General features: G+C 42.3%; 2 protein-coding genes across 4 annotated transcripts; both read right to left on the bottom strand.

The window, feature by feature from the left end:
• Positions 1-60128: 60128 nt before the first annotated feature.
• On the bottom strand, positions 60129-91426 carry FEM1C (fem-1 homolog C). Its single transcript, XM_077817337.1, has 3 exons — positions 91314-91426; positions 89800-90516; positions 60129-66334 (listed from the first exon to the last, which is right to left on the bottom strand). Exons 2-3 carry the CDS (start codon positions 90341-90343, stop codon positions 65025-65027), a joined length of 1854 nt encoding a protein of 617 aa, XP_077673463.1. The 5' UTR covers positions 90344-90516; positions 91314-91426; the 3' UTR covers positions 60129-65024.
• An 11054-nt stretch (positions 91427-102480) lies between these two features.
• On the bottom strand, positions 102481-121635 carry TICAM2 (TIR domain containing adaptor molecule 2). 3 transcript variants are annotated; one of them, XR_013346178.1, is made up of 2 exons: positions 121521-121595; positions 102481-102768 (listed from the first exon to the last, which is right to left on the bottom strand). XR_013346178.1 is itself a non-coding variant. In XM_077817339.1 (2 exons), the coding sequence occupies exon 2, from the start codon at positions 112686-112688 to the stop codon at positions 112023-112025; it is 666 nt and encodes a 221-aa protein (XP_077673465.1). In that variant the 5' UTR covers positions 112689-112735; positions 121521-121635; the 3' UTR covers positions 111091-112022. The 3 variants fall into 3 exon arrangements, 2 of the variants coding, with proteins under 2 accessions (XP_077673465.1, XP_077673466.1); XM_077817339.1 differs by lacking the exon at positions 102481-102768 and adding an exon at positions 111091-112735 and having other exon boundaries at positions 121521-121635; XM_077817340.1 differs by lacking the exons at positions 102481-102768; positions 121521-121595 and adding exons at positions 111091-112735; positions 119907-119959.
• Between the last annotated feature and the right edge of the window lie 261 nt (positions 121636-121896).

Raw genomic sequence — 121896 nt, forward strand, 5'->3', positions numbered from 1 at the left:
CAAACTTTCAGGGGCCACTAGCTTCAGTCAAGGATATATTTTAATTGTCTAGAGTTCTTAGTTTTTGCAGCCCTATCCAAAAATCTTCAACCCCTTAAAACTTTGTCCTAGTAAAATACAGCATTCCAAGGCATATTTAGAGTAAGCATAATAAGAATACACATTGGCAAATGGGTAGTATTTTTAATCTATTTTTTTCCTCACGTAATGACACACATCCCTGTTCAATTAGATGAATCATCATCTAGTCCATCAGTAGCATGCACTAAAAACAGGGCAAAATAAATTTGTAACAATTAACTGCTTCTTCAAAAACTTATAGTCAATCAACTGTGATATAATGAAACAAGATTAAATTCCATTTATGTCATTTAAGATGATAGCTTGGCCTATTTCTTTGCATTCTCCTTCTTTTAAAAATGGCAGTACGTTTTGTGATTCATATCCATACCCCCTGTCACATAATCACACGTTTAGTTCTGTTTTACTGCCTACATACGACTTTTTACCTTCATTGTGTTGCTCTTTCATGCTTCGCTTAGGCTCAAGCAGGTTCCAGTGCTCTTTTAAGCAGCAGTAACAAAAACTGCTTTATTTTTAAGGTTCACATACAGAGCTGTACCTATTCTCAAAGCGGAAGTCATAGACATTTAATTGTACATTATTACTTTCCTAAAATGTTGTCAGAAAACGTAGCTGGTGTTAAAAGCACAGCACAACAAATACAATCACAGATTGCCTTGTGCAAAACTGACAGTAAACAGCGTAGAAAGGAACTCTGTGCACACGTTAACTTTTCAGCCTGTCCCCAGTAAGATGGCCTTGCAACAAAACCCCAACTCTGACCCCCGCAGCGTGCCCCATTTGTCAGGGACACAGTTTGGAATCAAAACCAGGATTTGGATCTGAATTTAGTGCCTAGCCCCTACCTCTGTAATGGACCAAACCAAGCCCCCTTCCCCCACTCCAGATCTCAAACTTTGCAGGGAGGGGGTTAAATTTGGATCCACATTTTGCAGCACAGCTCCATCTCAAGTTCTAATAATTTGGATACCAACCCCTCTACATTACAGAGTTCAGGATATGCACACTTTGGGTAATAATATGAAAATGTCACCAATATGCCTCATACATCTCACGTTGTTTTTAAATTCACATAGCCAGTAGCACCTAAAAGCTTGATTGTGCCTTGCAAACATAACCCAGAGTATAGGGTGATACGTGAAGCACACCACCCCTAAAGGAGCACTGGGAGCCATTCGGCCTGAACACATCTGACCTATCCCAGGAATAGACAGGCTCAGCACTCACTGCTGCACCCACTGCCACCCTGCATAAGAGGATGAAGCTTATTTCCTGCCATACTGCCAGCCAGCTCTACTGACTGATGTGTGAAAAGGGTGGAGCCATGGCCTTGCCTCCTTCCACCCCTTGCCACCTTCTTCTGGGTGCTAATCACACAAATGGGGATGAGCACAGTCTTGGCAGTCCCTTTGCACATTTCAGGTGAAGCGCCTTGTGCGGGGCTCGTGTGAAGCCCCTCATGCTGGGGGAGAAGGGGAACTCCTACATGCCAAGTGCTCTAAATATGTACCCTTTAGAACTGGAGCAGAGCTTACTGAAGTCATCAGGTGAACATTTCATCTGGTTAGACACCATTGCAAATCTAAGAGGAAAATTTACCAGCTTAGACACAAAATCTACTCACAAGCCTTACCATGATGATTGCTGATAACGAGAACACCAATACTATTTTAACTGCCCATCAAAAAAAAATTACTTACCCAGCACAAGCAGGATGTTGCAAGACTACTGTTAGGTATCATTAGCATGGTAAAAGATCACAGACAGACATTATTACAAACTGGGTTGCTACCATATGTTTTCAAAAGACCTTGAGGTATTAGAAGTGCTCCCAAAGATGCTGTACTTTTCTGTGCTAGGTAGTTCAGTGGGTAGCAAAGGAAGGTGCACATTTGTTGTCCTTTGGGTAAGACATTAAACAGAGGTAATTTCTGATGCCTGACCAGACAGAAGTTAATGATTCACGGCAAAGTAAAAAGGAAAAGTCAGCTGAACCTACTTTGCTGTGCTTCCTGTTCCTATTAACTAGGCTGCAGAACATATTCAGCGCAGAAATAAGTTTTAAATTAATTCTTTCAATTCTTCCTCCCTTCCCCCCTCTTTTTTATTTTTTAGTACTTTCTAGTTCACTGATAGTATCTTAGAACATGATGTCAAATACCAAGAGTTTCACTATAACCCATGCAGTCCATATTTATGAAGGTACAGGATAATCAGTTCTACAACTTCATCAAACCTAGAAGCTGCATGAGGACTTTGCAGAAGGAAAAAATTGTGAAAAGTTACAAAAGCTTTCCATGTCATAGAGAGTCATAGTCATAGAGTTTAAGGCCAGAAAGGACCACCAGATCACCTAGTCTATCACATATATCACAGGCCATCAACACCCAGCACCACACACTTTGTTTATCGATAGGCAAAGATTGTGTTTATCTACCCGCAAAGCTTTTGTGTACCTGTCACCATGATGTCTAGGCAGGGAGATACTTGGCACAGAGGATATGTCTTTAACTCAATTTAAATTGTTCATTTGCAGTTCTCTTTTCAAAGATTGGTCTATTTAGGCCTTTATGCCATGCCTATGATTATTGTTTGCCCTAGATGATCTAATAATTCCATAAAAAATCTGTAAGTGCTTCATTAATTCTAAACATAGGTTCTCGCCATTATTATTTTTTTTCTTCCACCCAACCTTATACAGGTGGAGTATTTTCAATTTTTTTGTTATTAATATATTTCGGGTTGGAGAGCTATGTCAAAAAGAATGATCTTTGTTATGTCCAGAAGAATTTTGTTTTAGGTCATTCTTAATGTTTTTAAAGGATGGAGGGAATGGAGTTCCAAAATTGCAGGTCAGCTGCTAAGCAGTCAACGTCACTGAAATCCAGTAGTTTCACTATTGTAATTAACAGTTCTGTTGCTCCCAAGGAACAAAATTGCCAGCGTATGTCTTTGTCAGGGAAGAAGTTGCAGTCCCTCAAACAACCAGAGCCAAACCAGGGCTTTGGAAATCTAAATTAGGAACTGCAGCTTAGCTCAGTATTCAATGCTAAGCTAGTGCAGAGACTGGAACAGCAGGGGGGATGTTTCCATTATATCTTGCATAGGTGAACTGGGAGAATGTTGCATGATGCATCAGCCAGTACACGCGGTTTCAATGCAATGCAATTCAGGTGCAATGCATTGCCTTAGTGAAGCCTGGAGACCACAAAAGTATGGTCTAGTCACATGTCTGTCAGGATGGGGAGCAATCTCCTGACCAACCGTACGGTGGAAGGAGACCTTTTTCGCAGCTGTTACTGTTTGTGTATCTGGTATCACTAAGGAATACAGAAGGACATGCTTTGGAGCTTTGCCCAAGTCAGGACTGAGTCAAAGCCAAAGAAGACTTCAGGATTTGACCCAGAGGCAGCAGCTGTATTTTTATTATTAATTATTATTATTATTTTGTATCTCAAGAGCAGCAAGTTTAACAGTCAGTTCCCCCAAATAAATGAAATAGCTCATTCTTACTTATTCCTGAGATACTCAGAATAAACCGAGTAAACTAAAGCAGTTTGCAGAAGGGTCCCATTCAAAATCTAGGTGATTGGAGGGTGGTGCCCACTTTATAAATTTTAGCTCAGTGGTTAGAGCATTCACCTGGGATGTAGAAGACCTGCCTTCAGTTCCCCTCTCAGGCAAGATGCGGAGAAAAGATTTGAACTGATCCTGTGTTCTGTGGGTGTATTCATTGTTTGGAAGCATTCTCCAGGTTGTTTATGTGTACACATTTCAATTTATGGGTTGTTCATGAACTGCTCATTTGGTCTGTTTAGTATACTGTGATTGGTTCCTTAAGTCACATGGTTTCTGCTTATCAATTGGATAGGTGAAACCTTTTAAATAGAAGCAGAATGAATGACAAACAATGAACAAAACACTGATAGCATGATTTTTCAGATAACGATCTTTGGAGCTAAATTCATGAAATGTTCATGATCCACAGTTACTGTCAGAAATAAACTATCATCTGAATACTTACAAACAAAAAAATAGTAGGGTCTTACCAAAACCAGACAGGACTCACCACGTTTATTCACAAAAACATTTGCAAATCACTTTGTATTAACTGACCGATTCTGCTATGCCTTACATTAGAAATATGTGTAGTGTTTTAATGAGGAGAAGCAGAGCTGAATTCTGAAGTTATCATTAATACCCAAATTTTTAAAATGGAAATGGCACAGAATTAAAATCAATCTAATCTCTTGAGTTTTATTCTAATTCAGATTCATCTAATGCTAGTCTCACCTGCAATTTATCCTCTTGGATACAACAATATTAAATGGATAACATGACTATAGTTAGGGGCTGAGCATCTCTTCTTTTTTTTTTTTTTTTCTTCCTGTGAACCAAAATAAGATGGATTGAAATAGTCAGGCTAACTTTTTCTTTTCTTTATATTTTCCATATTTCCCACTGAACTTTTGGATATATTTTCTAATTTTTCACAACCTTAAAAAAATGCTACAACTCTGGGAAGCTTTATAACAAAGAAGGGAAGCTTGCAACTTTTTTTCTAAATTGATTGCACCTAGACTCATTCCTATCAGAGCACTTCAAGCAAAACTGATCAAATCAGCCTCTTTGCCAGGTTCGTGACTGAATAGAAATGCTTTCACTTCTTACCCAGTCTATTTTGCAGTTTTCACTATGAGTGAAACTAAATTGTGCATAAGTGGAGGCGGTGGGAAATCTAAAGGTCAATGTTTAAATTCAGCAGTTCTCTAATCTACTGAGCATCTAGAAACCGGCCCACCTTGTGTATGAAATGTGTCGGCAGACAGGAGAGAAAGACTGTGCAAACATGGGAACATCAACTCTGAGAGGCCACTTGAGAAATAATCAGCATTAGCACCATGCTAGGGCAATATCAGAGCCCCAACAACTTAAAAAGGAACCTTTATTAATGTGAGGCTCCACAAGGCCATCCCCACATACACCCCACTTCTTGCAAGTTAATTTCATCATAGGCGCCAGCTTACTCAGATCAAGGGGCTTGCTCGACCCCCACTCTGCCCCAGATCCTGCCCCCACCCCACCCCTTCCTCCAAGCCTCCACCCCTGCCCTGCCTCTTTCCACCCCTTCCTTGTCCCCGCTCCTCCCCCTCCCCCAGTGCCTCCTGCACACCGCGGAACAGCTGATCGTGGCGGGCAGGAGGCCCTGGGGAGGGGCTGACCCTCAGGGCTGCCAGTGGGTGCTCAGCACCCACTATATTTTTTTCTTGGGTGCTCCAGCGCAGGAGTCAGTGCCTATGAATTTCACCACGAGAGAAGCACCTGTGCAATGGGCCACTAACAAGTATTAACTATTACATTTTAAAATGCAATCTATTTTCCTCATCTCTACATGCCCCTGTTAACTCCAGGAGGCTTTAGATCAGGCTTTAGATATATGTTGGGTCAACTGTGAGCGATACATAGTCAACAGTGACTGCAGTACTTTGAAACTGATATGAAGGGTCATCTGTAAGTAACACCTGCTCCTTGCAGGTTTTAAGAAACTGGATTCAGAGGGTAGTATACGAAGTGGTAAGATAGACTTGGGACTTTTTTAGTCCTTATACTTGGATTTCAACGTAAGAAAGGATATAGAAAAAAAAGTTATGCAACCATATACCATCCTTGTAAACTTAGTTCAGCAGTGGGGAAGGTTATGGCAATACTAATCAGAGATGGAAGAGCACGGCTATAAAGTTATCATGGATTCACAAAATAAAAATCCTACCCTAATGTGACAAAGTAACTTAAAAAAGAAACAAAAAAACACAGAGGAAAGAACTGAGGGACATCATTACCTGAACTTTAGAAAAAGATACTGGTACAATAGCAATCAAAAGATTAATAGAATCAGTATATTTTAAAAAAACAAACTAACCCTGAAAGCTTTCTGCTAAATAGCACAAATTAGAAGAATCTGGTAGCTAGAATGAAACTTTCAGCACTGCAGTACAGTGCTTAATAGTATTAAAACATACAGTTCTGGAATATAAATAGAGGTGCTGTGGTGAATAAGTGAGAAAAAATGTCTGACACAGAATGAAAGACTTCTCACTAAAGAGACCACATTAGTATACAGGGTGGAGAACTGATTGCCTTATTAGATAAAGCTTACCACAGACATGGAGAAGGCGTAGTGAAGGGAAACCAGAATTGTACAAAGATTCAAAGAGCTAAGGTGTTCAAAAAGGCTAGAGAAAATTAGATCATATATAAACTATTAAAAGATGGAGTAGTTGAGGGTGAAAGTACCTATCAAAGACAGGAGTGTTAAGATCCTTACAAGATGTTATAGTTATTAAAGGCTAAGCATTAAAAAGCCAAAAAAAAAAAAAAATCAGAGGTAAGGTTAAACTTACAAGAAAAAAACCCACACATATGAAAGTATGCAAATGACCCAGACAAACTTAACTCTGCCCCTTATATGTCCCCCATCAATGTAGTGTCTGAGCACCTCACAATCTTTAATGGATTGATCGTCACAACACCCTGTGAAGTAAGGAAGTGCTGTGATCCCCATTTTGCAGATGGGGAGCTGAAGCACAGAGAGGCTAAGTGACTTGCCCAAGGTCACACAGGACGTTTGTGGTAGAGCAGCGAATTTAACCTGGCCCTAACCACTGAACCATCCTTCTTCTGCCCAGTAGCAGTGCACTCAGTCAACAAGAGGACTGTTATGGGTGCTGGATGCATCTAATGGCTGAATGTTACATAGGCACTTGCTAGTTCTATCCTTCAGGCTGCTCATTAGCCTCCTGGTGGTTGATCACCCCAGGTGGGACTCCCCCCACACTGCACACCACTATATTCAGCTTACTTACGAGGTCCCTGCTTCTCCCAGTAATGAAACTTTTGAGGTCCTCATTACTAAGTGCAGAAGTGGTACCAGGAGGTATGCAGCTTTCCCAGGAACATGAGCCTTGTTAGGTCTTGCATGTCTGGAGGAAAGGGACTTGTTGGAGAAATCAAATAACCTGCAGAGCCCAGTACCTGCATAACAGAGGCTGTGCTGTAGCAGAGCTTAAGAGTTGTGCAAGCAGGCATTTTCCTCAGCAACAGACCTCCTCTTAGGGCCATAGGAGCAAACCAGAAGGCAGCCAGAGCGTGTACCTTGACCATACTGACACACAATGGAATGGCAGGAAGCTTTTGCCTCTTGGAGAACGGACTGCTCAGTGACTGTGAGCTTCCCTTCACTAGTGTCAAAATATCAAGAGACAGGTGGTAAGCTGTAAATGCCTTTCTCTAGATTGTATGCTCTTCTGGGCAGGGACTCTGGGTCTTGTAACATTGAGAACAATGTCAGCACTTTAATAATAAAACCAAAATGTGTTTGTCACTAAAAGCAGTGTGTGTTATATATGAATCATGCATGGCATAAAATATTAGCAGTGAAGTTCAGAACACTTCATTTGCCTTGAAGAAGTGTCTGAAATCTTGTGCTTACCTACCTAGCAAAGATAATAGACTTTACACTTGGGTCAATAGAAACCTTAAAAAAGTCTCCAGTGGGAACCTGGTCTGATTTTAGCACCTCATCCTAGTGTTCTAAATATCATGATGGAATTTGAAGGTACTTTCTTGCAGTTCTGTGCATGGCTTTAAACCACAGTGCTTTCTTGTGCCATACACCACTGAGGGAGGGAGACAGAACACACAGTGAGAATGTGGTTTTTCCTCTCTTTAGGCTGATTTCTCAATGAAATTTGCTGCAGTACAATATGTTCAAATAAGATCTGTAATCGTTCCACCCCAGAATCTTGTCTCTTCAGAAGGGATTGAAATTTAGAAGCCACTCAGAGATTTATTTGTAAGGAACAAGGGGGAGTTAGGAGAGCATGCACACAGTACTATCCATTTCCTGGCTCTTCACAGCCAGGACATTTATTTTTCCTTGTCCTCTCAGAAGTTTTCCCATAGTTTGTGTTTTAGTTGCTAGATGTATGATGACCTCCATCTGTAGCAATGAGATCTTTGTGATCTTTACCACCTCCTTCAAGGAAGTTCATAATTAAATCACTGAAGCTGGAACAACTTGGGTTTTTTAATGGCAGCAGAGGCCAGTTGCATTCCTCTCGGTAGTTCATGCTCAGTAGTTTGATTAATGGGAAATGCTCAGTCATAAAGCAGCCAAAAAAGTGACAAATGATAAAGTAGGGACTTGACTTATTGTGGATATCTTCCAACTGTCAGTTCAAGAGCCTTCTGATTGTCACACCAATTTAAGCAACAGAATATCACAATTCTCCAGCCCCAGCCATCTCCCTCTGCAAATAAGGACTCTGGGTATGTCAACATTAGAGTCCATTCAAGTTCATTGCTAATTAAATCTAGTTAGATAACATGTTTGTATGTGCTAGTCTGTACACCTCACAAATGTTTGTGGTTTACCCTTTGATGAGCCCTCGGCTAAACCACAAATGTGTGTATTAGGCCTTGTCTACACTGGGAAATTTCTGCACAGTAAAGCAGCTTTCTGCGGTGTAACTCCCAAGGTGCAAACATGGCCAAGCCACTCAGTGCGCAGAAACTGCACAGTTGCAGTGCTGTAAAAAAACCACCCCAACGAGAGGCATACAGCTTTCTGCGCCAGGGCTAAAGTGCCGTGGTGCCAGCGTAGACACCCTGCTCGATTACAGTGCTGTGATTGGCCTCCGGGAGGTGTCCCACAATGCCTGTTCTCGCCTCTCTGGTCATCAGTTTGAACTCTACTGCCCTGCCCCTAGGTGACCAACCATGAGCCCCACCCCTTAAATTCCTTGGGAATTTTGAAAGTCCCCTTCCTGTTTGCTCGGTGACGCATGCAGTGGTCTTAGCACATCTTTCCAGGTGACAACGTTTGCTCCACACCCCCATTTGGAGCAACGCCGAGCTGCTGGACCTCATCAGCATTTGGGGAAAGGAGGCTGTGCAGTCCCAGCTGTGCTCCAGCCATAGGAATTATGATACCTAAAATACTCTTTACTCAAGCACAAGTTATTAGGCTCAATACAGGAGTAACTGAGTGGAATTCTCTGACCTGTATTATAAAGGAGCTCAGACTAGATGATCTAATTACCCCTCCTGACCGTAACATTTATGAATCTATGTACCTGCAAGGAACAATTGTGGAATTCCACTCTGGTACACACAAACATGTTAGCTAATTCAAGTTAATTGGCAATCAATGAACAGAAGTTTAAAAACTCTAGTATAGAACCTTGTGTGTCATCTGAAGGACACTTTAGGCTAGAAAGAAAAGTGTTTTCTAAAAGGTGTTAACACATTTTAATTAAGTGCTATTAAAAAATGTGTTAGCACTTAGGGTATGCCTACCCTGCAGCTGGGAGGAGTAACCCAGTTTGAGTAGACATACACTTTAGCTAGCATGCTAAAAATTGCAGTGTGGTCACAACAGCAGGAACTGTTGGGGCTAGCCACCTAAGTACCTAGAATATTGGACAGAATTGTACTGTGTACGTTTACCCAAGATGGGAAATACCCTGCTCAGCTGCAATGTAGATGTACCCTGAGTGTAGGCAGGGTTAGCTACTCCTGATAAACCTTTAAAAATGTATTAGCTAGTCCTGGTAAACCTTCAGCTCCCCCATAGGGCTTGTTTTGATAGGCAAAAAGGGCTTGTTTTTCCAATTGTGCTAGCTCAATTTAGTTAGTGAGAAACCCTTGTTAACCCTTGTTAAAAAGCAGGCTAGCATGTTTGAAGCCATGTTAGCTGGCTGTGGTCTAGTGCAGGCACCCCCTAGGCTTTAACTCTACCAATTTAGCACGTGTTAAAGGTAGCATGCCTTGTCCACACTAGACTTTTCAAACCTGTTTAACACATTATAACAATACTCATTCTAGTCTAGCCACAGCTTCCATGTGTTTCCAAGAGAAAATTTAGAGTCAAGATTTACTTGGCAATTCAAATATAACCTGCAATTATGTGGCAATTTTGGAGGCCTGCCTAGATAACTCCCATTCATGCCACAGTTGGGCTCACAAGCATTCCAGTGTTGAGAAAATTATACTGCTTGCTGTTCATGCTGTCTCTGAATTGAGGGATTTCATTTGTAGTTCTATCAACTGGATATCTTCAGCGAGCACTAAAATTCACAAAGGAAACAAACAAAAGCCAAAGGCCCCCATATTCAGTCTCCCTTGCCCTTTAAAAAAAAGACCCCAAACAAAGTGCAGTGCACAGAAAGGTACAACTTAAGCATGTGTTTTCTAGAATAATAATACATCAGAAAAGCAACGTCATCTGCTGTAGCCAATCCAGCTATTTGTACAAATAGGTTAACAGCAAAGAAGCGCTAACCTTTGCTGATGCCAAGAACTGGGAGTCAGGGTTTTCCCATGTGACAGTATTCCCAATATGACACATGTTGGCAATATCATGCCAGCACCCAGAGACTGTTGTGAGAATGCTTTGGAATCAGTCAGGCTCATATGAGTAAAACATCAGAGCTACACTTTATGAGATGATTCTCGGAACTTGAAACAGGGATGTCCCAGCTGCTAATGCCTGAAGCAGAAACTGACTTCTGTATCCCATTTGGCTAACAGAAAGCATTACCTGTGAAAACATGCAAATCAAAACAGAGTTTTAGAGATTGTTGCATTTGAGTAGCCTTGAAGGGAGAAGGGCTTTTGATACTGCAGTTTTAAAGGTTGTACCATTAGGGCCCATTAAATATGAAGACATCTCTCTCTCTATAAGACCCAGAGCTCATATTAAAAAAAGTCTTTCAGTGAAAGATAGAGAATTACCTTTGAGGGGTATTTATGCTGTAATTGTTTTGTTAAATAGGCCACGCAGTAATAAAATGAATCCAATGAATTTGCAATTCTGATATTTGGTTAATTAAATTAGTCACCCTTTTTGAAATGATAAATTCCTGCATGCTCGGCACTGATGCTGTTTAAAGCTGTCAGAAGAAGAGTTAATAGTTGGGTTCTTAGGAGTTGAGATCATTTTCTGTTCTCTGCTGTGACCTTTTCTTTGTTCTGTTAGTTGACTCTTCACTAAACATTGTGACTATATTACATCAAAGCTGAACTACATGATAGAGGTAAAATAAAGAAACTTTGGCTTACAACAAAAATTGAAGAGTATTGGATTTTCTACTATATAGTCTTCACTGGCACTTCCACATCAGTCTACCTTAAAAGAATCTCAGCCAGAAACATGACTCAGAGTGTGGTATATGTCACTAATCCCTTGGTGCCAGGGTAAAGAACCATGACTCCTTTATCCCTGTGGCTTCAGCCTTAATTAACAAAGCAGGAAAACAAAATCACCACTTTCAGCTTCTAGAAACATTGACATTTTGGCATCGGAAATTAACTGAGTCCTGTAAGTATATGTAGTCATAAAAACAATGATGCTTAAAAACAAAAGATATAACTTCAGAACAATGAGACTACATCTGCAGGAGGGCCAAAACCATTAAAGGAAATTACTACAAAATACTTTATCAGAGGCAACTCACTCCATTTCAGCTAAGGAAATATATATATAAAAAGGGAATCAAACGCCAGAGAGGATGGGGAAGAATGGGGTCTTTCTGCATATTTGGTGGGAATTCCTAAGATAATAGAATTTTGGATGAAAATAAATAGAATTTTCAAAACAACTGAAGTAGGTTTCCCACAGAACGCACGATGATTCTCTTAGGTTATAGTTTCAAGGAGGTCACTGACTCAGGGAAGGACCCATTGATAACACACTTACTACTAACAGCTAGACGAGTGAGAGCTTGTATTGGAATAGAACTGCTCCCCCAACATTAGTGGCATGGAAAAATAAGGGATGGAAAATCATTTTAAAGGAAAACAATGACAGAGACTTATATTCGGATCAAGCAGATTTTACAAAGTATGGTTACCATTTTTGGAATTTGAACAAAATAAATATGCAGATAAGGTTAACCAAGCACAAGTAAGTACTTTAAAAGGTAACAAATATAGGAGAACAAGAAGAAATGGAGCAGGGCAAATGATTCTCATGGGAAGGGACATGTACAGCAGCTGCATGGTTTATAGAGGAAACATAATAGAAAAAAAAATTCTAGACATTCTCATATGTGGAAGTTGGAATAACTTTATATTTGGACAATGTGTGCTGCAGACTATAGACCAGGTCGTCTAAACTGGTATTTATGTTGTCACTGGCTAGAGGCCTGAGACCCTGAGGCCTGAGACCCTACTTTTTTTTTTAGGTTAAATAAGGTGGAATTAGAAGGTGAGATGCGTGAAAATTGTTATGAACAAGATTTTAACGCATGTGGTTATTAGGTTAACTTTAATAAGGAGACAGCTGTATAATTTGAAAGATTACATTTTTTCAGTTCATTTTTGTTAATAATGACAAAATAAAAGGTTTTTAAAAAAAATTGGACTTTTTGGTTGTCAGTGTGCTGTACCTTTACATTTCTAAGATTTCTCCCTGTGTCCTTTGCTCAACAGCCATTTTGTTCTTAGGGAAGATGCTGTCTGTCTCCCAGAGACTTTATTTTTGTTCTTTCTTGTTTTTCTTTACTTTAAAATGAAAGACACTCTAGAATGGAAGTACACCTTATTGTTCTTTGGGTAAGGAAACATACAAGGATCAATGTGTCATTGTGTGTCATAAGAATTATACAAAAGTTTGTGATAGAAGATGTAATTTTCAGCTCCTCTGCATTTTGCATCAGTTTATCTCAAGGTATAAATAATCTCTATGAATAATTATGCTCTGATTGTCTTCTGGTCAGCATCTAAAGGCAGAGTAGCAACGCTGATTTCCTAGTCTACATAATATTATAGTAAAGGAAAAACCCAGTTACTTTAAACAGGATATAGGATTAGTTTTAATGAGAAGACCTCAAAAACAAAAAAACAAAAAACCTCAGCTCAGCTAGTCCTTTATCCAGCAAAACACGTAAGCATGTGCTTATCTTGAAGCACCTAAGTAGTCCCATTGACTTGGTTACATGTTCTGTTGGATCGGGGCCATAATCCCCATTATGGGCTATGCTATGATACCTTTTAATCCACACTGAGTAGCACCTGACTCCACAAATCAGTTAGGAGACCCTCAAGGAGCAAGGTTCTCACTGTGAGTAAAGGTATCACAATCTTCCCCTATGTTAATACGCATCCAAACCTCTCCAGTTCTCCCTGTCCTTCCTCGCCCTTCTTTACAGCCTGCCTTCCCAACCAGATCATTCTTCCTTTGTCGGTCACCAGTTTCCCATTCCCCTTATCTCTCAGCTCCTTTTCCCTGATCCGCTCAAATTCTCCCACCTTTGGAATGGGCATTGGGACTGGCACTCTACTTGGCTTTGGTCAGAGGCTGATATCAATTCTTCCATACGCCAAGATTATCTCTGGTCAGAGGCAACCTCAAAACCATTGCCAAATCCCCCAATCTCCAGAATTTGGAAGGTCAAGGGGAACAGAGGTTGCTCATCCAAATCTTTTGTGAATCTAAAAATTACTTGGAATTGAAGATTTGTGTTGCCATTCAAGATAGTTTTCAGTTTTTTTCAAAGCCAGTTTACCCATGCTTAATTTTGAACTGCCCCAGCTGAATCAGCTCCTGACCAGAGCTGCATGAATTGTTCACAAGGAAAACACAAAACAGAATCTCAGCTGATTTCTGGTTTAATTCAAAACTGGAAACTCAGATATAAGAACATAAGATCGACCACATTGGGTCAGACCAAAGATCCATCTAACCCAGTATCCTGTCTTCTGACAGTAGCCAATGCCAGGTGCCCCAGAGGGAATGAACAGAACAGGTAATCATCAAGTGATCCATCCCGTCACCATTCCCAGCTTCTGGCAGAGCCAGGATGGGCAGGGATGGTGTCCCTAGCCTAATAGCCATTGATGGACCTATCCTCCATGAATTTATCTAGTTCAGATAAGGTTGGTTCACGGGTTGTTCAGGGTTCATGATCCTCTCAAGCAAATCTGAGCACAGTTTCCAGTGAAGATGGAATGCCTTCTGGTTTTGCCATTCATGCGACACTGGTGAGTTATACAATTCACAGTCTTACACCCACAACAAAACTCAGGGATACAGAATCATGTGAACTCTCCTGTTTCTAAGAGTAGGCGAAGCACAGAACCAACCAACCAAACAATTAGTGCTATGTACTCATGAAGGAGCCACATGTTTACGGCAACAGAAGTCCACACAATCCATTAGCTGAAAACCAAACTGCTCTTCAGTGATCACAACAGCAATAAATCCCATTGAGTAGTTTGGATTGTCTTGTGTTAACTGTGAATGCTGGGTTTGAGACGGCTATCATTGCGGGCACCTCATATACACTGGACAACTACCACAGACATATATTTACATGCATACACACAACAGCTATTGCAATTTACAGAACCTGTAACTTTTAGTTCCTCCCCCAGATTTTGTCTGGGAAGGGTAGGGAGTCACCGCTCTGTCACTTAGCTGACATAGCTAGTCATGGCATACACTTACTGGCTTGACAGCCCATCTCTTTTCATGGGTATTAAAAAGGGAGAGAAGACAAGAGCTTAAAAAAAGGCAGAGGAGGGACAAATTAAGAAATATATGAAAACAGAACAACACATAGTTAGACAGTGTTAATCCCACCAAATTTAACATTCCATTTTCCCCCAAAATTTTTGAACCCCCACCCTACCCTCAGATTAAGGACACAATAGTGAAATGAGCTGTAGCTCACGAAAGCTCATGCTCAAATAAATTGGTTAGTCTCTAAGGTGCCACAAGTACTCCTTTTCTTTTTGCGAATACAGACTAACACGGCTGTTACTCTGAAACTCACCATTTCAGTGTTTTTAATACAGATATTATACAACAGACAGCATACATTTACTTGCTATATCTGAAGGGAATTTTCTGTAAAGAAAAAGGTCCCAATCTTGCAATGAGATGAGAACCCTGCACCCACAAGAAGTCAGTCGGGCTCTCCAGAGATACAATCTCCATCCATACAGTTCTCTTTACAGGACCAGGCACAAGGTATTTTAAAATGATATTAAAATGTACAGTTTATGTAACAGTATTGAAAATATAGGATACAAAAACTTGGAGTAAAATGTGACTCACAAAAGTAAAATAGTGGTCTAGAACAGTGGTTTTCAAACTTTTTTTCTGGCGGCCCAGAGAAAATTGTTGAGCTCGGGATGAAGGGCTTGGGGTGTGGGGAGGGCTCAGGGCTGGGGGTACAGGAGTGAGGGCTGCGGGGTGGGGCCAGGAATGAGGCATTTGGTGTGCAGGAGGGGGCTCCAGGTTTGGGCTCAGGGCTGGGGAAGGGGGTTGGGATGTGGGAGGGGATCAGGGCTCTGGGCTGGGGGTGCAGGAAGGGGGGCTCAGAACTGGGGCAGGAGATTGGGGCACAGGGTTGGGGCATGGGCTTATCTTGGGTGGCTCCTGGTCAGCGGTGCAGCGGGAGTGCTAAGGCAGGCTTCCTGCCTGTCCTGGCACCATGGACTGCGCTGCACCCTGGAAGTGGCCAGCAGCAGGTCTGGCTCCTAGGCAGAGGTGCACAAACGGCTTCGCACAGCTCTCGCCCACAGGCATGGCCCCTGCCCAGCTCCCATTAGCCAATGCGAGTGCGGAGCCGGGGTGGGGGCAGCACACGGATCCCCATGGCCCCCCTGCCAAGGAGCCAGACCCGCTGCTTGCCGCTTCCGGGGTGTAGCATGGTGTCAGAACAGGTAGGAACTAGCCTACCTTAGCTGGGCAGCACCGCCGACAGGACTTTTAATGGCCTGATTAGTGGAGCTGACCAGAGCCGCTGCGACCCAGTACTGTGTTGCGACCACAGACGCTGACTTCCCCTCTTTCCTGTTGGTACTTGACCCCGCCTCTGCCCCTGGCCACGCCCCCATTCCACCCCTTTCATGAGGCCCTGCCCTACCCCTTCCACCCCTGCTCCACCCCCATTCCAACCCCTTCCCCAAAGTTCCCACCCCATCCCTGCTTCTATTCCAACTCCTTCCCCAAATCCCCACCCTGGCCCCGCCTCTTGCCCACCTCCTCCCCTGAGCGCGCCACGTTCCCGCTCCCCCCCCTCCCTCCCAGAGCATGCTAATGCTGCCAAACAGCAGTTTGGCGGCAGCCAGGCGGAAAGCGCTGGGAGGTAGGCAGAGGAGTAGGGACGCGGTGCGCTCAGGGGAGCGTGGCTACTGGTGGGTGCAGAGCACCCACTAATTTTTCCCTGTGGGCGCTCCAGCCCTGGACCACCCCCAGAGTTGGCGCCTATGGTCATGACCCGCAGTTTGAAAACCACTGATCTACAATACTTGCAAAAAACAAAACAGTTTTGCTATCCCTCAATGAAACCAGTAAGATGACTGATGGGAAATGCTTAATTTGAAAAAGCAGTGCATTAAATGCAACATGCCACTCATCCTTTCTGATTGCAACATTAAAAGATCTGATTTATTAAAGCAAGGTAGGTGATGGTGATGGGGGACTTCAACTACCCAGACACCTGTTGGGAAAATAATACAGCAGGGCACAGATTATCCAACAAGTTCTTGGAATGTATTGGAGACAATTTTTTAGTTCACAAAGTGGAGAAAGCTACTAGGGGAGAAACTGTTCTAGATTTGATTTTGACAAATAGAGAGGAACTGGCTGAGAATTTGAAAGTAGAAGGCAGCTTAGGTGAAAGTGATCATGAAATGATAGAGTTCATGATTCTAAGGAACGGTAGGAGGGAGAACAGCAGAATAAAGATAATGGATTTCAAGAAGCAAACTCAGGGAGTTGGTAGGTAAGATCCCATGGGAAGCAAGTTTAAGGGGAAGAACAGTTCAAAAGAGTTCAATGATCTGAAACTCAAAAAAAGAGTCCTATAAAAAGTGGAAACTAGGTCAAATTACAAAGGATGAATATAAATAAATAACAAGTATCTAGGGTCTAAATTAGAAAGGCCAAGGCACAAAACGAGATTAAACTGGCTAGAGACATAAAGGGTGACATGAAAACATTCTACAAATACATTAGAAGCAAGAGGAAGACCAAGGACAGGGTAGGCCCATTACTGAGTGAGGGGAAAGAACAATATCAGAAAATGTGGGAATGGCAGAAGTGCCAAATGACTTTTTTATTTCAGTTTTTTCCAAAAAGGCTAGTACGTCCAATATAGCGAATGCCAGTGAAAATAAGGTAGGATCAGAGGCTAAAATAAGTAAAGAACAAGTTAAAAATTATGTAGACAAATTAGAGGTCTTCAAGTCACCAGGCCCTGATGAAATACATCCTAGAATACTCAAGGAGTTGACTGAGGAGATATCTGAGCCATTAGCAATTATTTTCGAAAAATCATGGAAGACGGGTGAGATTCCAGAGAACTGGAAAAGGGTAAATATAGTGCCAATCTATAAAAAGGGGGAAAAGGACAACCTGGGGAATTTCAGACCAGTCAGCTTAATTTCTGTACTGTGGAGAAACTAAATGAATTCTTTGCATCAGTCTTCACAGTTGAAGCTGTGAGGGAGATTCCCAAACCTGAGCCATTCTTTTTAGGTGACAAATCTGAGGAACTGTCCCAGATTGAGGTGTCATTAGAGGTGGTTTTGGAACAAATTGATAAATTAAACAGTAATAAGTCACCAGGACCAGATGGTATTCACCCAAGAGTTCTGAAGGAACTCAAATGTGAAATTGTAGGACTATTAACTGTAGTCTGTTACCTACCATTTAAATCAGCTTATATACCAAATGACTGGAGAATAGCTAATGTGACACCAATTTTTAAAAAGGGCTCAGAGGTGACCCCAGCAACTACAAGCCGATAAGCCCAACTTCAGTACCAGGAAAACTGGTTGAAACTATAGTAAAGAACAAAATTGTCAGACACACAGATGAACACAATTTGTTGGGGAAGAGTCAACATGTTTTTTGTAAAGGGAAGTCATGCCTCACCAATCTACTAGAATTCTTTGAATTACTTCTTGTGTCTTGTTTACAATACTCCTGCTAATATATCCCAGAATGATGTTTTCTTTTTTGTTTTTCCTTTCTATTTTTTCTTACACTGTTGACTCATATTTAGCTTGTGATCCACTGTGATCCCCAGATCCCTTTCTGCAGTACTCCTTCCTAGGCAGTCATTTCCTATTTTGTATTTGTGCAACTGGTTGTTCCTTCCTATGTGGAGTACTTTGCATTTGTCCTTATCGAATTTCATCCTGTTTACTTCTAACTAGGGCTGTCAAGTGATTAAACAAATTAATCGCGATTAATTGCACTGTTAATAATAGAATACCATTTATTTCAATATTTTTGGATGTTTTCTACATTTTAAAGTATACTGATTTCAATTACAAAGAATACAAAGTGTACAGTGCTCACATTATATTTATTTTTGATTACAAGTATTTGCACTGTAAAAAAACAAAATAAATAGTATTTTTCAATTCATCTAATACAAGTACTGTAGTGCAATCTCTTTATCATGAAAGTTGAATTTACAAATGTAGAATTATGTACAAAAAACTGCGTTCAAAAATAAAACAATGTAAAATTTTGGAGCCTGCAAGTCCACTCAGTCCTACTTCTTGTTCAGCCAATCGCTCAGACAAACAAGTTTGTTTACATTTGCAGGATATAATGCTGCCTGCTTCTTGTTTACAATGTCACCTGAGAGTGAGAACAGGCATTCACATGGTACTGTTGTAGCCGGCGTTGCAAGATATTTATTTACATGCCAGATGCCCTAAAGATTTATATATCCCTTCATGCTTCAACCACCATTCCAGTGGACATGCGTCCATGCTGATGACAGGTTCTGCTCAATAACAATCCAAAGCAATGCAGACCAACACATGTTCATTTTCATTATCTGAGTCAGATGCCACCAGCAGGAGGTTGATTTTCTTTTTTGGTGGTTCAGGTTCTGTAGTTTCCACATCAGAGTGTTGCTCTTTTAAGACTTCTGAAAGCATGCCCCACACGTCTTCCCTCTCTGATTTTGGAAGGCACTTCAGATTCTTAAACCTTGGGTTGTGTGCTGTAGCTATCTTTAGAAATCTCACATTGGTACCTTCTTTGCCATAGTCAATCAACTAAAATGAACAACATGTGCTGGGTCATCATCTGAGACTGCTATATTCTATACTTAACTTCCACTATCCCACTCCTTTACTCTATACGAAGTGGGGAATTTTAGCAGCTCAATTCCTGTCAGTTACCACATCTCGTTTGTCATTCCCTTCTGCTGATTCCTATGTACCCATCACACTGAATAAATAACGGAAGGAGATACTACTCTTGGCGATAACAATGGTTAAAGCAGATGGGTTTTCAGCCAAACCCACAGGGGAGAAGAATTGTGTTGTCAGAACAAGTATTGAGGCTGGTGATGACAAAAAGTAGCACAAATGCTTATTCTTTTCCTGACATGATCTGAACTTACCCTGTGCTGATACTTATTTATTGCCTCTTTATATGAAATCACACAGTACACAACTAAGTTCCTGATGTAAAAGATCTGTGAGGAAATCATTGTAATTATTGTTTATACAAATCAGCTCTACGCATAAGAGCCTGTATAGTGGAAAAAACTGGTTGGATCTTATTATCATAAGCTATTAGGTAAATTATTTCAAGATGCTGGAACAAAGTGTCCAGTTAAATCCCCACTGTTTTCTATTTGACATCACAACATTTTAAACAAAATGCCTATTAAAGGATTTCACAAAAACTGGAATTACCATTTCAAGAAGAGTAATATGCAGGCACAGCTTGTGGGATTAATTAATGGTGTTGTTTTTACATACCTAAAGCAACCATATACCTCCTGTTAGAAATGAGGTGTCTAGGTTAGGAGCACAAACAAACAAAAGTAAAGTCTCCAGGCAAAGGCATGTTGTGCTTATCTCCTCTGAAACTGTTAGCACAAAACTCGGCCTTGTCAAAACGTCTGATTGAAGCTGCAGACAGCAGACTCCTGGAAATGTAAAGATGCAGTACACAGAAGACAAGACATAACAAATTCAAGCTTCACCACAGCCATCACTTTACAACTTTGATTGGAAATCCATTTGGAGCTCCCAACACTCCTACACAAAAGCTGAATTTTGTAGCCTTAAATTTCACTATATCATGCTAATGATTGGGACTATACCCTGTCCATTTAGGATGATGTACTCAATGATCTGATAGGTATTTTTAATCTCTAATTACTCTGATGCTAAATAGACTTTTAAATGCAGGCCTTTGGATACATATGCATTTTTCATTTGCAAAGGAATCATCATATTGAATATAAAAAATCTTAAGAGCATAGAGAATTATATCCCTGCTACAGAATTCTATGGGATGGTTAAAAACACCTCTGTCAAACAGTATATGATTTAGACAGGTTTCAGAGTAACAGCCGTGTTAGTCTGTATTCGCAAAAAGAAAAGGAGTACTTGTGGCACCTTAGAGACTAACCAGTTTATTTGAGCATGAGCTTTCGTGAGCTACCTCACGAAAGCTCATGCTCAAATAAACTGGTTAGTCTCTAAGGTGCCACAAGTACTCCTTTTCTTTTTATATGATTTAGAGTAATTTATATAGAAACCTATTAAATTTTCATAGAATCGAATTGCTTTCATCCAGAAAACATTTTTCTGTTATGTCCAGAATCAGATCTACAGTGTGAGAGTAGAAAATAATTCTGTTTCATATAGTGACTGACAAACTCTTTGAAAGTCCTCATTTCAAAGTGGTTGGCAAAGGAATGTATGTTGAATATTGGCAATGCAGACTCCATAACCAAACACAGCAGTCACATGCTCAGCAATTGCTCACACATGATCTTGGACATTAGAACCTGGTTTATTTAGGGGACACTGAGGCCATCCCCTACTTTTCAAAATGTATCACAAAATCTTTACATTCTAGCCAGAGAGAAGCCAAAGACCTCAGTTTCGTGTATCATTTGAAGGACAGCACTTCTACCTATCTCACTAGCTCCTTCCACTCCTCCAGTGAAGTTCAGGGTCAGTGTAACCTATTGGTCAGGTGTTGTGTCCACTCTGAGATCCATCCTTCGAGGATGTAAATCTGCTACAGCTCCATAGACTGATTCTTTAGCTTATGCTGTGGAAAGGGCTGTGTTTCGCTCTGGAGGTCCTCAGTTCAATCTTGGGTGCTGGCCAAGATGGAAGTGGTCATGTATGTGAAGGCTTGGCTGGGATTTTAGCTTCTGAGGGCTGTAAATGCTCAGGATGAGCTGCTTCTGCTCACAGGAAATATCCTGATCAGGGTCACAGTGTGTGTTATGTGTAGGGCTGCCAAGTATCCAGTTTTCAATAGGAACACCTGGTCAAAAAGGGACCCTGGGGGCTCCGGTCAGCAATGCCGACCGGGCTGTTAAAAGTGTGGTCGGTGGCTCCCTGCCTGCCGTGGCTCCGCATGGCTCCTGCAAGCAGCGGTATGTCTCCCCTCCAGCTCCTACACTTAGGGGCAGCCAGGGGGCTCCATGTGCTGCCCTCACCCCAAGTACCAGCTCCGCAGTGCCCTAGTTATGTGTCCTCCTCATTGCCCAGTCCACAGGGAATGCGAGTCTGTTACTTCCCTCAGTTACAGAGGCTGGTTTTACAGCTCAAGCTGTAGAAACTCATGCTTTCCAATCCAGAGATCCGAGCTGCAGCCCTTGGTGCGTTGGCCAAGATGGTGGTCATCACATCAACAAGGGTTGTAAAACTATTTGCAAGACAGGATTCAGCCCTGCTACAACAGAAGTGGAATGGCCACCACTGCTCTCCATGAAGGGTTCTGCCCAGGAAGAGGGCAGCATTAATCTCTGCCAGGGGCTCCACAGGAATCGCATCACTGCTGAACAAGCACAGCCTCATCTGTTGTGCTTTGCCACCTCCCATTGCCAGAGCCATGCATACCTCATGGGGAGGTTACAGGCACCTGGCATCCACACAATTCCACTGGAGACAGGCTTTCTACTGCCAGGAGCACTGCACTAAGCTCTGGGCTTGCAGAAGCCAACACAGACCCTGTGTGAATCTGAATTCACAGCTTTCCGACCAAGAGGAAAAGTGCAAACAAGTGAATTAGACCAAGATCTGCATGATTATATGCCAATAAACATACCAGGCACTGCAGTTATGTCTTTGAACCACGTCTACGCAGAAACAAAATCCTTTGTTACTCTGTTCATTGCAGAGTATGTGAAAAGCAAGTTATGGTGCATCTCCAGCTTGAAACCTTAAGTATGAATCATTTATAATTCCAGGCTATGGAACAAGTTGTCTTGTCTTTGGCTTTGACTGGCAATTTCATTGGGCACTTAATGATCAGTGCATTCTTACAGATGGTTTCATAGTTTACTGGAATAACCAGTTCTACCCTGTCATCTGCTGGCTTAGATGAACAACACATGTGACAAAAGAGAAGCCGGGGATTATTTTTGCTGGCCTCAGTACTATTTTTAATTTTAAATTACTATAGCAATTGCAAAAGGTGTTAGATTCTCATCCCGGCAGCTTGGAGTTCTCGGTTTATTCAGGAAAGCATGGGGAGTGGCAGGCCAGACTTCCCCACCCTGGCCTGCCAACGTGCCTCACTAGTGACATGGAAGGCCCACCTCCCAGGATGACAGTGTAGTTCAGTCCCCATGTTTATTAGCCTCAACCAAAAGGCTAATTCATGCCAACTGTTGTGATGGTTGGAGCGAGCTGGACACCTGCTCACTAGGACAAGGGCCTAATGCAGAACACGTTCTAAAGTCAATAAAAAGAAACTGACTGACTGTGGACAGTGATTCAGAAAAACCTCACAATACGCCAGCCTCCCTCCCTCCTTCCCTCCGCAAGTGCCGACAATAGCCAAGTGCCCAAGAGCTAGCACGATCTCTTTCCCACAGTGAGAGGTCTATATTGTTCTTCTGCATGTGAATATGAACACGACTTTTGAGTATCACTGCACCTTGTGATAATCAATGGTCAGACGCATCCCTTTCCCTCCAAAAAGTTGGCACTCTCCCAGCCCATGCCCTTTACAGTGTTCAGGCCTGGGTCTGAACTCAGGTTTCCCACATGGGAGTGAAGAGTATGTTTTAGTCCGTGCTTCATTTGTAATGAAAGAGGTGCAGGGTTCAAGCAATTTTTTTACATTCATAACTGATGCGGCGAGCCCAAAGTGCCGGGGCTCAGTCCTGGCAAGCCCTGGCACAAACTATGCACTGGTTTTAGCCTGTACCAATAAGATTTGAAACCCCAGAAGATTATTAAACAAAATGGCCAGTCCACAGCATTTGACCAGACGTACATGTCTTTAAGAATCAGCACAAAATAACCAGCTTCAAAATAGAAATGAAAAGGAACTGAACACATGATCCCTCTTTCTCTGAGCACAACACTTGCTACCAGTCAGCTGTTGGTGACAGAGTTCAGAGCAGAACGTGGCAAACTCCCAGGAAGGGAACAGAATGAACATTGTCTTCTTCACACATCGTTAATGGATTCTAGCACATTCCGGCTGTATGGGGTTAGTTGTATCTCCCCAGTTACTTCCTTACCTGGAAGAATTTGCCTCCATGGCTAACCGTTGATTAAGGGTCATTGCTCAGTAAATACTTGCAAATTCACAGAAAATATAAATGGAAAAACTGCCAGATTGATAGCCCTGAAGCCCTCCTTTGTTCTTCCACGGAATAGATACAACATAGTCAGCGCAATGAGAGTGTCCCCCACTTGTACCTTAGCCTGAAGCTGAAGGGACTACCTCAGAGAGAAAGTGCGATCCATTCAGTACCACAGTGTCGAGGTGCCAAATGCAGTGGTAGCTTATGATGTTAAGCCCAAGTACATTGTTCATTAAAAACTTAAAAAGCTTAAAAAACAAAACAAAAAACAGTCAATCATAACGGTTCACTAGGGACTGGACTGCTCTCACAGAGGCCAAACAGCCTTCAAATGGTAAAAGGCGACTGACCTTGGGCAGACTGGAGCTGGTGCTCTAGAAGTGAAAGTTTCAGAGCTTATAAGCACCTACTAAGATTTCCAGCGCCCCCGCTCTTATTTCAGAATCAGTCAGGGCATATGGTATTGCTCTTTAATAGGTGCATTTGATTACTATAGGCATAGTACGCAACCTCAGGAATGCACCAGTGTCACTGGATTGTTTTGAACACGGACTTCTATTTCTGAACAGTTCTTGGTTTTGTCTCCTAGAATAATCTTAGTTGTATAAGTTTTTTCTTGACAAAAATTGCACACACTCTGCTCACTAACAAATGGAAAAATCAGTACCAATCCTGCTTCTTAGTAGTACCGATCATTTCATTTTTTCCATCTTTGTATTATTTCATTACATCTTTTATCTCCAAGTGCACACACACACACACACACCCCGTCTAATGACACTCAGATTTATTTGCTTTGTTTAACTAATGCCTTCAAAAGTATGTTAAGCAAGAACCACAGCCTAAGAGGAGCATTTACACGAAATTAGCTTTCCTTACACATACAAATATAGAGATCCTTACTTTGGGAGGACTTAATTTTTATGATGAACAATAACCTGGCATTTTTTGTTCAATAAGATATTCATACTGGTACTTTTCTTTGAAAATTCTTTATTGTTGCTAGTCATGAAGCAACCCAATATTACGGCGAACTAAAGAACAAAATATCCACCCCCATTATTTCTTTGTTTTATTGCCAGAGCAACCTGCGCAGCACCTGATAGAAAACCAACCAGTTACACAATGCATTGCATCTCAAACAACAGTTGCATATTAGTGCAAACAAATACTTTTTAGAGTTGAAGGTTTTGTTCAATACACAACACAGCCACTGTAATTGCTATAAGCAGTGTAGAATTCCACAGCATGAGAAGGGGGTCTGCAGCATATCCTTCCAATGGTCGCAGAGGCAGCAAAGTAGTGATTATAAAAGGACTTTAGAAAACCATATATTCTGACTTGCCAATATCCGAAGCAATAATCTGGTGCCATATCCCAGTTCAGAACTATGACTTTGATCCTGCAAACCCTTCATCATGTAACTAATTTCTTTGACTAGCAAAACTAGATGTTTGTTTCTGTCTGCATTTGAAACAAGCATTAGGTATACATATACTTCCACAAACAATATATTATGGATTAGTGTGGTATATAGGTTTTATTTGCATGAGTTTGGGGCAGTCACATTACTCACACATGGCGAAACCATGCCATCCCAAATAGTAAAACATTGCCCCCCAACACATACACACACCCTGATATAGTCTCTACATGTCACATAGGTTACAGAAAACTACTTTGGGAATGTTCTAGAGAGAGTCCTTTAAACACACTGTGATGGGGTGGATTAGGCCCTGAGGCCCCCTCCTGGAGGCCTTGTGGCCCTGCCATACCCCACCCCAGAAAACAGCAGTAGAGAGGTTCTGCAAGCTGCTTAGAGTGGCTGTGTGGGACACAGACAATCAGGAAAGGGGCTGCAGAAAACAGCCAGTCAGGACCCAGCAGGCTCCTATAAAAGGAGCTGCAGGGTCAGCATGAGTTCAGTCTGCTGGCAGGGACTGGGGGAGCAAGAGGTGCTCCTGGGGCTGAAGCAAGCAGTTACTGGCAGGGAGCAAGAGAATAGCTTCTGGCTGGTTGCCAAGACTCAACTAGGATGGGCTACGGGGAAGCGGCACAGGGATACGTAGAGCGGCAATTAGTAAAGGGATGCAGCATGAGGCTGCTATACTTAAAGGGTGCCTGGGTTGGGACCAACCCCCCAGCCACTGGGGGGAAGTGGCTATGCCCTAAGGAAGGGAATTAGAACTGTGGCACTGCACAACTGGGACTGCAGGGAGCTGTGGTCAGCAAACTGAGCCCAAGAAGGGTGGCTCAGCAGGAAGGCTGGGGTCACTGAGGACTTAAGTAGAGGTAAGGAGTTCCCAGGGAAGAAACCCTCTGGGCGCGGCTCAATACCAGAGTATGAGCCTTGCAACCTAGCCGGACAAAGCGAGGGTACTGTGATGGGCCCTGCTGGACTGTTTTAGAAGACTGAGCCCAGGGATGACTGCAGAACATTGAGGACATTTTGGACTGTGTACCTCAGAAGGGGTTTGTGTGTTTTGCACATGGACAGAGTGAGACTTGGCCAGAGGGCTGAGTCACCAAAGACACGCCTGATGAGCACAGCATCCAACAGGGGGCACCATAAGCAGAGGAAATTGAGAAGAAACTGCAGGCACGCACACGCAATCAAAGGGCGCTCACAAGAGGTGAGTGCACCCCATTATATTCACACACACAATTACTTGAATCTCTCAGCTTACAAAGCCAGGTGTCTTAGTCACCATGAGTCCAGATGTCCAGAGCTCAGAGGACCTCTACCAGCAACCTAAAATAGCTTTTCTAGCCACAAAATGTCAGGACTGCACTGTCTATGGCTAGTAGTGAATGCTCAGTCGCTCTGAGATTTGGGAATCCTCCCATCCTAAAGGAGTAAAACTTCCATTTCTAGTCCTATAGGGAGAAGAGATTCCAGCCTTTAAAGTCATGATGTTGTTATGTATAGGAAAGCTGATACTTCTGGTTACAGGTGCAGGATCGAATCTCATCCATCCTGGGCCTCAGGCAGTGCAGCTTGGGAGAAATATCACATATCAGGGTCACACATCTAGGACTCCTAGGTACCCAGTATTGCCCACTCTCCTGTTAGAATTTCAGAGGGGGCTGGAGCTCATCTCATGCTGACATGAGAAGCTCTAGCCTTCTCATCAAGTTCAGCCCTTTCAGAAGCCTCTTTCTGATGGGCGGCGGGTGGAGTCCCAATTCAGGGAGGCTAGCCCCCAGCTCCATCCATTTCGCCCCCCCAGCCCCTCCTGCAGCCCCAGGCCCTCAGCTCCACCTCACGGCCTGAGACCCTCTGCCCCCAGTGTCTGGAGCCCTGGGACCCCCTGGTCCCCTCCCCTGTGGCCAGCGGAGCCCTGGGCCAGCCAGAGCCCTGAGGCCCCCCCTGCAGCTGCTCCTCCCCTCCGCAGACCCCAAGCCCCTCGTCAAAATTCAAAAGCTCTTCTCTTCTTCTCTCTTCCAGAAGAAGAGCCTGAGCTTTTGCTATTTCCCATGCAGCTTCCAGGGTGGCAGAGGAGAGGGTAGGTTTTACTCGGTATCCTAGGTTCACTGGTAATCTCCCTGGACTCCAGGGAGATTACTACTGAACCCAGGAAGTTGAATAGCACATACCACCTCCTCAGCCACCACGGAACCCGAATGGGGCATAATAAAAAGCAACCACTTCTAGGAACTACTTGTCTGAAGTGATAAGCTCCCAGGCAGGTAGGAAATGAGAGAGAAGGTTTCCATAGGGCGGAGGAAGCGTGGTTTCATGCATCAGGAGATCCAAAATAAGGAATGATCTGTGACCCTCAACCACTGGGTCAAAACAGTCACTTATAGGCAGCTGTCAGTTGCATGGTCACAGTAGATGAAGGCCCCTTTTTATGAAATCTGGACCTTTTTCTGGGTGGTTCTGTTGGTCTCAGGGAGGTTTGGTATCAGACTGGGAGAGATCATTGTGCCATGTGTGATTTACTGAATCTTTTCTTTGTTGTATGTGCACATATACACTGAAGAATCACAGAGTCACCCTTGAGTCTTTTCGTGAATGAAGAGAATCATCTGTGCCATTGCTAAAGAGCTTACGTTGGTATTTTGCACCCACTGGGTAGGCAAGATGCTTGTAAACAAGAGGCTTGACACATGTCAATGGTGGTAGCCAATGAACACAAGGTTGTGTCCTCCATATGAAGAGAAGCCCGTAGCAAAGCTTTTGCAATCATCTGGCCTTCCGTAATTAGTGGTTGAAACTGCTCATTTTGGTCCTAAGGCAAATGATCAATAAAATGTGAAAAATTACTGGAACTGGTGAATTAATATTTTGCTATCAAGGCCTGATAGTTCACAGCTCTAAATTGGAGAGCTTTCAAGGAGCAGCTTTTGTGATCAGAAAGTTCCAAGCACTTTTTATGGGAGGCAGTCGACCTGTCACAATATTGTCTATTTCTGACACTGACAGCATTGACTACTAAAGAGTTAGGGGTGGAGATGGAAGGGGGAAAAAATACTCCAAACCCTTAGTCGGCACATAATACTTTTTGTCAGCACTCTTGTATGTGGGGAAGATCATAGCTGGTGTCTACCATAACAGATGGGCTGGTAAGAATAATGCTTTGTTAATGGGCAAAGCAATATTTTCCTGAGGGGAGGTATACAGAATATCCACAAAAGAGTGTTGAGTTTCTTGTATCTCCTCCAATGGAATTTGTTGAGATTCTGCTATTCTTTTCATCAGGTCTTGAAGAGCCCTGAAATCACCCACATAGGATGGTAGTGGGGGGCATAATTACCTTGTCAGGTGAGGAGGAGACATGTTGGATGGTGGCATGTCCTCCTCAATCACTAGCTCCTGCTACAGGTGTCCTCCTGGCAAGAGAGTCCTGCAGTATTGTTGACTGTTAGTCTGGACAGATCATTGTGGGTGAGGGCATGCTATAATACTGGTCACCATAAGGGGCCATGAGATTTCAAAAAGTCCACTGTGGTGGAACGTAGGGAAAGGGAGCAGGACCCCAAAGGTGTTCCTACCAGCGCTGATGTGGAGGACATTGGTTTGTTCTGGGGATCTACTCCTCAAGAAATACCTCTGGAAAAGAAGGTTAGAACAGGTAGGTGGTGGACTCCTGGACAGAAATGTCCAAATCCGAGGAGGTGTCATCTCTCCTATCCGATGGAGGAGTTACTGCTATCAGTATCAGCGGTCAAGGCAAGACTGCCAACCAAGTTGGTACTGGAGGCTAAGTCTTAGTATAGGGGTGCACTAGCACTGATAAGTAGAGCCCTGCGTGGATACAAAATTTGTATCTGCATCCAATCCAGGATCCACAAATATGGTCTGCAGATATCTGCATCTGGATATCGATGAATATAAAGCAGATATCCACAGGGCTCTATCAATAGGTACTCCAGTGAGAATGTGGGTACTAGCCAGCGTTCTCTGTTGGTACCCCTTAGAAGAAGAGATTGGGGTTCCTCCACGACTTGGAGGTCCACATGGGAGAGGAATCTGGTCAGCACTAGTGAACCTGGGCGGAGCTCCACTAGGACACTGAGTGGCACCAGGAGACAATATGGGATGAACAGTCTGTACATTCTTTGTGGCCATGACCCCAAAAAGATGGTACCAAAACATGTCTCAAGGAGAATTTCTCAAAGTCTTTGCTCCTGGAGGAGTCCTGGTGCTTGAAGGGCTCTGATTCTGGTACTGATGACAGGGCCATGCAAGGTTGCTTGCCCATTATGATTTGAGGTGGAAGTCTTTTTAGGAGGTACCAGTATCTCAGTAGTAGGGCCAGTAGAAATCTCGGCAGTACCCACATCAGGACACAAAATCTCCTTGTTCCCTGGCCTTGAAGGTGACTTACCCATTCTTTTAGCATCCTCTCTCTAGGGAATGGGTTTTATTTTTCTGGACACTTTTTGAAGTATTCAAATCTACCCCAGGGTCTCTGCTTGCCTAGGCCACAGAAGTCACCTGAGTACCCTAAGTGGTTAAGGCCAATGTACAGAAAGGAGATTTGGATCCCACAGGTCTCCGAGTTCTCTCATGAGGAGGAGCTTTAGTCTATCTGCTCTTGAAAACAGAGCAGACCTTGTACTTAGATGGGACATGGAACTCTCTGAGGCAGCTGGAATGCCCATCGCTGAGGGAAAAAGACATGTGACAGATCTGGCAGGGTTTGAAACCAGGGGTCTTTGGGCATAACTCACTCAGAAAAGGCTTCAAACAAACCAGGGCCGACAGCAAAGGAGGCCCTGTCCACAAGGAGGAGAAAACCACACAGAAGCACAACCTTGTGCCAAACAACAGAAAATGATAAAAAAAGAAAGTAAATAAATAAATAAATGAAAAAAATTGAAGAAAGCTGCAACACTAATAAGTGGACACCGCAAAGCTCAGTCTCAAGCCAAAAGCTGTTGAGAAGGAACCAGAGCAACAGCAGGTCCACCTCTCCCTATATATCCACATGCCAGAGCACAGGGATACATGGGGTGCAGATGTGGACCTGTGGACAGTAACAAATCTCTAGTCAATAATGACAGGCACACACACATCCTGTTGCAGAACACCCATAGGGCTAACAACTCAGAGAAGAACCCCAGAGTACATTCTAAGGAACGAATCACTTCCTGAGTCTTGCAGGTGACTGACTGATTCTACATATTGTACAGATAGTGCATGTACCATTTTATCCACTCTGACTTCCCCCCTTAAGCAGTACTCTGCAGAATATGACAGCTGAAGGTGACCTTCTCCAGAATTTTGAAATCTCTTCCCTCGCTATCTTACACTTCTTTACACTGAATTTCATAAGCAACTTACCTTCTCATACTCGTGGTTTAAGTAGGGCATTCTGAATTTAGTTACTGTCCTCCTTTTGTAGAGATCCAATCTCCTTTTATATTTCTGCAGCTATCACTTAGCTGCACTAGTTTACTACTAGTTATTTCATGATGGTAGCACCTTGTACCTCCTACTGGGATCCGGGCTCACTGTGCTAGGCACTGTATAAACACATGGTAAGACACAGTTCCTGTCCTGAAGAACTCAACATCTGAACAGATAAAACAGACAAAAGGAAGTGTTATCAGTGCTTAATTTGTTCCAGGCTCCTCAGGGCTGAGCCCGGGCACCTCTAGGCTTGGCAGTTCATAGCCCTGGCACCTCTGGGCTTCCTGCATCAGCTATGAATGTAACAAAATTGCTTGAGCCCTGGCGGCTTTCATTACAGATTAAGCACTGAGTATTATCATCCCCATTTTATAGATGAGTCACAAGAGATTAGGGGACATGCCCCAAAAATCACACAGAAAGTTCATGGCAGAGCCAGAAATTCAACCCAGATCTGTGTCCCAATCCAGTGCCTCTACCACAATGACTATCAATTCCTCTCTATTATTGCTTTTGATTTCCCAGCCATATATTATTATTATACCTTTAACTTTAAACTCTTTGGTGCTATCAAAACTAGAGAAATTTGACATAACCACTTTGATCTTCAACTATGACATAATATACCACCTGTCCACACACACACACAAATGCTTCCAACAGCATACAGGCCATTGCACTACCATTTGTATAGATTTCAAGCAAGACTGAATATGATGTAGTCCTCATTCTAATGGTCTCCACTGGCACAATCCCGATGTGAATGAGAATCAATGACCCAATAACCCTAGTGAAGCAAATAGTCTTTCTAGTCTCTTTCTGCACTGCACAGGGGTCAAGTTTGCCAGAAAGTAGTTAAATAGCACACTGCATCGTCCATGGTGGTCATATGTGCACTTATTTCCCTGTGATAAACTACACCAGAGACAGACTTCATTCTGCTTCAATTGGCAGCATGTTCTGGAGTGGCCTTCTGTTACAGCTGATTAGAAAAATAGGTTTTCCCCAGCCCCACCTTCCACTTAAAAAATGTGACTTTTCAGCGAAAAACGGAAAGCTGAAAACTCTCAACTGAAAACTTTTGGTTTAAAGCTGTGAATGCCACTGCAGTGGCCTCATGTACCCCTTCTCTTCTATAACCCACACTCCCATGATACACCACAATCTCCCATATTGCTGAGCCACTGCATTACATCACTGTGGTCCCTGATCATTATCCATTAAGAAAGATATGGTCCAGGTGGAGAACCCAACCCATAGAGGAGAATGAGGGCATGAGGCATTTGAACTACAGTTCCCATGAAGGACCATGGCAACATTTCCAAATCGAAATATTTTGGTTTTCAGGTGTTGCCTTTTTTGACAAAAAAAAGGCAACATTTTGCAGAAAGCAGACAATTTTTGTGAAAAATTTCATTTAGTCAAAACCTTAATTTTCCATTAAAGACACTTTGAGCCATCCCAACTTCCTATGAATGTGCTGCTACCTGAACCGAGGCCAATGTGTGAGCACAAGTGACTATTTGGCGAGATCCAGGGCCAGTTGAAGTTAGTCATAAGGAATAATTTACGATATGACAAGTTATCTGAGTAACTAGCTGAGATGGGCATTACTTGGAGTGGCAAGCAGTGTCATGAAAAGATTAGTATCCTTCAGGTTCAATAGAACAAGGCATGGGACAATAGCAGCTGGTCTGGTTCTGAAAGCAAAATGCATTTGTTCTTTGAAGAGCTGGACTGAATTCTCAGGAGCCAAACTTCCATGTAGCCCAATGAGCTACTGGATAACACAGAAAACAGTTCCAGGCAGTGCTGTGGTGAAAGATGTTGAGTAGGAGGAGAGCAAAAACAGCATTCCATGAGAGAACGTTATGCTCATGTACTGCATGGATCTGGCTATTCCAGGAGTTAAAGGCACATGACCACTGAAACAAGAACTCCATCAGCTGCTGTGCTTGGTCTCTGGTTCTCCACAGGTAACGCAGGAACATTCTTCCCTATCTCACCTCAGCCACCTAAGTTTCTTGTGACAAATTTTCAAAAGCTCCACCAGAAACCTTCCTTACTGAGCAAGGAGCAAGAACATAGGGTTCATCCTGGCCTCCATTCTGAGAAAAAAAAACTTGGATATGGTGCCAGTTCCTGGAAAGTTATGAGAGTTTCCTATGGAATTAAAGAGACAAGAGACAAACTTGGGCACTTAAATTCATATCTTTGTTAGACACTAAAAATCATAGACTTAATAAAGACCCTGGATTTATGGCTCATTGGAACAGTTTGTAACCCATTAACTCACCTTTGTCCTAGAACTTTAGAGGTATTAACTGCCCACTTCACCTTGAATGGTCTCTTATAACAAGTTAATTGTTGATGCTAAACAATCTGTTCCACCTTGTACTTAGTTGTGACACTCTGAGTACCTTTCCCAAACCTGAAGAAGAGCTCTGTGTAAGCTCCAGCTTACTAACAGAAATTGGTCCAATAAAAGATATTACCTCACCCACCTTGTCTTTCTAATATTCTAAGACCAACAGGGCTACAACCACCCTGTAAACAAATATGGAATTATGGGAATTGGACTTCTGCCACAATTCTGCTGAGTTGTCAAGAGGCCTTTTCAAAATCTCCCAGAAGACATTGCACTGGAGAGTTGTGCTGGAACAAGCATAGGTACAAAGAGGGCAGTGCACCATTTACAGCAGAATACCGCGCAAGTAAGGATATGGGGCACATTACAGCCAAGGTGGCACACCTCGTGTTAACACATTGTACACCACTGGAGCTTACACCATATTCTTTAATTGGTTCATTTCTCTAACATAGATGCAGCCTCTGTTTATCTAGCATTTGATACATGCTTTCAGCATTTTCCCCTCTACCAATTACTGACAGTAGAAGTAATAGCTCAGTCCTCTTGATAACAGTAAAAAAAACTAACAACCCAGCTCTTCAACACTTTGTACAGCACAGACATACGCGTTCCTGGAAAAATCTCAGCTCTCAAATCTTCTGGGGTATGTTGTTTTTCTGACCGAGCTGACATGTTTATCTACAATTTTCTAAATAGCATGGCCCTGGAAGTCCTTTTAGTTTAAGGAATGAACCATCTATAAACACAGAACTGGTTAATTTAATTTGAGATGAGCTGATTGTAAACCAAGCAGATTTTTTGAAATAGAAACTCTTCTGCACTGATTAAATGCCCTGTTCACTGAAATATGAATGTGTTCATTTTTTAAAAAGTTATTTACAAAAATGCTATATTTGTTAGTGTTGTGAGCTAGGCTGCTCTAGCCATTTCATCTTAGGGTGACTACATTCAAAATCAGCAGTAGTGTATTAACATGCCACAGTATTTTAACCCTTTTCATGACTCAGGTGATTTCTGCACTTAAGCTACGTGTACACTTAAAACATTACAGCAGCACGCCTGCCAGCGTAGAGGCTTACTACGGAGACAGGAGAGGTTCTTCCATTCTGTAGGTAACCTACCTCTCCAAAAGGCAGTAGCTAGGTCGATGGAATTCTTCCATCTGCCCAGTGCTGTCTACACCAGGGGTTAGGTTGGCTTAACTACGCTCTGGTCTACACTGCTAAATTCAACCTAAACTTGTAGTGTTAGATCGACTTAACCCTGCACCCATCCACACGATGAAGCCATTTTTGTCGAATGGGCTTAAAGGGCTCTTAAAATCGATTTCTGTACTCCTCCCCGACGAGGGGATTAGCGCTGAAATCGACATCGCTGGGTCAAATTTGGGGTAGTGTGGACGCAATTAGACGGTATTGGTCTCCGGGAGCTACCCCAGAGTTGTCCATTGTGACCGCTCTGGACAGCACTTTCAACTCAGATGCACTAGCCAGGTACACAGGAAAATCCCTGGGAACTTTTGAATTTCATTTTCTGTTTGGCCAGCATGGTGAGCTCATCAGCACAGGTGACCATGCAGTCCCAGAATCGCAAAAGAGCTCCAGCATGGACCGAATGGGAGGTACTGGATCTGATCACTGAATGGGGAGATGAATCAGAACTCCATTCCAAAAGACGAAATGCCAATATATTTGCCGGAATCATAGAATATCAGGGTTGGAAGGGACCTCAGGAGGTCATCTAGTCCAACCCCCTGCTCAAAGCAGGACCAATCCCCAACTAAATCATCCCAGCCAGGGCTTTGTCAAGCCTGACCTTAAAAACCTCAAAGGAAGGAGATTCCACCACCTCCCTAGGTAACGCATTCCAGTGTTTCACCACCCTTCTAGTGAAAATTTTTTCCCAATATCCAACCTAAACTTCTCCTACTGCAACTTGAGACCATTACTCCTTGTTCTGTCATCTGCTACCACTGAAAACAGCCTAGATCCATCCTCTTTGAAACCCCCTTTCAAGTAGTTGAAAGCAGCTATCAAATCCCCCCTCACTCTTCTCTTCTGCAGACTAAATAATCCCAGTTCCCTCAGCCTCTCCTCATAGGTCATGTGTTCCAGTCCCCAAAGCATTTTTGTTGCCCTCCACTGGACGCTTTCCAATTTTTCCACATCCTTCTTGCAATGTGGGGCCCAAAACTGGACACAGTACTCCAGATGAGGCCTCACCAATGTCGAAATGAGGGCAACGATCACACCCCTCGATCTATTGGCAATGCCCCTACTTATACAGCCCAAAATGCCGTTAGTCTTCTTGGCAGCAAGGGCACACTGTTGACTCATATCCAGCTTCCCATCCTCTGTAAATCTGAGGTCCTTTTCTGAAGAACTGCTGCCTAGCCATTCGGTCCCTAGTCTGTAGCAGTACATGGATTCTTCCGTCCTAAGTGCAGGACTCTGCACTTGTCCTTGTTGAACCTCATCAGATTTCTTTTGGCCCAATCCTCTAATTTGTCTAGGGCCCTGTGTATCCTATCCCTACCCTCCAGCATATCTACCACTCCTCCCACTTTAGTGTCATCTGCAAACTTGCTGAGGGTGCAGTCCACGCCATCCTCCAGATCATTAATGAAGATATTGAACAAAACCGGCCCCAGGACCGACCCTGGGGCACGCCACTTGATACCAGCTGCCAATTAGATATGGAGCCATTGATCACTACCCGTTGAGCTGGACGATCTAGCCAGCTTTCTATCCACCTTACAATGCATTCATCTAGCCCATACTTCTTTAACTTGCTGGCAAGAATACTGTGGGAGATCATATCAAAAGCTTTGCTAAACTCAAGGAACAACACATCCACTGCTTTCCCCTCATCCACAGGGCCAGTTATCTCATCATAGAAGGCAATTAGATTAGTCAGGCATGACTTGCCCTTGGTGAATCCATGCTGACTGTTCCTGATCACTTTCCTCTCCTCTAAGTGCTTCAGAATTGATTCCTTGAGGACCTGCTCCATGATTTTTCCAGGGACTGAGGTGAGGCTGACTGGCCTGTAGTTCCCAGGATCCTCCTCCTTCCCTTTTTTTAAAGATGGGCACTACATTAGCCTTTTTCCAGTCGTCCGGGACCTCCCCTGATTGCCATGAGTTTTCAAAGATAATGGCCAATGGCTCTGCAATCACATCTGCCAACTCCTTTAGCACTCTCGGATGCAGCGTATCCAGCTTTTCTAAATAGTCCCAAACCACTTCCTTCTCCACCGAGGGCTGGTCACCTCCTCCCCATGCTGTGCTGCCCAGTGCAGTAGTCTGGGAGCTGACTTTGTTCGTGAAGACAGAGGCAAAAAAAGCATTGAGTACATTAGCTTTTTCCATATCCTCTGTCACTATGTTGCCTCCCTCATTCAGTAAGGAGCCCACACTTTCCTTGACTTTCTTCTTGTTGCTAACATACCTGAAGAAACCCTTCTTGTTACTCTTAACATCTCTTGCTAGCTGCAACTCCAAGTGTGATTTGGCCTTCCTGATTTCACTCCTGCATGCCCGAGCAATATTATTATACTCTTCCCTGGTCATTTGTCCAATCTTCCACTTCTTGTAAGATTCTTTTTTGTGTTTAAGATCAGTAAGGATTTCACTGTTAAGCCAAGCTGGTCACCTGCCATATTTACTATTCTTTCTACACATTGGGATGGTTTGTTCCTGTAACCTCAATAAGGATTCTTTAAAATACAGCCAGCTCTCCTGGACTCCTTTCCCCCTCCCTCATGTTATTCTCCCTGGGGATCCTGCCCATCAGTTCCCTGAGGGAGTCAAAGTCTGCTTTTCTGAAGTCCAGGGTTCATATTCTGCTGCTCTCCTCTCTTCCTTGTGTCAGGATCCTGAACTTGATCATCTCATGGTCACTGCCTCCCAGGTTCCCATCCACTTTTTCTTCCCCTACTAATTCTTCCCGGTTTGTGAGCAGCAGGTCAAGAAGAGCTCTGCCCCTAGTTGGTTCCTCCAGCACTTGCACGAGGAAATTGTCCCCTACACTTTCCAAAAACTTCTTGGATTTCCAAAAAAATCTCCAAGGCCACGATGGACAGAGACTACAACAGGGACCCACCACAGTGCTGCATGAAAATTAAGGCGCTCAGGCAAGCCTACCAAAAAACCAAAGAGACAAACGGCCTCTCCGGGTCAGAGCACCAAACATGCTGCTTCTATGATGAGCTGCATGCAATTCTAGGGAGTGCCCCTACTACTACCCAACCCCTGTCCATGGACACCTGCAAGGGGGTAGTCTCACGTAACAGGCATGAGGATTTTGGGGACGAGGAAGATGATGATGGGGAGGGATAGCTCAGTGGTTTGAGCATTGGCCTCCTAAACCTAGGGTTGTGAGTTCAATCCTTGAGAGGGCCATTTAGGGATCTAGGGCAAAAATTGGGGATTGGTCCTGCTTTGAGCAGGGGGTTGGACTAGATGACCTTCTGAGGTCCCTTCCAACCCGGATAGTCTAGGATTCTATGATGATGAGGAGGAGGAGGATAGTGCACAGCAGGCAAGCAGAGAAACCATTCTCCCCTACAGCCAGCAACTGTTTATCACCCTGGAGCCAATGCCCTCCCAGCTCTCCCAAGGCGGGCTCCTGGACCATGAAGCCGGAGAAGGCACCTCTGGTGAGTGTACCTTTGTAAATTAATACATGGTAAAAGCAAGCGTGTTTAATGATTAATTTGCCCTGAAGACTTGGGATGCATACACAGCCAGTACAGCCCCTCCTTTTAAATGGCCAACCCAATAGGTGCTTGGTATGGGAAAGGAGGGCGCTGCTGTTTGAAACCATTCCCACATGTTATGAAGGTTGAAGAAGCCGAAAGACTGTGGCTTACCATGGCTGCCTGCAAGCCGAATTCTGTTGCCCAGCCCTGCACGTGTGATTTCTCACACCAAACTGGCAGGCCCTCAATATAAGAGGCAAAATGCAACCTTGTACCGAATGCACACATGCTATATAATGTTAACAGCTTGGTTCACCGTGAAAGAGTCTACCCATTGTTCTCTAAAATGTGTCTTTTTAAATACTGCTCTCCCTTTTTTTCCCCTCCCGCAGCTGCAAATGTTTCAATGCTCCCCCTATCATCTCCGTCCCAGAGGCTAGCGCAGATAAGAAGGCGAAAAAACTGCACTCATGATGAAATGTTCTCTGAGCTCATGAAGTCCTCCCTCACTGAAAGAGCTCAGCAGAATGTGTGGAGGCAAACAATGGCACAGTCCAGGAAAGCAGAAAATGAACACGAGGACAGGAGGTGGTGGGAGCAAGATGAGAGATGGCGGGAGCAAGATGAGAGGAGGCAGGATGCAATGTTGAGGCTACTGGGGGAATCAAACAGATATGCTCCGGCATCTGGTGGAGCTGCAGGAAAGGCAGCAGGAGCACGGACCACCACTGCAGCCCCTGTGTAACCGCCCGCCCTCCTCCCCAAGTTCCATAGCCTCCTCACCCAGACACCCAAGAACGTGGGGCTCCAGGCACCCAACCACTCCACCCCAGTGGACTGCCCAAGCAACAGAAGGCTGGCATTCAATAAGTTTTGAAGTGTAGTGTGGCCTTGTCCTTCCCTCCTCCCCTCATCTACCACCCCACCCGGTGCTTCCCTCCTCCCCCACCCCTCCCGGGCTACCTTGGCAGTTATTCCCGTATTTGTGAGATGAATTAATAAAGAATGTATGATTCTGAAACAACAATGACTTTATTGCCTCCACAAGTGGTGATCGAAGAGGGGATGGCGGTTGGCTTACAGGGAAGTAGAGTGAACCAAGGGGGGTGGGTTTTCATCAAGGAGAAACAAACAGAACTTTCACACCGTAACCTGGCCAGTCATGAAACTGGTTTTCAAAGCTTCTCTGATGCGCACCGCGCCCTGCTGTGCTCTTCTAATTGCCCTGGTGTCTGGCTGCATGTAATCAGTGGCCAGACTATTTGCCTCAACCTCCCACCCCACCATAAATGTCTCCCCCTTATTCTCACAGATATTGATTCTCACACAGCAAGCAGCAACAACAATGGGAATATTGATTTCCCTGAGGTCTAACCAAGTCAGTCAACTGCGCCAGCGTGCTTTTAAACATCCAAATGCACATTCTACCACCATTCTGCACTTGCTCAGCCTGTAGTTGAACAGCTCCTGACTACTGTCCAGGCTGCCTGTGTATGGCTTCATGAGCCATGGCATTAAGGGGTAGGCTGGGTCCCCAACGATAACTATAGGCATTTCAACATCCCCAACGGTTATTTTCTGGTCTGGGAATAAAGTCCCTTCCTGCAGCTTTTGAAACAGACCAGAGTTCCTGAAGATGCGAGCATCATGTACCTTTCCTGGCCATCCCACGTTGATGTTGGTGAAACATCCCTTGTGATCCACCAGTGCTTGCAGCACCATTGAAAAGTACCCCTTGCGGTTTATGTACTGGCTGCCAAGGTGGTCCGGTGCAAAGATAGGGATATGGGTTCCGTCTATGGCCCCACCACAGTTAGGGAATCCCATTGCAGCAAAGCCATCCACTATGACCTGCACATTTCCCAGGGTCACTACCCTTGATATCAGCAGCTCAGTGATTGCGTTGGCTACTTGGATCACAGCAGTCCCCACAGTAGATTTGCCCACTCCAAATTGATTCCCAACTGACTGGTAGCTGTCTGGCATTGGAATTTTCAGAGGGCTATTAATGCTCACTTCTCAACTGTGAGGGGTGCTCTTATCTTGGTATTCTGTCACTTCAGGACAGGGGAAAGCAAGTCACAAAGTTCCATGAAAGTGCCCTTATGCATGCAAAAGTTTTGCAGCCATTGGGAATCATCCCAGACCTGCAACACTATGTGGTTCCACCAGTCTGTGCTTGTTTCCCGGGCCCAGAATTGGCGTTCCACAGCATGAGCCTGCCCCATTGCCACCAGGATGTCCAAATTGCTAGGGCCCATGCTTTGAGAGAAGTCTGTGTCCATGTCCTCTTCACTCTCATCACTGTGCTGCCATCGCCTCCTCGCCTGCTTTTGCAGGTTCTGGTTCTGCACATACTGCAGGATAATGCACGAGGTGTTTACAATGCTTATAACTGCCACGGAGATCTGAGCAGGCTCTATGCTTGCCATGGTATGGCGTCTGCAGGAGAGCAGCACTGCAGAGTTGCACTGGAAGCGGTGGCTAAAGATGGATGCCACTAGAATAGATATTTATAGAGAACGATGAGAGGACCTGCGAGGTGGATTCATGAGAGCAGAGTTGCGGTGGAAGCAGTGGAGGATGATGGTTAGCACCACGCACATTTCCTGAGGAAGAACACACGTACCCAGGAGCCCATGACAGACAACATGGAGACATTTGCTATTGAGACAATAGCAGCAGAGCAGAGTTGCAGCGGAAGCTGTGTATGATGACAGTTAGCAGCACCCAGGAGGACCAGAACGGATCCCCCGAGCTGCAGGAGAGCAGAGTTGCAGCAGAAGCGGTGCATTTAACTCAATCGCTTCCCAGATTCCCAGCCCTATTTCTTTAAAATCTTTTAACAAAACACTTCTAGTGAATAAGAGCGAATGTATTTGCCCATTTCCTGTGAGGCCATCAGTGCTTTGTCCAATCTAAATCAATTTAAACCAGCATCATAACCTTTTTAGGGCAGATATGGACAGATTATGTTAAACATAAAAAACATACATATCTATTTTACACTATTTTATTTTTCCATAAGCAGCTAACCTCCACAAGAATTGTATGTAACACTGATATCAGGCAACTGTATATGCGTTTATGTAGAATGTATGTTATCATGATAACATTCACACACAAGCAAATATGAAAACACATCAAGAATAAACAGAATGGCTATTAATCGTATTAGTGCTTATGTAGCCATTTCATTTTGCAAATATTAACTCAGGCCAAAATGTTCATAATCCCAAATTAGTGGCCAGTATGCCAGTTGTTGGATGCCCAATCTGAGACACTCCAAGTACCTTCAGCTCCCATTGACTTCAGCTGAAGTTGTGAGCACTCAGCACCTCTGAGAATCAACCCTAAGATGTCAAGTTGGGCACTCAAACTGAGGCACTCATAATCAGTAGGCAGTTTTGAAAAAGTTGACCTAAATGACTAGCTCAAGGCCCCAGCGTAAGCCATTGTCAGACCTGGGATTAGAACTCAGGAGTTCCTGGCTTCTATCTGGTGCTATTTAGGTAGACCATTGTGCCTTGATGTAAATACAGTGGTAAATGTTGATATTTTCAATAAATGTGTGGTTACATTTCATGACAGCAGCATTTACTGTTATATTAAATCAGAAGTTCTCCAATTGTGGTCCATTGAGAAGTGGCTAATTCTGGCTCTATTTTTTTCCAGTCATTAAAGATTGTTTCCTACTCTGTAAGGACTTCTTCAGCAATACTCTTCAAATTGAGTTACCAGAACTCAGTTTAACAAGGAAGTAGAGTGACCAGATAGCAAATGTGAAAAATGAGGACACTTCTTTTTTTCCGGCAAGAGGGGTGGGTATAGTTGCATATATAAGACAAAGCCCCTAATATCGGGACGTCTTGAAGGAAGGCACCATTTCCATCTGGTTCCACTCATGTAACTAACTGGCAGAGTCGTGAGTGAAGAGTCTATGTTTCCCTGACCATTGCCAAAGCCAACCATTTCAAATACATTGTGCAGAGGGCCAGCAGGAAACGGAAGGAGGTCTGATCATGGTTAGAGACTGGGTTAGTGAGCAGCCACTCACGCCCCAGACTGGCTCCTGAGGAAGCTATGCTGGAACTAGGTTTCCATTCATATGTTTGGAAAACAAACATTTCCATTTAAGGAAGTGATTTCATTTCAAATAGCCAGAAGAGTGGCACAGAATGATTTCAAGGAATGGTATCTTTACCTTTGGAAAGAAAATTGCTTTTATGGTATTCGTTTGTTTTATTCTCAGTTTGTCATTAAAATTATAAGCCAATTTCTGCAGAGCACATTAGGAATCCAGTCTCCTAGCAACACCCCTCCCACAGACAACAAGAAGGCAAGACAGTATTAATTCCCTCTGAGTGTTAGGAGATTCTGTTCACGATGCAGATCGTGCTGTACGTTTACCATGGGAAGCAGAGCTTGGAAGAAGCTGCCCTTGTTGGACAGATACCGCATCAAATATTCTCTCTGTGACTAAGACAAATTCCAACCTTGTCCTAAAAATAGACTTGGGAAACTGATGTCCTTTTTTCCTCCCCTAAGGGATTCCATGCACAGAGTTCTGTGAAGAAAATGTGTATTTAATATACACAAGCCCCCACTACCCTAACATTGATTTAAATCAAAGGGTTTATTTTAAACAACATGTTCCTTTTCTAATACACCACCATGATTTACTGGCTGACATACACAACCATGCAACAATTCTATTAATAGAGCCTGAACCCTCATGAAAACCTCTGCAGCCAGCTCTTTTCAAAAAGAATTTTCTGACTCAGACAGCACAGACTTTTAATGATTGTTTGTCTTTTAATATCTAGGCAAAATAGTCCCCCCCATATTTATGCCACAATCTGCTTGAGGATATGTGATATTCAATCACTAAGGCCTAAATTCAGCCCTCAGATACAGGACTCCAATTTGAAGGCAGAATTTGCCCTTAGTTCTAGGACAGTAGCAGGTATTATGTGGTCAGGTTTGCAGGGTTTAAAAAATAAAACAAAAACAAAACCCAGCTTACCTATATTTCTCCATCCATTTAAGAAAGCAAAACAACATGGTAGGGCAGTTCTCCAATTGTCTGTTGACCACTTGTGGTCTGGGGAGCATATCCAAGCTATTCATTGAGCTACTTCTGTCACATTGATGAAATCTGTGTCAGTGTTCAGGCTGTAATGACTCCAGTAGTTGTAGCCCCATCCAGGATGCTATTAGGATTTCCAGAGGCTTGTTTAATGAGCTAAATTAAAGAAACAAGCACCTCTACACACTGCGCCGGCTTCGTGCCTCGTTTCATTGGGGGTTTCTTAGTGTGATTCCAACTATGATCAGATTTGAAGACAGCACCAAAACTAGAGGAGCAGACAACACTCCAGAAGCCAAAACCAAACTGCAAAGTGACTTGGAGAGATTAGACCAGAAGGAACTGCAAGCAACATGAGGAGATTTGGTACAACGAAGTATATAGATCTATATAACTACCACAGCAGGGGGCAGGCAACATAACTAAGCAGGTGTATCCATTACAATAAAACAAGTGTAATTTAACCTTGTCTCCTTTATGCTGCCCTACTAACTCTATTTCATGTAACTGAGCACCACAGTAACTACACTGCTGGCAGAGGAGGTGAGCCATAAGATGATGCAGTGTCATCATATGGTGATAACATTCTTTTCATTTCACTAGTATCTCTGGATGCTAAACAGAAGCTACTAAAGTTAGACATTTTTAAAATCTGTTTTAAAATAGCTGACTGTGGAGCTTGCTGGACCGCTAATGTTGATTTTCAATAAGTTTTAGAGCACTGGGCAAGTTCCAGAAGACAGGAAGAAAGCTAAAGTGCCAATTTTTAAAAAAGGGTGGATGGGGTGACCCAGGTAATTATAGGCCTGTCAGCTTGACATCAAACCCAGGCAAGATAATAGACCAGCTGATATGGGACTCTGTGAATAAAGAATTAAAGGAGGGTAATGTAATTATTGCAAATCAGCATAGGTTTATGTAAAGTAGATCCTGCCAAACTAACTTGATATCTTTTTTTATGAGATTACAAGTTTGGTTCAGAAAAGCAATAATGTTGGTGTAATATACTTAGACTTCTCTAAGGCATTTGATTTGGTACTGCACAATATTTTTTATTAAAAAAATTAGAGTGATCTAAAATTAACATGGCACACATTGAATAGATTAAAAACTAGCTAACTGATAAATCTCAAAATGTAACTGTAAACGGGGAATCATCATCAAGCTGGTGTGTTTCCAGTGGGGTCCCACCGGGATCAGTTCTTGGCCCCATGCTATTTAACATTTTTATCAATGACCTGGAAGAAAACATAAAATCATCACTGATAAAGTTTGAAGAGGACACCAGAATTGGAGGAGCAGTAAAAAATGAAAAAGACAGGGCACTAATACAAAGCAAGCTAAAACTACAAGCGTTTCAATATCGCTAAATATCAATCTATCTATCTAGGAACAAAGAATGAGGTCATACTTATATGATGCGGGACTCTGTCCTGGGAAGCAGTGACTCTAAAAAAGATTTGGGGATAGTAGCAGATAATCAGCTGAACATGAGCTTTCAGTGAGAATCTGTGGCCAAAAGAGCTAATGTGATTCTGGGATGCATTGACAGGGGAATCTCAAGTAGTAGAGAGATTACTTTACCTCTGTTTTTGGCACTGGTGCGACTGCTGCTGGAATACTTGCGTCCAGCCCTTGAGCCCACAATTCAAGGAGGATACTGACACATTGGAAAGGGTTCAGACAAGAGCTACAAGAATGACTAAAGAATTAGAAGACATGCCTTATAGTGATTGAGCTCCTTGAGTCTATCTATTTAGCTTAACAAAGAGAAGGTTAAGGGGTGACTTGATTACAGTTTGTAAGTATCTACATGGGGAACAAATATTTAATAATGGGCTCTTCAATCCAGCTGAGAAAGATAACAGAATCCAATGGCTGGAAGTTGAAGCTAGACAAATTCAAACTGGAACTAAGGCATACATTTTTAATAGAGAGAGTAATTAACCACTGGAATCATTTACCAAGGGTCATGATGGAGTCTCCATCACAAACACTTTTTAAAGCAATATAGGAGGTTTTTTCTAAAAGATACATTTTAGGAGTCAGTTTGGAGTCGTTCTATGGCCTCTGTTATACAGGAAATCAGAGGTCCCCAAACTTTATACCTAACCTTGCACTCCACCCCTTACCCCTGTCCGCACTCCCCCCCAGTCCCTTGGAGTTGGGAGCGCGGACTCAGGGGGCAGAGCCAGGGGTAAGGTGGCTGAGGCTGGGGCCACAGCTTGGGACAGAGCCAGCAGCTGGGGCCCTGGGCCAGGAGTGGAGCCCCGGGTGCAGGGTTGGCAGCCAGGGACCTAGGTGCAGGGCCATTAGTGGAGTACCAGGTGGAGGGCTGGGACCCAGGGTAGGGAACAGAGCCCCAGGTGCGGGGCTAGCAGCCAGCAGTGGAGCTGGGTGGCGCTCCCTCCCCGCCTTCTCCGTGTGGGCTGGTCCGGGCCTCAGCCATGCCCCACAGATCAGGGACCTCTGGACTCGATGATCACAATGGTTCCTTCTGGCCTTGAAATTTGTGTGTATTTTAAGACGTGCTCCATACAGTGAGTAAGAGAGCGAGCGAGCGCCGTGCGCGCGCACTCAAGAAGCATTGTTGTCGGATTAACAATCACCCATATAACCTAATTCATCCTGTATAGCAAACATTGTAAAGATCACTATTATGTAATTACAGGATCTTTGTGTAGCCAATCTGCAATTGCTAGCAGCGAATATCTCCAATGGCTGGTGATAGGGCACTAGATGGGGAGGGCTCTGCGTTACGACAGAGAATTCTTTCCCAGGTGTCTGTCTGGTGGGTCTTACCCACATCCTCGGGATCTAACTGACTGCTATATTTGGGGTCAGGAAAAATTTTCCCCTGGGTCGGATTGGCAGAGACTCTGGGGGGTTTTCACCTTCCTCTGCAGCATGGGGCACAGGTCACTTGCAGGTTTAAACTACTGTAAATGGTGAATTCTCTGTAACTTGAAGTCTTTAAATTACGATTTCAGGACTTCAGTAACTCAGCCAGAGGTTAGGGGGTCTATTACAGGAGTGGGTGGGTGAGGTTCTGTGGCCTGCAATGTGCAGGAGGTCACACTAGAGGATCATGATGGTCTTTTCTGACCTTAAATTCTAGGAGTCTATTTCCCCTTGAAATGAGAGGGCTACTGCTTCTTCATGTCCTTTGGGCCAAGATCTAGTGTCATGCAACTTTATATCCGATAATTCCTTTACTGGGGGATCATATCCCATAACTACAGGAAGGGAAGGGCTCCATTTAATATGTCTTTTCCATTAAAAGCTTGTCTATGTTAAAATACCCATATTTTATCACACAGACATATAAAATATGTTTAGGCAACATGAGGGTTGTAACACAGGCCAAATAAAGCAGAAAATGTATTGTGAAGGATTACAGACTACTGGCTAACCCTGTTAGGGCATTATGGATTTTCTTTTCTCCTCTGAATTAACATGGTGTCAACTTAAACATTCAATCCCACTCTTTACGTCAGTTCATTTCACAGCATTTGCATTTTTTAGATATACTGTCAAAGTTTCCCAGTGTATTTCCTGGGATTGTTTTAAATGTTTTGGTTTTCTCTTCACATGGGCCCTTGTAGAACTTCACTTGTACTTATCCCATCTGAAATGGATCTTAGTCCAGGCTTTTGGTTAACTACCTTTAGAAATCATTAAAGATAATGGATACCTTATGGTACTGTTAGTTTTATTAAAAACCCTTATAACATGTTGTGACAGGACAGTTAGATTATGATTCTGATGTTAAAAAAGTACATTTGATCTGATGTGATTCTAGTGCGAAACTTTTGGACATGGCAGATTGAGCAGATCTAGTTCAGAGTGTTCACCTAGGTCTCACATTTCCTCAGTCAATTACTCTGCTGAAAGTCCTTCTGAATATTGATAAAACTAAGGGGGAAATGCTCAAATCTATCCTACATACACAGAAGCACATCACTAGCACCACACCACATGTAGAGTCAGATGTACAGATGAAGTAGCTGGTTTCACACGCTTCATGCTGTTGATGTTCACACTAGAAATACAGGGTAAGATGGAACTCTTGTATCTCAAGTGGCACTGACATTCAATAGTGACATACATAACTATTGGCTTTATTGATCATGTCTGCACTGTAAGAGCATCCATATGACTAAGCTCATGAACACCTGCTCCAACATTCATTGAGCTCACTAAAATCTGGGAAGCTTTCTTTGAGGGTCAGGGGGAAATGACTCTTAGCTGGTACTTTGAAATCCTTCTCAGGATCCCAGAGTAGATGTCCCCAGATGATAGTAAATAAAGTGAAGAAAAAATATTCTTAATGATAATCTATCCAGTTGTTTGTTCCTTCAAACCAAATTCAAACATGACTGATTGACTGGACAGGGAAGGTTGAGTATAATATATACTGGATTTGAGGGGGACTTAGTTAAGAAGCACAACTCCCCTCCGGCACACACACCCTTTTGAAACTAATATCCCTATTTTGGCACTTTTGTAACTTTAGCCAAATTGATTTTATTCCCAATTTTTCCACTAAACCCCACAGCTATCTAGCTGAGTTCCAATTCAGAATTATTTTATGGACAAATTATACACCTCTGAACGTAGAGTCTTATAACATCGCCATTTAGACAGCTTACACTCACAGTAGCATACCAGAAACTACTATAACATCTAGGAAAATTTAAACCTTATTCTATACTCTGTACATCAAAAGAAAAATAAAGGGAATGAAGTTTTTAACCCTACTGATGAATCCAACAGTAAAACAGGTAACTTCAAATCACTTGTGTGACTGAAGTATCATGGACCACTACTACACAATATTTTCCTGTTGATTAAGTTGTTGAACCTGCATCAGTTAATTTACAATAAGAAGTTTGATTTGCTGCAAAAGTTTGACTACACCTAAAGCTATTTTTGTGATTATATATTCTCATAGCAGAGCTAGAATGTAGGTCTCTCAGCAACCAGTAATCATAACAAATGTGGTCACTTGATTATTTAAAGTGTATTCTCTCCCCAAAGGATCTAGTTTTTTTCTGTAGCACCTGTTGCGTGACTGTTTAACATTTTTGACCTGAAATGACAGGCTTGGCATTGTGCTCGAGTAAGTTATCTCTTAACATTTACAAGGTTGTCATGCAGCATATGTACAGTCATCTGACTCATAGCACACTATAGTTATTCAAAATCACATTTCAATACATGCATTGCCAGATGGACCAGTTGTATAGCGTACACTATGTAATTACGGCTCACACACAGAACAGATAATAAAATGACATCTTTTTTCCAGATCTTAGTATAGCTGTGCTATTATTTTTCCATGCTTGAGAGTTTATTTTGTATCGCTTTACTACAGGAGTTGTAATGACACTTTAGGCCCTATTCCTACTGAACACTGCTGTTCAATAGAGCACCAGAACAGGTATGAATGATGTCGCTAAGGTAGAAAAGCCTACCTGATTCAAAAGACATACATAAGGAAGCGTGGAATGAAGGTATAGTTAATGCCTAAAAGCAGTACACAAACCATTCCAGCCAACATAAGTGCCACTGTGAGCCAAACATTTTGCCATGCATTTGTCCTCACACAAATTCAGGTCTATACTGGGCATCCAAAATTAGTGGAAACTTCTGATAGTTTTGGCCTTAATCTCTCTGTGCCTCAGCTATAAAATGGGGATATAATACTCACTCATCTCACAAAGGCACTGTGAAGATAAATTCATTAATATCTGTGAAGCAAGCAGGGTTAGACCCTCAAAGGTATTTAGGAGCCTAACTCCAATTGAAATCAATGGGAGTCAGGTGCCTAAATGCCTTTGAGAAGCTGAGCCTTAGATTTTCGAGAGAGTGCCATAGAACCACCCAGAAGGAAATTAATAAATTTAGTATTCGATAGCAAATATTGATCACCCATTTGGTGAGCACTATCCCTCCTATGCACTGTGGGGAAAAAATAGTATGTGATCATGTAATTAAAGACTGCATCAGAATATACACACACCCAGGGCCTGAACTAAAGTTGCACAGGCAGCCTTAATTCTCCCATTACCTAACTTAATTTTGTGTGTGTAATAACATACATACACACAGCCACATCAAGGACCTGCTTGGTGTAGATCAAACAGGTGAAGGAAAAAATCGGAGAGATTTGATGATTCCAGTGGAGGAGCATGAGATCAGAAAGGCAATAGGAAAGTAGAAGTGCGTCTGAGATATGGGGAGCTGCCAAGGAGAGATTAGAGAGACAGGAAGCATTGGGGAAAAATGAGAGGCTCAGATGAGATCAGATTCTTTAGAAAATTCTAGGGTGAAGACACTTGCAGTTTGTGACTCATCAAATAAACCTTATCAATTGAACAAAGTAGGCAACTAACAGCTTAAACCGTACACACAATGTATAATGTGATTCCAGAATTTACTCTCCAAAGCATAGCAACGAATTCCACACTAGCCAAGATGGAAGCAGAAATTACCATGCAGACCACGCTACCGCAGTCTGACTCTTACAACGCACACTCAGAATTCTGCTGCCGTGTGCAGAAAACAAGAATACCCATAAAAGCCAGCACTAGACTTGGAGGATTCCACAAAATATACATACAATTTAAAGTTTGATGAGGAATCTGCAGCTACAAAACATGCCGTGTACCACAACCATTAACTCAAGGCCAGACTCTGAAATCCTCATTCATACTGGGTATTACTCAGGTGAGTATTTCCAGCCTCCTTGATATCAACAGGCCTATTCTTGTGAGGAAGGTTTGCAGAATGAGGTCCTCAGATACCAGACTACTAGAAAGTATAAGACAAGAGACCAAGGTCAGTGAAGTTGCACCAGTATAGCAGAGAACAAAAGTTGGCTTAATGTACTGAGACCATCCAAAAGAGAAATCAGATGGTGCAAATTTGCTTGACAATAGCAATGCTGCAAATACCTTTTGAAAAATATTTGTGCGTCTGCAAATGCATAGCTACAAGGGGATTTTGTCTGAGCATTTTATAAGCTGCTATAGATACTGTCTTTGTACTATTAAATCACTTTATAATAGCGAATAGCTGGCACGATTCGCTTTGCACAGAACATTATACGGCATTCCTAACACAGACTGAACATGTAAAAAAATTAGGAACTATATCCTACCATCCTGTACTGAAACCTACACAAAAGTGACAGAGTTGACCATATAGAGCCTGGGAAGGATGGGCCACCAGACTTGACTAGGATCTGCAAGAAAAGGAAAACAGCTCTCCATAGCAATCGGTGCTCTTTAGTGAGGGCTTGCCTTGCCCCACCCATAGCAGCAATACTGGTTCTCCCCACCTCACCTGTGTGGCTCCTCCCTTGCAAGCTGAGTTGGATGTGTATGAGCAGGTACAGAGCAAAGCTGATGCTTCTTCCAGCCCCCTTAACGCCCGTGTGGGTATTTGTCAGCTCAGAAGGGGAGCATGCTCTGAACTTCAGCTGATTTGGTGGCACAATCTCTGCTGACCCAGACAACCCTAATCCCACTGATTTGAGGCAGAGTACTTTTTGAAGGCTGAGGGGGAAGGGAATTTACGGCTGGAACAATTGTTTCTTCTCCCTACCTTAGCCACTCACCAGTTCCACTAGCTTCTTCCCAGCCAGATGGAGGAAAGCACACAGCTCTGAGTGTGCAGTGAAAAGGACTTGGAGAATCACTGAAGCTCCTTTATAGCCCTGGACTTACTGTCATATGCAGCAAGATGTATATTAAGGATCTAGGAGAATCTAAACTATTTAAGGACACACCAGGAAAGCAGCTCTTCTCTCTCTCTTTCAGTTTGTAGATATGACTCTTGTTTAAAAAAAAAAAAGGGCATATCTTAAAGCAGGGTGCCGTCTAAGTGGCCTGTAAGGCAAGTTGCCAGACAGAATACTCCAGGAGGCTACTCTGAGGCTGTGCTCAGCTTTACTCCTATTTACAGCTAAAGGGTCTGATTCTCAAGTTTTGCACCTTCTGCAGTGTAACCAGCTATGACCCTCTGGGGTGAAATCCAAATCAGTGAGAAGCTGTGTCACCCTTGCCCTGCAATTTTGGGTGCCTCACAATCCTTTGCTCCTGTAGCTCCCACCTGGACTGCTCACAAACAGCCTGCAAGTCACACTCTGAGTATCTGTGTACAGCCACAGCCCTTGTTCAGCAAGTCTGACCCCAGCAGCCTGTCAGCAAACACCAGCCACATTCTGACTTCTAGCAGCCTTGTTTACTACTTGCAGGGTGACCCCAACACACTCCCAGTCCTGAATTTTCCCTCCAAACCGTGTGTTCTGTGCTGTGCAGCCCTCTCCTTAACAGTCTAGAGATATACTAGGTTTTTTGCCCCTCTAAGGGGATCACTATACAACAGTCTGGTACCTTAATGGAGTTACCCAAACAATCCACAACATTGGATTAGTGTTAAAGAATAAAACAATTTTATTTTACTGAAAGGCAATAGATTTTCAGCACAAGTACAAGGCATTAAAGTCAGAAATGGGTACAAGAGAAATAAAGATAAAACACTTCCTAGGACTAAAACTTAACAAGCTAGATTTGGCTCAAGATACAATTCTTACCACATGCTCCCAGCAACAGGGCTGACAAAATTTCAGGTCAAGATCTACTTTCAAAATCCAAGGGCTGTCTCTTTTGTTTTCTTAGGTGAAAAAGAGAGAGCTGAATAGGGAGAGAGAACTTTGGGAGTTTTTGCCCCTCACTTCTATAGCTTCCTGAGGTTACCCCAAGATAAAGTTTATTCCCACTATGTGGATGGAAACAAGGAGTCTGGTAGTGAAAGAGATTCATGCTACTGTTTGCTAAGATGCAGATCTGTTTGTTCTTCCCCCCTTCCTTGCCAAAGAATGGCCACTTGACAGGTGATTGCCCAACAGCTTTGATGACACCTGACCAGAGGCATCACCTTGTCCTTTACCTTACCCAATCCCCAGACTTGTCTGGTAAACACACTTCACTCAGGATTTCAACTTATGTTCATAACTTTACATACAATGTTGCTACATTTCACCATGATATTATTGACCAGCAAGTTATTAGTTTACAAATGATACCTTACATGGCATATTTTGTACAAAGATTATTACAATGGTGTATAGCAATGGTGGGCAACTGGCAGGCCGCGAGACAGTTTGTTTACATTGACCGTCCGCAGGCACAGCTGCCCGCAGCTCCCACTGGCCGTGGTTCACCGTTCCCGGCCCATGGAAGCTGCGGGAAGCAGCAGCCAGCACGTTTCTGCGGCCCACGCCACTTCCCACAGCTCCCATTGGCAGGGAACAGTGAACCGCAGCCACTGGGAGCTGCAGGCGGCTGTGCCATGTAAACAAACTGTATCGTAGCCCGCAAGCGGATTACCCTAGTGGGCCGCAGGTTGCCCACCACTGGTGTATAGGGTGTGCATACAGGAGTGCATTCCGTCACACCAATTCTCATGATATTTGGGTTTTTCTTAAACTCTCAGTTCCTGAAGCCTAGCAATTAGGTGAGACTCTCTGAACTTTTTAATAGAAATCTTCTAGCCCTCACATTGTGTAGAAAAGCTTGGAAACCTGACCCAAGAGCACCCTAGCACCTCAGGAACCAGAAGACAAACTGAACATAACATTTATTATTTTAAAAACATTTCATAATTTTTAAGCCAATCTCATGATCTTTTGAAGTCTGACTTGTGACTGTTGAACGATTGGGGCTGGCCATATTGCTTCTACACCCATCTCCTCCTATGTAAAGTGGATGTAAACCATTACGATTGATTTGGCAGTATCACAGCCTCTTGCATAGGTATAAATGACTAGAAGGGGGCAAGGCAGAGAAGAATCAGGCCCAGTAAGTTTTTATATTTTATTTGGTCCTTGTTTTGCTTTAAGGAAAGCTGCTACAGCAGCTGCTGCTCCTTTAAGTGGGCTTGAGGTTAGGCAAGGGTCTTGTGCTGTGGTGCTATATTACATCTCTCCTTCTCGTGATGATTCCTTGGAAGTAGCTAATAGACTATGACCTTGTCTACACCTAAAACTTAGGTGAACCTAGCAACATCACTCAGAGGTGTGAAAAATTCAGAGACATAGTTAAGTCAACTTAATCCCAGTATAGACTCCGTTAGGTGGAAGAATTCTTCTGCTGAGTTAGCACAGTCTACACTGGGGATTAGGTCAGTACAACTTTGTCTCTCAGGGGTGTGGATTTTTCACAACCTGAGAGACATAGCTATCCCAGTGTAAGTCCCTAGCGTAGACCAGGCCTATGTTATTACAAGTCAAGCAATGATTTCTCAAATAGCAAAGCAGATAGCAGCACAGGTACCCTGCTAGAGGATGAGCTCGCCCCATATCTGATCCATAATAAGTGTGGAAGTTATAAAAGGGTCCACAGAAATTTGGAAGAGGGAATGGGTATGAACTGAATTTATAGTGATGGGATAGTACCTCAGCACCTGGGAATTTGGAACTATCCACAACATAAGGATAATTTAAGAAAAAATAATGTTCTGCAGGAGTTATTATTAGAAGCCAGAAAAAGGGGGCGGGGGGGGAAGTGATGGTAGTCTCCTGTGCTCTACCCACTTATGACACCCCTGGGAGCGGCTATTCTATAGTTTACACACATTTTCTAATCTTCCCTCTCCTCTCTTGAATGCTTTGGCCAGCAGCAAAATAGTTAACTGTGTTGACATAAATATTCATGATTAGGTTTCACAGTTAACTTTCCCACTGAAAGGATTGGAAGACTGCCCACCTCTCAGAGATATTGCTTCAGGCATGCTGCAGCCAGGGCAGCATCGATTTGCCACCAATTCCCTTTTGAAAGTCGTCTTCTCAACCATAATGGTTAGAGTTTTAAATTTACTTTTAAATAAAAGATAAGATGCAAGCAGAAGAGAAAAAGTACCAACTCTGTGAGCTGCTATCTCAATTGCTGGCTATTGTTAATTCCTGCACTTATGTGTTATCACCATTAAATCCCCATTTAGTTAAGAACCATCTTTCACCCTCTAATATTCTCCAGCCTACAATATCTCCACTGCCACATTTAATAGTAGTAATCAAACATTACAAATACCCACCAAACACAGTAGCACCTATTCTACCCATACTTTCTACTATGTGGCAAGCAGATTTTACAGGTATTGAATTTTCTCAGATACTGGAGACAAACTGAAAAACTACTGACCTCACTTTCTGTGGAAAATGAAGCATATATTCTAATGGTTGTGCTATTTTGCAAATAAGCTATTTTACTAAGCAAACCACACTTCCACTTTTCAACAAGCGTGACCATTATGATGTAAAGACAAGGTCACATACGAGTAGTTCCTCATTTATGTACAATTACTCCACTTGAGGAAAGGAATAAAGGGCTAGAACCATAAAGGGACTAACTTTTAGGTGTTTTGCCACCCAGGGGAATCTACAGTCCTGTGTTAGGTACCTACGCACCCTGTACAATGCATAGAGACAGAGAGAGATTCACAAAAGCCAGCAAGCTGAGAAGGAAGCCACTTGAAATAGTTATTAGAAACGCTGAGGAGCAGAAGGGAATGATGTAAGCCCTGCCCTCTCAGGGAACTAGGCACTAAATCTGGGCTGGAGGGAGGCACCTATCACTTCTTGGGATTCTCAGCCATGAATCCTTTCCTGGAGTTAGGCATTGAAACTGGTTTTTGAATGAAACACCAGAGGAAGAGAATGAGGAGTGCTTGTGGCACCTTAGAGACTACTACTTTGAAACCTGTCACCAGAGGAAAAGAAGGTGATCGTGCTTCCCACGCCCCCATGTGTAACTTTTAGCCCAGGGGCTAGAACCCTCACTCAGGATGGTGGAGACCCAGCTTTAAATTGCCCCTTTTCCTGATGTAGAGATTTGAACTTGAGTCTTTTCTCAGGAGGGAGCTCTAAGCCCTGGACTATAGGGTATTATAGGGCAGGTTTCTCCAGATGTCTCCTGTTGAAGCTGTTCCATTGTGTATATGTAGTTAAACAGTCATAGAGCCATAGCTATGCTCTGTACAATAGCTGCTGTGTTTTACATCAGATATATCTGTACAGTAGTGATGACCAAACTCGATGCACAAGTTTTGCACATCAGTTTATAAAGCACTGTAGAATCCTTCAGGGTGTAAGATCATGAACACAGTCTAGCAAAGGTTGAAATTAATTTTTGTTTCCATTATGTTCGGTCTTCACAACTAAGAGTATCCAATATCGCTAGACAAAATAGTGTTTAGATGTGCAGTTTTAAGTGTCATGTTATTGAAAATGTTCATCTTTGTAAACCATTTCTACTTAAGAGGATACACCTGTCTGAACACCTGGGCTTCCTATGCAGCCAATAACTGGCAAGCAGGTGAACTAATAGGACACAGTTTTGATACCATTGCTTCTCCTCAGCTCTTGGTCTTTCCAGCCAGGGTGGTGAGCCTTTTTCTTTTTTTGAAGTCACCTTGTGGTTTTCAGTCATGCCACTCTTGGACTAAAGGCATATGAAAAGTGAACACCAACCCATGAATAAAACAATCAATTTTCCTGGTGATTTATACAACTCAAGCCATAGGTGCTTGTCCCTCCCCTGAGGAGAGCTAAAAATAAAACTTCTTCAGAAATAATTCCTAACAGTATTAAAGACTGTTTGGTACAGACACTTATGGCTGGTGCTAAATCCAAGAATTTAATGGTATCTTTCAGCAGACTACAGTGTGTGTAAGGAATGAGGCAGGGAGTAGTTAGAGATTGGGGAGTCCTAGAAGTTTTTAAAAAGTCTTGTAAAACTCAAAGAATAACCTCTTCTGTTTCTCTCATTTTCAGAATCAAACACTTCCCCAGATTAGGATTACACAGGAAAATTCGAAAAACTCAGCCAGCCGATTGCCCAGCTAGCATCAAATGGTATGAGGTCCTTCTGCAGAGGAAATCTCCCTCCCAGAGGCATTGAAAAATGAATTTTAGAAAGTGCTATTTTTTATTTTGCTCCACCGGATTAGATTTTTTACAAATAATATAAGGAAATGATCCCTGTTGCCTATGGAATGGCCATATTGCAGGCAGAAACGAGCCTCCCAGCCCAGCTCCCTGAACTCAGGCTACCTAGCAGGACTCACACTGGTGCTCTAAAAATAGCTGCAACAGGCTGCAGCTCCAGCTCCAAAGCCTTTTTGGGGTGGGGTTCGAAAGCCCAACCCACAGCATGAAATCAGCACCCACACACACAGCTACGTTTAGAGTGCTAGGACAAGCCCCACTAGTATACTCCCACATGCAGTTTAGACATACCCCTAAAGTTCCTGGCTGTGGGGACATTCCTCCTGAATTCCTACAGATGCTGTTTTCACCATGAACTAATTTAATATTCAGTCGCTCATGTTGTAGCAGCCAGGCAAGGCATTAACAAACTTCAACAGGACTTTATTTTTAAAGTGGAAACCTCTTTACCAAGCTGCTGCTGCACCCTCGGTAGCTCTCACTCTGCCTCCTCAACTCCCCCCCACTCCTTCCTGTTTCCTGTCCGTTCAGACTCCCAACAGCCAGTGCTCCCAGTTCTAATAATTACAAGCAGCATCTAAACACCACAAGATGCTGTTTTCATCATGAACTAATTTAATATTCAGTTGCTCTTTGGCTTTCCTATACTCGTTAGGCTAAAAGTTAGAGCCTAGAATAACTGCAGATAAATTGTCTGAGGCAGAGAATTTGTACTGCAAGGCCTTGTCCACAGAAGTCTGTATAAAAACACCTACTACCAAGATTACAGTAACTGTCAGCAACATGATCGAGGACTCGTGCAGAGAGGATTCAAGAGTTTTTAGCACCATGTCATGCAGAGTTCCTAATGGCTAAACACTGCTGCTGAAACACTAGGGTAGAAGGATTCTTGTTTTCACCTTCCTTTTATACTGTAGAAACATCCTACCATTAGGAATATAACATTTCATGTTTTCTTTTCAAACCTAGGTATCCATGACGTATCAGTAAACATACCAAAGCTCCACTGATGCAAGCAGCTTTGCACCATTGCTTGCTGCTGATTCAGTAGGGACACTCTTTTCTAGTGTAGCGGCTCCTCCACAAATAAAATGACCCCATTGCCAATAAGTGAGCATGACATTGCAAGAGCAACACACTCTCTGTCACACAACACTTTCTTACTGGATGTTTTCAGTTACTGGAAAAAAATCCACCTGCCATTGTTCATATATCTGAAAGAGAAGCAAGAAGCATGACGCAAGTGAAGGAATGTTGGGAAATTGCATTGGGATGCTGGGTTGCTCCTTGCCCCTTGTGGTTAGAGCAGTATGCCCAGTTATCTAGATTTTCTTACAAATTGTGACACCACTTTCACTTTTTAGAAATAGGGCACTCTTCTCTTTGATAAATAAAGAAGTTAGTGTTTGGTTCAGCCTCTGAAATGACTTCAGATAGTCTTTATTTGAGATTTTTTGCTATCCACCAGTTGGAACTGATTCTTTCACGTTATTGTGGAACCTACTGGAAAACACCTCTCAACCAGGTGAAACCTGCCCTATCAACAGCAAGGCAAAGTCAAGCACGATACACAGCAAAGGTTGGTTTTAACAAGTTCCCCACTTTTACACAGCAGACAATTTTAAAAGAAGTAGATAAATGACACATTCTTATCATCATCACATGCTTCTGCAGTACAAACGAACAGAGGGTCACAAAATAAGGAACTGGAACTTCCCACATAGATAAAACTAGTGAAACTTTTAAAATACATTGAAAAATGGACACGTTTAGGACCATTCCTTAGAAGTCCCAAAGTGTGCAGTGTGTTAGAACTACCACATCACAGGCTTTTAAACAGAGGGCCGAGCTTCTAAGTACCTTCCTCCATTCAAGTACAGGAATCCACTATATGTGCTCTCAGAGTACTTTGTTTATGGATTATAACAATTCACTAAGGGCATGAGCTTGCCCAGTACCCACCCAGAGTCTTGCACAAGGTAAACCGTGATGAACAGGGCAGCTAGTTAGGCAAACCCAACCCTATACTAATACCAGTGATGTTAAGCAGCTGCCAAGTTATTTTTCTGCTCAGTAGCTGGAGAATAGCTTAAGAGAGAAAGTGTAGCTAAGTTATTCCTTAGGGTGATAAGGATCATGTTGAAGCCCATGTTTCTTCTGACACACCCTTTTCCCCAGTACAGTTTTGTTTAAATTAAAAACAAACAAAACCTGTACACTTGTAAGGAACAAGAGTACAAGACGCTTATGATTTAGCAAGGGCCCAATCCTGCTGATGCCCTCAATTCCCATTTCAACATCAACCAGAGCAGGCAGCAGCTGTGAAAAAAGCATGGTGACAGAAGGGAGAGAGGAAGAGGAGGGAAATGTTAAAGACAGAAGGGGCAGGGAAGAGAATGTGGAGAGTGGGAAATAAGCGGCAGAAAAGCTTGGGGGAGGGAACAGAGAGGGATGGACAGAGACGGAGGGATCAGGTATAGGAGCAACTGGGCTCACCCATTTTAAGTTTCCTTAGCGGGATTCATTCATTCCATACACAGAAAAATAAATTAAGAGGGAACATGGGTTGCAGCTCTTGGATACTGCAAATGGGCTGAGCCCTGGGTAGAGGTAGTGCTCTCTGAAGGGGCAGGAGGAGAACATTCTGGACCAAAGATTGGGATGGAGTGTGATGGAACAAGGATTTTTCCACATTGACTAGCATGATTAGTGTTCAGAATGGTAGGTGCCAGGTATGTTTTCTCAAGCCATAACCCTTCACAGTCTTAACCTTTGTCAGCCACTGAGGAGTTTCCTTTCCCAAGCCCCATTTCATAACAACTTTAAGCATGTTAAAGTAAGGAAGAGTTGTCATCCTTGAGTAGGTCAGACATCTTATTTGCATCACTCCATACAAACCTGATTACATAGTGTTTCCCTGAACCTAACTCCTACTGAAGTTGTCATCAACGTGAGTGTCAACAGTATCAGAGCTCACAGAGTTAAATTTGAATTCACTGTTTCTCCCCAACCTGATTAGCAGGCTTTCGCAACTTGTCTGCAACTATTAATTTCTAGACAAACTTGACGTACATTGTTCTTTCACCTTATTTAGGAAAACAGGCAGATAAACCTCATGGTGTGGTTCTGGAGAGTTTGTGCTGCTGCAGATTTCATGTTTCCAATTACATTCCATGGCATAAATAGAACACACAGTTGAGCACAGTAACTTGGGAGTCAACAGCATGAGAAAAATGATCTGTAAAAGTGCTGCTGCCCCAGTTCAGAGACCACCGTGACTGGCACAGTATAAGAACTAAACAACAAAATTAATACTTGTTCCTGTTTTTTTGTTTTTTTTTTCCCAAGAGACTATGTGTGTGAAATTAATGAAAAGTAAATTTAGAGATTGAAGAAGCCTGGTCTTACAGTGAAGTCACAGGATAGACATGTTCAGTATATCTGATACATCCTCCAATCAGTAACTACATACTACGCTGGCAGAAGGAATTGACAGCATGATCCAATTCTAATTTTTCAACTCTAACTTTGATTTGTACAAATTAGCACAGCCATCTAAAAGTCTGCTGTAGCAAGGAAGGCTGGAAGTGGCAAGTTGCTCATAAACTAAACACGGCCCAGCAGCAGCAAGGTCCCAATTCCAGATTCTTTCTACTAATATAAGTTCTCTCATTATCCATCAGACCGTAAGACTAATCATCAATCTAGCTAAGAATACAATTTATATAAACATTTGTTTTGTTTTCCACTTCAATATTTCCTATTTGGCTCATGTTAAAACCATGTTTTATTTTCCTGGGGGGAGGGGTGGAGAGGGGGAAATGCTAAAGGAAAAACATCAGAGGAGGTTGCACTTGAGTTAGATAGATGGTGCACTGAACATGGCTGAAAGCATAACAAAGACTGTTGTGCCAATGGTAAGAAATGACAACCAATCACAAGCAACAGAAAAACAAATTTATGTTTTTACGCCAGTTTATGTTTAGGGTGCGAGATTTTGGTGACATATTATGAATTTTCCTAAAGTTTGTTCTGAAAACTGCTAATTAGGTTTGGTTATGCTGTAAACATAAGCAGATGTATTATTTAACATTTAAAGTGGCACTATTAACCGTCTGTTAATTTTGTGTACTTTCTCTCCATCAGCTACAATGTCTTTTGGAAACTTGAAGTTATTTTTTCCCATGCTGCCTGTATTCTGAACTCAAACAGTTCCATTACAGACAGCAGGCATGTTTAGTTCCCTTTTGGATACAGTCATTGATAGCAGCAGGAGGAAATGTCGAAAGCTGTAGCATCAGTGTTTAGCCATTCTTACCTTAATAGAAAATGCCCTCTTTCTTAGGGATGCTATAGTAGCCCTTAAAGAAAACAGATATAGACTCAGCCAGTTGTTCTCTGAAACAATTTTACTTTAATTTGCATTTTGGAGCCTAAAGAAATTGAGAGCAGAGAAAAGTTTATTCCCTTTTTACATTTCTATTAAAGCTTAATTACTTCACGTAAAAAAGAAATTGCAGTATTTCAATACACTGAGCTAGCCCTGCATAGGAAGTCTGTGACACGATGGGACGTTTATACAAAATGAGTTAAAAATCAGGTAAACAATCACTTTTCCACTTTGCCATCAGCGAAGGGTCCAAATCCATACAAGAGTTATTTTCACATTTACAGAAGCCAAGTGATTTGTACAGTATAAAATAGTGTCCTTCAAACTAGATCTGATTATCTCTTCCCCTCATTTACAATGTACTGCCATCAACTCTTCTCCCACAAAATTACTTTGTGATACCAATTACCATACCGTCAATTGACTTTACAGTAAAGAAGATCAACATTAGTACAATGTCTTCATATTCAATTGTCAAAATGACATAATCCAGTCAGCGTTCTACTCCTTACATTTGAAAAATCATTTAGTGAAATTTATAGCATAAAGTAGTCACATACACAGCCACTATTACTTTGCAATTGATATGAAAACTGAAGTGATACAGATGTTTTTCCTAATAAGGATTTTATCCTTTTGTAGAATATCTGCCATGACATTCCATTTCTTTTTTAAAACATGGAAATAATTTATGTTCATCCGGTTTTAAAAGCAGTTCTCAACAGAGGATTGTTTTGGAAGCTAGGAAATATTTACCTATATTTTCTACCAAGAGCTGTTGCAGATTGGGTTTGGAATGAGACTGGATGGCTGAGAGATTGGGATTGATATCTCAAAACCAGGTTGGAATTTAACATCTGTCAGCTATTTGGTGACCTACATGAAATGAGTCGACTGTCTCATTTAAGTGGCTAGAGAATGGATGTCTGTATCACAACAAAACCATTTAAAATGCTATCAGACACTAAGGATTGAGTAAGGATGAAGACTAAAAAAATTACCCTATCCCTCAAATATTTTGGTCCACCAGTTTAGGAAAGATGTTTAGTGCTGGAATAGAGAGGTAAAACTTCCATTAGTACTGCTGTACATTATCTGCAGATAAACAGATGGCTCTCAGTTCAGCCCCTTTCACAGACACTATATTGACTTAAAATTAGAATTTGAATGTCAGAAAGCCTACCTTTTGCATTTGCTGAAACATCACCACACTGATGCTTTAAGAAGTATCTTTACTTTGTGCACTACAGCAGTCAGAACCACCAAAGATAGCATAAATGTATGGAGAGTACTTGCTATTAGGATGACAACAGAGAGAGAAATATAAATTTCACTGTAACATTCCAAGGGGGGAAGAAGAAAGTTTCATTTTATACCACTTTTATACCACCACTGTAAATTTTCATCTCTCTGGCTGAAGTATTCCAATGAAAACTCTGAATGGGATGAAGAACAAAAAAAATCCTTTGAGTGTGTGTGCATATATGTATAAAAAAATCCACCTTCACATCTCTCAACAAGCAGGCCTCTTAGGGGTATCGGTATCTCATCCTCTTAGGAACATGCTGTAGATTGTTTAAATACTTTAAAATGTGTTGTACCCCAAAAATGCATAAGATTGTATGTAATGTCCTTGACACACATGTGGCACTGGGTTGGTACCTCCGGAACAGTACATTCCAGTTACAGAAATATGTAACAGGAAGATAACAGAGGGAAGGAGAAAGAGGGTTTTAAGTAAATAATGACAGAAGAGAAAATAAATCATCATGTTCTGAAGGTCCTTTAGTTCCTTAGTATGCCTCAATTCCGGATAACAGTGCTGCTGCATTTTTGCATCACTGTGTTGCACTAGGATAACTACGTTCCCAGTATTAAAGGAGTAACACAACCAAGAACAAAAAGTAATCAGAACCTTGTTTCAGCTGGTGGACAGCTAAGTTTAGAGCCTTATTTACAAGCTCAATAAAAGCCCACAGCACCCTAACTTATTACCTTCCAACAGAGTCTGGACTGCTTTAATCTGAAAGTGAAATAAAAATTAAGAAAGATAATGTGAACATTGGCGGCTAAGTGGCAGACAGGTTTAAATGTGCCAGCCATTACCCTCTGGAAGCCTAGGTTTAAATACCCAGAGATCATAAAAGTTCATTAGGTGGCCTCATGCAAAATTTGGAACAACAGATTTGCTGTAGGTCAGGATAGAGGTACATTGGTAGATATACAGGGAAAACATGCACAGGAGATTAGTCCCTCCCATACTTTAGGATATTTGTATACATTTCTTTAAAAACAAACAGTAGAATAAACTTTCATACTAAGACTTGGCAACCTTCATTGGATCACTATAGATTAAAAAAAAAAATGATGTGTTCCCTAAGGTTTTTGTAGCCAGAAAACTCATGGGTATGTTTTCTAATTCAGAAATTTTGTTAGCACCAGAATAGCAGCACAGTATACCTGTTTTTAAAAATCACAGTTCTGGACTCTCAAAGGTAAAACTCTTGGAGAAAATGGTCCAACCAAATAACTATAGCTATCCATTATCCCATTTAAAGTTAGAAATGTAAACTATTAATGAAGAGCAGCACAGATTCTAGAATACAAAAAACAATGTTCTAGAATCTCTTTTTGTATTATCCATGTTAGAGTTCCAACCACATTGTGGCTCATTCCTACAGCGTGGTGTTGGTTATTCATTAAATCTTCTTGAAGAATGGTAAGTGAAAGAGGAAGAATGTTGAAAATAAGAAAATGAAGTAATGAAACTTGTTCTTACGATCAACAATTGGTGTATCATGTGTTTTAATAATTATAAATCAAAGAATTCAGATAATTGAATAGAAATGTACTACTGTATCCTTGTGAGATTAACTCAACTTTGCTTTTCATACAAACAATGCAAATGTGCCATGGGACAAAAACAGAGAAATTTGTTTCAATATATTTTAATGCAGTTTTCAAACTTTGAAATATGTATAAACAACAGTGCTTCTGACATGACTGCTGGCTGTTTAAAAGTCATCATGATCTGAGGGTGACCCAGTCACTCAGCTTCACTTTCCTTCACAAAGTAAGAGAAGGAGAGAGAGAATACCTAAACAGCCAAAAGATAAGGAAAGCACTGCCTTTTTACTTACTGTCAAAGATGTGCTCATCACCAATGCAATTCAGAAACATCAAAGACAAAAATTTTTTAAAATCAAATTAAAAAAAAAAATGAAAACCACTAAGTTCAAGTCACCTTAGTATCATTAATTTGGCTTTTGAAATTCCTCTGCTATCATCTTTGCAAGTTCATAATCTGATGAAAGTCCAGAAAAACCCACTGAATTTCTGTAGTTAAAAAAACATTAGGTATGGTTACTGACCATCACTGAAAAGAAATGCCAAGTCAAATGACGTCCACTGTGCTTGACCATTGAGCTGGCAGTAAGTTGCACTCTACTCAACCCAAAAGAATTTTTTCTCTTGAGAACAATTTAAAAACATTTGTAGGGCTAATGTGCCTGAATAAGTTTCACTCTGAATCAACAATAAAGTGCTGAATTATATTAAATTACCTGAATCTTACTCATTTAGAATCTTCACTTGCGGATTTCTAATCAAGTTGAAAAAGCCCTTTTTGCTGAGATAGCTACGCAGTTGTGCAAATATTATAAAAATAGGTAACTTTCAATAGAAGTTATGTACACACCACAACCTCTGGTGTTTAAGTATGGCTGACAATACGAGAGATGAAAAATGCATGCAAATTATCTAAAAGGATATATTTAAAATTAAGAAAAGGGACACTGCTATGGAATTTTTGATACATTATAGTGAGTGGCTCTCTGCCAAGGTAATATAATTATACTAGATGTCTAAACCTGGTTTGACAAGCATCATGCCACCAACATGCTTTAGTTCCTTTTGTAGGTAAGGAAATTGATTTGTAATTTCAGACTACTGCATACATTCAATTAATTTCTTATTCAAGTGTATTATTAAGTTTGAGGTTAAAAATTTGAGCAAATTCTCTACATCTAGTCACACAATCAGCACAAACAAGACATTAGTGCAGAGGAAAAGAGTCAGATGTACATGATAAGGACTCTTCCCCTTGCTGCATGATGCATCAGAATGACTTAGACTTAAATTTCAACTGGGTTACCAAGAGAACAAGAACAGATTTTTCTCCCAAATTTAGCACATATTTCAAGAGGACTAAGAAAGCAACCTCAGATACAGCTAGAATAAAAGTCAAACCAAAAAGTTTGGACAATTGACACGTAGCTCCAAAAATTGTCATGCTGTGAAGGAAGTGTTCTCAGAAAAAGCTCCATAAAACTGCAAAAAATGCTGTTTGAGCTGAAGTTGGCCAACTGCTGCATAGAAATATGCTAACACACAACAGTCATGTTTAAGCCAGTGCATAGAGAAGATAAAGCACTTATGGTAATTGCAAATGTTAACAAGTCCATACAACTTGTTCAGTTTAGCAATGAGTTCATAGAAAAAGAGAATTTGAGTAGAAATGCGCAAGCAAAAACAAAAAAGATGACCTTCCAACTGTATAAAAACCACATACCAGTAATAGTAAAAAGACACCAGTGAAAAATATTCATCTCAGTCCCAAACACCCAACAGGCAAATAAAACCAGAGTAGACAAGCCTTTGGCGGACAATTCTAAGAGAGTCTAAATATGGCATTACATTTCTAAATAATCCACAAAATATATTATATGGCATATTCATATTAAATACTGGGTAGCCAATTCTGCAGATCTGATGCTAATGATGCTTTAGCCAACGAGAACACGATAGGTCAAGCTAAATGAACGCCGGTGTATCACAACAGTGCTTGAGAAAGCAACAATTAAGGTCACCAACTCGTGCTTCAACAATTGTCATACTATCATCTATGGAGCAACACAAAGTTCTCTAGCTTTTCAGGGATGTGCCCTTTATAACATATGCTGTGATTCACTATAACACGAGCAGCAAGACACTGCAATGTAGTATGATTTATGGGCTGGATCAAATTTTTTGCCATTTCCTTCTCATCCAGCAAGTCACTAGCAGTTTGTTTATGCAAGTTTGTGGTGTCAAAGTGTGAACCTGACTTGATAAGAAGATTCATGATGTCTGGATGGTTGTTCAGTGCAGCAATGTGCAAGGGGCTGTTATCATCAGAGTCTCTGACATTTACATCAGCACCACATTCCACCAGTATAGCAGTAACTTGTAGAGAGGGGAACTTGCAAACAGGGTAACGACCCACACATGTAGTATTCTTATCAACAGCAAGATGAAGTGGGCTGAAGTTATTCTTCCCTCTAGGCTGCAGTTTAAGAAACCTGTAAATAGTTTGCTTTTTAAAATGGTCCTGTTCTGGACTGCAAGGAACTTTTTCCAGCAAGCAAATTAAATGCAAAATGATAGAAAGGGCTTTGTTCAGCTGTATTTGGTCAGGTGGACACTGAGTTTGCTTGATAGCCCGATCTATTTCGAGGACACTTTTGCACAGTATTCCCATAAGATCATCAAATGTAACGGTGGTGCCTAGGAGGCCTTTTGCCCTATCCTGTAGCATGAAGGAAAAGAGTTCAGCAAATGACAGTAAACTGCTGGCTGTCATAGGGCTCAGTGGATCTAAATTGCTTTGCTGCATGTCCAAAGCATATTTCCATAGGTTGATGCATCGTTTAAAGTTTCCAGAGTCTGCATAGACTGCACCTCTGTACCTAATATAATAAGATGTATCTGGGTGAGAAGGACCAAGAATACGTTCTCTAATTAACAGTGCTTGCATTCTCATCTCATCAGGGTCTGCAATAAGATTTTCTAGCTCTTCTGCACTATTCACCTCCTTGGCATAGTCATAAGCCATAATTAGTGTTTGTGGCACAGGTTTGCTGAGGATATTAGTCCTGTCACTGTACCTCATGTCCATAGCTCTTTTCCAGTATTTCAAAGCACCAAGAAGATCTCTTTTTTTGTCCACAAATGTTGCTCCTAAAAGCTCCAAAGCATTGATACGTTCTGCCTTACTGGTCTGTACATGCTGCGTCAGGAAGTCCACAATATTTGTATGACCTGTCACACTGGCTGACAGAAGGGGAGTCATTCCATAGCCATCTTTTTCCATCTTTGCACAGTATTTAAGAAGCATCTTCATGATGTCCAAGCTTCCAGATTCTGCACAGTCATGTAATGCAGTATTTCCTGACAAGAAAAGAAAATCTTAAGTGCACAAAAATCATGTTATATTTATAGAGCTATACTAATAGCTAAAGAGAAATACTTCATGCATACATGTCAAAACAGGCAAGCTGCAAGTTAATACCTGGAATATGCTGGACTTGATTAAAATACCAAGGTTGTCAAGCAGCTGTACAAGTGCAAAGTTACTTGATAAAATTAAAGATGTTTCAAGTAAACTTTTGTCTCATTACTCCAAAAAAATACAAAACAAAACAAATCCTGGATCCTTCATTCTGTGGTAATTTCATATTTGCTTTTAAGGATAAAACATTAGCTCTAAACATGCTACCTCTGTCCTTCTAGACTTTTCATATATCCTTCCTCCCTTCCACTACCTGATTTAAAAAAAAAAAAAAAAAAAAAATCAAACCACCACCCAATATATATAAACTTATGCCAACTCTTCAGCAGGTTCATTTACTTGCACACGGTACTCTCATCCCCTATCTTTCATCTGGGTCTTTAGATAGTAAGTCTTTCAGGGCAGGGATTTTTCTTTCTGTACTTGTATAACACTAGCATAATGGGGCTCCAATCCCAACGGGGGTTTTCTGATGCTGTCATAACATTTAAATGATCTAGGAAATATGGCTATTTCATTTGTCTAATCTACATAAATTCAAACACTCTCGCCTTTGTATTTGATTAAATTATTCTACGGACACTGGGTTGATGAAGTAAAATGCATACAGCATATTTTGTCCACCTAGTCTTTATCTTAAAGTCTCAAGCTTTATCCCCCTGCTATTCTGGTTAGGATTCCCAAAGCCAAGAATAAGTTAATAGAAGAAAAAAATAGTACATTGTTTCTTGAAAATATCATGAGTGTAGTCTATACAAGAGAGTGTAAATTGTAAAACACATCTGAAGAATGTATTTTTAACGATCGATTATTTCCCATCATTACCACACTCCAAGTGTATCTTGTAAAATGTACTAAGTGTTCTAATGCAGTGTGTGGGAAGAATCCAGAAAAATGACAGCAAGCATTAATGACATTTCACCGAAAGCCATGTCTGCAGCAAAGCTGAAAGGAAACATTAGAAGCTACAGTCCACCAAATCTTTCATATACTCCGGAAGTACTGTAACTGAACGTCTTAGTTTAAATACGTACATTTCACCAGCAAAAAAAGATAACCAAACAATGTCTAGTGCAGCTGATTTCTTTAAAAAGTCCACAACTTAATACAAGCTGTTCTTTAGCTCTTCATCTGATACTGCATTAACAAGACACTAATTAGAGAAATATCAAAGTTCACACAAAAATCCAGCTACAATTGCAGTGAAAATTCTAGCAAACAGTAAATTTCCTACAGCATCAGAATCAACTGGAAGTCAATTGAGGATCATACAACCAATGAGAATTATTATTTCCTTGCTAGGTGGTCAATATTTTTGGTGGAAAACTGTCACTCCACAGGAAATTAGATATATTATCTTATTGTCAGTCAGTTTTCCACTAGAACCTACTATTACAGCTTCTGCAGCTTTGATTATCGTTGCTCCAACCAGCCACTTCACCATGTTCTCCTGCTCCATATTGTTCATGTACTCTCTGGGCCAGATGCTCAGTTGCATTCTAACGGCTTTGTACCACCCGAGATCACAAAGAGACTAAATCTGGCCAGCTAGGAAATTCTCTGGTGTGGGGGAGGTCCCAGCTGATACAAAGCCAATATATCTGCCCCAGCACCACTCACTCATATTCAACCCAAATGTAGGTGGTGCGTCAGGGTTGAGAGCAGGTATAGTTGGCATATGCTATGCCCCAGCTATGCTCAAATGGTGTACAGTCTCTTAGAACTACAGCCAGCTGTCACTGTTGCACAGACCACTCTACATTAGATTGTAGATCAATCCCAGTAATCAGAGGGTGGTGAACAATTTCTCTGACAGACCCTCCTTTTCCTTAGCACAGCAGAGAATCTGGGCCACCGTGTCTCTGGCTTTGTCTGGATTAGGAAAAGTGGTCAAAATTAGATCTGGCTCAGGTAGCATGTCTTAGCTAAACCTAAAGTACCCTCAACCTTTTTCTAATATTGATACAAGGTAACACCTTGTAGCTCAATTTAACTGGTTGAGTTGAAACTGCGGCCCAACTGCTATATTTATTTCCTGATCAACTAATTTAGACAGCAATCTTCTTTGTCTGTAGAAGGCTTTTGTTCTAACATTCCTACATCATACCTGTTTAAGAGTAGGACATACCAAACAAAACAATGGAGTCAAAGATAAATGATCAAAATGCATACAGCTGAACAAGAATGGCTGGGGATAAAGGTAAATACAGAACTACACATATTAAGGTTTTATTTCCAAAAGTTCATTTCTGGTCTTCATTCTTGTCAGCCATGAATGTAGTCCAAAAACTTCACAGCAATTGTATGGCCATTAGCGAACTGGTGTCTCAGATCTTGCTGAAAGAAACACCTTTAGGGACAGCAAAAAACTCTTAAAATTTACATAAACATTCAAATACAATGATTTTTCCATGGGTAGCAAAGATATATTGTGTGTTTACTAAATAGAGTCTGGTCTATGTTGGAGATCAATACTACTATATTTAAGGATTCATTACGGATTGTTTCCCCTTCTTTCATTTTTCTGTAATATTGTGAACCATGTTAAAGGAACAATTTACATTGAAATATTTCTTCTACTGTATTGTAGTTAAGTACGTAAAACTTGTACATCTAAAAAACTTTGGGATATTCAATTAAGTCAGATCTAAGTTTTCTGAAACAGTCGCCAATGCTATTGCAGAAGTGTCTTTTAAAAAAACAAAAACAAAAAAACCCCAGTATTCCATATGTACATAGTCAATTTGTTTCACATTTGTAAATCCTGATCATCAAATATGGCAGCAACATACTTTTTTTTTTAAGCATTAGGGCCTCATATTATTTAAAGTAGTTTCTACCCATTTTCAAAGTAAATTGTGTCTTCTGGCTTCCCAAAAAAAGCTAGATAAGAAAAAGAGTGTTATAAGTTCTGCAAGAAAACTTTCAGGAACATTATTAGAAAACCCACCTTACTCATCTACACACTAGTAGCATGTAAGAAACTTGCCCTGGCAATAAGCCACAAATCTGTACAAAATGTAAGCTTTTTGGTTGTTTTTAATTTTCTGGTTCTTATGGTTACAAAGATACCTTCTAAACATGAACTGGTGTAGTGAGGTTTTCTGGCGTCTGCATTAAAACAACTCAAATGCCTATGCTGACAGCTGCAGCAGCATGAAATTAATGGAACTCTGGTCAGTTTTACTGCCATTTGGAAAAGCTACTTAGTTCTTTTCATGTCAAGTTCCTTATATTACAAGAAGATATTAGCTTTCTAGGTCACCCTGTCCAAATTTATTATGCAACATGAAATGGTCTTCAGATCTAGTCAACACAGGACAACAAAAAAAGCCTTTAGTGCATACAGAGAAAAACAGAATTTGTGAATTCAAGAGAGACAAGGTGGGGGATGTAATTATCTTTTACTGGACCAACTTCTATCGGTGAGCAAGACTAGCTTTCGAGCTTACACAGAGTTCTTTTTTAGGACTAGGAAATGTACTCAGATCGTCAAGTTAAATAAAAGGTGGAGAAAACTGTTTAGCATAAGTGGTTAATACATTTCAAGGAACTGTTCAAGATGAAGTGACCAGTTAACATGTCGGGGGGGGGGAGAGAAAGAGGGCGCAGGGGAGAGTGAAATTTTGTGAATTCAAGTCATGCAATGAAGGGCTTATCTTCCTGTACAGCGCTACTGAGGCTCAGCTACACTGGTGCAGCTATGCTGCTGTAGTGCTTTAGTGAAGACGCTCCTATGCCAGCCAGACAATTTCTCTCTGAAGCTCACCCATCAACATAGCACTGTTACATGTGGGGTTAAGTCGGTATAACTACGTCATACTACGTGTGGATTTTTCACATCCTCCCCCCAAGCTATGCAGTTATTCCAATTAGTTTGTGTTCAGACCTGGCCTGAGATTAGTTTAAAAAGACAGCTACTGATTATGTTCAGGGTCAGAGGAGCAAGGGGAAATTAGATTTCTTGTTGTCCACTTCTTAAATCTGAAGTATAGTCATACAATTTAGGCAAAAACTATGGGCCTAATGCTGGAAGATGCTGAGTGCTCTCAATTGCCACTTGATAAGTGTCCTCAATTTCTATGGACTTCACAGGATCCCATCTAATTAATTTCATCCATAATTTGAGCAGCTCTCAAGACAAACATTTTCAAATTACACCTACTTATGACATAGTATCAAATATTGTTGTATGCAGTGTTGTAGCTGCATCGGTCCCAGGATAAGAGAGCGAGAAGGTGGGTGAGGTAATATCTTTTATTGTTTCTCTTACCAACAGAAGTTAGTCCAATAAAATATTACCTCACCCACCTTCTCTCTATAGTTTCAGATAGTCATTTACAGAATCTATAGATTAGGAAAGTCACGTAAAAGTATACAGTTAATCTTGAATAAACTATAGTTCACCAAGATACATTTGCAGTGTCCTAACTTGACTTCTCATCACTCTAGGAAATTAAGTCACACCATCCCTACTGTCTTGAGTGTAGGGAAAAATTTTTTTGTCCCTGATTAGCCTACCCAATTTGCCAGGGATTTCCAAACTCCAGTGACATGTCTCAAAAGTAAATGGGATTATGGGGCTTTTATTTTAACAGACATCTCTCTTCCACTTATTGCAACCATGTATGGGTCCAGAGGATTCCTCCTTGATGGATGCCCTAAGACTTCATTAGGAATTAACAGGGAATACATGACACAGACCAAAACAACAACAGTTATTATCCATAGCTTAGTATAAGATGTCACTTCAGAAAATAATGTAATGTTTTGTGGACCACTTGCAGTCTTCATATCCTTTCTTGGTGGTGCACAAAAAAAAATATTTTGAGAACCAAGCAATGGAGTGGAGGAGAGATTAGAACATTGGGTGGGGAATATAAATAATAAAGCCATCTCTCTTACACAAAAGAGTCTATAAAACAAAGGATGGAAAATGCTCAAATGTTACTGATCATTTTGTAAATGGTTTAGTCCAAAAAAACCCCAAAAAAACAGAGGACTCTCCTGTGACAATAACTATTCTACTAGAAATTGGCAATGGCCATAAAGCTTATCAAAATGTTAATCTTTTCATGGACAAAAACAACCTAGATCCTGGTCTTGTCAGCACTTACTACCAGAAGTTGCACTATTGATTTCCAGCAGCAGAAGTACTATACTTGACAGTGTTTTCAGGTTCAGGCCTGTAATTTATGAAAAACTATGAAAAAAACCCCTCTCATTTCAACACTTGTCCAGTCCAGTAAGTTGTCTTTCAAAAAGTGTTAAACATAAATTTTAATATTCATTTTGGTTGCACTGTCAACCAAATATCCACATCCTCACAATGTGTTTTTTCCTAGTGTTCTCTATCTATTCATTTAAAATTGATTTTACTTGTATAGTTTATAAGGAAGTGTCATTCTCCCACTGTTCAAAACCTCCCCATTTTTCTTTTTGGCAGGTTCTCAGCTGTGCCTTCTGATGGGAGCTCTGCCATAATATTTCAAACAAGCTAACTGTCCCAAAATAGGATTGAAATCAAAGTGACAGTCTCGCAACCTCCACATGAATTCAGAGACAAGGATATTTCCTGTAACTGTATGTCCTACCGGTCTAAACACATTCGATTTACCTTACAATTTTTGTTCATTTTTTCCTTAATTTTAGCCTTTTAGAATTGCAGAGCATTTATTTACTGCAACTGAAGTCAAACGCTAAGATGTGCCAGACATATCTAGAAAATGGAACAATATATGCGGAGTAACAATATATGGGGAGGAGGTGACCAGCCCTCTGTGGAGAAAGAGGTGGTTCAGGACTATTTAGAAAAGCTGGACAAGCACAAGTCCATGGGGCTGGATGCGCTGCAACCGAGAGTACTAAAGGAGTTGGCGGATGTGATTGCAGAGCCATTGGCCATTATCTTTGAAAACTCATGGCGATTGGGGAAAGTCCCGGACGACTGGAAAAAGACTAATGTAGTGCCCATCTTTAAAAAAAGGGAAGAAGGAGGATCCTGGGAACTACAGGCCAGTCAGCCTCACCTCAGTCCCCGGGAAAATCATGGAACCAATTCTGAAGCACTTAGAGGAGAAAGTGATCAGGAACAGTCATCAGGAAAAGTGATCAGGATTCACCAAGGGCAAGTCATGCCTGACTAATCTAATTGCCTTCTATGACGAGACAACTGGCTCTGTGGATGAGGGGAAAGCAGTGGACATGTTCCTTGACTTCAGCAAAGTTTTTGACATGGTCTTCCACAGTATTCTTGCCAGCAAGTTAAAGAAGTATGGGCTGGATGAATGGACGATAAGGTGGACAGAAAGTTGGCTAGATTGTCAGGCTTTACGGGTAGTGATCAATGGCTCCATGTCTAGTTGGCAGCCGGTATCAAGTGGAGTGCCCCAAGGGTCGGTCCTCGGGCCGGTTTTGTTCAATATCTTCATAAATGATCTGGAGGATGGCGTGGATTGCACCCTCAGCAAGTTTGCAGATGACACTAAACTGGGAGGAGAGGTAGATATGTTGGAGGGTAAGGATAGGATACAGAGGGCGCTAGACAAATTAGAGGACTGGGCCAAAAGAAATCTGATGGAGGTTCAACAAGGACAAGTGCAGAGTCCTGCACTTAGGATGGAAGAATCCCATGCACCGTTACAGACTAGGGACCGAATGGCTTGGCAGCAGTTCTGCAGAAAAGGACCTAGGAGTTACAGTGGATGAGAAGCTGGATATGAGTCAACAGTGTGCCCTTGTTGCCAAGAAGGCCAATGGCATTTTGGGATGTATAAGTAGGGGCATTGCCAGCAGATCGAGGGACGTGATCATTGCCCTCTATTCGACATTAGTGAGGCCTCATCTGGAGTACTGTGTCCAGTTTTGGGCCCCACACTACAAGAAGGATGTGGAAAAATTGGAGAGAGTCCAGCGGAGGGCAACAAAAATGGTTAGGGGACTGGAACACATGACTTATGAGGAGAGGCTGAGGGAACCGGGATTGTTTAGTCTGCGGAAGAGAAGAGTGAGGGGGGATTTGATAGCTGCTTTCAACTACTTGAAAGGGGGTTCCAAAGAGGATGGATCTAGACTGTTTTCAGTGGTAGCAGATGACAGAACAAGGAGTAGTGGTCTCAAGTTGCAGTGGGGGAGGTTTAGGTTGGATATTAGGAAAACCTTTTTCACTAGGAGCGTGGTGAAACACTGGAATGCGTTACCTAGGGAGGTGGTGGAATCTCCTTCCTTAGAAGTTTTTAAGGTCAGGCTTGACAAAGCCCTGGCTGGGATGATTTAGTTGGGGATTGGTCCTGATTTGAGCAGGGGGTTGGACTAGATGACCTCCTGAGGTCCCTTCCAACCCTGATATTCTATGAAACTAAGACCAGGACTGAGGTATTAGCTTTGTAGTAACTCTTACTTTCTGATCATTTATTGTGTACAGACATGGAGACCAAAAAAAAAAGGGCGGGGGGGGAAGGGACAGTGTTGTAGGTTTTATTATGTATAAAATATATTTGGTGTTATGTATTTATACACATACATGAAAAAAGGACTTTCATAACTTACGTTCAATTTTCAAATTTTATTTCACAAGAGGAACAAAAATCCTCCTCCCCGCCCCAACTCCACTTGCACTTATGACAATTTTAATGACTTTTCTGCCCCATGGGCATCTTGTACTGGTCAAAAATGTCAAACATCCTTAGAATATCTTGTCTTTTTGCTATTTAGTTTATGTGGATAACTATGTTTACTACCAAGTTATGTCCCTTACCAGACGGAACACACTGGAGTCATGCCAACTTGACAGGAGTGTCCCAGGACATTACTTCCCTGCACTGCCCCCTTAGGCAAAGGGTGGCATTTCAGGTGCTCCCTCCTCAGTTTTCCCTCTCAGCAACCCAGTAACTGAACCTCAAGGTCTCTTGACTCAGTAATACCCTCCCTGGGCTGGTTTATTATAAAACGTTGTGAAAACAGCCCATAACAAAAGTCGCAAATAAAAAGGTTCTTCTGGCTTTCAGGGTTTCCTCTGAAGCCCACCCTCTGAACTGTGTTCCCAATCCCCTCAGTTACCGTTCAGTCTGTCTCTCTGCTTACAGTAGGAGCCCCAGCCCTCTTCCTGGAGCTGGGAAATTCAACCACTTATTATCCCTCTCTTTAAACAAGAAATTCCCAGCTCTCCTGGATCTGGGTTGTAATTTAGGGCTCTGGAGGGCCTTAGCCAGTTCCTCTCTCAGCTGGCATTTTCCCTAATTAGCCCTCATGCTCAGGGGATCAGTAGCTCATCTTCTACTACTGGTGTCTGCCTTGTTATGAGGTAGTAAAAGGCAGCATATATGCTACTCCCTATCTCCCAGCTAATTCCCAACTGATTGATTGGGTGAGGAGGGGAGCTTTGCCACTCCATCTTTGCAAGGGTCCTCCCCTAAGCCCCTTAAAGATACAGTGGCAGGATTTCCTCCCAAGCACCATTCATTCCCAGGACCTCTTCCTTTCTAGCCATATCCTCCTAAGGTCCTTATATTGAACCTTTCAAACCCTTAAAGGGCCATGCCTCTTGGTAAGGTTGGTTGACCTCTAGGGACTACTGCCTTTAAGGGGCAGGCTACTCTGTCACAGGCAGCATAGTTTCTCTTCCTTGTATATGTTTCCAGCAGTGGCTGCTATATGCTTAGCAGGAAGAACTTTCCTTGCATCATTAGGACCATAGCCATGGTAGTGATAACTTACGGAAGAGAGCCTTAAGTCCATACCTTTTATGACCAAGAATACCAAGCAGAGTAGACTCCCTCCAGTCGCTCTTCTTTACTACCTATTCTTAAGAGGCATGAATAAGGGTAAAAAAAATATTTAATGGCTACCTATTCAGTGAGCACCATTCAACTTGGACTCTGAATGAGGCAGGGAGCCTTTAGAAAAAAATAGTATATAATCATATAATTAAAGTGTAACGCATATGCATAAGGAGGCCAATTTAAGGTGGTACAAGTAACTTTAATTCTGGCATTTCCTAACTTTTCAGTACTTGACTTGGCAATTTTAACATCAGTTTATTGTAGCTTTCTTTTTTAAATTATAATTTCACAGGTTTTTGAAAAAGCAAACTGAAAAAACAAATGTCATCATGTAGAATCGTTCTCACTGTCCATATGGGTCATCAGCAGTGTTGGAAACATTCAATCCAAATCACAGATCTCTACCATTTGAGCTAATGGAGTAACCAACAGAAGTAGTAGGCTGGTATACTCTATGTGGACCAGCCACTAGAGGAAGGATTGGCCACTTTTAGCCAGTGGGTTTTACATGTATTTGTTAGACAGCAGAGAACAAAGATACTCAGATATCACAAGTTCTATTTCTGGAAGGAAGCGTGTCTAGGAGTTACAGACCCTTCTGCCTTGATCTCCAGAACCTGCTCCCTCTTTAATCTCTGCTCCGGCTTCAACCTGTTCCTGCTCCTCTGCATTTCAATCAGGCTGCTGCTTCTTCTTCCAAACTGCTGGTGCACCAGCAGGAGGAGAATTGAGACCACACGTGACAGAATCTCACTGCTCAATGCCAGTGGCCAGGACCATTGTGACCCCGATAATGCGGAGGAGCAACTGCTGGGAAAATCGTGCTCAACCCTGGAGCGCGGTATGCTCACTGTAGATGGAAACTTGGGAGAATTTAGCTACCAGCCTCTAACAAAGATCTACTGAAGATGTGAAAATGTTTTTCTAGAGGCTTACAACTGAGCCAAATTCTTGTGAGTTTTCACAAGAACAGCAAAAGGCACCTCTAACCCCAAGTTGATTCCCTTCTCCAGGATTTCAAGTCCCTCCACCAAGGAATGGAAACACTAAAGCTTCTCAATAGAACAAGTGTAAGAACGTTTGAATATTGGCAAAACAACATTTTTCCCTAACCTCTTTCTTGAAAATGGTTAAACTGTTTTCACTGATACTTTCCAAAATAAAATTCTGCCTAAGGCAGACACCCAGCATAGAATGTTTCAGCCTGAATGGTTAAAGTATGGCTAAGGTATAAGTAACTAAAAACAGGGTCTTACATTGGGGCTGCTCTTGGGTCCTCCCACCCCAAGCAGATGAAGGGGTCCAGCCTCCCAAGGCCCCCTCCAGCTTCCAGCTTGACTGGGGGAGGGGAAGTGGAGGGGCAGCGGCACAGAAGGGGCAAGAGCACGGCTACAGCATTGCAAGAGAAACTGTCATGACACATTGCAAAAACCCCAAACACGCAAAACTAAAATTAGCAGCTAGCTGAACAGATTCAACTCTAAATCAAACATCTTTACAATCTCATGAATTTACCATAAATGGACACACAGAGAACCATGAAAAAAGTAGAATATTCCACAGAGAATCTCACTGCCCTCTCAAACTAGACTTCCATCTACAAACAGATAATTTTCCTTTTTACCTATGCTGAAAGAAACCACAGTTCTACCAGTTATCAGGCTGGAACTACCAGAAGTAGTTGGGTTTTGTTTTTTAATTATTTGTATTACAATAGTATTTACAGGACTCAACTGTACAGAGAACAGTATAAGCACAGTAAGAGACAGTCTCTGCCTCTAAGGCTACATCTACACTTAAAACACTAGAACAGCACAGTAGAGGCCTGCGCGGATACAAAATTTGTATCCGCAATCCACAAAAATAATCCACGGATGCGGATACCTGCAGATGTTCAGCAGATATCCATGGGTTTGCAGGGCTCTATAGCACAGCTCATGATAGTGCTTCAGTTTAGACATTCACTATAACAAGGGGAGGGGTTCTCCCATTGCTGTAGTTAGTCCACCTCCCCGAGAGTCAGTAGCTAGGTCAACCAAAGAATTCTTCCATCGACTTAGCGCTGTCTACATTGGGGTTAGGTCAGCATAGCTACGTGCCTTAGGAGTGTGGATTTTTCACACCTGAGAGACATAGCAATGCCAACGTAAGTTTTCAGGGTAGACCAGCCCTAAACTTTAAACTGAATTAAGATGAAACGCAACAAGTGTTCGTAACGATCAGAAGGGACACAAGGAGAGGATAGGGGAAAGATTACAAGAATACACATTTATATTGACCAGATACATGCACAGAGAGATGGCTTTGGTTTGGCTACTTTTCAAAAATAAATATATTATGAACTTGGTGAAACCTTGTTATGGGTTGGGTTAAAGCTTCTGAGGTTGAGAAGTATGAACTCACTCTTCAATTAATGTAACTGTAAATATAAGTCAAACCTAAACCAAAAGGGGTGTGTGAACCTGCCCAGGACCTTTTGGGATGAGTACTGTTTTGGGTAGGTGTGTGTGCGGGAGTGATAGAGAACACAGATACTAAGGCCACTCACAGACAAGAACAGCAAGAAAAGGCAGGGGAAAACAAAAAGCCTAGTAGGACACAGGAGCCAGTAAGAACAGTGACACCATGGAAAAAGCTAGACAGAGAACTTTTGGGTCTGGGGTTGGCTAAAGAAACTGCTCCTTTTGTTCTTGGTTCCTTCTGGATTCAGAAACACAGGACTTTGTAAATAAACAGAACTGTATAAAAGAAATACCTGATTATCACCAGTTTCTACTTCCAACTGGAACATCCCCAGGGCCCCAAACTTTGACTAGCTGCTCGGGTCAAAAGGGGCAACAGCCTAACAAAGTCTATCAGTGATCTATCTAGTAATCATTAATTGTCAATTTGAGGGGAAATTTGAAAGACTGGCTATAAGGCTGTAAGGACTAGTTCTATCCTTAAGGCAGATATTCCATGCGTTACCAAAGAATTTTGAAAGTATCACAAAAACAAACTTATTAATAAAAAGTACAAATGTTAAATATTAATTAAGACTATAAAGTGGTTCAAATATCAATATGACAAAGTCACTAAGTGGATAATTAGCAGACTGCTCTGGTTAGCATCTGTGAAGAATTTTCACACTGAGGAGTATAGGGGTTAGAGTGGAGGAGAGGACCGTTTGTTTAGAAAAATATTAATACAAAAGGCTACTTATATTGCTAATAATTCTCTGTCCCCTGTTATAGGTGAATGTTTAAGTAAGCATTCTTTCAGCCTGAGACTGCAGTTAAGTCACAAGCAGGACATTACTTTGTTGCCACAAAAATAATTGGTAAATTCAGCATTATAACTCTATTGCTAGATCAAATGAGGAGATAACTGGCAAGGCAGGCAAAGCCTATGTGAAGCACCTCTCTTTTGATAAGTAGTTTCCATACACCATTTTTCCAAGGGAAACAACATACAACAGTTGTTAATGTATGTTAAAGAAATGGTGTCAAACATTTTAAAATCTTTCTAAAAAAAATTTAGTTATGATACTATCACCTCCTTAGAAGGCTCAAAGTGAAATCTCTATTCAAATCAGTGTCTTCTCTTTTACAAGTTAGTTTTTTTTACCCCATTTCTAATTCCTTTTCCTTCTTAGAATTATAGAATCTGACCACTCATCTAGATTCTGGATATTCACGTTGATCAGTATGACAACGAACACGAGCACGCGCCATTCTGAAGGGCATATATGCTCTCCTCAAAGTACCGTAAGGAACAGAATGTAACCAGAATTGATAATCATAGAGAGTAAATCTCAGTTGGCTTTGGGCCTTTACATTTTACAGTTATATTAGAGCACCTTTTTCAAATAGCCAACAAAATGAAAAAGCACTACACAAATGCTACATACGTCAGTGCAACTAATTCTTTAACTCTCCAGTGCTACCGAAGTACATCTGGAGATTCACATTTATAATTAAACTATTTTTCTCCCCCCATCCAGGTCGCTATCAGAGGCAAATCATTCCAAAATAAATAATTGGCCTGTGACAGGGAAGGGAAAAGAAGAGAAGCAGTGACACACACAGTGATTTGGCTGGACTTGAACGAACGTTTTGTAAATATATTAAGTAGATTTAGTTAAAGCTTGATCATGTTTCTGGATTAGTAAAACAATATTAGAAAATTAAAAGGAAGTCATTCTTACCATTTCACATGCAAGGCCCCACTGCTGAAAATACTTGGTTCAGATGCTTAACATCAGACACTTGTAGTCACATTGAGTTCAACAGAATTATTCAAATGTGTAAAGTTAGGCACATGCATAAATCTTCACAGGTTCAGGACCCAATAAAATTACTGATCTTCTTGATTTAAAGATTAAGTGTTTATATTGCACTAACTTCAAGCAACGCACATAAAGGAAATAAGTCATCTAGTAAATGTATTTATTACTTTAGTTTTAAAGACTGATTATATAAACATATTGATATGTATATAAACACTCAGGGGTAGAGCCACAAAGGGATTTTTGCCACTTTAGACACCTAAACCCAACACTGAGATCCGCCAAATCCTCTCAGCTGCCACCTAATTCTGGATGTGCCTAAGTTGCATGGTACCTAAACTTTTGCCAGTGAACAAAGCTGCCTAGGTCCCAATGCCACCAAGTGGCTTGGCACTCTAGTTCACACCTGAACTCCAGGGGAATTCCAATCTAGGCATTCCCCCATCTATCTCACTTGCAGGGGTCAATCTATAGGTGTTCTCAGAGTGTGCCTAACCCCACGGATTCATAGATATTTAGGTCAGAAGGGACCATTATGATCATCTAGTCTGACCTCCTGCACAACGCAGGCCACAGAATTTCACCCACCACTCCTGCAAAAAACCTCACACCTATGTCTGTGCTATTGAAGTCCTCAAATCCTAGTTTAAAGACTTCAAGGAGCAGAGAATCCTCCAGCCAGTGACCCATGCTACAGAGGAAGGCGAAAAACCTCCAAGGCCTCTTCCAATCTGCCCTGGAGGAAAATTCCTTCCCGACCCCAAATATGGCGATCAGCTAAACCCTGAGCATATGGGCAAGATTCATCAGTCAGATACTACAGAAAATTCTTTCCTGGGTAACTCGGATCCCACCCCATCTAATATCCCATCACAGGCCATTGGGCCTATTTACCATGAATATTTAATTACCAAAACCATGTTATCCCATCATACCATCTCCTCCATAAACGTATCGAGTTTAATCTTAAAGCCAGATAGATCTTTTGCCTCCACTGCTTCCCTTGGAAGGCTATTCCAAAACTTCACTCCTCTGATGGTTAGAAACCTTCGTCTAATTTCTAGTCTAAATTTCCTGGTGGCCAGTTTATACCCATTTGTTCTTGTGTCCACATTGTTATTGAGCTTAAATAATTCCTCTCCCTCTCCGGTATTTATCCCTCTGATATATTTATAGACAGCAATCATATCTCCCCTCAACCTTCTTTTAGTTAGGCTAAACAAGCCAAGCTCCTTGAGTCTCCTTTCATAAGACAAGTTTTCCATTTCTCGGATCATCCTAGTAGCCCTTCTCTGTACCTGTTCCAGTTTGAATTCATCCTTCTTAAACATTGGAGACCAGAACTGCAAACAGTATTCCAGGTGGGGTCTCACCAGTGCCTTGTATAACGGTACTAAAACCTCCCTATCCCTACTGGAAATACCTCTCCTGATGCATCCCAAGACCGCATTAGCTTTTCTCACAGCCAGATCACATTGGCAGCTCATAGTCATCCTATGATCAACCAATACTCCAAGGTCCTTCTCCTCCCCTGTTACTTCTAATTGATGCATCCCTAGCTTATAACTAAAATTCTTGTTATTAATTCCTAAATGCATGACCTTACACTTCTCACTATTAAATTTCATCCTATTACTATTACTCCAGTTTACAAGGTCATCCAGATCCCCCTGTAGGATATCCCTGTCCTTCCCTAAATTGGCAATACCTCCCAGCTTTGTATCATCCGCAAACTTTATTAGCACACTCCCACTTTTTGTGCCAAGGTCAGTAATAAAAAGATTAAATAAGACTGGTCCCAAAACCGATCCTTGAGGAACTCCACTGGTAACCTCCCTCCAGCCTGACAGTTCACCTTTCAGTAGGACCTGTTGTAGTCTCCCCTTTAACCAATTCCTTATCCACCTTTCAATTTTCCTATTGATCTCCATCTTATCCAATTTAACTAATAATTCCCCACGTGGCACGGTATCAAACGCCTTACTAAAATCTAGGTAAATTAGATCCACTGCGTTTCCTTTGTCTAAAAAATCTGGATGGCCAAGACGGTGCTCCTCTTATACCCAAACAGCCCAGTGGTTAAGGACTCATCTGGGAGGTGGGAGCAAATACCTCCTCTGGCTGACACAAAACAGGAATCTGAACCCATCTCTCAGGAAGAGTGTCCTAACTACTGGGCTGTGGGATATTTTGGGACAGGTCTCTCAGTCTCTCTTATTGAAACTCTTCCAATTGTACAAGGAAATATTAACTGAAGCAGTGGGACTGAAACATGGGTCTCCCACATACCAGGTGAATGCCCAAACCACCAGGCTAGTGCAGAGGCGGCCAAACTTACTGACGCTCCAAGCCACATACAACAATCTTCAGAAGTTTGAGAGCTGGGGCGTGCCTGCCAGGGCTTCAGCCACACAGGAGGTGCCTACTGGGGCTTGGGGCTTCAGCCCTACTCCTGCTGAAGCCCCGAGCCCCAGCAGGCACACCGTGCGGGGTTGAAGCCCCAAGAATCCCTCCCTAATTGGGAAAAAGCCAGAGGTGACACATGGGGGTGGGGGCACTTGACCACACACTACCTTCTCCCCTCCCCCCCACAATTTTTTCCAGGGTTTTCCGGCCCCACTCTGTCACATGGTGCCACCGGGCTCCCTCCCTGCAAGGCAACTGCTGGAGCTGACGAACTGGGAGCTGCGGCCACACGGAGAGGCAGTGGCAAACAGCTGGGAGCTGCAGGGAGAGCAGCTGCTTTTGTGGTTTCCTCTCCTTACAAAGCTAAAGCGGTGGCCCCTTCCTGCAGCTCCAGGCTCTTTGCCATTACCTGTCCATGTGGAGCTAACACCTGGGAGCCTCAGGGAGGGGCCACTTACAGTAAGAGGGTGGGAATGCCTGGGGGATGTGTGATTCATGCTGTTGGGGGGAGCGAACCTTTAAACTGTGCCCCCCCCCGCTCTCAGCAGGCACCAGTCATCTCTGGTAGAAGCCTCTAGCCCCACCACAGGGCACAATCCCCGAGCTCCCCGCAATCTGGTAGGTGGAGAATGGGGAGGCACACTCAGGCCTGGTCTACAGTGGGGGAGGCGAGGGGGGGGGGGGGAGAAAATCGATCTACACAATCTACACAAAACTTCAGCTACGTGAATAACGTAGCTGAAGTCGACGGACTGCTGCCGCTCCCCCGTCGACTCTGCCTGCGCCTCTTGCAGCACTGGAGTACAGAAGTCGACGGGAGAGCACTCAGGGGGTCGATTTATCACGTCTAGACTAGACACGATAAATCAACCCCTGCTGAATCGATCGCTGCCTGCCAATCCGGCAAGTAGTATAGACATACCCTAACTGTAAAAAGGCTGCATGCAGCTCGCGAGCCACAGTTTGGCCACCCCTGCTATAGTGTATAAGGAGAAAAAACCACCACCTTCTTCATGGACTGACCCATCTGAGACCCCTAGCATAGGGGAGTGTTCACAGCTGTGAATCCCAATGAAGGGAGGTACCTCCCTGCAGCCCAGAATTAGGCACCTAAGCTCCTCACTTCTACATATTCTATTGGCTATCCTAGGTGGCTCCCAGCTCAGCTGCCCGACTCCCAGGAAGCTCATTCTCAAGCACCTAACTCTCCCCAAGCATTGTATAGTGAGTCTGAACACCTGACTTGGGTCTGTGGATTACGTTATGTGGCTGGGCATTTATGGCTATATCTACATTTAAACTGCTACACCAGTACAGCTACAGTGCTGCAATTGGGCCACTGTAATACTGCAGTGTAGGCACTTACTACAGCGAGGGGAAGGGTTCTCCCGTCACTGTAGTTAATCCACCTCCCCAAGAGGTGGCATCTAGGTTAAGGAAATATTCCAATCAACCCAGCAATGTTTACACGGGGTGGGGGTGGCTTAGCTAATCTTAGCTACATCGTTCAGGTTTGTGGATTTTTCATAGCCCTGAGCAACGCAGCTGAGTCCAGCCTATCTTTTTAGTGCAGATCTGGCCTAAAAATTAAGTGTTACAATGCCTAAGTCCCTTTGTCGATCTAGACCTCAGTTTTATTGAGGTGTACTTATCCTCTACGCTTACTGTCTTATTATGTTTTAATCTAATTTCTCAGACCACTAAAAGAAATGCTATGGAACAAAGATCTCCCTGTTCACAGATTCAGCTCTCTCTAAATTGTATTCTCAAGATTATTGATGTCTCAACATTTATGAAAGATAAAAGTATTTGAATCACTTAGTTTCAACATTATTTTTTCCCCCACAATGCAAATTAAAACATTTTCCCTCTTTTAACTGCATCTTCTTTCACTATTTAATTTATTAGGCTGGGTAATATGCATTCCTGCTATGGTTTAGTTTCACATAGCCTTCATGCTCAAAATATCCTCACAAATGTAATGCAATGTGTCATGTAACACAACCAGGAAAAAGGAACAGAACACATTTAGAGCAAGACCTTTATTCCCAGGAAGCAGAGTCTTGTTTTTCAAAATGAAGCTTGGCAAGCAGGCAAGACAGAAAACCCAGAAGAGAAAAAAACCTGTCAGACTTCTCGATGTTTACTATTAGGTTAATTATTTTTAATATGCAATACACCACATGCTGATTTTGAAGAGACCAGAGAGGCTCTACCCTAGTTCATCATTTCTGGAACTAACAGGTATTTAGAGGCAGCAATTTTGCTTTTTCCCCCAGGTTAGTGGATGTTAAACACATTTCAGTCTCCATCTAAATTAAAGCCTTACTATAGTCTTCATACTATAGCCAAAGATTCAAGTCTGTATACATATCCATAGGAGAAAATAAATTGAACAAGGTCTGCAGCTCTCTGTTAATTTAGAGAGTTGCTATATTGGATTTTACATCATTGATATCTTGTGGATTTTGCCAGAAGCTGGGAATGGGCGACAGGGGATGATCACTTGATGATTACCTGTTCATTCCCTCTGGGGCACCTGGCATTGGCACTGTTGGAACACGGGATACTGGGCTAGACGGACCTTTGATCTGACCTAGTAGGTCCATTCTTATGCTACAGGTCTTATTCACAGCCATAATAGAATTTACAGCTTGCAAAACGTGATTTTCCCCAAAAATCTCTTCTATACTCCTTCCCAGTAAGCTGGGAAAAATTTGCCGAACACCTTTTCGCCAGAGATTAAAGGGTGTGAAGGAAAAGAGGAGACAGGGAAAGGAAGGCCATCAATAATGTCCAGGAACAATGTCTTAGTTAAAGAGACTCCTTACTCCCAGCTGTTGATAAATGTAAGAATGCTGTTCCTGGACTCCTCTCAGACTACCTTTCATATCCTTTGGAAGAAGCAGCTCTCCCCCTCCCAACCCAACCACCATACAGAGCCTCATGGCTGTTAGACGGGGACTATCAATTGTGCCCCAATATCCTGACCAATGAAAAGGGGTGGTGGAATTTCCACTACCCTACCCCCGCATCCTTTATCTGTGTCAATCTGTAACATTTTCAAATGATCAAAATATAACACCTGTGTTTTGCTGAGTGTTCTTATAATTGACCAATTATAATATTTTTAACATTAAAAACATTTTACAGAAGGTTTTCTTATGGTGAGAATTAAATAAATTAGCGTTTTAAAAAGAACCCACATGGATCATCAACAGGATTTGAATCCTCAGCCTTCAGAGATCAGCACAGACCACTACCACTTCAACAGAAAAAATGTTTACTCCTGTAGTTAATCAGCCACTAGAAAGGCATGCCACACACATTTTGCCAGGGGGTTACACAACTATTCAATACCAAAATGTTTGGATCAAGATTTTTGAGTCCTGTTTCTGACTCCGGAAAGGGAGTGCTGCCTAGTGTGTACATAACACTGCCACTCTTCCCAGTGGAGTGGGAAAGTCAGCTGAATTCATCCAAAATTCCTGAAAAATCCAGTACACTTGAGAGATCTATCCTTCACTTAGGGCCTGGTTTTGTGGTCCTCACCACAGAAACTCCAGTGCTACTACTCATAGCTTATCTAAGCAACAGAATGCAAGCAACATGATTCTTGACAGTTCCTCTACCTCCAGGAGCTTCTATGTAACACCAGTGAAACTTACCACAGTATTGTTAATTTCAACCTGTTGCTGCTAAAGCAAAGAGTAGTTATGCTGGAACAGTCTACAGCATTAGGAAAACAGTGCTGAATTGGTTCACATTTGGAAGTTTTGCTTTTCAAATTAAAACTTCAGTTCTACAGAAATTGTAGATATTCCCTCATCCATACATAATACTAAGTGAGCAAAAAGGTTTTTCAAGTCTTATTTGTCATTTTTTCCCTCATTTATACTTTATTTTAAAATATTTTATTTAGGTCACACAGTCCCTTACTTTCTAAACAAGTTCCTTTGTGACTATTTGAACTCTTGCCTCTACTCTCCGTAAGAATCTGTAGAAACTGTAGAAGAGGATTCTGGAAAATGGTGGGAAGAAGTGAAAGCTGAATACATCTTGAACCAAGATGATTTAATGCTCAGATAATTTCAATTTCAGAGTTATAGGCCATCTTCCATAGTACAGCACTGTCATGCATTTTAAACTTTTTCCTCTCGCCCATTGCCATCACCACCTATGAGGCACGGTTATCATTTTCTCTTATCTTGACTCAGCTGAAATCCTCACGTCTTAATCACTTACTGTCTTTACTACTGCACTTCATCATATGCTCTTCCCAAATCTCTACTTTCTAAGCTTCAGTAGTCCAGAATGCTGTTGCTAGACTACTCACACATTCCAGTGAAATCCATCATTTTTAACTGCTTCTGTATCCATCTTTACATTGCAACTTTTTGCCATCCTGATTTGTGGAGCTCTAAGAACCTATCCTATAACCCACCCTATCTTCCCCAGTCCTAAAATACACTTCTCTAACAAGTGCATAGTCATTTTTCTAGATGTGAGGGCCTAGGGGTAAATGGACAATCATGCATGGTATATTATAACTCACAATTATATATTTAAAATATTTAAATGCCCCCCACCTTCCTGTTATGAAGAAAATATCTGAAAGATAGCCTCTGGTGCTCCTTATAACAGCAGCTTTCTAGAGATACCCCATTTAATGAAGATATAATATTTAGTAGTCTTATGCTACATCTACACTACAGCCAGGATCAATGCTCTGAGATCGATTCACCAGCGATCGATTTAGCGGGTCTAGTGAAGTCCCACTAAATTGACCATCGATCACTCTCCCATCAACTCCTGTACTCCACCTGAACAAGAAGCACAAGGGGAGTCGATGCGAGAGCGTCTACAATCGGCATTGCGTAGTGTGGACCCCGCAGTAAGTAGATCTAAGTATGTTGACTTCAGCTATGTTATTCATGTAGCTGACATTGCGTAACTTAGATTGATCTCCCCCCCCGTAGTAGATCTCCCCCCGTAGACAAGGCCCTCATAGGTACACTCCCTTAAACATCTCCCTCCTGTGAGCAGAGACAAGTAAACATTAACATAAACACAGTATGTTGTAAGAAGAGCAACAGGGACGTCTATAGTAACTGGTTTCTTTGTCCGTAAAAAGCAGCAACCTGGACTTTTCTTTCCCTCCCTCCCACTGTGAGGCCTCTCAACATCAAGCTGACCCTTTCTTATATAATCAGAGGAGAAGGAACTGAAGATGTGCCTGACCAGATTCTCTCTTCCCCCCAGCCCTACTCAGAATAAGGAATTTCAGGAAGCTAGAAAATTCTGTGGACTCATCTACACAGCATGGCATTGAGCATTAGAGGGGTGTGAATTTTAAAGCTCACCAACAGTTTGGTCAAAAACTGGCCCATGTAGACCCTTTCGTTGCACACTAAAAATTCCCTAATGCAGTTAATGTAATACTGTTTCAACAACAGACATATTGAACAGTGTAGACAGCTGAGAGCGGAGTCTCCATTTGATGTCATCACCAATGGGTAGAGTATTTCCAAAGAGCAAGAAAAGGCAGGGCATACTCCATAAAAATACACTATAAATGTATACACAGATTTAAAAAAAAAAAAAAATTTAATAGCCTTCACTGGGCAACAACAAGTCCAATCTGACACTCACATTTTTCATAACACAAGGATCAGCTATGCTGTAGCACTTTAAAAATCTCACCTTAAAAGCGCTCATCTTTAGATTATGGTTGTGAGACAATACTATAGGAAAAGTGAATGCTTGGCATAATAGAGAGGTATGCAGTTCTGATATCAAGTGCCTTTGCCAGCAGTGTGCTTCTGCTGTTCACAAAATATTCTCTCTCTTAGGTGTTGCTGAATGGGTAAGACTTGTACTGTTGTGCTTAAGTCATGAGTCATGCAAGAATTGAATAAAGTGAAGAAGAGAAGAAATTAAAATGATAAGAGGAACTGAGACCAGAGAGATTAAAAAAATGCTTGTAGGTAGGTGTCTGTATGATGGTTGTTTAAATAGAGCAAAGAACAAATTATATCTGCATACTGGTAAAAAAAAGATATTAAGGATCAGTAAATTTGAGAACATCAACAGTCCACTGGCAGAGAGAGAAAAAGGGGTGGCCTAGATAGGTGCTTTTATGATACATCAGGCCTTTACGCAGCTGTGTGGTAATCACTCCCAGTAAATACTTGGAATAATATACAAGTCTGTGGTGACTCACGAGTGACTTTATGGCTTGGAAGTTATTCTTCTTGGAAGCAGAAGTAAGTTATTACATTCTGCCCACTGTGTATTGTAGCTTTCTTTATATTACTCCCTACATATTTTCATTTGTTCGTTGACTTAAAGACATGCTGTACATTTGCAGTGCTCTTGTATCCATGTTGGTCCCAGGATACGAGAGACAAGGTAGTGAGGTAATATCTTTTAGTGCCTCAACTTCTGTTGGCAGAACAGATAAGCAGAGGTGTTAATTCCCATTTCATTTGAAGTGGTTTCTTGCAACATGTGTTAAGTCATTATGCTTAACAATCTGTCCCACCTTATATTTAGCTGTGACACTCTGGTTACCTTCTCCAGATCTGAAGAAGAGCTCTAGAAAGCTTGAAAACTTGTTTCCTTCACGAACAGAAGTTGGTTCAATAAAAGATATTACGATGAAGTGGGCTGTAGCTCATGAAAGCTTATGCGCAAATAAATTGGTTAGTCTCTAAGGTGCCACAAGTACTCCTTTTCTTTTTGCGAATACAGACTAACACGGCTGTTACTCTGAAACCTCACCCACATTCTTTCAGTCAGTGAAAGTGTCATTTAGGTGTTCATCTTTTTTTCTGCTAACAAATACTAAAGATATCATACCATAAACTATATACTAGAAAGGTATAAATTGTCAAATTATATTTCATGTTTTGGAAACTGTTAATAATAAATGTAGCCAGAAACAGGAATTAGAAGTACTATGTCATACACAGGCTTTGAGGGGAAATACCCTTGACATATCTCAGAATATCCAAACACAGACCATCTTTCCAGGGTGAAAAATGTGTGGTAGTCTGCACTAACCAATACACCTTGTCAATACAACATTAGTATGTGCGTTGGTGATGCAATTAAAAAGCAGCAACATGCCCACAGTTAGAACAAGAGGTCCATGCAACTATGATCAAAGCAAAAAGGCAGAAGTCTTCACTTTGAACAATAGTGCCAGGACCATTGTAAACAGAAGCAAAAAAACATCTATTGTGATAACAGCACCACTGTTTACTGAAACTCTCTTTTTTGGCATGATCACACTCACACTGGTCCTTATTTTTTACCCTAATTTCCATTTCTTAGTTACTGTAGCTAATAGATCAACTGAAGAATTGAAGAATCGGGGTGGAAATTTTAAAATACAGAAAAGACTTCCTCCATTTCCCTATTCTGATCTTAACAGTGCAGACCAGTGAATTTTATTCAATGCACAATATATTTGTTTTGCCAATATAAGTTTATCTATTTAAAAAAGTTATCACATGACCCACTACATTTTCAGCAAAAAGCCAATTAGCTTTTTACATACACACTTTAGCCAGGAGTATGACTCTATGTAGCAAAATCTTTTAATAACTGGGGTTTATAAATTAAAACTTGCTGATTTAGAATGAAATTTAGTAACTGGTTCTTTTTAAGTAGTGAACTAGCAGGTACGCTGGAAGATCAAACTGAAAAACTTTCAAAACTACATACAAACTATAAACATAACACTATAATTTAAACTTCTTGATAGCACTTTGAACAATTTACATTATCAAGTCAGATGAACATTTTTGGTCTCCTACAAAAAAAAAGGTAACAACTAGATAGTCTCAGGAACTTTGCTACAAGAAAAATAGGATATTGATCTTACCTTTAACACTTTTTCTATTAACATCAGCACCTTTTTCAAGCAAATACTGAGCAATTTCTTTGTGTCCTTTGTAACATGAGATCATCAGGCATGTGTGCCCATGTCGGTTTGATACTTCCAAATCAGCTTTATGCTCCACAAGGTACTTTACTATTTCCAGGTGCCCATCAAAACAGGCTGCCCTAAGTGGGGTTGAATTTGTCAGTGTTGTGTTGTTGACAGATGCGCCATGATCTAACAGACATTGGACTACCTTCAAATGACCAGCAGCAGAAGCTGCCCATAATGGAGGAGCCCCCTCAATGGTCTCACCATCAAAATTCACCGAGCCACCAACTTCTATAGAAGCACAGCAATGCTCCAGCAAGTATTCCACCATATCAAGGTGTCCATAACGGGCTGCCATCAAAAGTGGTGTAGCACCACTAGTTTTTTCAGACATCAGCAAGGCCACCTCTTCTTTGGTTTTGTTTGCCAGTAACTTTGCAAGGAGCCGCAGTTTGCCATCACGAGCTGCATTGAACACTGCTGTCTTTAGATCCATTTAGTCTGTGCCGCTTTTATCCTTCAGTGTCACAGATAATGGGACTACTGGAACTACAGAGTCCAAACAGAAGACCCACACGCTTTTCTTAGATCTGTGTTATCTCTGTGAACAAACATGAAGACTCTGATCTTAGGTCCTAACAATTCCGAGCACAGACTGTGTTCAACAATCTGAAAGAGAAAAGAAAATTGAAATGGTTGGGTTTTTTTTTTTTAAACATCTTTAATATATTAAATCAGTGGGTTTCAACCCCGGGGGGGGGGGGGAGGGTCTCGTGGACTATGACTAAGGGGGCCGAGAAAAGAGGTCGAACAATGATTTCCAATCCGTGCTCCGCAGGCCCCTGGGGTCCCCAGCCCAAAGGGCCCATGCCTCCATTCGAATTTTTTTAGTAACCCGCAAATGAAAAAAGCTTGAAAAACACCGCACTAAATGACCTCCCACTGCTTGTGCTGTACACGGCACCAATTCTCCCGAGAGGAAAGGAAGTGCCACCTTCGGGGGCTTCCCCGGGCTTTGGGGAGCGCCCCCTCTCGGGAGGCTGGCGGGAGTGAGCGCCGATCCTCCCCCTGTTTCATTCACACGGGTTGCAGGAAAACCCCCCCGTCTGCGCCGGCTGTATAAGGAGCCGCGGCAGCTCCACCAACTTCTGCCGGACCCAGCCCGGGCAAGGAGCCGCCGACCTCTCTCTCTGGCCTGGCTCCTCCGCCAAGCAGTCCCCGGACCGAGCCGATGCACCCGGCTCACCGCCCGCGGGGGCACTGCTGGGAGCAGGCAAGGGGAACGAGACCGACCTTGGTTCCGCACCCGCCCGGGGGAGGTAGTCCCGCCGCCCCCCGTCCTGGCCCCGCGTCGCCCCTTCCCAGACAGGTTCCCAGCCCCGCGCCAGCCCCCCGGACCTGCCTCCCTGTCGGCTGGGGGCCGGGGACCCCGCACCGCCGCCCGCCCAGAGCAGGCTCCGAGCTACCTTCCCTAGGCGCGGACGCCCCACCGGCTCCCTCTCCCCGGAGCCGCCTTCACCGGGAAGCCTCCGCCGCGCTCCGCACCCCGTCCAGCTCCTCCATGACAGGCGAATCCCCACAGCAACGAGCCTCGGCGAGCGCCCAGCCCAGCGCCCAGGCGCAGCCCAACAAGCTGTCTCATGTCCTCTCTCAGGAGCCCCAATAGGGAAGGGGCCACCGCCCAGCCAGCCACTAAGAGCGGCGGACTGCCGCGTGGGGGGCGGGGCTTAGCTTGGCTCAAGCTAGGCTGAGAGCGCGCAGAGAGGAGGGGGGAGTTGCTTCGCTGTGGGAGGCGGGTGCTTAGGGTTAGGGCTAATGGGCGTTCAGTGGAGCCGCGTGTGCTGCCTCCCTCGCTGGAATACAGACGCCGACCTGTGGTAGCAGAGGAGCTAGAGCCAGGGAAGCGGGGGCTGCAGCACCCCCCGCTTGAAGTGGTGACCATCATACGCAGGGTTTACAGTTTGAGTCAATGGCTCGCAGCACGCCGACTATGCAAATTGTTCCAGCACCCGTGTGGTGAGGACGAGAGGGGTCTGGCAAGGCCATGCTCCATCCTAAGCCAGTCACTGCACCTCTCTGCCTCGGTTTCCCCCTTCTGAAAAATGATGATTCCCCACCTTTGTAAAGTGCTTTGAGAGCTACAGAGGCGACAGAAATGTCGGAGCTGAGCATTGTGTTTAGGGTGACCATATTTTCCCAAAGGGAAAACAGAACACTGCACAGGGCTGGCCCAAGCGCCCCCCCCCCCCACCTCCTGCATTCACAGGGCCCGCCTGAGGCCTCCCTCCCACAGGCTCTGCATGTGGGAACCCAGGTCCAAGATCCCCTGCCGCCTGCCTGTGTATTTGTCGTTTGCTCTTGCTAACTGATGTTCAGTTGGCAAGCACAAATGGGAGAAATGCCAGTTTTGCCAAAAAAGTCAGGACAGCCGGTACAGGCCTTTAAAAAGGGACTGTCTCACCCAAAATGGGATGTATGGTCACCCTAATCGTGTTGGACTGTTCCCCTGGAGTTTTTCGTAGTGACTATCAGTGTGTTTAGCCACTATGTGAATCCAGGATTGCACTCAAGCAAGCCTGCATGCCGTGAAGGGACTGGATGGCTCATGGAACTGGGGAGGTGCTGACTGTCAGCTTTGTTAGCAGCCCTTGCAGGAGGCTGGATTTGAAAGAGCATAGAAAGTAAACTCTCTTCTTAGCCCTAGAAGTGGTCTTTTCACATTATGATTGGAGAATGTTAGTGTGGGGCAACATGGGGAAGTTTGCACTGCTGCTATCCACACTACTTGCCTCTGCAGTTTCTGGGGCTATCAATCTGGCACCTTTCATAGAATTAACTACACTTTAAAAAGTAAAAAGAAAAGGAGTACTTGGGGCACCTTAGAGACTAACAAATTTATTTAAAAAGTGAGGCTCTATTGTAATTCCAAGTGGATGCTACAATGCCAGCCTTGTTCTGAGACTTAGGAATATTTATGAAAAAAGTAGGGAGGGAGTTGGAGGCTGCTTGGACCTCTCCCACCCCTTTCCTCCCCTCTTCCCACAGAGACCAGGACCTCCCCGCATCCCTGTCTATGGCCAAGTGGGGCCTTGGCTCCTTCCCAGCTGCCCCCTTGTGTGCACCTGACCCCCACCCCCAGACAGGGAGAAGGGGAGAATCAGAGCTAGGAAAGCTGCTTTTTTATGCTGCCTAGAGCCCTTAATTACCTTGACCAGTCACAGGCTTGGACCCCCTTCCTGGGATGATTCTCCTCTGTTCTTCCTATCATGTTCCCTCTTTCCTCCTCCTGCGCCCCAGCTTCTCCTGTTGGCATGCTCTAGCTACCTAGAGCGTGTTAACACAGTTCAGCAGGGTCCACAGAGCAGCCTGTGGCTTGGATGGTGAATCAAGCAGTGCCCCAACCCATTTGGCACAGCTTGCCTCCCATCAGACCCTCACTGCACAGTCTGTACATGTGCCACAGGGGCGGCAGAGAAGAACAACCTTGCAGCTGCAGCGCTGTTTGCTGAGTTCATTGGACCTGAGTGGTGACGAGTGACCAATACACATATTACATATATAAAATATGTGTGTGCTTGCAAAATTAGTAGATTTAATCCTGTTAGTAATTTTATAATAACGTAAAAAAATTGAGAGGATTACTAAAAATAAAGGAGGGTTGGCATCTCTGATAGATGTAGAAACATTTGCATGTACACGTTCTCTTTCTCAATATTGTCTGTTTTGTTGATAGGCTACTACCTATTCTGAATTGTGCAGGTCTGGAAGATGGAAAATGCACTTGAAGGACATTTACAAATTCTGAATTTATTGTGGATAGGGAATCACCCAGGATGAGGTAACCATCATGAGGTAATGCTATGACACAGTGGAATTTGTTCCACAGGATAAATCCCTAAAAATGGCAAACTTGGATCCTCAGAATTCAGAAATGCTTGTTAGCCCTGAGGACAATGGCAAGCCTGATTTGTTTGCTCCATCAAAAATGGCCAGCTAACCTGGGACTTCTGAAGAATGCAATCCTAGGTAAGAAAGAGATGGTCATCTCTCTCGTGAACACACTGAGAACCTTCCCTCCTGCCAATCTCACCCTGTTGCATTTTCTCACACCAAGAAGCAGCAAGGGATTGTGTCAAGCCATTGGGTGGATCAGAAGTAGAATAGAGGCCACAATGGCTCCATGTAGATTGTCCAGCAATTGGGCGAGGTAGAGTGGGCAGGGAACAAGATACTCTTTCCTCACTCAAGCTGTGGAAGTACTTTCTTTTGAGGGCATTGAGAAGGGTAGGATTAGGGTGGCAGGTTGATCCCCTTTAAGAATCTGAGAGAGACATGGGGCTAGGGCAGAGGTGAGGAAACAGAAGAGGGACAGGAGCAGATACAGGAGCAATGCTGCTTCCATTAACTTCAGTGGGAATAGAATTAGGGGTATTCAAGATATAAGGTTGCATTTGAACAAGGGAATAGGGGCAACCCAGGTAATAACCCAATGTGTTATCTGTAAGCCACAGAAGGGATAGATACATAGTAGTGAAACCAAAAAAAGACCTGTGGGAGACAACGGACGGTAATGTAGATATCAGTTTGTAATGCAATATAGTGGCAATAAAAAAGGCAACATATCACAGACCAGGCTGACGTTAGTTCCTTTGTATACAGCACTTGTGAGACCACACCTAGAATTCTGATGACATTTCTGTGAACCCTGGAACCAGAAAGATTAAAACAAATTGGAGGGAATTCAGAGAAGAGCAATTAAAATTATTAAGGGCCTGGTTGTATTAATGTATGAGGCAAGATTAAAAGAAGTAAATATCTATAGCTTGGCTAATTGTTAAATTAGGCATAAGTAGGAGTACGGGGAATATAGAACTGCCTACAATACTGAAAGAGAGGGAAGGAATATTTAAGGTGGTTCAGGGGTTTTCATGAGCAGTAATGGGATGAAATTAAGCAAAGGAAAATATATGCTTAATATCAACAACGATCTTTTGGTGATGAGGTTCTATTGAATTGGAATAGTCACCTAAGAGTTTGTGGAAGCCTACAGCTTTATTCATTTAAAGTTAGACTGTATACTGTATCCTCCTCTGTTGAATCTGGGCTGTCTAGGACACTAGGATCTCCATTTGTCTGGTGGTTGTATAGATCAGAGCAGTAGTTTGTCCACCTATTGATGATGTCCCTTTCTTCTGTAAGACTGTTCCCTTCCTTGTCATCAATTGCGTTAGCTTTGGTCCATCTTTCCTTTGTCAGATCTTTTACAACGTGGAAGGCTCGTTTGCTATTTTTATTATTGATACGCTCTTCAATTTTAGAGATTGTTTTTCGATCCATATCTCCTTGGCCACCTTCATTCCTTCCTTGATCTTTCTGCCAATAACACTGTATTTATCAGCTCGCTCAGTGCTGTTCTTTTCTTTCTTGAGTTCTCTTCTAATGTCACACATTTGTAGTGTTTCATTTGTGACCCAAGATTTTGTCTTCTTAGGCGTTTCCCAAGCATGTCCATTGTTGCCTCATTCATTACAGCGTTGAAATTGTTGGTCATTGTTTCTAAGTTAATCGTACTTATCTGTAAAACTGGTATAATGTGTAAAATTGTAGCATGAAACAAACAGATTGCAGGTTTTCTCCCAACCTCCCCCCACCCATTTTAAATATAACATACAACAGCATGAAATCAGACAGCAAAATATTGTTATAACTTCCAAGCAGGCTGGTAGAATTTGGGCAGAAAGTGGTCAAAGAGAGCCAGTGAAGAATTTCTCTTATGCAGAGGAACTCTCAGCTGTTATAAAACTAGCAGAGAGGACTCCACTGTCTCCTGTGTTATTTGTGCCCTCACCCCTGGGGGCAACTGTTTAATAATATAGGTGGTATAAAAACCTATAGCTTTTTTTACGTTTCTAGATTGTAGATTGTGTATACAAAGAATATACTGTAGGGAACAGTTCTATGCTGGCAGGGAGATAGATAAGATAACCTAATAGGTCTTGTCTTCTAATTTTTAGAGTATTCCACATGATCACCTGGAGAAAATGTAGAACATGATCTTTCACACACTTCCTACTCCTCAGAGGCCCTGATCCAGTACTGAGCCCTGCTTGGGAAGACCTCTATGCTTGCATGAAACTCACTGTAGGACTGGGCCATTGTACACTGCTTTAAGTAGTCCCATTAACATCCAAGGGAATATTAATGGTAGTAAGTACTGCACCCAGCATTGCTTCACTGGATTGTAAGAAACTGTAGACATAGAACTGTCGTTGTATAAATAAGACTGGAGGAATGTTGTGGCATGTTTCTGAGGGAAATAATGTATTTGTCTTGACAATTTAGAAAAGTAATTGAAAAATCCTGAGTGCAGGCTTCGATGAATGAATGAAAGAAAGAAAGAAAATGGCAGTGGCAACCTTTGTGGAGTCCTTCTGCTATCCTTTTCTCCCATGCATAGTTCCTTTCCATAGGTAGGCATCCATATATCTTTTTAAATTCTTTCAATACCTTTATAAATGTAGTACTCATGAAAGTGAAGAATTTATAGGGCTGTAGGTATATTTCTGACAATCCTGCTAAATCCTGACCTGTATCATCCCCTGATATTCCATTCCTGAGCTTCCACACTATTCTATTGAGATTGTACCTGACTTGCAATGCGTGGCCTTCTATTTCTAGAAAACAGAGACCAGTAATCACGCCAAATTGTGTTAAAGTTACTGTGATCTGGATCCACTAGGACCTAGAATGGATCCACCAAAGCCATTTTGCTGTATCTAATGTATTTTGCTGTTCTCCAGACTAATGTATTAGTCTATTGTACCTCAAGCCCTCCTACAAACAGATTCAGGGGTTACCACTTCACCTTTCAAGACCTCAGTTTAAAGTTTTATGAGGCACACTGTGTTCTTTCCTCTGACATGCTCCCAGTATTCTGGCTGTAGATAGGTGTTAGCAACAGCATGTGAAGTGATAATTTCCATCACTGCCACTGGGTTCCTTCTCACCCTGAGTTATTCTTGGTCTTGCATTTATTCATTCTCTAAATCAGGGGGTCCCTGATAACGTGTCCTACATATTAATAGAGAGTGTGCCTTGCGGATACGTACTGTTCTGTTTTCAGTTGCCAGACATCTTGTCTACCATTTATGATTGTATATTATCCCTGTGGCAACTACAGCAATCGGTTACATGAAAAGTAATGATAAAGGAAAATACTTAAGATATTTTTAGCTTCTTTTAATGTGAATTAGCAGCTGGAAGTAAGTTTGTACCTATAACTTTAATTCCAGCTTAAAGAAGGTGGAGGTTTTTTATTTGTTGATTGTTTGTTTCCCCAGAAATACTAATAATGTAAGAACAAAAACTTAGGCCATAGTACTACAATTGATGAGGTGCCAGGCTCTGAAATGCATGAATCTGTGGGAGAGCTCTTCAAGTGTGTATTTTTGAAAACTTTTTGGGAGAGCAATTGTGATGGCAGGGGGGCAGAAACTGGAATTTAATATCCTTTCTTATTTGCTGCCATTTCTTCAGTCCTAGTGGGTGCTAGTCAGAGCCCAAGGGACATAGAGACCTGGGTGAAGCAATCCTCCTTGTCCCAGGAGACTAAGAGAGTTAGTTCCATGTCTAGCTACCGGAGATTCTAACTTCACTAATTAACACACTCACTTGTGAAAACCATGGGTAAATTACAGACTATATATTTTGTGCCACCACCACCTGAAGTAGATGCTGGATATGTCCTAGCTACACCAAGCAGAATCTTCTATTCTCTTATCTGTTTGTGCTTGAAGTAATTTTCAAAGCAGATCAAAAAATGCAAACACTGTTAGGTTTGGGCACACATGAAACGTAAAAAAAGCTATATGTTTTTATACCACCTATATTATTAAACAGTTGCCCCCAGGGGTGAGGGCACAAATAACACAGGAGACAGTGGAGTCCTCTCTGCTAGTTTTATAACAGCTGAGAGTTCCTCTGCATAAGAGAAATTCTTCACTGGCTCTCTTTGACCACTTTCTGCCCAAATTCTACCAGCCTGCTTGGAAGTTATAACCATATTTTGCTGTCTGATTTCATGCTGTTGTATGTTATATTTAAAATGGGTGGGGGGAGGTTGGGAGAAAACCTGCAATCTGTTTGTTTCATGCTACAATTTTACACATTATACCAGTTTTACAGATAAGTACGATTAACTTAGAAACAATGACCAACAATTTCAACGCTGTAATGAATGAGGCAACAATGGACATGCTTGGGAAATGCCTAAGAAGACAAAATCTTGGGTCACAAATGAAACACTACAAATGTGTGACATTAGAAGAGAACTCAAGAAAGACAAGAACAGCACTGAGCGAGCTGATAAATACAGTGTTATTGGCAGAAAGATCAAGGAAGGAATGAAGGTGGCCAAGGAGATATGGATCGAAAAACAATCTCTAAAATTGAAGAGCGTATCAATAATAAAAATAGCAAACGAGCCTTCCACGTTGTAAAAGATCTGACAAAGGAAAGACGGACCAAAGCTAACGCAATTGATGACAAGGAAGGGAACAGTCTTACAGAAGAAAGGGACATCATCAATAGGTGGACAAACTACTGCTCTGATCTATACAACCACCAGACAAATGGAGATCCTAGTGTCCTAGACAGCCCAGATTCAACAGAGGAGGAGGGTTTTCCAATACTGCGTGAAGAAGTGGAGACAGATGTCAGATCACTCAAGAACGGAAAGGCTACAGGTATTGACAACATCCTAGCCAAACTGATGAAATTTGGAGGAGAAATAGTAATAGATGTACTCACCAAGATCTGCAGCAAGATCTGGCAGACCGGTGAGTGGCCCTCCACAGTCACTAATCATCACTCTGCCAAAGAAAGGCAACCTGCAATTGTGTCAAAATTACCGGACCATAAGCTTGATTAGCCATCCCAGCAAAGTGATTTGAAAGTCATATTGAACAGATTGAAGCCACAAGCGGAGAATATCATCGCTGAAGAACAGGCTGGCTTTCGTGCTGGAAGAAGTATCACAGAACAGATTTTTCAACCTCCGTGTTCTATGTGAGAAGTACTTACAACACCAGCAGGACATCTACCACATCTTTGTTGACTTCAAGAAAGCATTTGACAGAGTAAGGCATGAAGCTCTCTGGACAACCATGAAGAAGTACAGTGTTGGTCATAAGCTTATTCTTACCTTTAAACAACTGTATGCCAAGGTCAGCAGTGCAGTTCTCGTCAATGACACAATAGGAGAGTGGTTTCGCACCACTGTTGCAGTCCGGTAAGTCTGCCTTCTTTTGTTTGCACTGTTCAACATTTATTTGGAGTGCCTAGTGACTGATGCTCTAGAAGATCACATATTCACAGTCAGCATTGGGGGGGCGAACAATCTCAAATGTTTGGTTTGCTGATGACATTGACGGCTTGGCAGGTAGCAAAGATGAACTTGCCAACCTTGTGAAATGATTGGATGAAACCTCCGCAAAATACAGCTTGGAAATCAGTGCAGAGAAAACCAACCTGATGACAAACAAACGTGACGGGATCAGCTCACATATCACTGTCAGTGGACGAGAACTGGGGGCAGTCATCACTGATGAAGGATCAAAGGCAGAAATTCTGGCAAGAACTGCGCAAACAACAGCAACCGTGGCAAAGCTAAAGCCTATTTGGAGGAACAAGAACATCTCCCTGGAATCCAAACTGAAACTGCTGCATGCACGAGTCAGCTCCATTTTTCTGTATGCATGTGAGACATGGACCCTTACAGTAGAATTTGAATGGAAAATACAGGTAGTAGAGATGAGATACTTCCGTAAAATCCTGAGCATCTCCTACTTCGACCACGTCACTAATGAAGAGGTCCGCAACATCATCACCCAATGAGCTGAGTCATATGAAGACCTCCTGACGACCATGAAGAAGCGCAAGCTGAAGCGGTACGGCCATATAACAAGATCATCTGGCCTATTCAAGATCATTCTCCAAGGGACAGTATAGGTGAAGAGAAGAAGAGGTAAACAGAAGAAGACATGAATTGACAACATAAAAGAGTGGACAGGAATGGACTTCACGAACACACAGTCGTCAGGGGTGGAGACAATTGGTTGATTGCTCATCAATGATGGTGCCCCAACGACCAATGCAGTTGTGGGAGTGATGATGAACTTCCCCAAAAGGCATACACTTGTTTAGTAGCAGAAGGCTTGTGTAATACACACTGTTGGGTTGTTCAAATATACCATGTGAAACTGATGCTGCTCCATGTAAAATGGATGTTTCTGTGAAGGTACAAATAGGGCAGGTACATTGATACTCTGAAAGGGAAACTCCAGAGTGTTGAAATTGTCTAATTAATCTACATTTCTGCTTACTATTCTGATGGTTTGTAGTCAAACTGCATACGATCAGTATTTTTTTTTCAGGAGTAATTATTCAAAATCCTGGAAGGTTTATTAACATAAATTGAGATTTTCAAAGCAAGCTAGGGGATTTAGACATATATCTACCTGTAAAATTAATGGCTTCTCTAGACCAGGACTTGTCTTTTGAAAGCTGAGCCCCCACTATGATAAAATGAAAGCAATTCTCCACCTCCCCCCACCTAGTAACCCTAAACATGTGATGTAAAAGGCTTGCTCATCTTAATTTATACATTTTCGATACCCCCTGAACTACTCCTTTGCAGTCCCATTCTTTGAGAAATGCTGCCATAGATTGCTATGAAAATCTCAACTATAGTATATGTTTAGTAACTCAACATGCAGTTTTAATGCCGCAAATTTTAATATTGAAAAAGTAATTTTTTTAAAATAAAATAGTGCCCTTATTGGAGGCAGACAGCAGCACAAGGTGATATTTTCATGTTGCTTACCATATCAAGCACAAGAGGTATTTTGCCTTAGTAAGGCAGGATTGTTTATGGTGGACTACCAAACTGTCTTGTTTGGCATATGTTGCTGCTTCTCTAAGCAGGAACCACGTAAATTGTTTGCATAGGCACTGGAACTAGGGTGCTGCTGCACTGCCTGGCTTGAAGTGGTTTTTTTTATATACCGGGTTCACGGTTGGTTCAAAGGCTTTTGGCACCCCACTATATAAATTGTTCCAGCACCCCTGGTTGTTTGACTGATTTTCTGCTATGTTTGCATCCTAGACACATCCTTTTACCTTCAAAAGATTCTCCTACTGACTGTGATATGGTCCTTGGTGAATTACAGAAGTGTAGCTGTCTGAGCAGTCTTGTACACCATGTCAGATTCCCTCTGCCTCCCACCACTTACTTCATATGCAACACCCTCCTACACCTTCTCCCCTCCTTGCTTTCCAGCACAGTGAAGGGATATACCCCATAACGTAAATATAGATATACAAAGCTCTAGGCATTAAATCTTCATGTTAAATATAAGATTTTCATAGTGGGTAAAGAACCATACCCAACACCTCCTTCTTTCTAAATACAGAACAGACATTTCACTTACAATAGAATCTACCAGACTAGTTGTGATGCATGTAAATATACATACCTAACCCCCTCAGCATCGGTACAGACCCCTAAATTAGTTCCTCCGCAGAGAGTAATTACATAGCTGATTATTCAGGGAGCACAGTAAACTGGTAAAGAGCTTTAAAGGCTCTATAGGGTACATTGTGGTTGAAAGCTAGCACCCATGCAGTGTTATTCTGTTTCAGTTTAATTTTCCTGAAATAAACATCATTTGAAGAAGAAAAAAGCTGGGGGAGGAGGGTAATATCAAAGAAATGTTCCATTTAGCATAAGAACCACATAGTATGAACATAATGAGCAAAGAAAACAGAATACAACTGCTAGGCAACGATCTGGATTGAAACACTGCAGTTCTTGTAGAAGCTAATAACTGACTGAGAACATTGTGATAGTATTTCAGTCCTTGGCTTCAGATGCAGATTGCTGTAAGTGTCTTTATATTTTAGACATCTGCAGCTGTAACTGTCATTGGAAGTTTGCAAAAGCACAAGTGCTGAGTAATTTATACTAGTCATGACCTCTCAAACTGTCATACTTACTAGTGTGTCTCATATTCTTAGCGAAAAATTAAAATTCACAGCAGTTGGTTGTGTGTGTGTGTGTGTGTGCACGCATCAAGGTGGGTAGTAGTATATATGGAAATGCAGTGTGTGTTCAGAGCTCACATGCAATGGGCTGTTTCGGCTCATTTCTGTTTACTGTTTAGTTTTCTGCTCATATTTCCTGTTTTGAATCATCTGGAGTAGCTAGCTGGAGGTGAGCATGTGACCAGTTAGCCCATGAACCTGTCTGGGAGTAGCTTCCTGTTAAATTATTAATAAAAGGTTGCCTGTTAATCTGTTCTGACTGTGTGATGATTTAAACCTGTCTCTAGAGCAGCGTTTCTCAAAATGGGTGTTCTGACCCAGAAGAGGGTTGCAAGGCTATTGTGGTGGATGGGGGTGGTGGTCATGAGATGGTATGGTATTGCCACCCTTACTTTTGCACTGCTGTGCATGGTGGCACTGCCTTCAGAGCTGGGTGGGCGGAGAGCTCTGAAAGCAGCACCAACACCAGCAGCTGCATAGAAGTAAGGGTAACATGGCATGGAATTTTTGAGGGGTGGGGATCATCACAGCCTGAAATATTTTCAGAGGGGGTCCCAGCAAAAAAGTTTGAGAACCCCTGCCCTAGAGAAACAGAGTAGGGGCAGATAGGATAGCTTTGTTCAGAAGCATAGCTGCATTCTGGCTTGAGAAGCATCAGCAACCCCAGTGTTTGTAGGTGTCATGTAGTCCAAATACTGATGTTCTGTTGGTCCTCTGAGGCCGAATATGCTGCTGTAGAGCAGGGAGAATGAGAGTTGGATCTTCTCACCATAGAGGAAGTTGTGCTGGCATCAGTTTGTCAAAAGCCCAACAGGCCATCTGTAATGAGTGAAGGAATATAGAGAGGACTTTCAACATCCTGTTTGTACATTCCTCTCTCTCTCTCCCAGTTTCTATCCCACCCCTCTGTCTCACCTATCTGGGTGCCTGAGGCAGGTTGGCCCAGTTTCTTCTCCAGCAGTAGGAATCATCAGAGATGCTGATGTCATTCTCATTCTGACTTAACTGCCTATTGAGGAGTTGTGCCTATCTTTTGTCAAAGAGAGTTGTACTCTGGGAAATCCTCCTGGATCTCTATCTTCTCTAGCATTCTTGGGTGGCAGTGGTGTCCATAAATAGCTTTTGCTAGCTACATTTGACTAAGGAGTTACAACTTTTACTTTTATTTAGGTCTTGCAGTAGTTATTTATTTAGTCAACGTCTCCCTTTATCTAGGTTACGCCCCCATTGATGTAGTACGTGAATGCCTACTCTGTGCTCTCCAAATTGGATTACTAAAATGAACTCTATATAGGGCTACTTACGGAGACCCCTCAGAAGCTTTAGTTACAGCAGATTGCAGCTGTTTGCTTGCTTTGTAGTGCTACCTGTAGGGAGCTTATTAGCCCCATAGATTACATTGGCTCTCATTTTATATCTATAAATCCCTTGGGTGCTGGCTATTTAGAGATTACCTCTTTCCTTATGTATCATCCTGACAATATACATCAGATGAGGTGCTCCTACTAACAGGCTCAGAGTTGAGTTCTGAGGGACTAGTGCAGGGGCAGGCAAACTTTTTGGCCTGAGGGCCACATCAGGTTTTGGAAATTGTATGGAGGGCCGGTTAGGGGAGGCTGTTCCCCCTATCTGCCCCCCCCTTGCTTCTTGCCCCTGATGCCCTCCTCTGGGACTCCTGCCCCATCTAACCCCCCTGTTCCATGATGGCCCCCCCAGGACCTCTGCCCCATCCACCCCGCTTCCCTGACCCCTGACTGCCCCCCACTGCCCCATCCAACCTCCCCTCCTTCCTGACTGCCCCCCGGAACCCCTGCCCCCATTCAACCCCCCTGTTCCATGCCCGCTGACTGCTCCAACCTCTATCCACACCCCCGCTCCCAGACCACCACCCCAAACTCCCCTGCCCTCTATCCAATCCCCCCTGCTCCCTGGCCCCTTACCGCGCTGCCTGGAGCACCAGTAAGGGGGCAGGGGAGGTTGGATAGAAGGCAGGGGAGTTTGGGGTGGTGGTCAGGGAGCAGGGGTGTGGCTCGGGTTGGGGCAGTCAGAGGACAGCGAATGGGGGGAGGGGTGTTGAATGGGGGCGGGTTCCTAATTTAAAAGATTAAATAAGATTGGTCCCAAAACCGATCCCTGAGGAACTCCACTAGTAACCTCCTTCCAGCCTGACAGTTCACCCTTCAGTGTGACCTGTTGTAGTCGCCCCTTTAACCAGTTCCTTATCCACCTTTCAATTTTCATATTGATTCCCATCTTTTCCAATTTAGCTAATAATTCCCCATGTGGAACTCTATCACATGCCTCACTGAAATCGAGGTAAATTAGATCCACTGCGTTTCCTTTGTCTAAAAAATCTGTTACCTTCTCAAAGAAGATCAGGTTGGTTTGACACGATCTACCTTTTGTAAAACCATGTTGTATTTTGTCCCAATTACCATTGACCTCAATGTCCTTAACTACTTTCTCCTTCAAAAATTTTTCCAAGACCTTGCATACTACAGATGTCAAACTAACAGGCCTGTAGTTACCCAGAACACTTTTTTTCCCTTTCTTAAAAATAGGAACTATGTTAGCAATTCTCCAGTCATACGGTACAACCCCTGAGTTTACAGATTCATTAAAAATTTTTGCTAATGGGCTTGAAATTTCATGTGCCAGCTCCTTTAATATTCTTGAATGAATATTCAAGATTCCTTCTGGGCCCCCCGATTTAGTCCCATTAAGCTGTTCAAGTTTGGCTTCTACCTTGGATGTGGTAATATCTACCTCCATATCCTCCTTCCCATTTGTCGTCCTACCATTATCCATAAGCTCCTCATTGAAGACTGAGGCAAAGTATTTGTTTAGATATTGAGCCATGCCTAGATTATCCTTAACCTCCACTCCATCCTCAGTGTTTAGCGGTCCCACTTCTTCTTTTTTTGTTTTCTTCCTATTTATATAGCTATAGAACCTTTTACTATTGATTTTAATTCCCTTTACAAGGTCCAACTCTACATGGCTTTTGGCCTTTCTCACTTTATCCCTACATGTTCTGACCTCAATAAGGTAGCTTTCCTTGCTAATCCCTCCCATCTTTCACTCCTTGTAGGCCTTCTGCTTTTTCTTAATCACCTCTCTAAGGTGCTTGCTCATCCAGCTTGGTCTACAACTCCTGCCTATGAATTTTTTCCCCTTTCTTGGGATGCAGGCTTCCGATAGTTTCTGCAACTTTGACTTGACGTAATTTCAGGCCTCCTCCGCCTTTAGATCCACAAGTTTTTCAGTCCAATCCACTTCCCAAACTAATTTCCTTAATTTATTAAAGTTAGCTCTTTTGAAATCAAAAACCCTAGTCACAGATCTATTTTTGTTTATGCTTCCATTTAGTTTGAACTGAATTAGCTCATGATAGGTCGAACCAAGGTTGTCCCCTACAACCATTTCTTCTATGAGGTCCTCACTACTCACCAAAATCAAATCTAAAATGGCATCCCCTCTTGTTGGTTCAGCAACTACTTGGTGAAGGAATTCATCAGCTATCTTATCCAGGAAAATCTGAGCCCTATTATTATTACTAGCACTTGTCCTCCAGTCTATATCTGGGAAGTTAACATCTCCCATAATCACGCAGTTTCCATTAGTATTTACTTCATTAAAAACATTAAAAAGGTCTCTATCCATATCCACATCAGATCCTGGCGGTCTATAGCACACCCCAACCACTATCCCAAGGGAGGCTCTAGTAGCTTTCTTCCTCAATGTGATTTTTGCCCAGACAGACTCTTATCCATTCCATCACTTTTAATTTCTTTACAGTCTACCTCAGCATTGATATACAATGCTACTCCACCACCTTTGCCTTTATTTCTGTCTTTCCTAAACAACACATACCCTTCAATACCTGTAGCCCAATCATGACTACTATTCCATCATGTTTCTGTTATCCCTATAATATCTGTTTTCACTTCCTGCACCAGTAGCTCTAGTTCCTCTATTTTGTTACCTAGGCTCCTCGCATTAGTGTACAAACATCTTAATTTTTGCTGTTTGGCCTCGCTCACATTCTTTACCCAATAAGGCACAGACATTCTACAACCAGTATCACCTATTAGACTGGTATGTACACTACCCTTCCTCCTTATGTCCATTTTCTTCCCTCTCAATGTAAAAATCCGGCATGGAGATTACCTGGACATCTCCCAACCATCTTCTCCAGATTCCTAGTTTAAAGCTCTCTTGATCAGTTGTGCCATCCTCCATCCTAGAAGTTCCCTCCTTACCCAGGTGAAGTCCATCCTGAGAGCAGTCCTCTGTCCATGAATGCTTCCCAGTTGTCATACATCCCAAAGCCCTCCTTATAGCACCAGTGCCTGGGCCATCTGTTGAGCATCATAATCTTGTCACACCTTTGTTGCCCTTTTCTAGGAACAGGCAGAATCCCACTAAAGATCACCTGAGCCTTGATTTCCTTAAGCGTCTTCCCCAGCCTGGCATAGTCTCCCTTGATACGTTCCAGCGAGAATCTAGCTGTATCATTTGTTCCCACATGAAGGACAATCAGTGGATTCTTTCCTGTTCCCGTTAGGATCCTCTTCAGAGCTAGAGTCTGTTGATATTCAGGGAGCAATGGAAGGCTTATGTATTCAGTGATGAATGGGGGCTGGGGTGAGATAGTAACGAGGACAGTTCATGTTATGCCATTTGTTGGTTTGGTTGATAGGTATTTTCTACATGCTCCCAGAAGTTTTGTAATGGGTACATTTTTAGAAAAGAAACAACCAACTAAATAGCCTAGTCATGTTAATTATAGCCTTAGCACTTTGTTAGGCCTTTAGGAAAATTAAAATGCATCACTTATAATCTATAGTGTTGTCAGTCAAAATATATAATTATACATACAATATAATTACAGTTGGATAATATGGGTCTTTGTTGGGCTTGTCTTCATAGAGATACTACTTTCATCTCCCTGCCATAAAAATCTCTATGTACCTTTCTAATACCACACTCATCACTAGGGTATCTGAGCATCTTATGCTCAAATAAATTTGTTAGTCTCCAAGGTGCTACAAGTACTCCTTTTCTTTTTGAGAATCTTATGGCATTAGAATGTGTCTGACCCAAAAGTGGTGCTGAACAGGAATCATGACAGAATTTCAGCTTATGACAGACAACAGAAGTTTGATTTGGCTGAAGTCAGTAACACTAACTCCCAGCCAGACATTCACTTAATTATCAGGAACAAGGTGGGTGAAGTAGTATCTTCTATTGGACCAACTTCTGTTATTGAGAGACAAGCTTTTGAGCCACACACAGCTCTTCTTCAGGTCTGGAAAAGGTACTCCAGCATCGCAGCTAAATGCAAGGTGGAACAGATTGTTTAGCATAAGTAGTTAGTACATATTCTAAGGGACCATTCAAGGTAGAGTGGCCTGTTACCACCTCTGTAGTCAGAAGACATTCTCTCACCACCAGAAGGTGGTCCAGTAAAAGGTATTACTTCATTCACCTTGTCTGTCTAATATTCAGGGACTGATACGGCTACAACTACCCTGCTTCATGGAATGCTGGTATTGGCTAGACTCCACTGGTTGCTGCCTTCAGTCCCCCGAAGTATCCATGGGGCCACTGCCCAGGATGGTGTGCAGCTCCTCGTAGAAGCAGCATATCTTTAGTGCTGCACCAGAACAATGGTTGATGTCCCTTTCCTTCTGGTACGCCCACCTCAGCTCCTTGATCTTAGCATGTCCCTTCTCCTACATACCACGAGCAATCTGCCCGCAGATATCAAAGTTCCTATGACTTGAGCAAAGCTGCAACTGCATAGCCTCCTCTCCCCACAGACCCAGCAGATCCAACAGCTCCAGTGTATTCCATGAAGGAGTGCGTCTGTTGCAGAAAGCCAGCAGGATCAGCTGTGAACATGTTGTATGAACAGTCCAGGCCGAGCAAATGGAAAGAGGAATTTCAAAATTTGTGGGCCTTTAACTGGGAAGAAGTGCATGAGGGGCAGCAGAGTTCAAGCTGCTCACCAGAGAGGTCATGATGGGCATTGTGGGACACCATCTGAAGGCCAATTAGGGTGACATAAACAAGCATAGTGTCGTACACTGTTACTGTGTCGCTCAAACTACATTGCAAAAATATCTGTGCCTCTTATCAAGGTGGTTTTATTTTGTCGGCATAGCAGGGAAGTTACGTGGTCAGATGAGCATTTCAATGTGTACACCACTGTTTTATTGATGAAAGCTGACTTTTGTCGACAAAATTGTAGTGTAGACAAGGCCTGAGTAGAACCTGATAGGATGGCAGACTGTGATCAGCTACATGCTCCCTTTGGGCTACAGAGGAACTGCAGGATTTAGGAGTCTCCACAAATTTGGTAGAGCATGGAATGGCAGGGTATAAGTTGTCCCATGGAAGCTTGCAGACGTAGCGAGAGGGTCATTTTTATTTCGGGTCACTATCTAGTTTTCTTTTAATTCTTTTAAAAACACATGACAGTACCACATGTTGTGGGAATGTCTTCTGGTTAAACATGTAGAAAGAAGTTGGTACTAGAATTAAAATAATTTTGGGCTTTAGCAATCAAACATCAGCCAAGAACTACATATTAGGATATTTACTGTTGAATTTGGGCCTCTCTGCAGCATATTGTTCATGGTTTCTGAGAGCAGCCACAAAGCGAATGATTCTACAGATGAAAATAAATCATGGCACAGAATAGAACAATAATGTTCTGACTTCTTTGACCTAGTGGCCAAAGGGTTACTTTCTCCAAAGGGACCAACTACCTGAGTTTAAAGAAATGGGAGCTCCATTTTTAGAAACATTTGACTAAGGAACTCCAAGGCCCAGGGGCCAGTCCAGACCTGCTTCCCCTTGCTTCACCCCCTTAACTCTTTCTCCACCTTCTTTTTCCCCCTGCTTTCATACTTTCCTTCCTTCCTTGTGTGTGTTTCCACCCATAAGTTGCAAAGCATTTAATTATTTGATTTCACAGTTAATATTAAGGTTGTTGCATATACATATTAATGGTATGTTGTACATTACAGATGGTAACTTTAATTTTAGAAAAGAAACCCCCCCCAAAATTATTTTTCTATTGTGATTTTGCTATTGAAAAGTAAAAAATTTTAAAAAATTAATAAAAACCAGACAGTAATTAAATCAAATGGATCAACGTACACAAAAGAGCTCTACTAACCTTCAGAATTAAAATCTTCCTCCCTTGATCCACCCACCCCTTTAAGGAAAGTAGATAGGACTTGTACCCTGCACTGTAAAGCAACAGAACAAGGTTCTGTTCATGCTGATCACAGTTTTGTTTTATAATCCTAAATCCAGTCTTTACATACTCTCCTCTTAGCTGTCTATCTGATGCTGCCAGCTGCTCTAGTAGTTGCTGAGCAATTGTAGTCAACATTGTCTGCGTTGGACACTGTACTAGGTCACTAAGGAATTTCAGGGGTTCTTCAGTGGCTAGGAAAATCCCAAGGGGACTGGAGCAAGACTTGTTCTGGAGACCTTACCAGACCTTAGAGAGGCCTGACTGACAACATTTCAACCTTAGACAATAGTATTTATTCATTTCTGAATGTTCGGCAAAGCTGAGTATCAGCCTCCATACAGATGTAGTACCTGGTCAGTCAGCAGGGGGTCTCCCAGCAGGTGTTTGTTTTGGTACACAATATAAATGAGAAGAGATTCATAGCCAATAAGAAGTTTCACTCTGTTGTCAGCGTCCCTGACATCATAAATATCACAATGAATAAATAGGCCCTGATCCTCAGCTGTACTAGGGGCACCTTGTGTAACTCTATTGGTGCAAAGCAGCCCGAAGCTAGTGTGCTACAAAACCACTGTAGCAGCTCCTACATCACAGCCTGCTAGTTGGTTGGTGTAGGGTGCATGGCCAGAGCTTCCCATTGTCTTGGTGATTCCTAGCTGCCATAACAGCCCCTGAAGGCTATTGTATTGGCTGTATTTTAGAGCAAACCGAAGGCTGCTTTAATATAGGTGCACTTGGTCTGTCTGTGGCAAAGGCCTAGGATCGGGGAAGTGTAAAACTAGCTAATGGGGCCACCAGAACTACAGGTGGTGTAGGGGCAGAGGGCCCTATGGGGATCTGATGGGTTTAGAGTGGATATACCTCCTCCTCCCCATGGGGGCAAATCCCCTTCGCAGCAAGATGATGTTGCAAGGGAGCTACGTGAGGGAATGCATATGGAGATTTCCTCCCCAATTTCACTTCTCTTTGGTTTTACCACGATAGGCTGATGTGGCCTGATTGTGCATAGCATTTATATATATTATGTTCAAAGCACTGTACAGACATAACTAATTCCATAACACCTTTGTCAGGAAAGTGTGAAAGTATTATTCTCATTTTAGAGAGAAGGAAATTGAGGCAGCAGGAGAAATTGCTTCTCTGAGGTCACGCAGCAAGTCAGGATTAGAATACAGGATCTCCTAATGTCCAACTGCTATTGAACAGATATTGTGCCAAGGATCAAATCCTACTGTCTTTTCTCCTCAGCAAGGGATAACTGGTTTTGATCAGAAGTTCATGGTTACCACTTGCATAGAACAAGTGATTTCAGAGAATGAAACACTGACACAGAAATGGGTATTAAAAAATATTAAAATACCCAAATGTTATGCTTCCCTTTTCATTAGAAACAGCGAAGACTTTACTACTGGATTAATACTTCCTTCGCTCCCCATCAACATTACACAAGTGCACTTAAATCTGACTTAAACAATTGAATCATAGGCGTTAATCCTATCATGTACAGGAAAAACACATACCAGTGTAGATCCATTTTAATAAATCTGGGGAAATATGCCTAAGAACTGGGATATTGAAAGTGTTTTAAACTTAAATAACTCAAAATTATTTAACTTCTAAAATTACTCCCTTCCTTCTTTTCCAACATGAATGCATGACTCTTATCTTTAAGAGAGACCAGGTGGGTGAGGTAATATCTTTTCGCTAACTTCTGTTGATGAAAGAGACAAGCTTTTGAGCTACAGAGAGCTCTTCTTCAGGTACATCTTATCTCTAAGATCTTCACAGTTTCCCAAGTTCCATCTCTCTATGCATCACTTTGTCAGTTTTTTCTTTAAGATTTGAACAAAAAACAAGTTTAGTCAAAAGAAATTGAGAGTGTTTGTTTATTTTAATTTGTAAAATGCACCTACCCATTTGGTCAAGATGCATAATTAGAAAATATATGCTTTTTAACAATTGCAAACATGACAAAAGTAGTGCACACATATTTTGAGATTCTTATTTCTTAAGATAGCAGCATATATTTTGTAGGGCGCCGAATATATTTCCCTGGTTTTGTAACACTTGTAAGTATTTTTAATATATTTATATTTCTGATCTAAAGATTGTTATTAATAGAATAGCTTCCTTACAGGATGTCATCCTGTGCCGCTTTTGTTGGCTCTCAGTAGCAGCCACTGTTAGTACTACCCTGTTTATTATTTGTTTCCAGTAGCAGCTACAACATGTGAGGAGCTATACAAACTTAAAGGAAGACACGGTATCTGCCCAGTAGAGCGTACAATATAAAGAGAAGCCAAATAGATATGGGTAGGGGAAGTGGCATATCATAAATAAAAGGGTCAAGGTGATGATTGGCCACATCTTGATAATACTGCTGAAAACATACAGATGTTAAGTAATAAAAACAATGACAGGTTTCAGAGTAGCAGCCGTGTTAGTCTGTATTTGCAAAAAGAAAAGAAGTACTTGTGGCACCTTAGAGACTAACCAATTTATTTGAGCATAAGCTTTCGTGAGCTACAGCTCACTTCATCGGATGCATAAATTTGAGCTTATGCTCAAATAAATTGGTTAGTCTCTAAGGTGCCACAAGTACTCCTTTGCTTTTTGCGAATAAAAACAATGTCTTTATGGGAAATTCTTTCCACCATGTTTTCTGTGGGTTAGTTTCTCAAAAGAAGGTGTTTCTCTCATACTTGAGATGAGTAAGTAAAATGAGTTAACTAATTTACCTCCTTCAATTTAATTGTCGATTTAACTGTCTTTATGCATGTCTTTCATCATTCCAATAGCTCTAGTGTGTCTCATTTATTCTTTCTTTCTTCCACATTGCTTGCTGTTGCCTATATTTAGACTCCTGGAAAATCTTCTCCACTTGTTTAGCAAAGCCAGGACTATCTTCTTCCAGGGCATTAATGGCTTGCAGGACACAAGGAGTCTTCTCTCTAGGAAGTGGATTATTCAGTGGCCTCAGTGGTATGACAGAGTTATATTTATGCTGTTTGTTAAGAGCGTTCATCAGGGAGGCATAAGACTGGAACTCACACCAAGCCTCACTCAAGAAATGTTCTGTCAACAGAATAATAGTCCATGCTGACCTATTCACAGCATCATTTAAGTTTTGTAAGAAATGTCTACCACTAGGCATTTCAGCAAAGATTATTCCAGGTTTAATACAAAAATTATTTTGTAGCAGATGCCGGAGTCGGCTGGCTTCATCTGCATCATTCTGAGCATGCAGAATCACAAACTTGTAAAACACATCCTCAGGATCCTCATCACTGCTGAGAATTTCTGGAACACTTGTAGCGATCCCTTCTATGTCAAGAGACAAGCCACACAATTCATGATTTTGCTTGAAGTCTCTCTCGCCTGCACTCACATTGGTATCCTTTTCTGTGTTATTTGGTAGAGGGGGAGGATTTCTTTTGGACTTAGTGTTGCCCATTATGATAAACATACACGTCAGAAGATGTGTTCATGTGGTTAACATCTACTCATTTCACTCTAAAAAACAAAAAGTAAAAAGCTGTTGGATCTTATGACAACCTAAAAAAGGCATTCATAGCAATCTAGAAATAACCTGAACTGTCTGAATTGGGCTATTATACATCTTAATGAAAGATAGCAAAAATGCTGAAAGGGACCTGGTGGCAAAAGTGGACAATAAATTATATGAGCGAGCAATACGATATTTCAGCAAAGAAAAAAGTGTTGTTAGACTACAGCAGCAGCATGTCATGGAACAGAGAGTTAACTGTCCAACTATATAGATCTCTGGTAAGATTACACCTTGAATACTGTGTTCACCTTAAAGATGTTCACCAAAAAGATGTCAGCAAATTGGAGTAAATTCATAGAAGAGCAAGAGCCCATGTATTATACAGTATGTTAGATCTAAATTATGCAACAAGGCTCCCTCCATAAATGCACTGAATTCTGCAGAAAACCAGGAATTATATGTGACAATGGTTAGTTGATTATAAAGCCATTTGATAACCTTCAATTTTATTGAAATTCCAAAAATATTCCCACAAAGTTCTATTTCTGTAGATTCATACAACGCAAATGGAGATTTAGAGTCTGGTTCCCTTCCCACAGAAGTCAGTGAAAAGCTTCCAATAGACTTCTATGGAAATTGGATTAGACCCACATAGCCACATACTTGTATTATACATATGGCCTTATAGAAGAGCTATAAAAATGTTTAAAGAACTAGAAATGACCGAGGAGGAAAGATGCAAGTATGCATAGACTGGTGAAACAATAATTGAAGGAGACATCGTAACACAATTTATAAACATATGACGATAAATGTAAAAAACAAGGAGGGATTGGAATTGTTTTTAGAATGGGTAAAAATGGTATGATGCCCAGTGATTAAATGAAATTAAGAAAAGAACAATTTAGGCTGGATATCAGAAAAAAAACCCTTCTGGTTGTGAAAACTATTAAGTTATGAAATAGTCTCTGCAAGGAAGTGGTGGTGGACTCTGCTAGTCTCACTTTGAAACTGAATTAGATAAAGCACTATAAATTGTTTGGGATCCATCCTGTATTGGCTAGCATTTTACTATTTAATGTAATAGATCTTCCCCATCTCTAACCTATGTGAAATGGCACAATGAAAGCAAAGGGAAACTGGTAACCCTTTTGTACTTTTAAAAAAGATTAAGTTTTCATCATTGATGCAAGTGAATAAATAAATAAAAAAAAACAGATAATATTATGCAGAATATTTTTAGTTAAAGTGCTGTACAAAGGGTTAGCTATTCATTTGGAACATGCCAAGGAATGTGATTCAGTTTCTGTGTGCTCCAGTAAAGGGGCATCCATATTTCCTGAGTGACATATAAGTCATGATGTTCTACTAACGATAGAGCGACTGCTTTGACAGAGCCCTAGCAGAATGACACTGAAGGGGATCAAGAAATCTATACATACACTGAAGAAAACAGATGAACGATTTTGTAATTCCTCATGAAATGATGACCTGAGCTAACAAACCAAATCATTGTAGTGCGATTTTAGTATCTGGTTTTTTTCCCATGCAGTTCTTTCCCAAAAGAGAACATTGCTAACTTTCTGTTTTAGTGCATCACTCCAAGATGATTTGTGTTTCCCATTAAAACCACTGAAACATGATAGCAGCATACTTTTAACTAAAACTTGGTCTGCTCTGTCATGTAACCAGAATTCAATCAGCTATTAAAAATGTCACAGCCATAAGCTATAGACTTGCTTCTACTTTAAAGTGATTATTATCTGTTAATAATATAGCACTAATGAAAATTAAGGAGTATATGGCAATTATTGAATTGTTTTGTAACACTTCTCTTTACATGTAGATTAGTGTCTAAAAACCTTGATACCTTTTCTGGGATTTTAATAAAATTAAATTCATCCAAGGTGGACTACTGGTTTGTATATCTATTGATTAAAATGCTTTCCTATTTATTTTGACAAGTCGTATTGACAACAGCATCATAAAGCACACACATTTCTGCAATAATACAACACTACCTTGTATTAAATAGATGAGCTATATTGTCATCTTATGTTTGCTTTTTAGAAAGTAATATTGTGAAATGGATCATTTCACCAAGGACCATATTGCTCCAATCCTATAAACATTTACCATGTGAATAGCCTCACTGATTTCAAATTAATGAAAAATATTTTTAAAAAAACTGACATTTCAAAGGATATTTATTCCTGTTTATTAATATGCCCTAGAAGCTTTAACCTAGCTTTGGTGCCGTAACAATTTATTTGTCCTCCACAGCACACATACAGACTTGTTAACGTTGCTCAGTGCTGAGAAAGAAATTGTTTTTGAAAAGTTGCATGAAAATTGCACAAATTTTGCAAACAGATACAGTATAACAAAAAAAGTTAAACCAATATTTTGGCCGATCCACCATGCAAATACCTAAATGAAAAGCAGTTTGCTCTTGCATTGCCCGTACCTGCTGTATTTTTTTTTTTGAAGTGCTGAAATTCAGTTTTTTTTCTCTTTGCAATATTGGAACAGATTTTATTTTAGTTGGAACAGCGCCACCTTGTGACACATACTTACAACAAGAAAAGGAGTCCTTGTGGCACCTTAGAGACTAACCAATTTATTTGAGCATGAGCTTTCTGATGAAGTGAGCTGTAGCTCACGAAAGCTCATGCTCAAATAAATTGGTTAGTCTCTAAGGTGCCACAAGGACTCCTTTTCTTTTTGCGAATACAGACTAACACGGCTGTTACTCTGAAACCAATACTTACAACATAGCATCAGCATGTACATCATCCTTTATATTAAATGTATGTCAACATGTTTTACAGAATTAATACTTGGCCAAAATGATCCATTCCATTTCAATAAGCAGAAGAGTCTGAGATCCAGCAGATCCTCACCTAAGACATATGGGCCTGATTCTGTTTTAATACTGTTTTTACAGTGGTATAATTCCACTGACCTCAGTGGAGTTTCTCTTGATTTACACTGGTATTAGCAGAATCAGGTCCAGATGATGTGAGGCTACAGCTCTGGGTATTTTCTTCTTCCCTTGGACCAGAAGGAAACTACTGTCCTGGAGTTCTGGACAGGGCAGTGCTCCACAGAGCAAGAGTGGGAAGAGGTAGTGCTGAGACTCAGCCAGCAGTATCCCTTGAGGAGAGGATGATTTTGTCCAGATTCTTATAACATGAAGGGTCAGATTATTACTAGTCACTCTTTGGCAAATATGCATTTTTGTTGGCAGAGCCCAATAACGAGTGTTTCTTCACAGGGAGAATGTATCTATGTAATTTCTTATTCTCCCAAATGATTTTTTTTAATAAAATTAAAACTTTAAGTAAGAACACAGTGCCAATTTGGCCCCAATTTCTGTAATTTAACTTTTGCCAGAATAACATTTTATCTTTTTAACTACAGAATGGAGAAGCATTTGGGGAAGGTTTACACAATGCTGTCATACTTTTTTCAGTAACAGGAAGGAGAAAAAAAGCAAGTTACATATTACAAAATATATCTAGGCTCAGAAGGATTTGTGCATATCTTCTCTGAATTTCACCAGATATCAATATTTAGTTTTTAATGCTGATTAATAATTTGTTAATTATTTTAATAGAATAAAAGAGTCATTCCACTCTCACCGCAACTCACACACACTGGGTTGAGTGTCCAGAACAAACCCCCTTTCAGGGTTTCCTTTAGTTTCAATAAAAATGAACTATAGCCAGGCTTGACAGAATATTTTTTTCATAATGTCAATGGATAATATCAATGTTTATTTGTAAGCATTTTAAAATATTTAACTTTTCACAGTTGCAAGAAATTACAGGGATCAGATATTTATTTAATGACAGTAGACATTGAGATTCAAATAGTTAAAGCTTTATAAACTGCTATAACACAAACTGTCAGCATCATGTCCAGTTATACAAAGTAAATCATACCCATTTTTACTTCATACCTGTTTGAATTCATTCACTAATCTATTTGCAACAACCCTAATTTAAAAAAGTCTAAATCACTGGATATTTTAATCTAATAAAGTTCTCATGCAGTATTTTCCTTATTTTGCCTATCTGTAAATTTCAGTTATCAATGGAAATGTATTTTCATCCATTTGAGAGCGTATGATGAAACCAATGTTTACTGACATTTACCAACAAAAATCTAATCCTTCCAAGCCTTACTATACTCTGAGCTCCCCCCTGAGAAAGCTGTTTCTAGGTGTTTTCTCCCCAAGAATTCCCCTCTCACTTCCAAGTCCCTCCTTTCCCAGAGCAGAAGTTTTTAATGCTGTAGACTTGAACTAAGGAGACTATGCCCTAGCTAAGGGGCGGGCAAACTTTTCGGCTCGAGGGCCACATTGGGTTTCTGAAATTGTATGGAGGGACAGTTAGGGGAGGCTGTGCCTCCCCAAACAGCCAGGTGTGGCCCGGCCCCCTATCCAACCCTGCCCCGCTTCTTGCCCCCGATGGCCCCCCGGGACTCCTGCCCCATCCAACCCCCCCTGTTCCCTGACCACCCCTGGACCTGGACCTCCCACCACCCCATCCAACCCCTCCTCTCAATCCTGACTGCCCCCCACCCCTGGAATCCATGCCCCACCCAACCATCCCTTCTCCATGTCCCCTACTGCCCCCGGAACCCCTGCCCCTGATTGCCCCCCGCCGCCCCATCCAACCCCCCCTCCTTCCTGACTTGCCCCCCGGGACCTCTGCCCCCATTCAACCCCCCTGTTCCACGCCCTCTGACCGCTCCAACCTCTATCCACACCCCTGCTCCCAGACCATCCCCCCAAACTCCCCTGCCCTCTACCCAACCCCCCATGCCCCCTTACCGTGCTGCCTGGAGCACCGGTGGCTGGCAGCGCTACAGCTGCGCTGACCAGAGCACGCGGATAGGCAGCCGCGCTGCCCTGCTGGAGCCAGCCACGCACCGCGCAGCACAGAGCACCGGGTCAGGCTGGGCTCTGCAGCTGTGGTGCCCCAGGAGCTTGCAGTCCCACTGCCCAGAGCATTGTGCCAGCAGCACAGTGAGTTGAGGCTGCAGGGGAGGGGGAACTGCAGAGGAGGGGTCGGGGGCGAGCCTCCCAGGCCAGGAGCTCAGGGGCCGGGTAGGAGGGTCCCGCAGGCTGGACGTGGCCCACCTCTGCCCTAGCTTCTAGTTTGATTCTACAGAATGGTGCTACCTCTGCTTTCATGTATGTTACATTCCTCAGAGTAAACTTGAAAAATCACACTTTGATCTGAAAATTTGTACCTACTATTGTTACAAGTAACACCAAAAAGAGCTATAACTGATATTTTTTTTCTCCCAAAAATCTATTTAAGTTAAATTTCAAAAGACTGTCAAATGCTCCAAGTAACCCATGGGAATACATGAACCTGGGAAGGGTGACATGATCCTTTGTGCCCCCACCACCAGTCACCTTTCCTGACTGTCAAATTTATACCCACGGATGTGGATATCCACAGATAGAAATCTGTATCTGCTGAACCGCAGGGCTCTCCCGGGAACTGCATCAGCAAAAGGAACAGAACGTGGGGCTGCCCGGTGGCCCCATGCCGGCAGCTCTTCCGGCTCCTCCACCACCCCCAACCCTGCCCACAGGCCTTCCACACAGCTATATCTCCTGTCTGGGGTCTGTACAGCCCTACTGGAACGGACAGGGCTGGGGTCGGAATAGAGGGGCCGGAGGAGCTGCCTGGGTGGCCCCACATTCTGCTCCTTTCGGCGGTGTGGTTCCCAGGAGAGCCCTGTGGTGTTCAGCGGATACAGAATATGTCTTTCCAATATGGTGTGCCAGCAATAAATGATCGTACCGGCTTATTTGCACCACTGCTTATGCCCACCTAGACTCTTGTTTAATCTCAAGTGTAAATAAATGATGGGGATGGGGGACTTCAGCTACCCAGACATCTGTTGGGAAAATAACACAGCAGGGCCCAGATTATCCAACAAGTTCTTGGAATGTATTGGAGACAATTTTTTATTTCAGAAGGTGAAGAAAGCTACAAGGGGAGAGGCTGTTCTAGATTTGATTTGGACAAATATGGAGGAACTGGTTGAGAATTTGAAAGTGGAAGGCAGCTTGGGGAAAAGTGTTCATGAAATGATAAAGTTTATGATTCTAAGAAATGGTAGGAGGGAGAACAGCAAAATAAAAATAATGGGATTTCAAGAAGGCAGACTTTAGCAAACTCAGGAAGTTGGTAGGTAAGATCCGATGGGAAGCAAGTCTAAGGAGAAAAACAATTGAAGACAGTTGGCAGTTTTTCAAAGAGACATTATTAAGGGTGCAAGAGCAAACTATAGCACTGCATAGAAAAGATAGGAAAAGACCACTCTGGCTTAACCAGGTGATTGTCAATGATCTTTAAAAAAAAAGTCCTACAAAAAGTGGAAACTAGGTAAAATTACAAAGGATGAATATAAACAAATAACACAAGTATGTAGGAACAAAATTAGAAAGGCCAAGGCACAAAATTAGATCAAACTAGCTAGAGCAGTGGTTCCCCAACTTGTTCCGCTGCTTGTGCAGGGAAAGCCCCTGGCGGGCCAGGCCGGTTTGTTTACTTGCCGCATCCGCAGGTTCGGCCGATCGTGGCTCCCAGTGGCCGCAGTTTGCTGCTCCAGGCCAATGGGAGCTGCTGGAAGCGGCGCGGACCTATGAAGTGAGCTGTAGCTCACAAAAGCTTATGCTCAAATAAATTGGTTAGTCGCTAAGGTGCCACAAGTACTCCTTTTCTTTTTAATGAGTTCTTTGTTTCGGTTTTCACCAAGAAGGTTGGTGGTGATTGGATGTCTAATATAGTGAATGCCAGTGAAAGAGAGGTAGGATCAGAAGAAGCTAAAATAGGGAAAGAACAAGTTAAAAATTACTTCGACAAGTTAGATGTCTTCAAGTCACCATAGCCTGATGAAATGCATCCTAGAATACTCACGGAGCTGACTGAGGAGATATCTGAGCCTTTAGCTATTATCTTTGAAAAGTCATGGAAGACGGGGGAAAAGAAGAGGAGTCCAGTGACATCTTAAAGACTAACAGATTTATTTGGGCATAAGGTTTCGTGGGTAAAAAGCCCACTTCTTAGATTTCAGAAGACTAGAAAAGGACAATTATAGTGCCAATGTACAAAAAGGAAAATAAGGATAACCCGGGGAATTACTGACCATTCAGCTTAACTTGTGTACCCGGAAAGATAATGGAGCAAATAATTAAGCAATCAATTTGCAAACATCTAGAAGAAAATAAGGTGATAAGTAACAGGCAGCATGGATTTGTCAACAACAAATCTGTCAAACCAACCTGATAGCTTTCTTTGACAGGGTAACAAGCCTTGTTGATGGGGAGGAAGTGGACGACATGGTATATCTTCTTATATATAAATATAAACTGTGTCACACAACCTTCTTATAAACAAACTAGGGAAATGCAACCTAGATGGAGCTACTATAAGGTGGGTGCAAAACTGGTTGGAAAACCATTCCCAGAGAGTAATTATCAATGGTTCACAGTCATGCTGGAAGGGCATAATGAATGTGGTCCCCCAGAGATCAGTCTGGATAAGTTTCTGTTCAATATCTTCATCAATGATTTAGATAATGGCATAAAGAGTACACTTATAAAGTTTGCAGACGAAACCAAGCTGGGACGCGTTAGAAGTGCTTTGGAGGATAGGGTTAAAATTCAAAATGATCTAGATAACCTGGAGAAATGGTCTGAAGTAAATAGAATGAAATTCAATAAGGACAAATGCAAAGTAATCCATTTATGAAGGAACAATCATAAATCGTTTGTCGTATACAAAATAGGATACGACTTCCTAGGAAAGAGTACTGTGGAAAGGGATCTGGAGGTCATAGTGGACCACAAGCTAAATATGAGTCAACAGTGTGACACTGCTGCAAAAAAAGGAAACATCATTCTGGCATGTATTCACAGGAGTGTCATAAACAAGATACGAAAAGTAATTAATTTGACGTAATTAATCTGCTGTACTCCGTGCTGATTAGGCCTCAACTGAAATATTGTGTCCAGTTCTGGGTGCCACATTTCAGGAAAGATGTGGAGAAACAGGAGGAAGTCCAGAGAAGAGCAACAAAAATGATTAAAGGGCTAGAAACCTTCCCTATGAAGGAAGACTGAAACATGATAACCGTTCTCAAGTACATAAAAGATTGTTACAAAGAGGAGTGAGAAGAATTGTTCTTCTTAACCTCTAAGGATAGCAAAGAAGCAATGGGCTTAAATTGCAGCAAGGGAGGTTTAGGTTGGACAACAGGAAAAACTTCCTGTCAGGGTGGTTAAGCCCTGGAATAAATTGCCTAGGGAAGAGAATCTCCATCAGCGGAGATTTTTAAGAGCGAGTTGGACAAACACGTGTCAGGAGGAAAGGTCGCGATAGTACTTTATCCTGCCAGGAGCGCAGGGGTCACTTGCTACATCAGGTAGCAGTTTCTTACAATAGCCGTTTCTTACACTCCACCACATACCGGTAACTGCGACCACTGGCACATTCCTACAGGGAGCAGTTTAAGACACGACACCGGCTGGTGCCTGAGCGCAGGGAGCGGGGTGGGGCAGCGAGGCAGCCGCAGGGCAGGCGGTGCGGGACGCGCGCAGGGGAGGAGCGGCGGGGCCGCGCGCTGCGCAGGGTCTGGCCGGGGCGTCGCGTGGGCCTGTAGCTCAGGGGAAGCGGCTGGGGCCCAGGCTTTCGGCGGGTCTCCCCCCAGGAAGGGAAGCGCCGCGGGTGGAGTCTGGGGCGCCCCGCCGGAGTCACTTACCGGGCAGAGGGGCCGGGGCCGCTGGTCCTTTCCCCCAGGCGGAAGCGGTGACACTGGCTGGCGAGGGGCCAGGGCGGGGCCCGGCCACAGCGCGTGTGACCGGCAGGACCCCGCCCCCTCACGCCGAGCGCCGCCGGGAGCGCCCGGCGCGGCCTGCCTCCTCCGGGGAGCCGACTCGCCGCGCCTGACTCGGGGCCCGCGCTGGGCTGGCTGAGCCGCGAGGGCTGGCAGAGCCAGGGCGGGCACCATGGGAGCCAGGCCCCCGCCTCCCTTTTCTGTTCTTCCTAAACGGTGAATTGGAAAGCGGCTGGAACATAGGTGCGCACAAGGGCATCCACGGGTCACGTGAGAGATTAAAATGTCCCGTCCCGTCCCC

The sequence above is a fragment of the Eretmochelys imbricata genome, chromosome 5 (genome assembly GCF_965152235.1).
Source record: "Eretmochelys imbricata isolate rEreImb1 chromosome 5, rEreImb1.hap1, whole genome shotgun sequence".
Lineage (NCBI taxonomy): Eukaryota > Metazoa > Chordata > Testudines > Cheloniidae > Eretmochelys > Eretmochelys imbricata.

Bases quoted from the DNA above. Each gene is read 5' to 3' on its own strand.
- TICAM2 (XM_077817339.1), bottom strand. From the start codon at position 112,688: ATGTTTATCATAATGGGCAACACTAAGTCCAAAAGAAATCCTCCCCCT.
- FEM1C (XM_077817337.1), bottom strand. From the start codon at position 90,343: ATGGATCTAAAGACAGCAGTGTTCAATGCAGCTCGTGATGGCAAACTG. The intron at 66,335-89,799 runs GTAAGATCAATA...TTTTCTTGTCAG, and splicing joins TAATAGAAAAAGTGTTAAAG to GAAATACTGCATTACATGAC.